Here is a 144,179-nt window from a genome sequence, read left to right on the forward strand (position 1 = left end):
CTGTCTCCTCAAATCAACCCCACCCCTCACCCTCACCCGCTCACCACAAAAAAAAAAAAATGCACAAACGTGCGTGTATACCTAAGTTTTAGCATATTAGCAAGCTTACAAATGCAGCATTACATGTCAAAATTTCATTTTGTTCGGGAGAGTAGCACAAACCCACTAGATGGGAGTCTTCAACTCTCATGTAGTGGGTTTTGTGGTCTTCAACTCTCTCGTTCAAAATCCTGAATTTTCCCCTACATACTCTTTGGCTGTCCCTACATTTCATTTTTCATGCCAGCAATGTACTCACTATGTGGTATTTAAGGGTAAAACCGATGGAATTCTGCCATTATGTCAAAGTGCTCATAGTAGCGTAATGTCAACAGGCAAAAGTATAAAATTTGATGTAAAACATGATAGAAATTGTGACTTTTGTTTCGCTTATTTGTTATAAATTGCAACATTCTGGTATAACAGTCAAATCTTTGAAAGAGAAACTGCTGTTACATCTTACAATGTTTTCTTGTTTGTAATATCTGTGTTCTAACTTGACCGACGTATATCTGCAAAAACAAGTGTTGTTGAGGGAATGGCCGTAAACCTTCCCAGATTTATCCGTTTTTCTTTCAACAATTGCTACATCTATACTAACTGACGTGCTTATATGAAGAGAATATATATCAATAAAACATACATAATCAGGTCAAAATTCATTGTTTGAAACACATTCTGTACAAAGCTTAACACGGCCAATGTGGTCGTGTATGACATAAACAAATCCGAGGTGGAAAAAACTTATGGTTTTGCGTATGGTGTTGCAAATTATGTCTGTGCACGGTCCCGAACAGTTCAGATCTACGGAACTTTACAGTAGTTCCGATTATCAAACATCATTAAGACATGATAATTGTATTCGACATGAATTCCCAATATGTTCCATGAAATGGAAAGAATATATTGATCAATCAGTACTTTACCTCTATCAGCAACATGTGGACTTTAATCAAGACTGTTTGCTATTAAATAATTTAGATTATTCATTATATGTATTTCTTAAAAAAAAGTGGACTTTGATACCGTTCTGCCTATAGCTAGCTATACACATACATACATATCGCCTACACTTTTGACGGCGTGACGGTTGCCTTGTCTTGAAACTATCGGCAGTATATAGAGCATAATTTGCTTGTGTTTTTCGTTCCATTGGGTTCAAATACCGAATTGCTTATTTGAAGTTTCGTTCTTGATAATGTAAGTGTAGCACAATTTACTTCGTACTATTAAAATAATGATCATTAGCAAAATACAAGATACTATTTTAACATTTGGTAATGGGCTGCAGTGCAAATATCAAATAGCACAAACAGCATAGCCACTCAGTTACATACATATACAATTTTGTCGCCATTTTGATTTTTTTGCTTTGTTGAGTGGTTTGTATTAAAGTTTTGTTCGCGAAAAGGTTAGTGTAACACAAATGACTATGTAATATTAGAGTAATATATATATAAGCGAAGTACTAAAGACTATTTAAATATCTGGTATTGGCGTGCAGTGTAAAAAACCAACAAATAAGATAGCACAAACAGCCGAGCCAGTCATTTACATTAGGCAGACTATATTAACTTCATAAAGATTTCATTAATTCCGTTCAATTCCGTAAATTCCATTAAAAATTTTCAATTTACCTTTTACATGTGATTGATATACATATTACTAAAACGTGTCAGCCTCACAGATTGTTGAGTAATGTTTGGAATCATCCATTATCTGCTAATTAACATCCACTTTGTGAAAAAAGTCCCTCACGGAGGCCCCCCCCCCCCAAGCAATACAACTATTTTGGGGCATTTTATTTTTAATTCTTTACATTGTGACATTTTCTTCATGCAGAAAAATTCTGTAGAAGTCAACATTATTTTACTTCAATTAAATATATGCAATGTATAAGCACTCAAGAACTGTGTAGCACACAGTGGTGGAATAAAGTCATTTGCCAACATCGTAGGTAACTTATTTAACGGTTGTAGTCAGTAAAGATGGTATCTATACTTTAACGGAATACCAAAATGTCGTTAAGCTTTGCATACTGACACGACGAGGGACAAATTCAATGCCGATGTGGACTCAATAAGCTAACACATGAAGACGTGAACAAGGCGAATGTAGCCGATATCTTTACCTTGCTGACGATTTGGGATTTGCTAATAGAACAATTTAACGTATATTAAGTGATTCAATTCCCATTAAATACGTAATTTATGACTCTTCCAGTTGACCACTCCTGCTGTGTCAAGCTTAGTCCATCGTTATCAGCATACATAGTTTAAAACATATATAGGAAAAATTCACAACCATCAGTAGAAGTCGAAACTTAGAAAGAAGTCGACGAACCTTTTCGAGGACTGCGACTTTGCACTCCATCGCCCTAATGTGCAATATAATACGTACAAAGTGATTAAGTTTCAGAATGACCGCTTAATCATGTACCCGGTGAAGACCGGGCTTCGTGGTGACGATGGTTTCAGGCTATATACCATAACATACAGTTTCTGGGCTCGGTTCTCTTTATCTGGTAATTAATTAGCACTTATATAATACACCGTATATAGCAAAATTTTATTATATCGTATAGAGGTATATTTTACAAAAAAAATCGAAACAATTAGCGGATACTAAGCCGACCGTAAAGGCATGTTGAAGAAGTAATATCCATGGATACGAATAATTTTGTGAAACTCTGGAGGTTTTGTGGGTAAATCATGACACAGGTAACTCCACATCAAATGCCGTATTTATTGTAGCGAATGTACACATTGAGATAACATAGAATGGTTTGCTTTATATTACATCGAAATCGAAAGAAGATTCAGATCACTGAGTAATTTGACCCTATCAGCTCCGTGTGGACTTTAATCAAGTCTATATACTGTTCAAGAATTTAGATTGTTCATTTCATGTATTTCTTATTACAACTAATTAACTCCCTATAGCGGACTTTGATACCGTTCTTCCTATAGCTAGCATTACACTTACAGACATATAGCCTACACGATTGTTCGCGTGACGGTTACTTCGTCTTAAAACTATTGTGTAGTTCATAGATTATACATTGCTTGTATTTTACATTTATTTAGGTCCAAGTACTAAAATATTAACTTGAAGTTCCATTCCTGGAAAGGTACGTGTATCACATTTTACTACGCAGTATGAAACTAATGTACAATTTAGCAAAATATAATGTAACATTTTAGCATCCAGTAATGGCGTGTATTTTAAATACCAAGTGAATTACAAACAACAGAGCCTTCAGTTATAGTACATGGATTATTTTAACTCCATTCTGATTTCATTCATGTCGTTCAGAGCTTCTTATTATCATAATTTGGCATATTATAGTCAATATAGTTAATTTCACTTGCATTTCACTTTTGAAATAAATATCGCAAATTGTATAGCTTTTTTTTAACCTGTACTTCACTAATATAATAATAAAACTATTTATTATACGAATTCATGAGAACTGTTTGGAATCTGTCATTATCGTCGAATTAAAATAAAACACATGACTATTAGTTCGTGTATTTCCTTTCATCGCCGAGCCTATAGCCAATAGGATTTACTCGTTCATTCATAAACATAATATACTGTCAAGTTGTTAGTAAGGCTTCCGTCCCGGCCGCTCTACAGACCTTGCTCTTATAGACACCATGGACAAACTCAACAAAGTTCCATTCTTGGACGCCTTCTCTTCATCATGTATATTAATGACTTAACTTATGTATCTAAGAATGTCTAACTTGTCTTCTTTACTGACGACACAAATATCTTCTTTAGTGAATCGAACCCACATCGCCTGGAGGAGCTGGTGTGTAGTGTAGTTAAGCTATATTTTGATTGGTTTGCTATTAATAAACTCTCACCAAATGTGGCAAATAAAGCTATATGGTCTTCAATGACCTGACCAGCCGGAGTAGTTTTGAGTTTAATATATCCATTTATGGTAACTTGCTGATAATGTACAATTCATCGGTGTCTATATTGATTCTAAGCTATCGTGGAGCGATCATATTTGTAATGTTGCATCTCAGACTGATAAAGTCGTTGGTATACTAGAAAGGCTGAAGAATTTGCTCCCTAGAAATGCTCTGCGTACAATCTATCTTACTTTCATCTACCCCTACCTCAGCTACTGTATGGTTATTTGGTCTAGTGCTAGTAGATCCCAACTGCACAGGCTTAATATTCTTCAAAAGCGTGCTATTAGACACATCACTTGTTTCAAACAACGTGACCATACAAATCATTTATTCAAGTCACTGAACCTACTGAAACTTACTAACATAACGAACACCAGTATTGCTACTTTCACCCACCGATCCCTTCACGACCATTTTCAATGATTACTTCTCAAACTACCTATCACACAACTTCTTAACCCATGACCACAATACTCGACAGTCTACATTCCTGCATCAAGACATCATCCAGACTTCTTCACTATGTTACAATCTTTGAAACCGTGCAATCAGGCTCTGGAATTCCCTTCCTTATTATGTAACCGCTAATCCAAGCATTCATTACTTTTGAAAAACGGTGTCGCGTTATTTTGTTGACAGCTACTAAGTGCAAGCCCAATTCTTGTTTTCATTGCTGTACTTGGATTGAACTTGTAGAACGTAATTGCTACATGTGTCTTCATATCAACTTGCTGTTAAAATTATCATGGGTTGGGAAGGGGAGGGGAAGGGAAGGGGAGGGGTTTGAGTGGTTGGGGTGTTTTTCCTTTTCTACTTTGTGGTTCAAACCTAGATGTCTCTTTTCTGCTAGTCTTCGTAGTTGTTCATTTTTTTCGATGTTTTTGTGTATTGTATACGGGAGTGCACATATTCCTTGTCGATTCCAAGTCCTTGTCGATTTCTGTACACTTCCTTCAACCTCATGTTTATATAATTTGTGTAATTACAATTTATGTTATGTTGAATCTGTTGTGTTTATAAATTATGTGATAAAGCAAACAAAAGAAACGAAACGTCTCACATTGAAATATATGACCCCACGATTTCTGCTCTAGTGGGGAGTTTTTTTTTGTCTATTTTTTATTCCCCTAATTCTCATTTGTTTTACACTCGTGACCAGGGCCGTCTTAACGCATGGGCCCACTGGGCCCTGGCCCAGGGCCCCGCGATGTCAGGGGCCCCGCAATCGTAGTAACTCCACATATCGGCAGTTCACTCTCTATATATTGACATCGAGCCGTAGTTAGTAACAAAGGGAGTTCGTTGTATTTGGTATTTCGGTTGACATTAGCATTCGATAACCAGATCTACAACAATACAATTGTTGTACTTCTAATTTGCCCGAGTGTTTAATGTGTAGAATTACTGGATTATCACGAAAGTGAATTGTAAATATCATTCCACAGTACGTTATGTACTACATTGCATGAGATTGGTAGTCTTGGTATGCTGTCAACACTGCATGACACGATGGACATTTAGTGGAAATGTAAAGATATTAGGGACGTTTGCAAGGGGGTCGTTTGAAGTCACTATGAATGGCGATCTTGAACTTAATATCAAAAGATTATAGCAGATGTTGTTATACGGACTGTTAAATCTTGTCCAGGGACTTGGGTGTTTCTTTTACAGGAGTCTTTATGGATCATTTTAGTATGATTATTATGCAGTTTGGTACAATGATGAAGTGCAATAAGGTAACAAGCACCCGTGTTATTATTTCGTGAATGAAGATGGGTTTGCTAGCCAGTATACTTAAGGTAACAAGGTAAAAAAAGGCCGCTATTTGCTCAAGAAATCCAGGGACACGATACGGATGTTGAACAATTATGTTTAACATCATTGGTAGCATCTACAATAAACGCTCAAAATGAGGGTATTTAAACAAGTGCAGAGGAGTACCGGTCATGTAAACAAAGTTTGGTAGGCATATCTGGAAATATAGTCGAAGCGCGTTGAGACATTTCACAAGTATTTCCCTACAGTTTCTTTGACGTAAAGTTAATATCACGGTTGAGAGGAGCGTAGTTCCACTGGCTTATTTTGTACTTTCTGCTAATATCACAGTACAAGTTAGCGTTTGAATTTTAATTGTGGTTAAACAAAAGCATCGCCAATATATAATTGAAGTTATTTTATCGGCATGCAATAATTATGGTTTTCGTTCTTGTTCGTCATGGGAACAAACTGGTACAAAAACCAGTTTAAAATCTCAAGCACAATTACTTCATCTAAAGGAATGAAATAGGGAGCTGCAAGCAGACAAGTCGACTCTCGATTCCAAAAGAGAGCAAAAGAATGCAAGGAGTTGGGGATCCAAACACTGTTGAAAGCAGACATTACAGAGATACATTCAAGTAAGACCATTTATTACTAGATTGAACATTTCAAATGAGTCATGTCTTTCAGTGTACTGTATAGAAGATTATAAGATATGTAATTTGATACAAATTGTTACTTTACCACGTTAAATGTTTAAGCATATTATTATGTGTTATTATAAACAAGCAATGTCCAGTTAGTTTGTACCTGTCACCAGCAAGTTTGCAAAATAGCATCACACAGAGGCGATATGTTTTGATTTATTCAACAAACCAGGGAATTTTTTTTTAACGTCACATTCACCAATCACTCGTCGTGTACTTTCAAACGAAACACAAACAATAAATGATAAGGATACTATGTATCAAAATACAAATCGTTCGGACCACGTGCATGGAACATCTATTGAAAATAGTCAAATCATTTGTAAACTCGTTGGCTATACTGATGCATATCTACTAAGTAACGAATATCAGCTTCGTTGTTTTTGTGTCCTTTGTATATCTTTAAAATTCAATAAACAATATGGATGACTGTTCATAGCATGATTTTTACTATTTGGGAGATGATTAGCTTGTTCGCCCGAAGCTTATTTTCTACAATTTCATCCACTCTGTAACAGAGACAAGGGTATCAGTTAACTTATAGAACATGTTAGGAAGGCATACCTGTAAATTGTAATAACATAAAATATCAAACCTTTCGAATGACCATTCGTATGTTCTTCTCTGTGCTCATATGTGGAGTCATATTATATCGTATACATGGTGATTACTTCATAAAAACATCACAGATGTTGAAACTGAGCAATAATTTCAAGAAGCTTTTACTGAGAACGTCTAGATTTCAATCAACCATTTCGTTTGTCCTTGTCATTGCGCTAAACAAGCTAAACACACAAAAAAAAAACTCTCTGAAAAGATAGCGATGTTGTGCAAAAGTTTCCGTAGTGATGTAAACTGGGGCTAGAATCTAAATTGAGATGAGCGATTTACTCCTTTAACTCACTGCAATGTGTTGTTTGTTGTACACTCGCTGTTATTAATAACGTTTAAGATATTCAACAATTCTTGCCTTGTTATGAACATAATACGTGTTATTATCCACTTCACTATATTAATTGTTGTCAATAGGTCGTCGCTGTATTATGATGTTGTATCAATCTTTCACAACTTTCTGTCCCTTCAAATTATTTGTTTCTTACTTTAAGGGAACTATATTAAATATTGAGAATAGTATCTCATAAAAAGATGTTAGCCAATTACGATACAACAAGTAATGGCAAAACAGACCGCATTGTTGTAAAAGTGCTAAAATACAGCTTTCACTTTTACAACATTCATTATGTTAGTACTCCATCAATAAAGCAATTTGCATGAAAAGCATACATAAATGCTTCATTTATGAACCTCACATTTGATATTATTCACTTTCTAACATTATATTGCGACCATATCAATTACGCACATCTCATACATTACATTTACTTGACACAACAAAAAAGCAGTGCTCGTAAAGACCGTAGAATGTAACCAAATAGACCGCTCCATTGCAAATAATGAGTGTTCGCTGTACTGTCCACTTGAAGATGACAATAACAAGTCAAATTTATATTATATTTTTACCACGTATATTTCCCTCTTAAAATCTTCAAATTTACTATGCACTGATAGTGTCGACATTTGTAGACATTTACAACTTAAAGTTTATGTTTGGTGGTGTTTCGTTGAAATGTTTTCAGTTGAGAGTAGAGTTTAGCCTTCCAAGTTGTTTTATTAATTAAGTATCGGTACCCATTTTTTACATAGTTATATCTGCACATGTCAGGTTTGCTCATATATTTCTCAAGAATTGATACCTTATCGATTTCCTCTCACCTCGTCAGTAGAGTCTTCTGCTCTTTTCTGTTATATATTATACGTTTACCCAATGTGTGTGGCATAACACCTATCATACATTATCGACTTATTCATACAGTAGATCAAATTAGAGAGTAACCATTTGCGGGACGAAAATGAAGACGAATTTGTCTCTTTCCGGCATCATATCATTCCTATTGCAATACTCTATGTTTGACGGTGGATTATTATAATCAACTGTTGCAGGAATCCGATCATATTTCAGGCGGTTGACAATTATAAAAAGATCTAGTCTGAATCATTTGTATTTGGAATAGTGTGGGTAAATTCTGAATTCTGAGCATCCAATGTCTATCAGTAGATGAAACTAAAAGCAAGCCCTTTTACATTTTTAGTTTCTAAGTTATTATTTCAAAAATTACAGGGTTCAAGGAAGTCACTGGCTCCACGGTTAAACAATTGGGACATTTAATAAGTCATCAAAGGTTCTGAGGACCTTTACTTTCACTGTATTATCTATAATTCCAAGGGTCTTGCTTCTATTATTGAAAATGGTCTTAGACATGTTTAAAAGTTAATAACAGTAAAGAATTAACAGATCAATAGATCAAAGTATGAAAGAGAAAATGGTCGGTTCTTAATATTTCTATGGACCTTTGTTCTGCGACTCTGTTCGTCGTATTGTTTGCAACTTTCATATTATTCTTGAAAAAAATTGTTTTACTGCTAACATGAACTCGTTTGATACTTGACATTTGATATACAAAATGTGTTCTAAAGGTAAAACATGTTATGTGTGGAATGTGTAGCCTAAATGGCGCAATCATCAGACAAATAACGTGAACCCTAAATACAAATAACGTCACTACAAGTGCTGGAAATAATGTCTAGATGCAACAACATAATATACATGAACTTTTCCGTTAGTTTATGATGTATTACTCTGGGTTTGTAATAAAAGTTGTTAATATCTCTTTGCAGCAATTTATATAACAAGTTTGCTCTAGGGAAGAAGAAAATTAATAAACCTCTCATTAGTCATGGGTTTGTTATTTTTTGGGGGTAATTGTATGAAAAGGAATAAAATTCTCTGATAACAATTAAATGTTCTTTCAGAACCACTGGTAAAAAATATGATATTCATTCTTGGGGCAAACATATTTATATATCTCACTGTGCATGGTATTTAACGCAGACGAGCTGTTATTGGTGAATATCATGTGTCAAATTGGAGATTTATTTGGATAAAGTTGTTGCTTATAGACTCTGTTCACTTATTCAACGTTGCTTAGGAAGCAAAATGGGATGAGTTTATTCCCGACGTTGTATTTTGTTTTGAACTGGTCACATTGGGTGGTACAACAATAAGATATAAAAGAAATATATATATTTATAAGTGTTACTGTAGTCATCAATACGCAACAGTGGTTTTGCTGTAGCTGTTATTGGTATTGCTCTTGCTGCTGACTTTGAAACCGTTCACCCTACTGCACGGCAGTTAGTTACTGCCACCACATGTTTCACCTGTGTTCTTCTATATCAATTTGCAATATCCATATTAAACATGTTAACAACGACTACATCGCTGCTCAACGTCCGGGTCGAGGCCAAGAACAAGTCGTTTCCAAAGTTGAAGTTTAAGATGAAGATTTACAGTCTTGTTTAAAGTCAATGCCCTCTCATACGACTTTACAACTGAACCCTGGTTTTTGGTAACTTGTCACACCCAAACAGCAAAGTGCACAATTCAATGAATCTCTCCTGCAGCACCCCAGTGCACCACATCCACGTGTCCCCCGGGGGACTTCCTATATGTGTTCAGCCACAAACCGGCAAACAACTATATTTACATATATACACCTGGGTGCAAAAAGGCAATGGAGTTTAAGTGGTTTGCCCAAGGACACAACACAATGATCTGGCCAGGACTCGAACCTGAAATCCTTAGATCAAAAGTCCACTGCCTTAACCAAATTGACCACAACGGCCCCCTATATATATATATATATATATATATATATATATATATATATATATATATATATATATATATATATATATATATATATATATATATATATATATATATATATATATATATATATATATTTATATATATATATACAAGGCTAACTTGTCAATTTATTAATTTGAAGAAAACTAAATACTGAAAAAAAGAACGATGAAGTTCATAAATAGAGAACGTCAGGAGGTCTTTAAACTAGCATATCCTTGTCGAGATTTGAAACTGTTAAACGTTTAGCATTAGTACGATATCTATGATACGTGTCTCTGTGCAAAGAATTTCATTGCAAAAGACATACCAAACATGGAAAAAAGAAAAACGATCCAACGCAGCGTTCATTTATGTAATGTCCATTAGGACCTAACTGTATAAGAATACAATCAGTATGAGATGAAGACCAACACATAATGGTACTTCATGGCGACTTCCATCTACTTGTACATCGTCCTTTCATTGCGCATTATTAACACATGTTGGTCTTTTTGCGATGGAGTATTTCGATATCTACTGATCACTTTGACATCTGTAAAGAAGATAAATGACTGGTATGAGGTTAACATATTATAAAAATAAAATAACAAATATCTCCAAGCAATGCACCATGTATGAAGTACATTTCATGACGGTAACCGCATGTAAGTTTCATTTCAAGCGTCAATACAAATGTTATAAGAGAGAGCCAGAATTTGTGAGACAAACAAACCAGATACCTTCCTAGCATTGAAACGTGTGCGGAGCGTTATACAATGTGCATGAAGATTATTTTAGTTTAATGCTGTCGCATATGAAGAGAGGCTGTACCTCGTACGTTGTAGATTGCAATCAAGTATTCTTACTTGGTAATCCGTGGAACCACCATGATATTCTCCCACCAGTATGTACCAAAGCTTACGTAACCAATGTCAGCTAATTTGCCATATCCAACACCACTAGCACTTATATGGAATAAAATGAAAATACAAATTAATAAAGATAACAAAACGTCGCGGAAATGCAAGCTAAGATGAAGAATTTTGCAACGCTTGTAATTTGAACATCAAGAATACTAGAAAATGAACAGATAAAAAATGTACACATTTTAGAAAAAGATATATATAGATATCGACATTTTGAGTAGAATTCGATACGTTGCGAATCCTATCCCCCACACTTTATATGGGTTTACATTATTTTTTGTATAACGTATCGAAATTATGTTTGTTTTTCCACTTTTCTTCTAATCTCTTTTTTCGCTATTGCGATCGAGTTTGCATTTTTGGCAGGTTTCGAATGTAAACATTTTAAAAAGGATATATATATATATATATCAAAATTTCGAGTAGAATACGATACGTTGCAAATCCTATCCCCACAGCTACGAACATCGTTGGAAACACTCTTTCGCACAATAAATGGGTTTACATATTTTGTGTATAATGTATCGAATTTATGTTTGTTTTTCCACTCTACTTCTAATCTCTTTTTCACTATTGCGATCGATTTTGTATTTTTTGCAGGTTTCTTATGTAGACATTTGGAAAAGGATATATATATCTATATCAAAATTTTGAGTAGAATACGATACGTTGCGAATCCTATCCCACAGTTACGAACATCGTTGGAAACACTCTTTCGCACAATAAATGGGTTTACATATTTTGTGTATAATGTATCGAATTTATGTTTGTTTTTCCACTTTTCTTCCAAACTCTTTTTCACTGTTGCGATCTATTTTTAATCCATTGCATGTTTCGAATTACCTCGCTCAAAATCTTATGCCTTGATTTTGTTGCTTTTAACGATTTTTGTTTTATTCAAAATTACTTATCTTACGAATGTATGCGATTGACAACTCGTGTTACATTTTTCTTACAAATTACAGTAAGACATACTTTAGTCTACCGGGTACTTCGTACAAGTGCAAAGCCTCTTATTGGATATTTTATGCTCTGATTAAGTAAACATTCCATATAATCCTTCTTATGTTTATAAAGTCGATTTTTTTTCCGACGTATTTATATTTAAGAACGAATTATACTTTGTTATGGTCGAACAATCAGTTCTATGGAATAATCTAAAACAGAGAGTCCAATCAGATACATTTCCTTAATACTACATATGCGTTTCCTTCTAATTGTTATATTTAGCCCAGATTTCGTTATGAATATATACTCTTACGTTGCTTTTGGAAGTTTCTGGCAGTGATAACTTCAACAAATGTCTTTTTTGTGTCCCCTAAAGGGTTCATTCACCAAAGCGGGTTAGTTACTATAAATAATTGTGTAAGCAGGAAAAGGGAAATCTTAATAAAGCATTATTAAGACAGAATGTAGAAGTACAGTAATTATGGGCAACGCTTTGGATTCTGTATAAAGTCCGACCCTTCTCTTGTTGTAGAAACAGTTTACTATTTGATGTCTCCTTGTTCAGCAATTATTTATTGTCCTATGTTTAAGTCAGCACACAGAATATCGACAGTCATTTCCCAATTTCAGACTTACCAGGCAATAATCGACTAGGAAAACCAACAATTTTAGATGGTATTGAAATGAAAATGATATGCGCTGGATTCTTTCTTAAATATGCATTCTGAAGTCACAGTTTTGCTGACAATTTTTTTTATTTTTTTATTTTTTTTTGGGGGGGGAGGTTTTATATTCTTACTTATTTGTATATTGAGCTTAGCGTGTCATTTCATGTTCAAAATTGGTTAGGGTACATATTGATGTTCTATTGGTACATAAATCTTTCATTCGTTGGTACCTATCACAACGTGAGACATCACTAGGCAACAAGATACCGTCTTAAATACACAAAGCTATATTTTTCATTAGTTTTCTGGAAGAAGTCATTAAATTACTACTCACACGTAATTGAGAGAATAACTGTTAAGCGATGTCGAAGCATACTTTAAAAGTATCGCAATGAAAAACGAGCGGCCAATCATTATGAAGAAATTATTTAGAAAGTTTTAAATCTTGATTTAAGGATGATCGTAGCTCATAAGAAACTCGTGCAAAATTCCTGATCTTTTCAGATTAAAATATATTTTGAAATTATCTTACCGTCTAATACTTGTTACCCCAACTATTGAATAACAGTAACATCAGAAGCTACAAACCTTCTACTGCTACGTGGTGTGTCACAGCTGTTGTCAGGTTCCTTCTGCATTCGTATACACCTTCGTGGGAGATATTCACTGATACAATTAGTAGAGAATAATTTCCAGAGAGCATTATACTGTCACCATATTGTACTTGCATCAAGTATGGACCAAAGTAAAGAATTTTATCATTGAGGTTCCACTGATTACTAATTCCAAATCCATGGCAACCACTCAATATAATTCGGTCTGCAACAGATACAGAATGAAATATTTCTTCACCGGAATTCAGATGCAGTGCATACCACAAAATCAAGAAATAAAACTTCGAAGACATTTTAGTATGCACTGAGTACGCTCTACATGAAAGAGGTATATCCTAAATGCAATCGAGCAGGAAACTAAAATGAGTTACTGAGTATTGAGTTACAAATAATAGTAACTCTTGAATATATTCTGATACTGTACGGATGCCTTATAGTGGCTGTTCTTCAATTTCATGAAACCAGATGATCATCAGGTTTAAAGTTCAGACTTTTATATCTTTTAATCACGGGTGACCTTTGATATCTACAGAAAGTAATGGGTTATTTAATATAACAAGGTGAAGGAAGGCGATTATTAATGTAAGTAGTATTACTTTCATGTCTACAATTGACTATTAGAATAAAATGAATACCTTATTTTCATTCTTTTGAAGCAAAAACTCTACCAGTACTTCTGCGATGCTGCATAAACAATTTTTGGCATTCATTATGCTTTCGCTTTGTTATGGTGAGTATTAAACTTCAACATTCATTACTATTGTTGCACAATATCAGCAAGAGTACCATATTTTGCGCATAATGTTCTGGTCATATTTATGTTAAATGGCGTGAAGAAACGCATAATTACCCAGATCATTGAACTATATTATCTATAAATCTCATTTAATACTGATATTTTTAAAGCGTTACCGTTTTAAATAATGGCCATGTCATGGTCAATAAATGTTATCATTTCACAATGTCATCTATTAGAATGTTTGTAAACAAAGCTGGGCACCACTGTGTTAGTAAGACAGCGAATTCCGAAAATACACCAAAGACGACGTACTTTGCTGTTTTAGCCAAGCTCAGCATCAAACTGCACTGCAAAGAAGGGTTTTTACACTGATCGGTTGTAGGGTTGCCTTTCCATACATTTAAGCCTATCACTGTACATCTTATTGAAATTGCAGCCATGAGTTGTAGCCATGAATAAACCAGCAAGCACAAGTAACGAGAGTTGTACTGCTACTTTTTCGAGTTACCTAAGGAGTAAAAAATAACTAATTTTTCATTTTTTAGGAACAAATTCTTTAAAAAATGTGTTCGATACTTATTTTACTACAAGTTCATTAAAATACGTGAAAAAGGGATGCATTATGTGATTTTTGTTTCTAAGAGTCGCATGGCACCATTTGACGAATCCGTACGCGTTTAGAAAGATAAAACACAACTTTTCCTATGTAGGATACATCAAGGCATCCTTAGCGTTGCACAATGCCCTCACTGTGGCAAGTTTAAATTTGTACTAATTAGCTTACATACAGAATATTTTCACATCTCTATCATGGAAAGATGTTCTTGCAGCGGTGAGAATGGATTAATCCGGAGATTGTTGTTGGATAGTTTTTTGCTGTGAATTAGTTTTTTGCTGCTTGAGTTCATAAGTGGTGTTACGTTCCGTTGAGCGGATCACGTGATTAGAAGTACAATTTCGCGAGAAAACGTTGTTTGCTGGATCCATTTTCGTATAGAGTAACTATAATATATGTTTCAATGATATTGATCACATATTTGTAATGCCGACCTCATTTTCGGTTTGGCCCTAATTATTAATTTTGTGTTTTTGCTATATCGTCTTCATATGATGAAGTAGACCTAAACTAACAGTTATCAATTACGTGTATGAATTAACTATGGTAACTAAACTATCGTTGCCTTTGGTCAAGGGCAAATATCATCTAGAGTATGCAGCCTTAAAGAGTAGCTTGCATGTATAGTAAGCCATGTATAATCTCGAGAACTAAAGCTTGAGCATAATTCACATATGGTATTTGGATGTACCACATTGCTTACAATACGCATATTTTCTTTATGCAAATGTACCTGATTGAGTTTGAAAACACATTTCTAGTTCTGATGACGAGTTATAACAGTAAGTTAGAAAAGAGAGAGTTATGTCGAAAATGTTTTACTGCTGGGATCAGTAGGAAATAAGATGAAACATGCATTATATTGTATTTTTATTCTTTAAAATACAGAGGTGGGGAATTCCTTTGACCCATGTAAGGATCTACAATACCTAGAGATGTATGAAACTGGTATCATACAATGTTCTTTTGATGACGGTTTCGTGGGAATCCAATGGTACGATTCTACAAAAGAAGGGACAACGCCAATCATCACCTTCGTGAGATCACTTAAAAGTGGACGTGGATACATGTCTGGTGATTATGATATATTTCCAAATGGTTCACTGATCGTCACAAACGTAACAGTTCAGCATGACAGAGTTTTCAGTGTCGTGTTGGCTGCTTCAGAGGAAAGCTCTGTCACCCAGTATACCATACGGGTTGAAACAGTTGGTAAGAATTGATAAAGTTTTTTGTATAGTTAAACATTCTTTATGGACTTAAGAAAGGTGGAACGTTTCAGCTGATGACTATAGCTAAAGTAACGGCATAATCCCGAGCAAACATATTAATGTTTTTAGCTGTCAGTAGAGTGTGAGGATGGTGACAATTATTTTATCCAAGTATGAGCTCAGTAGGCAATATTGTATGATGTTGAAAAATAGTTCAATCAATAGATTGTTATTGTTTTAAAATACCGATTTATTGATTAATAATTTAATCTGAGAAAGGTTATGTGATCTCACTGAAGTATTTCATCATATACTAACCAATCAAATGATATCATAATAATAATTCGATTGCTGCTTTCTGGTAGCGTTCTACTATTGCAAGAAAGTGCGTCTAAGTCAGTTATTGTCCGTATGGTATGAATCATTTTCTAAACAATTGCTGCCATGGTTCGACGAGGCATTTTACGAAAATAACAGAAACACAAAAGTGCCAAACAAAGGCTCATAAGATAACATCTCCAAACTACTTTCGATTTTTATTGGGCAAGAGTGCGTGCCATCATGTGATGTAGTGACGACGTAATTATTACTAATAAAGTATATTAGACGTATCGTCAAAGTCTACAGAATGTCTGCTAATATATGCCTAACATAGTTATCTCTCAAGACATGACCTCAAGATATCACTTTTCTTTCTGACAATTGCTGATACTTTCCATCAATCTCATTACATTCCACCCGGATAGTAATTGACAATTACATATTGGTATTGTAAATTGCCGTATAGAAGAGGTTACACGTTACCTCTCGTTTATTGTCCGAGGTAGAGGTATATAGGGCTGGGCTAGATGATGTCGTTTTACATATTAGCTCTGTAAATCGACGCATAAAGGACAGCTGGAATTCACGTAACATCTTCTTCGTTGGTCGAGCTATAGAGAGGGGTTAAGCCAGAGGACACTTGCTTTTGAAATATTATAGTACAGCGTAGAACGTTTGGCTTATAATTTACGGGGGAAATTATTGCGGGTATTCGTGCAAAGGGAAATGTTAAAGATAAGTTTAGCTGTAGTGCCAATGCGCTTGAAGGATCTACACTGAAAAAATAAACTAGTCAATATTGCCACGGACTAACGTTGAATTAGCCTGTAACGTTAGTCAATTCACACGGACTAGCAAAAATCTTCGTTTCATCGCTGCTTCTTAGTCAGTTTACACTGACTAAGGAAAATATAATCGCAGCTGAGTCGGTGGCGACGGACTAAAGTACTTTAACCCATGGACTAAGAACGATACGGACACCCGATTTACGCCATAATCGTATCTTAGTCGGTGTCGACGGACTAATGTATTTTAACCCACTTCGATTCACTTCAATTTGGAAACCGAGAGGCAACGGCAGCTTGCTGGACTTGGCATAGTTTCATACGATCACTCTAAGCAACTTTCAACCGTAAATCACCCAAGAAGTCTTTAGAAGAATGGAAGTATTAACTGCCATCATCGGCCTACCTGTTATTCCTTTAACTTGAAGGTAAAATTAAAGTTAATTGTTAGGCCACTGGCACTAGTACTGTATTATGGTTAGTGTAACGCTACCGTTGTCACGCTGGCGTTTCGCAATACACAAGTGCAATGACAGTGAGTAGCCTATAGGCTTCTACAGTGCATTCTTAACACTAAAGTGTGCATTCTAAACACCAATTAACAATGTGTTATGTGTGTATTGGGCTAGATTGAACAGTGGCACATAATCTTCTAATTTATTCCCAAACAAATGCTGGAACTATAAGTCTCAATAGTATATTTGAAGTCTACACTCATTTGGTAAAGATTTCCTGTAATTTCCCATGTGAATCTAAATGGGTAGGCTTTGTGATATTGAATAAGCAAGGCTAGACCTTCAAACGTACAGTCACAGTAGGCTGAACAAATTATGTTGGCTAGTCAACGGTATTATATGTTGCGAGCAGTCAGGATGCACGCTTCAGTTCTATTTAACCTTTTCATTTATCATTTTTTAGTATTTAATTTCCGGTCACGCCCAGGAAACAATTGCGACATTCCTTCACGGTCGACTTGTTTACTGTAAGAAGTATTAACCGTTTTTTTCTCAGGAAAGCTTGATAGTCTGAAGTTATTATAACATGTGCTTTTAGTATACTGCAAAAAGAGTAAGTTGTTGTATCTGTATTGATATTTTATGTAGAAGTAACGGAAAATTTAGTATGTTTAGTTTGGTCTAATTGCACGTTTTTTTTTTCTGTCCAATGTAGTGCAGGGTTCACTTGCGCGAATTCAAACTATTCTGTTTATGTATATGTATATGCATCGATTCGTAGATTATGATGTTTTTTGACATTTATTTGTAATTCAAGCATATCTGTTTAGTAGCAAAGTTTAAAGGTTAAGATTAATTAGTTTCTCTTTTTGATCCTAGATTGAATGAAACTCATTGACGTAAATAATAGATCAGATGATACAGTTTAACGCTGTTGCTAAAACTTTGGGTATTCTCTAGTCTTCGCCGGTCCATTATGTACTTTAGTACTACTAGTAAGACTAAATCAAAACGACCGAAAAACAAACTTAGTGTAAGAAAGTACTGATTCTCCTCTAGCCTAGGTCTAAACAAGCTTGTTATGTGAGCAAGCAAAATAACAACTAAAAACGATTAGGCCTATAAATAAGTTGGCTCAGTGCATTTCTGTTTCTAAAATTTTATATTTTTAAAGATCATAAAAACAAACAAAGATTTAGCCCATGTTTTATTATCTCTGTATTCTGGGCATTTGATTCTGGTTGCAATGGTGATGACACTCTCGTTCAAATTTTCAGCTTTATACAGTCTGCTTCAAACTTTGGGATTGTTTTTTGAGACTATGGTGGAAGCAAATCTCACATAACTTTGTGGTGACAACTTTATTTAATTTTTTTTTCAAATGATGAATACTTTGCTGTTTCTTTTTTCCAGCAGGAATTGAAAAGCCAAATATCTAAGTCGAGGGTGAGGTTTCCTGTGATGTACGGCACCAGTGTGGCGGCAACAACAGAAGAGGAGAACTGTGTTATATATGGCTTAAAGACATGTTTTAAGGTGATATATTGGTACCCTTCGCAGAACAAAAGAGTTTATCCAAGAGTCCAAAAAGCAAAGGAACAAGTACCATAGAGAAAAAAGATGGAAGAGTGAGTTTAACTATTGTACCCAACTGTTTAATGATATTAAAGATACTTTTCATAACCTGTTTAAAAAAAAAAACAGTCTAGTATATCATTTACGTGCAAGCTTCATAAGTTTGGTCAAATTTTCACTGATCTGAAGAGCGGGAGTCCAGAGGGTTTGGTTAGCTGGGAAGGTAACCAATTGCCTGGTACATCACAATGTTCACAATGCATTCCTGTATATGAAACCTGACGACTGGCAAACCGACTGTGGTGGATGTGGCTGGGAGAGCAATTTTAAAGTCACCTAATAGCTAACCTAGATCAGCTTTCATGGTAACCACATCAAAGTAAGAAAAATGTGTCAGGTATGGCCCCAAGAGCAACAAATGGCCATCGCCAGTAATTATTGGTGGTGGGGTACCCCTGCCAGTGATCAACAATTGACCCCTCACGGCTGAACTAGGTCAGCTCATGAGGTAACGACTTGAAACCTACTGGAAAATGATGGTTAGGACTTCAGATACAAGGGATGGGCATTGCCAGTAATTTTTATTGGTGGGGTACCCCTGCCAGTAGACCCCCAATATGCCCATCCCCTCATTGACCTAGGTGAGCTCATGATTTGACCAGTTGAAACCTACAGGAAATGTGCTATATCTGTATCTGTGCTTACACGTATATCATATTTTCTGTTCACAGGTCAATAATGGTGCAGATTTTGGCTTCCTAAAGACAAGTGAGAGGCCATTTGTAGTTAAGAGAAACACTCTTTGTTCGTGAAGACTTAACTGGTGTCGATTTGGGGTACCACTTTAAAACGAAAGTCATGAGGAACCCTTGCCCGAGATTCAACTTTGCATTATTGTGCAGTGCTATACTTTTGCGATTCATGTTTGATCTATTAACTTGTCTTAACCTCGTTGGAATAAAATCATATTTTCAGATTTTTGTTTACAGTGATTTCTTCTCTATCTGTCGAAAGTCAGCCTTTGTAGACATCAGAAGTTATATCAGAAATAAATACTGCCAACGTACACATTATTTGTGTTTCTTCTGCTCTCTTTTCTTTCAGTGATGCTAGTCAGTGAAACTAGTCGGGTTTAATTCTTTCAGTGATTCTAGTCAGTGCAACTAGGCAGTCGATACCGACTAAGAAATGTTAGTCGGGAGAGGCACCATCCTGACTAATGTAAAAACCTGCTATAAACTAGTCGGTGGCTCATATAAATTAGTCGGTAAAGACCGACTAATGTCACCAACTAATGTAACTGACTAATTTACATTTACCGATTAAGAAATTGTTGATCGACTAAGCTGACGGACTAAGATGACCGACTAAGAAATCCAACTGACTAAGGAATAAATTAGTCGGTATAGCAACGAACTAAGGCTATGTTAGTCGGGAGAGGCACCAGATGGACTAACGTTATGTTAGTCGGTGAACCAATTTAAGTTTTCAGTGATAAGCATGCCTCAAATTTGCTAAAGTCACTACCAACGGCATATTAATCAATATCAAACAAATAATATAAATATGGATGACTTATTTGTAACAATATTACAACTTGATCATAATCGTAGGAAGGGACACAAATATCATGTTTTGTTTCAACAAAAGCTGCCAACGTTCACCTTTGAACACTCTGAGCTTATTGGTTCCACTTTATTGGAAGGGTGCGATTTAGGTTTGAGATTTTCGTCATACTGCTATTACGATATAAATATTGATGAAATAATTCTTATAATGCAAAGAATATTGATAACAAAATATGTATTGGTTATACGGTATGTCACTTTGTAGATTTGGTGTAAGTTTTCCCCTCTCTTTTCGTCGATAATGAAATATGTCATGGAGTGAAAGATAGACATTGACTAAATAGCAAAATCAAAACGGTTGAAAATGATATTCTCTGTTCATTTTACACATGCGGTGCTGGTTTGTGGGCTTCTCCGGGAATTATTATCTAATAAAGCTGAAAATATTTCTTTCTGCGGCTGCATGTTTACGTTTAAGTTTGTTTCTTGCTATCGACATAATTAATGTATTACCATTTCAAATAAATATTGCCTCTTCGCAAGCAAACATAGCATGTCGATCAAGATACATATGACTTTTAATTTCACATTTATTGTTTCCAACAGTAACTCAACATTTGTACCCAACTATTGAACAATGCCACGAAGAGAGTAATATGTGTTACTCAGTAGACTACCCGCCATCATTGAATTGCTTTATACGAAATGTACGACCAGAAGCATTGTTGACATGGAGTCAGCGTATGGTAGATTATGATAGTATATTGAAATCTGAGCTTATAGTTACACCAGGAAAGCAAAACACATTCACGTCTCATGCAAGCGTAAACCTCACAAAGAGCAAACCGCTACTGTCAGTCTATACATGCAAACTGACCAGAGAAGTATTTCATGTGGCGGAATATGAAGCTTTCATAATCGTAGAAAACACAAAATTTAATCTACATAGGCAACCAATTAAATTCAATGCTGAGCTCCATTCCACGCTGGTTCTACCTTGTACTGCATTTAAAGCAGACGTTATTGTATGGAAACGATCAGTTTTTGCCGGCACAGCTCCTCAAGTCATTATTGTTAGTGTTAAAAATTGGAAAGATGATCGTAATATAACGTACAACGAAGACTTTACACTAGGTACAGACGGGTCATTGATTTTGGAACGTACTGATTGGCACCACTCGGGGATATATACTTGTGTCGCCACCAACTACAATTTAGCGGATTTCCAGATCATCGATGTTATGATATTCGGTGGGTATTTAAGCCTTTGGCAGTTAGTATATAATAATATTATCACTATTATAGTGTTATAATTATCGTTGTAACAATAAAACAAGGAATTATATAGTGATAATGATTAACGTACTTTTCAAAATTACGTGTATAAGGTCATGAAACAACCGGAGTTGATATGCCTGCTTCAGCATTTATCAGAGCCAAATAATACAAAACAGACGGAATCAGAAAAGTGATATTGATACAAGACGGTTACGGATATAAATACCATGCATAAATATGTGATAACACTAGTTGTAATTTGTTGTCTCATTTTGATTACATTTGTCTGTGTTAATCACTGGACATTGTGAACGTTCCCTGAAATTATATCAGCAAGGTTAATGAGGCACGAAGGAATTGCTGTCAGTATATTAATATATATTTTGGATAATTTTGTCATATTAGTTAATGTATGAGTACCGTACTATTGGGATTTAAGTAACACTTTAAATAACATCAGACTTCCAACGATAATTATCACATGCTACAATTATGAGTATACATATATTTACGTTATCAGGAAAATGTGAGAAAAAGCTTATAAGAAAAAGCTATCATAATATACTGACGTCAACTCTTTCATGCCTCATTTACCGTGCTGCTGATATGGTTTCAGGGAACGCATGGACTTCTGAATAAATCTACAATAAATATTCTTCGAAGCATATATAATATGTCTAAAACATTATTAATAATTAACACATAGAGGGATATAACGTGCTAGTCAAACTATAATTTTTGTTTTATATGTATTGTTTACTTTTTTTTAAATAGTATCTCCAAGTCCGCCATATTTAACCATAGAAGGATGTAATTATCAACAATACTGCGTGCTGGAAGTCGAAAAGGAAGGAAACATCACCTGCTCAGTTTATGGGATACGACCGGAGGTAGAGCTTCAGTGGAGTTATTATTCTCAAGATACTGATGGACTGGTTATCAAAGGAGAACAACGCAAGTCAACCCAAAATGCGAATACCTTTGACATATCTCTCACTACGAACTTCATATTTTCCTCCACATTCAAAGGGAGAATTACAATAGAGTGTATCACCGTTGGAAAATATTCTGATTTATTTCCATTCGCGACCAAACTAGATCTGTTAGCAATTTATGGTAAATGTCTATTACATTTTCAAAATAAACACTTGTCGTTTGCTTTTATTTTATTCATTCACATATATATATGTACAATCTGCACTAAACAACGGAACCTTTTTACGCTATAAACAACCATGAAAATGGTACATAATTACTATTACTTCGGTTACACATTACGTTAATGTATTAATGACGAAAGATCTAATCATGACGTGAGTTTTGTCATGACCGGGAATACCATATACCTATAAAACGTTTCCATTCGGACCTGGCAATATATTCATTGATATTATATTATAATTATTGGAAACCAGTTTTTCTTTATTGAACAGTTTGTCTACCTCTGAATGTTATAGCGTTCATTAATCGCAAAATATCATGCAATTCCAACGTTTATTATTTTCGTGCAGGTGATGAAAATGGTTTTGACTTGAAGCACCCAAGTACCATCTGGATAATTGCAGGTTCCGTAATTACAATACTCGTTCTCTTTGGCATATTAACCTTCTTGTGTAGAGGTAGGTGTTTTCATATTTTTTAGCTTTATTGTACTTCAGGCACTCTAGACATTTCATAGAACGATGCACACATACAAATAAAGGTACTGCATTAGAAAGAAGTTGAAATTTCAGCCTCTCTGAGAGCTTCTTTAGCAACGCTAGACTGTGATATCCAAAATAAACACTTGAACACAAAGAAAATGAGACGGTAGATATTTAATAATAGTGACATGATAAAATATGTGACAAATAAAAGCTCTGTATAAGTTAAATTAATGATGCGGAGAATCACTGCTTTCATTCTTTAAACTTGGTGATTCAGTTCATTAGTGCATATACATAAACATCATGTTTAAATGTAATTCTTGTGAAGCTAGCAGTATTACGTAAACACATCGGTTCATTATAAGACTAGATATGAATATATAAATATATATATATAAAATTCCAGTTGTGTGATTATTTTTGTAATTTAAATTCGAGTTTTCAACCAGCGTGTACCTATATTTGTTTCTAGTTACAATGAGATCAAGACGAAAAAAGAAAAATGACAATCAACGAACAGAAGAGGTACTGTATCGTTACCGTCTTTCATCCTCATAAAGATGATGATGATGATGGTGGTGGTGGTGGTGGTGGTGGTGGTGGTGGTGGTGGTGGTGGTGGTGGTGGTGGTGGTGGTAGTAGTGTTGGTGGTGGTGACTAACTCTTCCAACCCTGTAGAAATGAAACTCATGCTCGCTATATTTTAACGTTCTCTGTAATCGTTGTAATAACCAAATCTACTTCAACCATATTTAAAATCATATTTAAAATCTTCCTCCTCTTCAGCAAATCACCTCTAACAGCCACAACATTCTCCTCACTTCAGACAGACTCCAACGAGCCGTCCCTGAAAAACCCACCATCGCCTACAGACGACCACGCAACCAACGAGACCTTCCTTTGCGTGCTGCTGTTCCACCTCTAACTTCTTACCCTACACCCATTTAGCATGGAACTTTCAAATGTGATCGTACTTCGAGATTCATCGTCTGCAGCCACCACATTGTTGAATCCAATTCCATCACCAGCCACAGCATGCAACTCAAACACAAAACTAACGGTCACACCGCTTGCACAACCAATAATGTCATCTATCTGATCTCTTGTAGAGTTTTCAGCATCCAATATGTTGGCAAAACCAAAACCACCTTCAAGAAGCGATTCTATGGTCACAGATCCGCAGTCAACACCATGAAGACTAAGACCCCAGTTGGAGAATACTTTAACTTTCCCAACCATATCATTAGCGACATGTCCCTACAGGGGATTGGATCCTTAGGTAGCCGTCCTGACCTAGTACGAATCAGCAGAGTGAGGCTGTGGATGCAACGCCTTCGCATCATTCAACCTCATGGGCTCAACATTCAAAAAGGACTACTCCTTCTCCCCTCTTCTCATAGCTCTCTTCCACCCTTTTTTCTCCACACCTTTTTGTCTTTGTCCTTTTCCAGTTTATTCCCTACCCATTCCCGCAATCTTCTCTTGTCCCTCCACTGTTTATCTCCTTCCCCTTCTCTTCCCCTGTTGGTTTCTTTCTTTCTTCTCTCCATCCCTTGTCTACTAATACCCTTACATCTATATCTTTGTGTTCACCATGCTCATTAAACTGTCTGTATTCTGTGCGTGTTTTTGTCCCTTCTGTCCCTTATGTTACTGTTACTTGTCATTTAGCCTCTGAAATAGATCCTGCTAGGATTGCAACACACATTTAAAATTTAATAAAGATACCGTTTTTGATAGTTTCATTACTAAACATATTTCTTTTGAGAATGGTTCTCTTTATTGATTCAGTGTAATAATTATCAAAACAAGTTTTGGTCACAAATGTAACTTGAGATCATCCAAAAGAAATGTTAGCAATGTTGGAACTTGATTCGTGGCCGATGACATTAATTTCAGTTAACAGATTTCCAACTAATAACATTGAGGGTATCAAAAATATAATTTACAGTACACTTGGATTGACAAAAAAATATCAAAATATTAGTCAGTGTTTAATAGTTCGGCTATTGTATTGTTAGAAAGCATTATGTTAAACATAACTAATGATACATTATTTTGATAATAAATCTCTTTATTTTGTCTTTCTTTTAGAATATGCAGATGATGGATTCTGTAAAAGGTAGATAAACAATACTAAAAGCGTAAATTCCACGACGGGAAAGACGTCGTTTATTAAAGCGTTTTAACGTTCATTTTGATCATATTGAAACATGAATCTTTTCGCAGCCAAAATTCACATTTTGTCTATAGCCATATATCATTTCACATGCTCCATAAAAGTGTGAAAGAGACAAAATTGTGGTAGGATGGAATGTGACAGCATTTACTCAGAGACAAAACATTTTAATGTGACCAGCCTTCAATCTATCCATTCTTTTCTTTCTGATGTGTTTTATTTGAGACGATACTTCCAAGGTTGCTAATATAGATAACGAAACGCAAATCTGCTTTCAAACGCAAATCTGCTTTAGAGGTGGACAGAACGGTGTTTACATAGACATGATTTCATGTATTTATTCATCCATCCACGTTCATTATTTTATTTATACTATACTGCTATTATCGAAAAGAGACGTGTTCATTGCTGGTTGAAGATAAACCGGTACTGAATGAATTCAGCAAAAGGCAATGTGACTGTTGTAGATATCATTTAGTTTAAGTAAATTCACTAGAAATCCACGTAGCCATTTTACTCTTATATATAATGATTTTTAATGTCCATAGACATTACAACTCAGACCCTATTCATATATTTAACTAAATATAATGAAGAGAGATACTGCTAACGAACTATTCATCTTCTACATAAAAACATATAGGTAAAAGTATCAGTTTGTAAAAGAATAAATTTAAGCAAGTTACTCATTTTAACTATATCACCCGGACGATTTATTCTAGCAACAGCAACATCAAGAGGGTCTAAGAAAGTTGAAGACGTCATAGACGCAGAAAAGGTAATAAGCTTTATCCACCTGTCTGTATTCTGTGCGTGTTTTTGTCCCTTCTGTTACTGTTACTTGTCATTTAGCCTCTGAAATAGATCCTGCTAGGATCAAAACGTCAGACCAACTTACCTTTACACATATTTAAAATTTAATAAAGAAACCGTTTTTTATAGTTTCATTACTAAACATATTTCTTTTGAAAATGGTTCCCCCTAATTGATTCAGTGTAATGATTATCACAACAAGTTTTGGTCACAAATGTAACTTGAGATCATCTAAATGAAATGTTAGCAATGTTGGAACTTGATTCGTGGCCGATGACATTAATTTCAGTTGACAGATTTCCAACTAATAACATTGAGGGTATCAAAAATATAATTTACAGTACACTTGGATTGACAAAAAAAATTCAAAATATTAGTCAGTGTGTAATAGTTCGGCTATTGTATTGTTAGAAAGCATTATGTTAAATATTTCTAATGATACATTATTTTGATAATAATTCTCTTTATTTTGTCTTTCTTTTAGAATATGCAGATGATGGATTCTGTAAAAGGTAGATAAACAATACTAAAAGCGTAAATTCCACGACGGGAAAGACGTCGTTTATTAAAGCCTTTTAACGTTCATTTTGATCATATTGAAACATGAATCTTTTCGCAGCCAAAATTCACATTTTGTCTATAGCCATATATCATTTCACATGCTCCATAAAAGTGTGAAAGAGACAAAATTGTGGTAGGATGGAATGTGACAGCATTTACTCAGACACAGAACATTTTAATGTGACCAGCCTTCAATCTATCCATTCTTTTCTTTCTGATGTGTTTTATTTGAGACGATACTTCCAAGGTTGCTAATATAGATAACGAAACGCAAATCTACTTTCAAACGCAAATCTGCTTCAGAATTGGACAGAACGGTGTTTACATAGACATGATTTCATGTTTTTATTAATCCATCCAGGTTCACTATTTTATTTATACTACACTGCTATTATCGAAAGGAGACGTGTTCATTGCTGGTTGAAGATAAACCGGTACTGAATGAATTCATCAAAAGGCAATGTGACTGTTGTAGATATCATTTAGTTTAAGTAAATTCACTAGAAATCCACGTAGCCATATTACTCTTATATATAATGATTTTTAATGTCCATAGACATTACAACTCAGACCCTATTCATATATTTAACTAAATGTAATGAAGAGAGATACTGCTAACGAACTATTCATCTTCTACATTAAAAACATATAGGTAAAAGTATCAGTTTGTAAAAGAATAAATTTAAGCAAGTTACTCATTTTAACTATATCACCCGGACGATTTATTCTAGCAACAGCAACATCAAGAGGGTCTAAGAAAGTTGAAGACGTCATAGACGCAGAAAAGGTAATAAGCTTTATCCACCTGTCTGTATTCTGTGCGTGTTTTTGTCCCTTCTGTTACTGTTACTTGTCATTTAGCCTCTGAAATAGATCCTGCTAGGATCAAAACGTCAGACCAACTTACCTTTACACATATTTAAAATTTAATAAAGAAACCGTTTTTGATAGTTTCATTACTAAACATATTTCTTTTGAGAATGGTTCCCCCTAATTGATTCAGTGTAATGATTATCACAACAAGTTTTGGTCACAAATGTAACTTGAGATCATCTAAATGAAATGTTAGCAATGTCGGAACTTGATTCGTGGCCGATGACATTAATTTCAGTTAACAGATTTCCAACTAATAACATTGAGGGTATCAAAAATATAATTTACAGTACACTTGGATTGACAAAAAAAAATATCAAAATATTAGTCAGTGTGTAATAGTTCGGCTATTGTATTGTTAGAAAGCATTATGTTAAATATTTCTAATGATACATTATTTTGATAATAATTCTCTTTATTTTGTCTTTCTTTTAGAATATGCAGATGATGGATTCTGTAAAAGGTAGATAAACAATACTAAAAGCGTAAATTCCACGACGGGAAAGACGTCGTTTATTAAAGCGTTTTAACGTTCATTTTGATCATATTGAAACATGAATCTTTTCGCAGCCAAAATTCACATTTTGTCTATAGCCATATATCATTTCACATGCTCCATAAAAGTGTGAAAGAGACAAAATTGTGGTAGGATGGAATGTGACAGCATTTACTCAGACACAGAACATTTTAATGTGACCAGCCTTCAATCTATCCATTCTTTTCTTTCTGATGTGTTTTATTTGAGACGATACTTCCAAGGTTGCTAATATAGATAACGAAACGCAAATCTACTTTCAAACGCAAATCTGCTTTAGAGGTGGACAGAACGGTGTTTACATAGACATGATTTCATTTATTTATTCATCCATCCACGTTCATTATTTTATTTATACTATACTGCTATTATCGAAAAGAGACGTGTTCATTGCTGGATGAAGATAAACCGGTACTGAATGAATTCAGCAAAAAAGCAATATGAATGTTGCAGATATCATTTAGTTTAAGTACATTCACTAGAAATCCACGTAGCCATATTACTCTTATATATAATGATTTTTAATGTCCATAGACATTACAACTCAGACCCTATTCATATATTTAACTAAATATAGTGAAGAGAGATACTGCTAACGAACTGTTCATCTTCTACGAAAAAAAAAACATATGCAGGTTAAAGTAATAGTTTGTAAAAGAATCAATTTAAGCAAGTTACTCATTTTAACTATATCACCCGGACGATTTATTCTAGCAACAGCAACATCAAGAGGGTCTAAGAAAGTTGAAGACGTCATAGACGCAGAAGAGGTAATAAGCTTTATCCACCTGTCTGTATTCTGTGCGTGTTTTTGTCCCTTCTGTTACTGTTACTTAATTTAGCCTTTGAAATAGATCCTGCTGGGATCGAAACGTCAGGCCAACTTACTTTTACACATATTTAAAATTTAATAAAGAAACCGTTTTTGATAGTTTCATTATTAAACATATTTCTTTTGAGAATGATTCTCTTTATTAATTCAGTGAGATAATTATCAAAACAAGTTTTGGTCACAAATGTAACTTAAGATCATCTAAATGAAATGTTAGCAATGTTAGAACCTGATTCGTGGCCGATGACATTAATTTCAGTTAACCGATTTCCAACTAATAACATTGAGGGTATCAAAAATATAATTTACAGTACACTTGAATTGACAAAGAAAATATCAAAATATTAGTCAGTGTGTAATAGTTCGGCTATTGTATTGTTAGAAAGCATAATATTTAACATTTCTAATGATACATTATTTTGATAATAATTCTCTTCATTTTGTCTTTCTTTTAGAATATGCAGATGACGGATTCTGCAAAAGGTAGATAAACAATACTTAAATCGGAAATTACACGACGGGGAAGACGTCGTTTATTAAAGCGTTTTGATCATATTGAAACATGAATCTTTTCGCAGCCAAAATTCACATTTTGTCTATAGCCATATATCATTTCACATGCTCCATAAAAGTGTGAAAGAGACAAAATTGTGGTAGGATGGAATGTGACAGCATTTACTCAGAGACAAACACTTTTAATGTGACCAGCCTTCAATCTATTTTTTTTTCTTTCTGATGTGTTTTATTTGAGACGATATGTCCAAAGTTTCTCATATAGATTACGAAAAATCTGCTTTCAAACGCAAAAAAAATATTTATACTACACTGCAATTATCGAAAAGGGACGTGTTCATTGCTGGATGTAGATAAATCGGTACATAATGAATTCAGCAAAAAGCATTGTGACTGTTGTAGATATCAATTAGTTAAGTAAACTCACTAGAAATCCACGTATCAATATTACTTGTATATTATCATTTTTATTGTCCATAAACATTACAACTCAAACCCCGTTTCATATATTTAACTAAATATAATGAAGAGAGATACTGCTAACGAACTGTTCATCTTCTACGAAAAAAAATATGTAGGTAAAAGTATCAGTTTGTAAAAGAATAAATTTAAGCAAGTTACTTATTAACTATATCACCCGGACGATTTATTCTAGCAACAACAACATCAAGAGGGTCTAAGAAAGTTGAAGACGTCATAGACGCAGAAGAGGTAATAAGCTTTTTCCATTATAAAGATATATATTTTATACTTTGTTGCATTTTTAGCTGATTTGTGATGTCTGATAAAGTATACTTATGTTAACAATGCATAGGATACCCTTCCTAACACAAATTATTCATGAGCTATAACCTGTGTAATTATTTGAAGTTTATTGCTTGAATTTTCAAATGCAAATCTTTGACACTGTTGTCTTACGTCATCATTTATCAGCGGATTTTGGCGGAGTTAGAGTAACAGATAACTGTAAAATATAAGTTGCGTTATCAGGCCAGTATGGAAACACATAATATTGTTTAACACTTTTTTAAACTTTGAATGGATGATCATTCAGTACAAAGAATAAAATTAAGTAAGTCCCTTTTTTCCTGTATTTGCCTTTGAATGACCAGATGTCAACTGAAAAGATCAAAGAAACATATTTCGCGAGTTTATCAAAAGTTTAAGCACCCTGTAACATATTGTACCTATTGTCCTATATAACAACAGCCTCTAGCGTGCCTTCTTCTATATATATCTGGAGCTATGTCATTATATGTGTTTGTTCTTTTGTATTAGTATCAGAAAGTATTTATTAATAAACTCTTAATCATTGATTAGTATTCATACAACTTTATAAACAGTGAATGTCATTGATCGCGCATTGTCCAATGCTATAATTGCGTAACGATTAAACACGCATCTTGCCGTTCTTTATTTAGATAGTTCCTATGTTGGAGTCTGAGTCTAGAGGTAGGTGAAGTAGGCTTGTTACTTCTTAAAGGTTAAACCTCCAGCAAACGAATGGGAACTATCAACGTCATAATAAAATCAATTATCTGCTCAATTATCTGTGGGGAAAAAAAGCGGAACGTCAGCGGCACATTACAGCTTACAGAAAGGTTATTCTGTTCGCCTAAAATTCATAAAACGTATCTGGAACGGCAGTAAATGTTGGATAATCCTTTGAGATTGGTTCCTTGCTATGTTTGTTCGCAAAACTAACCCTAACACCATGTGTCCATTAATACCACCGTCAGCTACCACCCTTCTCTCGGCGTCCATTAAACTCGTATTAAATATATGGAAACGTATCTTTAATGTCGCAGCCACTTACGGTTCTTGTAAAATCAATTCTTGTGAAATAATGGTAAATGTTGGTTGCACAACAAAAGCTTTTATCAATTTGTCATTTCGTAAGATTATCACGTTAACTGCAACTGCCTATGAACGTATGAACTCATATTTTATCCAATAATCTACCGAAATATTTAAGCTTCGCGTGGGCTATTCAAAAGTGAATTATACACCTGGACGAGTAGTACTTGCAGCTATGTTTAGAACCAAGCTCGCTAAATCTTAAATCGGCGGTGGTCTTCTACAAATTTTACATAATTTATTGAATGTTTTAATTTGTTATTGCCCCTTGTATCCTGCTGTAACCACCAATAATGAACACACAAAAGTAATAAACAGGGAAAACCAATAACTGGTGAGGCACGTAGGTTTTAAATAAGCTGTAAGGGGAACAAATGTAAAACAAATCTGCAGAAATGTATGCACACCGAGGATGCGAAAGGTTTGGTTGTCATCCTCTGATAGTATGTCATTGGGGTTTCGTTTCGTTTCCCTAATTTGTTTAACTCCTGCATGATGAATTAAAGGTAGTATACATTACATCGCCACATATGCAGTTATTTAATACCTGATTTGATAACATGTTGACCGGAAGCTATTTAACTTTTGGGTGGGGTTGGGGGCGGTTGAACTACTTTGTTGTGATGTTTTGGCATGTCAGTGTTCGATGTTACTTGCAGTTCCTGCAAATTATTATAGGTAAAGTATTCAAATTCCATCTTGAAACTTCGTATTGACTACCATACTCTCACAACCACTGGCATTCTCCCTTAAGCGTTTAGTTTATTCAGTATTTCCATGGCTTAATATTGTATTCTTCCATTAGTTGGGAAACTAAGGCGGTATTCAAACTTAATAATGTGTTGACGCTCACTAACGAGACAACGAAATAACTGGTTATCTGAGATATTATGGATAGGACAATCGCTGTGTGTTTCCTGCTCCTCATTCATATTCTGCCCCCTCCCTCGTCAATATAACAATATTAGAGAGGTTAAAGGTACATTGTTCCATATTTAATTATTTCTTCCCGTTTACAAATCAACAATGGCCGAATTTATGTGTAGCCGTCCTTTTCATTAATTTGAGGTTATTATTAAATAAAATTACTACATGCCAGGTAAAAAAATATACGAATTCATCTAAAATTATGTTGAAGTAGTTTAAAACTTTACGGCTTGTTTTTATCTTCACAGACAGTGATATTAAATACAACGATGAAGAAGTCCATAAACGTCATGAAGAGCTTAAGAAAAGCATTGAAGCAGTAGAAGCTAATACTGTCATCGCTGAAAAACTATGGAAGGAAAAGAAACGTTCTCTAGTACAGTGTCGTGAAGATGTTTATGCAAAGATTAACAAAGACACGATGGAACTGATACAAAGAGTAGAAAGAGAAAAACATGACTTGATGAAAAAAGTGGATGATAAAGAATCATCTGATATAACTAGATCTGTTAGAGAAAGGAAAAATATTAACGTTCTAAAATTCGAAGTGGAGCAATTGAAGAACAAAAATTATACTTCGGCTGTCTCCCTTGATGATACACTACAAGAACTTAGGAATATAACCAAAGGAATAGATAGAATCAAAGACATTCAGTTAGAGCTCGATCATCAAAAGGAAACATTAAAGCAGAACGCGGATGATTTATTATATCGAAAAATACCTAATGATGGAAGCTTCTGTAGTATAAAGATTAATACTCCGGTAGGCGAGTGAAATGCAAATGTTTATTCATTCGGATGTAGACAGCAGTAATGAATAGTTTACCTTATTTGTACGTAAGCAGATGATAAAAATACGGTTTATGATTGTGGCAACCTGCTTTGATTATTTCCAACGTTGCATCAGGTTATCAAACATTGATGAGTTGTTCAGTTTCCTAATTTTGACTTGATGCAACACTTTAAAGGAGCTGCTATACAATGAACGTATGCAAGAGATGGAAGAGACCGTGTCCAATTATTTTTCTTTGAAGGATTTTCTATACTTGTATAACTAGTTGTAACCTTCCGCACTTCGGATATTTTTAGTTACGTTCAAACAGTACTGTTACATGTTTCGTTGTATTCTTTATATCATTCCGATCAGAGTATGAGCAAGTTAATTGCATGATTTTTTTTCAGATGCACAATGGGGAAATATGGAGAAAGACAGGAAAATTATATTTTGAAGGTCTCATATACCATGTGACAAGGAATCGTTGAGCCAGTTCGCTTTGTGGTTACTTGATACAATGTTGGCAAAAGTTACTTGAAATAACAGAGGTCAAAGTTGGTAATATTGTAAAATTGGAAAAAATTCCTATCATTCCAATTCAAATTACATATGCGCCTGTTGTACTTTACGGAGGACAGAGCTTATGAGTCATGTCTTGGAAGTTTGAACCCATGATAACTTTACAGTTAAGCTCGGACAAAGGTAATTCTTGATATGCGGCTTAATCTTACTGAAATGAAGAACTTTAGAATATTTCATTTGAGGGCAGTAGGGGAGAAGCCTCAAAAGCTTGAAAATACGATTGATATAAAAGTAACTCTTTGGTACAATTTTATCTTTGTGTATATATCAAGGAAAATAAGGCCAATAATCCTGTACTTTAGTTTACAGGTATTATATAACACGTGGTAATGACATCGTTGGCTCTCTGGATATTTTAAAGATGTTGGATTATGAAGTTATGTTTATTACTTTCTTGCAAGTTTGTGTGCCTACTGTATCAAACCTCTGTTTCAAGGCGAGTAAAAAGTTTCAAGCATCTTCCCTAGCAACATGGGGAAAGTTGCAGAGACCATGTATTTATTTAATATTATGATTTTAATTTCATTTCTTTCTTTTTTCAAAACGGCTATGCTAAAATTGAAAAAGGTAAACGAATGTTAAAATGTCCATGACAGCAGGACGACGTAAATCTTATTAAATTATACCGTGCTTTGCTTTATTGTCTATTGTCATTGCTTCAATAAAATTAAAAACGAACATCCTTTCAAGCAAAAAGATGCCACTAAATATATTGTCATACAAATAAAAATGATATGTTGTTTTGTTGAAGTTTGGGTGTGAAAACTTTACTCTGTAAAGAAATTGCTCATCATTACCAGCCCAATATCACGAGCCACCTCACAAACAAATTTAATAAAAAAACTAGCAAAGTAGTAGTGTTATTGTTTGTTGCTTCGTCCCTACTACTGGAGTTTCATTGTCGATCATCACTTTCTATTTGTTTTAGATTTGCACGAAAAAAATCCCCATGTGAGGAAATAGGGGAGATCCGTTCATCTCTTGGTGTCAAATGGCATAGAATAAAATTGGAAATAATATTGGTTGAAAGCTATGATAAAGATTACTTTAGACTATTGACCAATGAAATACGGAAATACAGCTGACACGACGAAAGACCAGTATTTAGGTTATTTCTGCTTACAAATTTGAAGATGTTTGAATCCTAAGTATAAAAGTATTCGTAAACAATCAGTTTAATACCAATATTCCGTGTATCTAGACCGAGAATCCAAGATATCCCGAAATGAATAATACAATAAACAAAGTAAGTATATATAATTTGTACACGCACCTTTAATTTCAAGAAAATAAGACTAGCATCATCTGTTGACTCTTATGTAGCAAGAGGAGTTTAACGCCCGGTGCATTAGTAATTAGTTACAACTATATTATTCATGGAATACAAAACGGTGTCGCTTAAAACAAATGAATGACATTAATTTCAAAAATGTATCCAATCACTGGGAAAAAATTATCCATGTGACCGAATGGAGCACAGGTCATTAACAGAAGACATTTATTCGGGGTGCCTTTCTCGGGCGTACATTGTCCGACTATGGATGTTAACGGCTATCGAAAACTAGGTTATCACAATCGAGTTTTGTCGCGTCTTCTTATTCTTCTTCTAGAAGCTTGCGGCTGATGTAGCAGCATATTTTATCATCTGCAGATAGTTTCCGATCATTATTGTCCACTAAACTATATACAGCATAAACAGTGTGGTTCGTCGTGATTTACAATAGAAGATAGCCCCCCCCCCCCCCCACGGTTCCACCCGTTTCCCTCCCTCTCAGCCCAACCCACCTCAAGTAAACTTGGCTGATGTAACCAGTTGATAAACATTAAGTGTGCTACCAATTAGGCGAGGTTCATAACTTGAAATAATGTCATATGGAAATAACTGCATTCGACACAACACGAGAAAGGGTAGAGTAGATTTAATTCCATACTGAATGATTTACTTCTTATATTTATTATTTAATACGATCAACCTTTATTCAGCGTGGGAAGGGCCGCGCATACTCAGGAATGGTGTGTATAATCCTTTGCAAACATTCCAGCCATAGCGTATTAATGTTAAGTAATGAACTGAACATAGTGGTAGTTGTCCAAGATAAGAAGTCACAGTACTATCAGACAATATTATGTGCCCACATTTCGAACTTGGTGTGAAATTGAACGTATACTGTATAAAAGTATTATGGTGTTGTATACATTTAAGAACTGCAAATTGTTTATAAAGAAAACTAGACACGCATATGAAACAACAAGATAGTCCAAATGCATCATGATGAAGATGGTCAAATACACGTACTGCATGTCTTCCGTCAAAGGTTTGAATCATCCCGAACTGAAAACGACAACATTTACTAATCTCTCGGCTCGATTCGAGACCAGGAAGGTCCCTGTCCAAGACCAACATAAGAGATTGACCTCTGAGACTGATCCCAGCAAAAAAAAATGGTGTTTCGGAAAGCAATATTTAGATTATTCAATTACCAATTAGACAATACACTGTGTCTAGTGAAATATTCATCTCATTCTTCGGAAATGTATACTATTAATAGCATTATTCTACTTCTGGCAGATCAAACTAAACTTACAAGGGAAGTGTTGAATCCCGTGAGTCAAACTACTGAAACCTGGCCTAGTACTGTGTTTCTTTATGACTCTTCTGAACTGTGTTCTGTCTGTCTAACGTCCCTGTATAAAGCAGTTTCAATTTTAAAATGAGAGTCCTTGGCAAGGGTCAAATTTAACAACAATATTGAGCTGCCAATCTATGCGCAGATTGTTGATTTTCCTTTTGAACCCCAGCTTTTGTTTTGAAATCAGTAGCTGGGCCAAGTGGGGGCTTGAAGGAATTTCCCCAAGCATTTCGCTCCCCCCCCCCCTTCCAGTTGCCACACTCCCTAGTTGGAAAAACAAAACTGAAGATTCTCCCTAGAAATTACCTCCATTTGGTCCTATTATGATAAGAAAGTGCTAACCCTTCCGTAGGCTTCGCCCGTTGAACCCCACAGGAAAATTCTTTTCCGTTTAAATTGGAATCTCTAGAATGTATGTCAGTGCTTAAGTTAAAATAGCTACAATTCTGAAGGCACTGTAGCTTTTGTGCTTGGAATACATTATATATAGTAATTAAATCCTCTTTCTTTTCGTAACGTTGTTTCGAAATCTATCAAAATCTCTCTTTAAATATTCATAAATTAAATTTTGGTTCACCCACAAGCATTGGATTGGGGCCGGTGTAGGACGTGTTCCCAGGCCCATTACATTTTACCGTGTTGGTCACATTATTAAGCTACTATTTGCTTGCCTTCACTTTTCTACTTCCTCCATCTACTTTGTAATTTCTGGTGCTGCCACCACTTGAAATAGGACCGCCTGTAAATTTGGCCATGTTTCCTTAAGGAGCCAAACTGTTCACTGAAATAACATAATATAATCCTTTCGTTTTTTATTTGAGTTCATGAATTGCTCCCTCTATTAGCAACTATTCCCTATGTATTTTACCATAGTTAATTTAAGTTCAATTTTACAGTCTACCAGTTAATTGAGATGACATGTCTTTTTCTGTTTGTGTGAAAAAGTTTTTCTGCAGTCTCGCAGTTTTTTTTTTCTACCAATCGTTTTAAATTTCCATACTCGTTTCAATTATATACAAATTTGCATCGCAATTAACCATTGTTTATTGGACATGGTTCTAAAGTTTTCAGTTGATTCCGTGATTTGTTACTTTCTTACCCAGTTCACATCTAAACTAGAAAATTTGGTTACGTTAATTCCAAGTACCATGCACATGAGGACGTTTGATATCTGTCTTACATCAATCTACTTTAACTATCAAATTATTGTAATAACATGTCAATTTGGTACCGTTCGTGACTATATGAATGTACTGAACGAAGATCCGGTGCTCTATATGCTTTGTATTTATGTGTTCCCTATTTAATATGAAAACTTGATACAAGAGCAAAGGTTCCTGTAGGGTTTATTAGCTGTACATTAGTTAAACGCCAGTTCCTAAGACATTTTCAACAATGACAAGCTTACTTAGAGTAAATAATATGTGCTCACGTATTCAGTGTTCTCTCTTAAATGACCCAGTTTACTTCAAATATACTTCAAACCAGGTCCAATGTACCTTATATATGCGAATTTCAAGATTTGGTCTATTTCAATGCATTTGGCAAAATCATAATGAATGATATGATCATGACAATTGAGCTGAAGTTGTATTTAATATTTTAATATTTCAATCCGCAGATGAAAATAATGTTTCTACCAAACAGGTGCGAATGGATAAAGTTTTAAATACTGAGAAAAAACAGCTATAAACACATAAAATTCCAAATATATCACATTTTATGGATGTCATAGGAATATATTGTTATAAAGAACATCCCAAAGTACCCATAATGTTTATACCTCCCGGAGATTTTAGCCAGTCAAAATTGATAGTTATTGGGACATGTTCTTGAGCCAGTAACGTGTATGCTCTTGGGCGATGTTTTACTGTCCTCGCATCGATATTTATATTTAACAACAGGATTGGCAAAATGATGGTGGTCAGAAGTGACCACAGCCCCGCGTCCCGGGATCAATTAGTGGACCCGGGAAATATGGGACAAAACATAATGTGTTCTCATTTTCGTACTGTACTTGACCCGACCTGGCTCTTGACGCCACTGTGTACCAATAAGCCTAACACGGTTTACCGTAGTGTGCAAGCCGTCATAGTATTATCCCTTTTACATGTCCCTGTTTAAGAAAGGCTACCTATGTTGCCTAGGGACAGTCCTCGAAGTTGTTATCGATACAGTGCCATGGATCACAAAAATGCATACTTTACGTAGTGTATAGCACATGCAGACCACAACTGCTGGTGCCAGGTAAAAAACACGGTGTCATTTTAGGGTAAATTATTTGGCTTTCTGCTGCCAAATAATTCCACACAAAAAAAAACAGATATCATGTGCAATCATCGATAATTATCGTTCTCTATTCGTTCTGAAAAAAAAAATGAACGGGATGTACCTTCGTACCGTAAGTTACCATTCACCGTTTGTCGTAGAATAACAGTCGAACGTAATTTAACGTCTTAGTCGCATGTATAATGACCTGATATACACTATGTAATATTTGTGTGAATGTACAATTACAATTCATTACCGTTTTGTATCGTGACACTGACAAATTACATTTTCAAAGTGAAAATGTTATACGATTTTTTGACTGTTTATTCTTGTTTGGTGATTAATAATGAACAAAAATGCGGTAATACCGATTAATGAAATGTAACGACAAGAGGGCAATCAACGAAGTTGCATATCTCAACGCCAGGAAACACTGATTTCAAATGAACAAATTTATTTTTAGCTATTCAACCTGGTAATACCGTTTTTGAGTTAATATGACTACATTATTTGGTCCATTTTATATTAACTTTAACACTAGGAAGACTACCACTTATTGTCAATCAGTGAAATTCTAATATCGCGTGAAGGTCATTATACATAGAATAGGCCGACTTTGCCCTCTTGCGCGCTTCGACGCAGGGAATAGACTAGGCGCAGTGCAGTATATATGTATCGCGCGTATACTCACGCACGCGTTTTAAAGTTATTGGCTAGACTCGAACGCAAAGGTGAATCGCGTCACGAAACTGCGACTTTCTCACTTCCATTTTGAACGCTCTATCATCGCGTCGCGCTTTACCGCCGTTCTCACCCTGTTTTGTACGTAGACAGTTTCGGATATTCCAATGCCCGTCAATTAAGCCAAGTTTTAAAATAGAAGGAGACTAGTTCAGGCACAACATTGTACTTTGTAGCCTAGTTGAGTTAATCATTTTTTCCAGGCCTAACATAACACTTATGTTCAGGCTAGTGCAGCTTAAGCTAGATATAGGATAGATTTATGCTCCTCATTTTCACTAGACATGTAACTAAGGACTGATAACAGGTATAAAATATGCATTTGACATTTCACCAAGTGACCGTTTTACCATACAAAAGAAATGCAAAGTTTTTAAAAGTTCACATAAAAGCATACTCGCATGGCTCTTAGAAAACTGTTAATGTGATGGGATAAGTGTATACTTCCTTTTATTAATAGTGGTGTTTCTGCTACTAGCAGATTTAGTTTATTTTGCAATAATGGGTTCATATTGTATACTGCAAACAATAACTGGTTTGTAGCCTACTAGGCAAAGTAAATTTATAAAACGTACGATTTATTCAAGTCGTTGATGATCGATAGGTCGCATGATTAGGTAAATAAACAGAACCATGTACAAGAGGTTAACGTGTAACCAATTCATTGGTATGACGCCACCAGTGGAAAACAAGGTCACCTTGAGCAGATACGCACATAAAAAATAATATTCTATACTAAACGGTTCCTAACGAATTTGGAACGCAGGTCGTTGAATTTCAACACATGTACTTGTCATTGAACACACTGTATTATTCTAAAGTGACTTGACGGAAAGATATTTCACGATAGGTAAGCCTTAGACTCCAATTGTGTGCAGCTCATTTTCTATCATCTTTTCTATCTTTTTTTTTTTTGTGAATGTAGGTAAACGGGAGTTAATTTAACAACGACAGGTATCTTCATGAATGCTTTTTCACCTTGTATCACTAGCATGTATCACTAGCAGAAATTCCATACATGATTTGTTTTAAAGCTGTAACGTTGGGCGACAGAGGGGTCATGACCATGTCCGAGAGAATAAAAAAGTACCTTCGTAAAGTGAAAGTTTTAATGTTTAATTTAGTCTACAGAAATACACGCTAACAAGGTATACGAAATTTATTCGTGTATAAGTATGTATCATCACTATCTTTGAGAATTGAACCCAAAACAATGAAAAGTATCTTAAGATATTGATTCATTGTCTATTCTAAGTTTACGTGAGATATATATTTTAATAATATACAATTAGAAAAGTACTTGTGTTTATGTCTCTTTTATGTTCAGTCTCAAAATGTACTTAGGGCAAAAAATTATGAAATTCCCATGTTTCAGAAGAGAGACTAACCAGAACTAACCGATCGGTGCGATATCGTACAGATATAGTAATGTGACTGTATATAAAAATGATTTCATTCAGAATTGTACAAAACAAGTGCTGCCATTTGCATTACCTTTAACATATTTTTATTCTACAATATTTATAATAGCTGACATTGCACTGATGGCTATGTACGCTACCTGTAACATGTTGCTATATTTTGCAAGTACTCTCATGCCTAGTGTAAATATACTTCTGTGACCAATTCATGTTTGTAGTTAATTTTGAAGAGATGTTTGTAAGATGTGGTGAAGTTAAATGTATCAAATAACTATAACAATGTCCTTTCTATGCATGGTATTTTGTAAATTTAGTATGTACTTATTTCTTGTTTCCTTATTTATTTCCTATTCATGGCTCAACTTGTTTTCACCCAGCTTTAAATTTATGACATCAAAATGTTGATTAGATCAATTCCATATGGATATAATAATAAAAATAATAATAATAATAAATATCTGGTCAGAATTACATATACAGCCGAATTCTTTTTGAACTTCTATTTCACGTCCATTGCACGACATTTGAATTTTACAAAGCAGTCGTTATAGTTAAAAAACACTTTCCGAGTTTCCTTTTTCCTCTTATTTGTTTGTTTGTCAATTGTAAATTTCATAAATTAATACATAAAAGTTAAAAACGTTATACCATTAACATTATCTTACGTATCCAGAGTTACTCTAATGTAGTTTTGTGTATCACAACTTTGTTTCTTTCAAGTATTATTTAGCAATGGTAGCAACCATGTAGCATTATTGAAATTTCATAGCATATAAAACAAACTCATGTTTGTAATTTGAATTTATTTCACAACAGGACAATAATAGTTAACAGATATGAAGTCATCGAGAGATACGTTACAGTTCAAACTCTGCCTTCTTAAGGTAGCTGATATGTTAACAGAGAAAGGGAATGTTCAGGACCTAATTCAACTCTGTAAAGGAGATATTTCAAATAATCCGGAGCTAATTAAAGATCCCAGAGATCTATTCGTTGCTTTGCAACACAACAACCTGATCCATGAAAAAAAGGTCGACTTTCTTATTCACAAGTTAGAAAAATTGTTGCTCACGGAAGCTGTAAAAATCTTGAAAGACTACGAAAGGTCGCACCTTGATGGTAAGTTCAATAGTAATATTACTTAATTGATATGGAATATGTTATTTTTTGTGCAGGGATGTAACTAACGAATACAACGTAAGGACAATTGGATCATCTGCGAGATTTTCACACAAAGAAATTTAAACCGTTTCTGTTTCTTTCTCATACCACTTATTATAACTCTAACTTTGCTGATATAGATATACATATGTTCTCACGTGAGTTAGCAAAGGAGGTTCCGGAACATAACGAAATATTAAAATAGATGTAATATTATACACAACTAAAATTATGAAAATAATCAGACTGAGTCTCCGTAACTCATTTTTCTATTGGCAAATAGCTTAAGCGCAAAACAATGCGTAACAGCAAACCACTGAACTTTCTTGTGACCATATTACAATTCGACGAGCCTTAAGACTCAAATGAAGCGTTCAAAGTGACTCACATATCTTAATTCAACAAAATCTCACCATGGTTTAATATAAGAAACATGGATGAACACACTAACTTCAGTTTGTAAAATTTAAGTGCAGGTAAAATCATGGACCATTTTATAATGTACAAATATTAAGTATAATATTAGTAATTCATTTGTACAAGAGTTACGGAATCATCGTTGTAGTATATTTCAGATAAGGCATGTGATATTCAAAAACGTTAAGTTATACTAAAACGCAGTCGACTGTGAGTCTCTGCTTCCTGCTAGCAAATGTTTAAGTGATATGTAGCATAAATCTTGCAACAAAGACGATGACGAAAGAGTTCATCCGTCTCTTTCGTCTGAAGTGTGATGCCTTGACAACATCAACATTTTCGTCAATACTGTTTACAGTTTTAACATTGAAAGCTACATAAGGGTTGAACGATAGTAAGGTTATTCTTAATTTACAGTCACTGGAAGTTGCGAAGTAATACACCAACGATCGTTGCACATTGGTAAACAGCCGCCGTCAGACAATGCACTTACAAGGTTTTAGTTACATTCTATATGGTTTTGATATCGAGTCAGGAAAACGGTTTACCTCACAAAAGTTTATGCTAAAATTGTGATATATTAAAAGTGTTGACGTGATATACTTGTAACCAACAACAAAGGTGAATCACCGACGTCAACATGCTTCCGATAAATTTGAGGAAGACTAAATTTCTGATATACACTTTATAAAGCGAAATAAATGACATTGTAGATGCTGGATAATATTCATTACAATATTAAGAGCAATGCCATATGTTTCTTCTTTTATAGATGGTGGTGCTGCTAATTCAACATGTGTTCACGAAGAAAGAGAATGTACGTATTTCTGTTTGTCGTGCAAATCCAAAGCGTGTCCCAACTGTGTCCGTTCTCAACACAGTCAGCCTAATTGTGACTTTTTTGTACTAGCCGATATTTCAGAAGAGAGATATAAGCGTCGACATAAACTCATTGAAGAAATATCGTTAGAGAAGCAACACATCGAAGGCCTGGAGAAACTACGTATGAAAAGGGAAAGTCTTATCAAAACATCTTTATCGGAAACGCGAGCTAAGATAGATCGGGACTTCGAGGAACTGAAGATAAACGTAAAAAGGGTGGAAGAAGGTTTAATACGAAAAGTGCAGGAAAAACAAGAGTTCCATGAAGGGCAACTGAAGGGAAAAAGGGCGGAAATTCAGAAGTTTAGTGCGGAAGTGGACCGTTTCTCGCAGAAGGAGAAAGGTTCATTTGGTGACAGTTTAAGACAATACCTACAGTTAAAGGAAGGATTGAAAGTTATATCAAATGTTCAGACCGAGGCTGTCAAAAAGAATGAAATATTAAACAAAATGAATGTTAGTTTCCTGTACAAGAAGTTGCAGCATGACGGAACATTTGGTACTTTTACGGAACGTACATTAATTGGTAGTGTACTCGTTAATTTCCAGACACTGTTGCACTTCTTTGATAGCAGAAGAACAAAAAACGGTATCCTTCTTGTTTCAGTTGACTGTAGTGTTCGTAAAAAGGAGGTTTGGACACACCTCGTTAAGATTGACAATCCAACTGATCCAGTAGTCATATCGAATTTAACGATGCTTAATGGTGAAAGACATCATTCATGTTTTGCTGTAGGTAAGATGGTATTCATCACAAAACATCAATATTCACCATTGGGGAATGCCTGTGTAGAATCAGTAGCATCATTGGTAATTGATACGGTGCGTGAAGGGTGCTGGATTACCAGTATTAGTACACACTATTCGACGGATGGTCCCAAAGATCGCTTTGTCATCTCTACCAGCTTTGACCAAGCAGTGCGAGAGTACAGTGTCGCTGGATCTGCACTTAGGGTAATAGAGACACAAGGTATCGTCTCCACACAAGTCACTAGAGTCGCATATTGTAACAACAAGTTTGCTATCATAAGTCAAGATTGTAATGATATAATTATCGTTGATTCAAACGGTACAGTCAAACAGTGTGGTGTATTCGTACGTCCATCATCTGTATCAGGGATGCTACCGATCGATGTTTTATGGACGGGATCTAGTTGGTTAGTGTTGTACATCACCCATGGCGAAGACAAGGAGTGGAGGGTCATACACTATGCACCAGATGGAACATTTGATAAGGAGTGTGATGTAGGAGCATATTCTTCTCCGAATGATGTCCCTATAAGTGTTACACGATGGGGTTACACTGGCTGTGTCACATTTGCCAATACTAGTTTCCGTACATTTGGTACGGGTTACAACTAACATATTTCTTGGGTGATCTGCTCTTCATCTGTAATAGTTGTATGGAAATAGAAATAAAACTGGTCAGCTGAACATCTAGATAAAGGTCGAATTTGAGATTAAATTTGTCAAAGCGTTGATACCTATTGTGTGAATCTCTGGCTAGTGCTACAGACGGTATACCTTTTTATAAATCAGCTGTATTAGTATTTTAACTTTTGCATCTATTTTGAAAGAAAAGAATGCTCTACGTTGGCATCAGCCATACACAGCGACACATGACGGAAACGCCCACAAACTGCTTTACATATCTTTTTGCTATAGAATTTACTAGCTCTATCTTATTTCTATGGGTTATTGTATTTTCTTCCTCTCATTAAAATGTATGTAAAATACTTTTTCTGTTCGTTTTACCGGGTTCATGTAAATTACTTCACGTCATACATATTTACATATCCTTCCCTTCTTCAAAAGAGCATGGTGTCAGTGCCTTAAAACTCTCTAAATATGTCAACAACGGCTCATGTGATGGATATATGATATATGCAACAGGCTATGTCTTTATTTAGGGAAATGCAGTGGTGTCACCAGCAGGGCGAGGGTTCAGGGGGCCACGCCAAGTAAAACGTCACCCCAACTGCCCACCCCCCCCCTCCCACAAAGGACATGCTGGGCAAAATAATATTTGACGAAAACTTCAAAACGTATTTTGCCTCAGTTAAACCAGTTCGCCATTGAACTATCAAATTAATACCAAATATCAAATTAATACCAGCCAATTGCGTCACAAGAAAAATATTATTCTACAATGTTTATGTCATCGCTCCGAGAACTCCCCTCCGTATTCCACACCCCTCGCCACACAAGCTACCCAACAAGATAATCTGCTACCATGATTGTTATATCATTTGTAAGCTTATAGACTGATCAGTCGTTAGATTAGACCTAACCGAAATATTGTTTTCAAATTTGCAGATGCGTTGGACAGACAGTTTTGTAGTAGCTTAATGAATCAAGCCTTAGTAAACGATGTAACTGAGCTTCATATACATTTTTAGAAATCATAATTAAATAATAAACTGTACTGTTGAAAGAATAGTCCAGACCAAAATGAGAACTTCAGACAAAACAATTGAAAAGACGAAACACTGAATCCAAATGTCAAGATCCTATCGCTATACAATTCTAGATTGTTTATGTTTAACCAAGTTTAAATTTGAATCAGCAAATAACATTTTTACTGTAAAAATGAACCATCTAATGTTAGAGAAATACATTGGATTTTGTAGACAAAGTCTGAACGATACATTTATCTATTGCAAACTGTATGAGAACAGAGCCCACAGGGCTATCAGCTAATAGTATATATTGACTTTCTCCATGCGCGTTGCCAGAGGTTGGTTCCCCCCCCCCCTCCCCCAATGAGAGAAAACAGAGGGAGAGAGAGGGTCAAGATAGATGTAGAGAGAGTGAAAAGCAGACAGAATACACAGAGTTACCTTATCGCAGAGGAATGCAAACTTGCACATTGCATGTTACGTATTCAGGGGCAGAAATTGAACAAAAGTGTTTTTAGCTTTATTCACTCGATTTGACCTTTACTTTCTTTAAATTTGACCAAATGTGTTACAGAAACACTGGCAACACTGCTGTAAACTTCAAACTGGTATCACACCTTGACACCATCGTGTTGTTTGCTTTGTATTACTGGCTATACTGCCACAGTGCCACGGATTTCACTAGAGCACCCTAGAATTAGCTCCGATTTTAAGTAAGTAAACAGATCACCTACTTGAATAATTTCTGACCAACGAATCAATATTAGGCTAATCCTTTGAAGTATTTTGAACATGTTAATATAATTTTACATTGCTAAAATCTCAGCCGATTGGATAAACTTTGAAGCTCGAAACCTCTAAATTCACTATATCGTATAGCTTCTAGAGGCCGCATGGCGGGCACAGGACCCATGCATATAGAGAAAAGTGTTCTCGTTGACAAGTCAATAAATTGAATCCGCCCACCCCGAAGATGAAATGCTCGCTACGCGCTTGGCATTCTCTACAATAATTATAACAAGTTCATATATTATATATATATATAAGTTTATATTTTATATTACCATGGTTTCAAGTGTTTGGAAATGGGGCATATTGCAACAGTACCTAAAATGACCGAACTGGTCGCGCGCGAAACTTGCCCCCCTCCACACGAACTGTTTTCCCCCTCGTCGCCCCCCCCCCCCCACCCACTATAAGAAAGTTTGATTACGCCACTGCAAATTAGCTAACAACTGAAACTAAACTGAAACAAACATCCCCATGAAATTTGAACGTAGGCTATGGTATTATATGGTACTATTGAACGGAATCTGTACGAAACCCTAGAAAATGCTTAATTTTTGAGGAGGATATATGTGCCAACATGTACCTTTCCTTCAAGCTTTTCTTCATAGTAGAACTTTCAAATAGCAAAACATGTGCAGCACTTGCCTTTAGAATTTTGGAATGGAAACGGTGGTAAGAAGACCCACAAATATAAATAAACACAACATATCAATAAGTGGATCTATTCTATTTATAAACTTCAGCCAACAGCTAGCATTGAAGTCTGTTATGCAAATTTCTGTCACGTGCAGTTTCGATGTACCTATTTTTTACCAAGGTCGGTGCTTATATTCTGCTGAAGTTTCTCTCCGTTTTTGCTATTAATTCCGCTTGGTGGTACGTGCAAAACAAGTTACCATTTAAGTAAACGCGAGCTTTTTCGGATCTTTGTTAAGTCTCCTTCAATAGAAAATTGTATTTTTCTAATAATCCTCTGCCATATTTGCAATGTGGATGTCACCATTTACTACAAATGTTGTTGGTTTTTAATTTTGATCGACGGGTTATGACTCATCTTAAGCATTTTTTAAACGAAATTTGATGAAAGTTTAGGCTTTACAAGGATACCTCGGAAATGAAGTGTACCGGTTTTGTTCGTGGTCATTGGAGGTCATCATAAAATATCATTTGAAAACACCCCTAAAAGCTGTCCCTCTCTTAATGTGTATCAATGAACCCATAGTTGGGCATCATAATAAATTTTCTGACACCGAATGCGCAGGGATTTTAAAGTTTCGTTTCGGCAAGGGTTGTTTTTTTTATATGTATTACTTCATTGTCTTTGACACTTTTAACTTGCTGAAAATGGAAAACGCATCCACCAAACCCCGCTGCAATTGTTCTGTTTTTACACTAAAGTCATTAGTTTGTGCTATTCATGGTATTTATTACTTTATTTTTGTTTCTGATTTTTTACACTATTTCTTTTTACAACTTCAAGCTTTTGTTCTAAACAGTCGTGTCCATCAGAGACATAAGCAAATGCAGTTCAAACTATCGTACGTATTACTTTCTATGCTACATTCAAGCCCTCGTCAGCCGACTGGAGCATATGTTTGATTAGCCTGGTTGCGAAAAAGACTGGTAAGAGCTTTCGACTGATTTTGATTTTTCTCCATTGACGATTACAAAATGGACAAATAAATATCTTATTGTATATAATTTCAGTGGTAGTAAATGGCGTGTCGTCCTAATTCTCCCGACCTCTTCGATCATTTTATAAGTGCTATTTCTATATAAAAAAAAATTAGGGGGTGATATGCTGGATCAAACTTATAGCCAATTTATTAAATTATTAGTAACTCTATAAGTCGCGTGGGGGGGGGGGGGGTTAAATGTTGTTTACTGGAATAGCTTTTATCGCACATTCAATGTGTAGTTGTTATAACGATATGACAGGAAGCTGTTCTTTGGTATTCATCACGGTCAGTTTGGTAACTGTTTTTTTTAAATGTAATTGTAAATCTGCTAATATTAATAATCTCAATGATATCTTTACGGAGAAACGTTTCTATAGGCTCCAGACAGTCCCTTCGGAAATATTGAAATAGTTTTAAAACTATAATAAACAATGAGATTATGTGATATCGCTTTATGCTCGAGAAATGTGTCTTCAGTTTTCCGTATCAGTTTTTTGAAGTATTTTAACTCTAATAGTGTCATTTACATGCAAACGATGATAACATACATGCAGGAACAACTAATACAATTTGGGTATTAAAATGAATGCAATAAAAACTTGCCTTGTATAAAGAGGAAAGTGTTGAGCAATAATATTAAGATGAGACAATCTAGTAACCCGTAGCCAGAACCTTTGAATAACTGTTGTTAAAGCTCTGTTTGCGTCAATACAGACTCAATCGTTGGACAAAATCGTCAATTTTTTTTTTGTTTTTTTCACTGATGCTTACAGTACCAGAAATAATGAAAACTGTATCAACTGTTTATCTCAAATCTAGCTGAGAGGTCATTATTAACTTTCATTTGGCTTGAGAAGCCTTGAAGATAGTCTTCCAGCCAGTGAATAAGCTGTTGATCTTCAATGTTATGACAAATGAAAAATCTACGAATAAAAACCTAATACACTGTTACGTCTCCTGTATTTAACCCTAACACAATAACATGAACAAGTGCACACAGGAAAGATGCTCTTTGTAAGCAAACGCATTCTTATTACCATGTAGAACAATGGCTTTCATTATGAACGGGAGTAAATTTTCTGCATACAATTAAACAGCCATGTACGGAGTTCAATTGGTCTAAAATCATAAATGGCGGTAGGAATACGTGTTTTGGAACATAGGAAGTTACAGAACTATTTAAAAAGAATGATGCACCCGAGTTATTAATTTTTTAATTATAGCATAAAGGTCTCTTAGATTGTTTACAATATGTATATTTCAAATATATATTCTTTCTTTCTTCTCTCCATCCCTTGTCTACTAATCCCCTTACATCTATCTCTTTGTGTTCACCGTGCTCATTAACCTGTCTGTATTCTGTGCGTGTTTTTGTCCCTTCTGTTACTGTTCCTTGTCATTTAGCCTTGGAAAAAGATCCTGCTATGATCGAAACGTCAGGCGAATTTACTTTTACCCATTCTTTTACATAGGCTCTCTAGTGGATAAGCAGTTTGCTAACAGTTTTATTTTATTTTTATTTATTTTTATTTTTATTTCAAATCTAAGTAGCAATCCTGTGAGAGTAGATGAATCGAACACTTCTCTCCATTTTATGATGTCTGGTGTACAATTTTCTCCGTGCCCATGGAAGTCAATTAAGGAGGCAAATCTCCAATACTTTTAGGAATCAGTATAGTATAAAGGAACAGACTCTTATAAGGTTAATTGAGTGCCCATTATCTACTGGTGATTGTTGATGTTTAAGTATGTATTATATTATCTGACCTTCTAGTATATTTGACCATTAACCTACTATTTCTTTACCGTTCGTGTAAGAACATGGGGATCATAAGGGCTGGGATTCCCCCAATAATGGAAACGGGGTAGGACAGGATGTTTCTACCCACACAAAACATTTATGGCAATGCTGTCAGTTTCGGCGCCAGGGGAAAATTGGGGGGAGTTGCCCACTCATAATGGTTCCCCTCCTGCTGTAATCAATCTCTGCAGTCAGGTGCGATAGAGCGAAATACTTAAACTGAAGCTCTTCAGATCCCTACATGGAGCCCGTATTGTAGCGTATATTGGCACTTTCAAAATGTACGTCCTACTCTAAAATGTTTCTTGTCATGCACTTCATATCCCTACTCTGGAAATTTTGGGGTCGTCACAGGTTTTGCCCATTTTTCTCTTGATATTGCTGCTGCCTTCTACTTCCACGTTTTTTTTTCTTACCTCTTGTTGTTGTTTATTTGTTGTTGTTGTTGCTGTTGTTTTGTGAAGTGCTTTGGAGTAGATGAAATTACAGGCGTAAGAGAAAGCTAAACTATAGTACTTAACACTATAATCCACGTTTGCATGCTTTAATTACAAATAAAGTCAGCTGATGCATGTGAGTTGGTAGCACAGTTGTAAGTGTTGCTTGGTTAGACAATATATCTCGGACATTTGTAGGGAATATGTTTTACCTGTAAGGCCAAACCATAAAGTATTTCGGTTTTTTCGGTGTTTTTGAGGAATTTGCAGAAATAGAGAAGAACGAACCACCAGGAATACTGCTTGAAATAATACCAAACCAATCAAACCATGGTTGCAAAAAGTATGTTGTGCTTACACAACATCATACATTATATCACAATGTTACTTGCATGTCAACAACAAATTCAGAGACCAGACTGCCAGAGTCCAACAACGAAAAAAAGGAAAAATATCGATTAAGCTCATCCGTGTGCAAACATTGTTAGACATGATGAAGAGGCATGTGCAACTGTGACGATTTTATTCCGATGATAATGTCCATCACTCACTCTAAGTCCACCTTTGACTATGCTATTTATCCTATAACTTACACCAGAGCAAAAAAATATCATCGGTTATTTAGGTGGACTTGAAGTGTCATCGAATACAATATGGTTCTCAGTAACAAGTTTTAAGGACAGCATTTGTTAACAACATTTCTTGACGTTAAGGCGTTTTTACTTTCGGCGATGAGTAATGTTAACCAATTTATAGATAAAGGAGATGGAATATTTGTTCCGTTTCCTTCGAAAAGCAGTAAGAAGGGTAGAAAGAAGTAATTGATACCTGGCAAAGCATACCAAATGTATATTTTCGCAAATCCTCGTTTCCATTTGTATACTAATCATTAAGTTCCACGACATCTTATTATACAGGTATGAGAGGCTACATGTATTTTTGCTCAACATTTCGGAATTACAAATTAAAGTAACAAGCTGACTTACTGCAAATAAGTATATACATGAAGTTAGTACTTGAAGCAATAATTAATGTTACTTAACAAAGTAAAAACAGACAAGACATGTTAAGTACTTCCCGTACAACATGAGGAACCGCAAATTTTTCTATAATGAACAACATGGGCGGATTCCAGGGGTCGTGTAGGTTGCCTTTTCAACCTTGTTTCTAAAACAACCTGGCGTGCAGACATTATCGTAGATCTAATATGTAGCCAATATATGCCTCAGCATGCCCCATTTTAAATAAAACCTTGATGTTGATTTGCTGGAAGAGAATCGACAACGATCCCAGGGCCGTACCTCTCCATTTAAAAATCCTGAATCCGCCCCTGAACAACGATTGATGATATCTTCACAGTAATGAAAAAGACAACATTTTACACTGCTTTATTTTGGGCCCCAATTTGACACATTTCTAACTTGTTATATAGACTTTGGATTCAAGTTACCTCTCGATATCTCTGGAAACCGGTAGAAAGGTGATGTGGTGTTTAGATTAGATTGTCATTGCATATTTATTTTAAACATATCTCATCTTTGATATTTCTCAACATTTTTAGTGCACAACTTGCCAGTGTTTTAATGACCAGACACGTGTTGGCTTCGTTCCCGTTAGCCTCTTCTGCAAGTTTAATTATTTCCGGCAGAGTGCTACATCTTACCATCTTTAGGATATTTCTTACCAGTATTAATACGTGGTGTCTGTAAATGAAATCTAGATCAGCTAGTAAGTAGTGAGTGCCATAGATACAAATATTATTTTCAACACCAAAATAAAAGAGATAACATGACCTAAGTACCCAGCCACTATAAATTGATTGTTTCTCGTATCTATGACAGTGATTGTGTATTATTTTGATCTTCTCAGAGTTGTTGTTGGGTTGTTGAGGTTTCAATAGAAGCTTCAAGACAGAATGAAGATGTACGTACTAGAAACTCTATATTGACATGTATTTGAACTAGTGTGAAAAGTTAGTGGCAACACGACATATAAACCATAACAACTGATTTATATTACTGCTATATTTAAATGTAATTTAACTTCTTTCTTTTTGTGTTGATAATTAAGAGTGACTCATATGACTCCTATGAAGGATGATATATGTCAAAACGTAAAATTGGAATGTCAAAAACGTGACAACCTCTAACAGAATAACGTATCCAGCATGTCCCACGAGCACAATAAGTTTCAGTACCTCGATGTATGAAGTGTAAAATTTGCAGAGTAAATCCGGTTAAGATTTGAGCAATTGATGTCATGATTTGTCATGTGACTACACAACATTTAGATGCAGACGAATTTGAAATTCTCCTTAATTATCATTGGTAATCTTATAGGCAGTACTAAGGCCTTGTCTTAGTTTAACAAGGTAATAGAATGTAGTTTGATTAATTGTTCAAACATTGGACAGCTTTCTAAGCAGCAGCTATGACCAAATCTATTGGCTTTTCTTTTCTTAGTTACTCTTCTTTCTATTTTCCTTGTGCTTGGAATGTTACTCATTTTCGTGCAGTATCCCTTACACAGCTTAACATCATCACATATTGTCATACTGCATCATGTTCTGTTTTGAATTTTTCAATGGACTTCTTTCAATTAAGGTTAGTGTTATGGAAATGTTCAAAATCCTGTTTTTTCGAAGTATAACACGAAAGCAGCTGTTGGAGGAATGGAAATAACCGAATGTGACACAAAGTTAGGACGTATAATGAAAAACAGAAAACAAAATTGTCGAACCTGCCAGCAATCGAAAACATTTGTCAAAGATACCCTTAACATATTCAACCATTAAAATTTGCTAATGAAAGGCTGCAGCGAAGATCCAATTCAAATATCTTAGTTGATAGCGCATATAGTTCACGATGAGTATATTAAAAAGATGGTTTGATATCATCAACTATGTGCTAAAGAAGGAAAGCAACAGTGAGTTAGGATCTTACAAAGTTTAAAGCTGCGGAATTGCTGTGGTTATAGCCATCATGTCATCACTAGTTATATATACATTTAAGGCGTCTAGTTACGGGAGCTCAAACTCACATTTTGTGTTGTTGACATTTAGTAATATGGAAATCCATATTTGAGACTTCATCTCCCGGATAGCATGGTGATACAACAAAGTTTGATTAATTCTGTGAAAGAATCTTTCACGGTTGTTCCAAATTTGTAAAATGATCTCAGCACTACGTACTTTGCACTGCATAGCAACAAAATCAGGACACCTGGAAACGTCAGTGCAGTACTATTTTGCATCGAAACGTAGAACGTAAGCACCAATGTCTCTATTCGTACATATGGAGAGTAAACTACAAGTAACCATGAAACAGATGTACAAGACAAGTAAGTCAACCTTTGCACCAATTCCTGAGACAATGTCAACACAAATGCAGAGGGGCTCACTGCAGTTCATCTACACAAAGCACCACTTATAACATTACTGTTATATATAACGTGAAAACGATCAGATGTTACTTAGAAGGTAAGATAATTTGATTAACATTTTCAGAACGAAGTACTCAGTGGAGAAAGTTTTATTTTATGTTTTCGTATCACATCCATTTATTCTATACTTAGAGAGACCAGTACAAACAATTACTTGATGGTTTCTGTACGCATAGCTTACACTGTTAGCCAAAAGTTTAAGTTTTCCGCTGCTTGCATTCATAATTATTCAACAAATGTATTTATCCCTTGTTGCTCGAATTTGCAGATAAGATATATCGCTGTTCAAGTAGTGTTCCGTTTCACATATAATCGAAGTATAAAGCGTGCCACTTAGTACAAGATAATAGTTTCAAATGTATATTGCGATACTACATTCGGATTTAAACGAGCTACGCAGATAAGTAGACGCATCGCAAATCTTCTGCATATTTGCAATGTCTCTGCGTATGGAGTCTATGTTAAGCCCTGTTTCCAATATGAAATGATCCATACAGCTTGTCTTCGTCTAATGAAATAAAATAGGGCTGCAATGCAAATCAATTTGGGTTGCGTTGGCAATGTCTTCGAAGTCAGCGTTGCAGTCTGAGGCATGTAACTGCTAAAAATGTAGATTGTTGAGTTGGCTACAATTGTTTTAGTCAAATCGTTACACTATATAATGCAAATTGATTTTACTGTTTGGTTAATTTGAGATTGGTTAAAAAAACGATCTCATCGTATTATCATTTTTACCAAAATAAATGAATTTTGAAAAACAAATGAAAAGGAAGCTAGCAATTTCAGAAAGTAAAACTTGATGTAATTTTCATCATACAATTTCAAACAAAAAGATGATATATATTAGCAAGTACCTCTCCCGCCCCCACTCCACCCCCTCTATTACAAGGAAGTTACCTTTAATCATTTGATAATTTTTATTCATCAATTTTTTCATCATTTCTACAATTCCGCAATACAATTTGTAGACACTTCCCTTGGTACTAATGACTGGACATATTTGGTTGGTCGTTCTAAACTTCTATAACACTTTCTGTAGTTATATCATTGTTATATTTGTTATTATTTTACTCTGTGGAACAGTATACCTGTCGTGTTTGCGTACTTTATGTTGTAACCTCATCGCGTAAGTCTGAACACCATCAAAAATGGGAATGTTATGTTATGAAAAATGCTTAAAGGTAACACTGTTAACACAGCCGACAGGTAGAATATCGCTTGGAGTCAAGTGTATGCTTCACCACACATATACCTATACAACAAAGCTTATTAAAAACCATACTCTAGTGCCTGAACGAAATAACAAATATAAAGGCGTGCAGCTTTCGTTACCACATCATTGCAACGATTGTATTCCACGACATACAAAGTGCGTGTGTATAGTAGAGTATTATACTGTTTGACTTCTTTCGCCCCCAAGTCTCCCATTTTAAACACGTTTTCAGTAGTCATGATGACAAGTTGAAGGGAACACGTCCGTACTTACTCACATGATTACATATACGATAAGAAAAGTGATCATTTTTAAATTGAGTTACAACCAGATTGGCTACTGTCTCCAATCTCCCTTTTTGATAGACTGATTATAACGTGTGATGTAAACTAAGTGTTACATAAACTACCAATGTAATATCAGTTGAATATTTTTCTTTTACTTTTTCTTTTATCTAACATCATGAGGAACAACGAAGCACTACTTTCATCTTTTGAAAAAGGCATTGATGTAGTTCATTCATCCACAATGTGTTACATTAGTTAAAAAATAACTGTGTGGTTATCAATTCTTGGAGAATGCGAAAACATGTTATCCTTAATAGTGAACGCTATTTCACAATGTATTTCCGATGTTGGACCTGTTTGTTATCATCTGGGTAAAAGAATACAAAACGTTATCGTTTCCTTCAAATTTAAATCATGTTTTTTTCAATTTCAAAACCATGAAAGCATACTTTGTTATAGCTCAGTTCGCCCAAAGGCGACTATGAGAATACATAAACCCTCAACAATATGCTTTATTGCCGAAGGGAACCTTAGCATTCAAGTAGGCGTTCGTGTGGTTTCAAATATGTGAGTGCTTGGATGTGCCGGACACCTTTACTTTGTAAACACGTTATCTGAAAACAGAACAATATTATATTTGTTGCTTTAAACACATTGTGAGTAGATGAACCATGTTGTTTAGGGGTGAGTTCAAACTTTGCATTTATCGTCAGGAATATTGCTTTAATGCTGTTATTAGGTACAGAAGGTGATGTGTATATCACATTTGCGAGATAATTATTCCTACCAAATAATAAATGAATATGAATATCGTGTTTTGTTCACAGCAATTGCAGGAATCCATTATGGCGTCTCGTGTTTCCACTTCAGATTTTAGAACTTGCCTTCTTAAGATTTCTAAAATATTGACAGAGAAAAATGTTAAAGAAATAACTTTCCTCTGCAAAGATATAAGTCCAGCTAGGAAGCAGCTATTATCAACCGCAAGTGATCTTTTTGTTGCTTTGCAAGGTCTTGACTTGCTTCACGAGAGAAAAACCGATGTATTGATTGATTTGTTAGACAATCTACAGCTGGAAGAGGCCTCAAAGTTAATGAAGGAATACAAAATGCCACACCTCCAAGGTAGGTTCGTGGTAAAACTAATATAGATGCTACAAGCCACAGTATTACACTTTTTCTCTCTATGTTATTTATTATACTCAAGTTATACTGTGAAGCAAAAATTCAATGGGTATATTGTTATCGCAATAATATCGGATGTAAAAGAATGTTAAGACACCTTTGCTCACCGTTTCGGTATTTCGAAGTATGAAATATGTCAACTTTAAGATGTTGCTACTGTCAGTACCTACATGCTAAAATATAGAAACATGTCCAAACAGGCTAGAGAAAATAGTCATCTTCAGGCCATTACCTGAAATAGTTTATGGTGAACTGTGTATTGTCAGTATGGACTTTAAACACCATGAGCTTGACTACCGTGTGTTGTAGTGTGTTTGTAGTTGAGTTTGATTATTCGAGTAAATACAGCAAAAGGAAGAAATGTTTTATCACCAAATTGCTTCATGTGTAAACCCAATCATCATCAATAAAATTCTCCCAAAGATGGGTTATCCTTTATGCAAAGCATGTAGTGTATATATTGCAACCGCATAGGAAACATTGTTAGAACTCTAAACCTTAGCCGTACTAATGTTATATCCCAACCGCTAGAACATGCCACCAGGAGAAACGCGATTAACATACACAAGTATTTCCTTAACCTTGGAAAAGTAAAAAATCTATAACAATCAATGAAACTTTAGAATCTCATTTTCTTACTCAAAAAAGACGATACAATTGCCACGCAATACATTGCCAATCATTTGAATAACTTTCACAAGCCCTCATTTGATAAACTGGCTTCGGATATGCGCTTTATGATTAAATTAAAATTAATGTCAGACAGATTGAGCACATATTGAAAAGAGATAAGATTTCGAAGAGCTTCATTTGTCTTAAGTTGAGAAAGTTGTAACCGTCTAACATAAGACTATTTAGAGAATACTTACCTTACTAGCATTAATTTCATCCAAGAATTTCGGCTTGGGAGTAGACATTTTTACAATAATAATTCCTCCTAAATCTCAGTTATAGTTTGCTATAAAACTAAATTCAGAGATTCGAGTAGGTTGCAGAAAAGGTGTCAATTAAGCCATATTGTATTGTTACTTACCCAGAAATCTAAATGCAAAGAAAACCAAACGTGTACATTGTAAACAGAATATTCTCTAATTCGAGTTTCTAAGGGTTACAGTTATGCTAAATATACCCCCCATTATCGCCCAAAATTCCAACACCTTCAGTTTTAATTACAATATCAATAAAATTCAATTGCTATGTTTTCATCTTGGACCTTTAACACACAGTGAGGAACCATTCAGGACTACAAGTCGATTGTTGTCGCATCCGAGAATTGATTCATTGGTTTGTTGCAACATGACCCTTTGATCGCATATTAATACGTCTTTGCTGTCTTTCTGGGTACTATTTAGAGTAATGTAGAGTCCACTAACGAGGGTTCGTTATAAAATATGACATTTCAGAAGAGGTCTTATGTATACATGTAATAAAATAAATCATCGATTTTAGCAAGTTTCGCAGTACCAAATTATCAAACGTATGATTTTAAATGTTTTTTGCTGTTTATTATTTCCAGTTTAAAATTATGTTTTATACCGTTAACAGTGCCTGAGAAGTTTGCTGTAAAATGCCAAAATCACAACGACCAGAATGTGAAGCATTTCTGTACATCTTGTAACTCTAAGATGTGTGATATTTGTACTCACAATGCGGCTGCCGGTTGTAACGTCATTAGCTTTGATCACATATCAGAGGAGCTTTCAAAGTGTCGTGAGAAACTGACCAAAGACACAGACGCAGCAATAGAAAGTATCAGAAGAAATGAAAAATTATTAGAAGAAAGAGATGCCTTTTTCAGTAAGTGCCGAGAAGATATTCGATCCAAGATTAGTAAAGACGCATCTGCATTGATAGGAGAAATAGATATGAGGAAACGAAAGTTGTTGCAGAAGCTCAATGATAAAGAGAAATATGCCACAACACAAATGATAGAGGCTAAAAAGTCTATTACAATTCTTTGTGATAAAATAAGACGTTTAGCGATGTTCGACATTTCGCCCGAAAATAATGCGGTTGACAAGCTTTCAGAGATAAATATTTTAATGAAAGAAACAAGAGCTATCGAGGCAAAGATTATGTTTCAGAAAGAAACATTAAGGAAGAACAGTGATGATATTTCGTACGAAAAAATGGATAACACCGGAACATTCAGTAGCATTGAAGAAGTTATACCAGAAAGTGCTAAACGAAAATAAAAAAGGAGACAATCCGTGGGTGGTAAAAGAAGTGATAATTCCCATTGTCCTGGATTTCTTTCCATAACTACATAAACCATATATATATATATATATATATATATATATATATATATATATATATATATATATATATATATATATATATATATATATATATATATATATATATATATATATATATATATATCAATTTGCCTGGTCGTCTATTTCTTATACATATATAACATCTTAACACCCTGATAAAATCACCTGTCATATTTAGATATTGATGAAAACAACAGAAGACTCAAGTATCTTTCTATTACTCTCAGGAATTGATACTCATGTGGAGCATCTTTTAATTTCACTTAGCATTGAACCCTTTACTAGACAATATCTCTCCTTATATACAGGACACCTTCTTGACCATTCTAACTAATATTCAGGTGTTACCGATTATTTCTTTACTTGAAACCATGGACTTATCGTCTTTATATATTGATATCCCTTATGATGAAGTTCTTTGTATGTCATCAACCCCAAATTGGGGGATGATCTCGGAACTATTCAGATTTTAATTTTAAATAAATTTTGACCTTCAAATCACAGGACCGCTATGGGCAGTAAAATGGCACCACGTTATGCCAACATATATATGGACAAATTGGAATAGGAAAAGCTATCCACTCTACCACTTAAGCCGCAACATTTTCAAATGATATCCTCCAGATTTCACACCCAGTTTCCACCACCACAGACAATTACCGTTTGGATAAACCTCATTGTCAAATATGTCCTCTCTTTTGTGGTTCTAGCAATGTGATATAGTTGAACAGGTTCTTGGTTCCGCTTTCGTTTTTAGAATTTAATAGTAATTTTGTTTGGAGTATACCTTGATTTTTCTATATAATACACTCAAAACCAGTTAGGAAGGAGGTCATTCCACCGAAAACATTTGTTAAATAATATATGAAACAAAATCAAAGAAGTAAGATTTGACTCATTATTGGCAAATAAGGAGTGCTGTATCCGGAAGTATATTGGTGTTTCCTATCCCCCTTGGACCTTTGTCAGCAATACTTGGCAGTTGCATGGAAAGGAAGTGTGACGTAACTAGGTGCGAGTGGCACTGTTGGAACTATAGTACCGAATAATCCATGACTATTAGAATACATTTAAGGATTATTAAAGAATGCCTAGGAACTTTAACTGTTCCGAAACGGGAAGTCTGCAAAATTATCACAGATTGACAAATTTCGTGATTTTCAAAACGTAAGCGGAACCAAGAATCTGTTTTCCTACATAATTACCCTCTCTACAAAGACCACAGTAGTAAAGTAAATGACAATGTTAGAATCACAAGAGAGGAAAGAGTGCCTACCAAAGATACATGTATCACATAGTACTGCTGTTTACAGTGTGATATAAATGATTATTAACGTTTCAAGAAAGGAATCATTACTGTGGTATTGACGAGTTATTAGTGAAATTCAACCAGCAAACATGTATGTGTTTTCTAAAAATAACATTCTCTTTCTATTAACCGTACATATCTTGTTCAGAAATGGTATATTCTTTATAAGAATTGACTGAAACAGTTCACACAATTTTCAGTGTAAAATACTATTTAAATATCTATTTCGTACTAGAATGGGAAGTCTATTATTTCAAGGAGAGCTTCTTTTCAGAGTAGTTCATGATGTAGTTGGGGTGTGTTGTAATATAGCGGCAATCTCATTGAATCATTTCATAACTTCATGAAAAATGGACAAAAGAAGATACAAATGAAAGTGCTGTAATTTACATTTATAATACATGTATGTACAACAAAGTGTGAAATCAAAACATTCCATACAAATATTTAACCATACGTTGGAATTGCTCATTAGCTGCCAACAAGTCATACCTGTATGCTTAAATTTTTCAGCAAAAGGTGTGGGATATGATAATGTATATAATATATTGAATGACGTTTGTCTTTAGCAAATTTCTGCTTAAGGACAACACAAAAAAAGTACATTATTTTCTGAGTGAACTCTTTTCTAGATTTATTACGTTATCATTACATAAACTGCTCACATTCGAGTCGGGGTCAAGTCTTAATGCAGCTAATACCGTAGTAGATGGAAATGAAGACTCAAGAAAGCTGTCTTTTTAGAAATTGTTACGGGGCATCAAACTTACTACGGTTAAGACATGTGATTAAAGTGAATACCTGAAAATTACCTTTTTGTGGAGTGGAAGAAGAAAAGAAATATTTCGTTACACAAGTTTCCGTGTTGTACGCTGCATGCAAAACGCTGACAATCACCGGACTACTACCGCTTAATATGACACAGTGGCAACTAATCATAATTTTTGACGTTTCGCAGAGATAAGGTTGTTGTTATTTTTTCGATTTGGACTTCTTGTAAGTTTTGAGGTATGTTAAAATTGAAACGATTGTGCAAGATTGTTTTTATAATATTTGTTGGAGTTTTATGCAGTTAGTGCATTTCGTTGAAACGGTAATTTTAGACTACCGTTGACGCTTTGAAACAGTAGTGCAAAAGATGTCACATTTCTACCTTGTTCAATGAAAAGGGTACCTCGAAAAGACAGTAACGTTCAAATGGTTATCAGTTTACTGTCATTTCATGTCCTTTACATATCCGTTCGTTGGTAATGTAAACAGTTACACTGATGTTCGATTAATACAGTGACCCTAATACTGCATTTTAATGGGCAAACCTAAAATATGTCATTCGCTTTAAAACTATTAAGCATAAGCTAAAACCACCCATAAGAGCGAAAAAAATACACAGTACTTCCAATCTTGAAAGAGAGTTGTTTGAAAACAATTCCGCTGTCATTCGTCAAGTTTAGACATGCCTGTATTCAATTAAAAGGTGTATACCATGATAAGCTACATGGCATTATTGTTCGGTCGAGGGCTCGTTGGATTGAGGCTGGTGAAATATTTTCTGAATTTAGAAACGCGCAACAAAGCAAACAACAGCATTTTTAGTTTAAACGTGACTGGGTCCATGTCACCACTAACAGTGGAGATATTCTTTGTGATATACGTTTGTTTTATAGTACTTTATACTCTCATTCACAATGTCATCCTTCATATTTTAGTAGAGATTTGTCTGGATTTCACTCTGAGGAATCTGACTCCAGTTCTTACGAGGGGCCCATTACTTTAGATGAATGTCATAGAGCCATGTGCTCATTGCCTAACAGTAATCTCCCAGTAGTGATGGTCCCTCTACTAAGTTTTATAGACATTTTTGGTCTTTTCTTGGTCAGCTTTTTGTCGATTCCTTGAATTTGTTTTTTTTAATCGTTACTCATTACACAGTGAGCAAAGTAGAAGGGTTATTACTCTAATCCGTTAACCGGATAAGTCCTCTAAGTTTATAACTTTTAACTACATGCCAGTTTGTCTTCTTAACACCGACTACAAGATAGGAGCAAAAGTATTGGCTAACAGGTTAATACGAGTTAAAACTGGTTTTATTAAACAGAAGTTTATTGGGGAAAATATTCGTTTTGTGTTGGACTTTATTGATCACAGTACCACAAATAACATTCCGGGTCTTCTGTTCTTTGTTGAGTTTGATAAAGCTTCGATTATATTGATTGGGATTTTATTGACCACACTCTTATTTATTTTACCTTTGGGAACAGTTTTCGCCGGTTGGTCAAAACACTTTACACTGGTAGTTCTTCTTGTATTCTCAATGATGGATATTCTACGGGTTTCTTCCATTTCAGAGAGGAGTTAGACAAAGTTGTTCACTTAGCCCTTACCTCTATATTCTTGGTACAGATATTTAGCCAGAACAATTATACGTGACAACAACTCATTGAGAAACATATAAGGTAATGAAATTTAAGTAGTGCAGTGTAACAACGACCCCACTTTTTTCTTAGACGGTACCCGCAACAGTGCTGTTAACGTGGTGAACATATTAGGGAATTTTCGAATCTTTAAATTAATTTAAACAAATCCAAGGTTTTTTTTTTCTCCTGGATCCTTTTATTTTACAGAATCCAGCTCACGTCACGGAATCCATTTTTTTATTAGCAACGGTCCTATCAGGTATCTCGGCAAGCTGGTAGCAGATTATGAACCACTGAAATTTGTTTTGTCCTCCATATCAAATACTTCCATTGTAAGCAAAACAATATTAAACCTGATTGCTATCATTTCTTCTATAAAAGGTATTCTTAACGTTGAAAAGTTGATTGCTTCGAAGCGACACTCTACTAGCTGATCGTAGAAAATAAATTACGTTAAGGACTTGTTTTTCTCACTCAATTAATTAACTTTGAGTTTCTTATACTATCCTCTTCCTGTTGTCTACTTAACTTTATTTCTTTTTTGTTTTGCTTGGGATTTCATGGTATTGTTGTTTAGACATTCTCTGCTGTTTCTAGGTGTCTTTGTGTGTATGCGTATGTTTGTTATGTATTTGTATATGTATATAGGTATGAATATGTGTGTATGTGTTTATGTATGTATTTATGTATGTGCAGTTGTATTTATATGTGCATATATATATATATAGCATCATATATGGTTAGCATCATTGTTGATCTCAAGAGTAAGGCAAAATATGTTACCAAAAACAGAACTAGTATTATATATATATATATATATATATATATATATATATATATATATATATATATATATATATATATATATATATATATATATATATATATATATATAAAATATATATATATATATATATATATAAGAAGATAGGAGGGAAAATACTTAATTTTGAAACATTTTACTCATTATGTAAAGAATTCCTTTGGAACATTGAGCTGGCATAACAAGTTAGTTATCAGTTATAATTGTTAATACAATTGTGTATCACATATATAGTACTCTTGAATAAATGCGATGGGGAAAACAGACTATTATTGAAGTAATTTCTATCACAAAACTGAATGTAATACGCTCTGCTGAAGAGAAACTAAAATAATCTTAACTTAAGTGTTCATTAAAGAATCTGAAAATCTGAGGCGTTATATGAGTAATACATACGCTAAGTGTTGTTTATGACGTTATACAACAGGATTTCAACGACATGTTAAATACGATGCCAACCACAAGAGCAAGTTCGAAAACACGGGGTATGCACTTTAATCGTCCATTTTCACTCCATTTGGCAAGTTTGATAAGAAAACTGCCGTTGAACATAGTTATAAAGAAGCTCATGAAATAGCATAGGATAACGATATGTTGTTTAATTAACTACTTTACTATTTGTTAAAAGTCAACATGATTATAAAAATATACCATTTTGCGTTGTTTTGCTGATTGCAAGTGATTGAATTCAATTTCAGTCTTTTTCATTCCCAGTCAACTCAACTCAGTCAACTCATAAGCATAAACTATGCTCAGATATAACGACATTCGACTCAAATGTGCAAATATTTACGAACACTGCTATTAGCAAAAGTGACGTATCCGTCGTAACCACTTCTACAAATGCTGACAGGAATATCAGACTCGTTAGCCGCTACGCCCTCTGCACAAACTACACCCAACATATCAGTCACGAATTTTGCATAAGAAGCAATCTTCCACGTTATGTCTGCGCCATCTCCAAAATACAGCACCGCCCACTTGTTCCCCGTCCAGATGATGTTCATTGGTAGCAAACCTGGTACAGATGACCGTAGAGATAGTACACCAGACTGCTTTGGTTTGTCCTCTGTGTCAATCAGTATTACGTCACTGATGCCTTTACAGATTATAGCAATAACATTTTTACAGTAAGCCACTTTGATTATTGGATTAGATATAATATGTTCTGTATCTATTACCCTTAGGGCAGATCCGGATATATTGTACTCACGAATTTTGTGATCAAATGTTGTCGTGATGATAAACTCTTTGTTTGAATCATTGTTTGAGTGGTGAGCAGTAATGCTGGTAATCCATGACCCTTCTTTGACCTCGTTGATCACGACGGATGACACTGATTCTATAGAATCATATTGTTTGTTTTGTTCTACAGTAAAAACCTTGCCACCTATTGCAAATAATAGGTGATTTTTCTTAGAATAATACAGTGCTATATTCGACATAACTACAGGATCATTGTGATTATCAATCTTCTCCAGATATTCCCAGTTACCTTCAGTGTGATTTTTCTGATCACATGAAACGAGAAGAACACAGCCGCTACTGTGCCTCTCGTCATACAAGTGCATAAGGCTATGCTGAAGTATAGCTGCACTCCCAATGAGTGTACTTGATGTAAGAGTAGAGAATCTTCCATTATTAGAATTTGTTGTATAAAAGAAATCAACGGGCATTTTGAAAATTTTCTTATGATAACGTTGACGATACCGAATATTTTGAACAGCTTCCAACCCTTTCTCTATGTTGTAAAGTTCGTTTAAGGTATCGTCCCTGGTAGCTTTAGGTATTAAATCCTTCAAGTCTTTACTTAGGTCGTGGATATCTTCCTTTGCCTTAATCATTTGTGTATGGTAGTACTTTTCCGTCACATCTAATTGCTGCAATAATTGTTCTTTTCGACAATCTATTAGTTTATTCAATGAAATCGAATCGTTGTGAATCTTTGATTCCACTCCTTTATGATACTCGTTGAATAAACATTCCTTTTCTTGCAATAGTTTCTCAACAGCTGTTATGCTTTTTCTGGCTGATGTTATTTCTTCGTCTAACTTTGCTTTAGCTTTTTTAATTTTATCTGGAATGCTCGGAGGTGGAATAACGTTGCAAACTGATGGTTTGTTGTGATCAGACACGATGCATTCTGGACATCCTGTAATGTTGCATGACTCACAAAGGTACTTAACGATTTGATCTTCATGAAAACGACAGCTTTCAGGAGACTCCACGTGCCCTATAAAAGTAAGAAAAAAGGTACATCTTCCTCATCTAAGTCGTAATTACAAAAAAAAAGAATAAGCAAAAAGGTCAATGATATAAATAGACATACCAAACACACTCACGCATACACACACACACATGTTTGTGTTTCATTAAGACCGAGGACCCCATTGTATTTTCCATTGTTCAAATCCACGTACCCTAACCTTAACAATACCCCATACAATAGAATATATATATATATATATATATATATATATATATATATAGATATATATATATATATATATATATATATATATATATATATATATATATATACATTATATATATACATATATATATATATTTACATTACTAAACCCACGGGCAAGTGCTGTAACGAAACGACTCATGAACCCAAATTGACATTATTTGTTAATTTCCATACTTCAGCTTGTCTCTTGATTCGATGTTTACTAAATGTGACATTACTCGTAAGATTAGATCATACTCGTAAGATGAGATCATCGAATGATTCACCCCAATATCGATACCACACGTTTAATCTCCCTCGAATATATTTCTAAAAAATGCTTCGCTGATGCAAGTAGGTTGCAAATGTACGTTACGAGATTAATTGTGTTCAATGTTTAAGTTTACATGATACCTTGAATGTATTATGGCATACGGGAAAGAATATGACTGTGACACTACTATGATTGTCAGTATAGGCAAACGACAAATGAGTAAGTAACATTTCACGGCAGAAGGGGTTACCTAATGCCTTATTTCTTCACGTTACGGCCAAGGGTGGATACAGGGGCAAATGGGGGAAGTTGCATCCTCCCCCATCACAAGTTTGGCGTCCACCCATTTTAAAACACATGCACCCCTTGACCTGTTTCTTAATCTACCCACCCATTTTGATGAACTCCTCTGCAGTGTTAGGCTGGCCCTTGCGTTACGGCACCTATATGATAAGGCATTGGGTACAAATACTGCAGTATGGATACTACAAAATTTGACTTTAAATACCTCTTTTACCTCCATTTCGTAAACGAAGCAGTCTATAACATCGTGTTTATATAAGTGTTTTATACATCATTTGACGCAAATACTCAGGCAATACTATCATATTGTTTTCGTTACATAATTTCGTTTTTTCGACATCTAAAAGCTTATTGTGAATAGAAAACATTCAAGTTTTATTTATTTAATATACATATTAAATGAGTTCGACACATCTAGTTCACTGAAATTATTTTGTATGAGCAGACAATTGGGAGCTGATGTGGGACGCATTCAAAGAGTTTAACAATTGGCAAAACACAAAAAAGCATACCTGTTAGGTGTTCACACTGATAACTTTTCAGGCATTTGAAAGCCTCAGAAAGTTGGAGCTTGTCTAACCAACTAATAAGCAATTCAACGTGATATTCACTGAGCAGTTTTCGATCTTGTAAAGCATCGAATACATTTCTAGCATTCGTTTTCGTGTATAGAGTTAAATCTGGAGTCAGTGCAAGTAACTTCCGGGCATCGTCGTCTGTCAAATGCTTTGAAACATTTAGTAATGTGAGCCTGAATCTTGACTTAAGGCTGATTGACGTCATCCTGAACGGGTTTTTTCCTGTCATAAATGAATAGTAAAGACGGTACTTTCATAAGAATATTTTAACTTGTAAAATAGCTTTAGAAAAGTTTTTAAAGTATAATATAATATATAAAAATCGATGGTCAACGATAAACGATTAATAGAAACTGATGTGATACAAAAGTTTTGAAAAGACAAGCCATAGCCGAAAGGAAGGCACTGACATTTGAACTGTAAATAATGCATTGTAGCAACTGACCTTCCAATCATTAAAGCATTAGGTACGATTCAGTAGGCACAATATTTTACATATTGTATAACCAGGATTATTTCTATGCACTCAAAAAGCAGCATTGTACTAATTTTAGGAAAATCTGGAAAATCCCTATCATGTAAACCTAATATGCAAAAATATGGACAGAAATCTGACTTGCTCTTCCAAATTGCCAACAAAATTGTTTGTATATTCCTCACATTGGTTCCGTAGATTATGTAATAATGAACTATATTAAATTAAAAGTTGCCAATAAAGTAGAGCTCATTTTTTAGCGATCACTAAGGAATAACTCTGAATATACATAACTATACACTAGCCACAGGGCTACTAATCACCACTCCATGTGAACTTGTAAATACTTACCTTCGAAGGAAAGTAACCCGTTGTGTTCTGGGAGAAGAGACACTCAGAAGAGAGGTTCCTGTATCTAAACACCAGTTATGTATGCAAAGATCAGTTAGGTAGCAGTCTCGGACTGATTGTATATGAATTTGCACCGAGTAGGAGGTGGCACTATGACACATACATTGTTCAAAGGTCAACAAACACGGCTTTGTACAAATCTCATACACGGGAGTTTTTAAGCGTATATTGATGTCGTTCCAGCTGTCTATGAGGACAGCAGAGCACTAGGGAATTCTCGTAAATTCATAGTTCGTAACTACTTAAAACTAGTTGTAAACTACTGAGTATAACACAAAACATTTTTTTCTGCCGACACCCAAGTTTAAATGAATAACTATTTTAATTCAATTTAACAGGGTGTTGGTTGGCTCTACGTGATAGTTATTCATCCATTTTTTCGTTTGCACAGACAATTTATCTAAGTTTAATAATATAATAAGATAGTTGCTGATTTAAGAAGTTCTCAGCAAGATTTAGCCTTAACACTATCGAAACTTGGCAATCACCATTTTGCTATACATTTTGAAGACAATAAATAATAAATGAAATAAAAAACAAACTGTTTGTGTTAGCATAGTTTGCTTAAAGCACTACATTGAATTCCTTTACACTCAGAGCATATTTCATGAGCCACATTTGGTCACCTGGATTCACATTAGCTCAACCATTGTAACATTCATTACTACAGCAAAACTCCTCCCTGGTCATCGGCATGCTGACCAGTTTCCGGCAGGTTTCTAGCAAGGTGAGAAATTGATACCTAGTCGAATACCGCCAAGCCAGAAATTAGAAGGTGGTGTATAATATATTTGTTAAAATTCCATTCTCTCCGGTCTACGAAGACTGCTCTGACGACGAAGTGCTCAGGATACAACTCATGTTAGTTCAGAGAAGGCATGGCAACAACTCCGGGTAGAAGAAGTTACGTACAAGAAAGTGTAAATCTACGTCAAAGTCATGGCAAAAGAAAAGACACCAACCGTACAGGAATTACTTAAAAAACCAACGCCAAGCAGTTCTTTTAAGTATATCAAATACTCCAGAAAGAGGATAATTTCTCTTCCTTAAAATTGCATTTATCTACTGTTTCATCTTTATCAAACCCTACTGATAAATGCAAACCGTAAATTAACCCGAACAATAAAGCTCATAAAACATTAAAAATTCCATGTCCGACAAAGGAAAATTAAATACGATACATAGTATCCATAAACCATAGGCGTACGAGGCGGGGGCAGGGGGCAGATTGCCCCCCAATTTTCCAGAGGACAAGAAATTCGGGCAAAAGTCCTGAAAAATTCGGGCAGCCTAAGAGGAGAGAAAAAAAAATATATATATATATATATATATATATATATATATGCAGTAGCTTGCCCGAATCTTTTTCAAATTTTTGCCCGACAATTCCATGTTTTCTTTATTTAGCATCATGATGCCCGAATATTTCCGTGTAACACCACCGTAAGCGCATCTCATCTGGGCTACCACGCTTTTTGCACGATCAAATATTTTTCTAACTTGCTAACTGTATACCTGGACATCTCCGACATGAGTGTATATAAGAAACATTTTCTTTTTCATGGATGGTGAGGGGGGGGGGGGGGAGTGCCTACAAGCCTAGAAGTACAGGTTTATCATATTCTTTGTTATATTTTATACTTTTTTGTGAGACAAATTGCAGTCTTACCTGACACAGCGACATTATCCCGCCTACGTGTCGTTGAACAATGTATGTTTTTCTGGAGGTAGCTGAGTACTGTGTTAAAATAATAAATACGGTAACTAAATAGGAGCTTAAAAAATAGACTGTCCTATTTTTCCCCTTCAAAGTGGTGTTACCATTTTTTCTTCTTCTAATTTAACAAATTTTTGGGAAAGTGTAAATTTCTAAAACGTGAGATTATAAAATAAAGAATGTTTAGATGCAACATGCAAGGCCTCAGAAGTGCCGTTTCCGGCAATCTGAGAGGCATTTTTTGCCAAAAATTTTATTGTACGCTACGCGGCAACCGATGGTGGCCCTCCGCTTAGATAGTTCACGGGAAGTTCACGGGAACTTTCGGGCACAAAAATGTCTGCCCCCCCCCCAAACTGAATTGGTCCCGTACGCCTCTGCATAAAACCCGTGATAAAACAGTACGCCAAAGTCTGAATGATAGAAAATTATTAGTCATAGAAATAATTGTTTGGAAAAAAGGGTTTCAATTGATAACTGAACTTGGGAAACCAAACAGAACTGATATTCTCTAATCATTCAAAAAGTTTACTATTAAAATTGGAAAAACATCAATATGCGAGACAAAACACTCAAATTTATCAGTAGATTCTGATTACCCTTGACTTGGTTCCTTAAGATGAAAAAGAGGTATAACAATTCCTAATAGCCACGAATACCAAGCAGAGAGTAAAAGGCAGTGAAAAGACACCTTTTTATTAACAAAATAGTGACATAAAGTTTGGTCCAGGAGAATCTTCAAGATATGCCTCAACAAAGATATGAGTGAAACAACCCTGATGATATGCCCAAAAGTACACAAACCACTCACAATGTAACTGCTGACCAATACTCAGTGGTAATTGATTAACCACAGAACATGAATGTCAGAATTTGTGTAACACTCTCATCGTTGTAAGATATCTAACCCAACCTATACAAATGATACTTACGACAGCCTAAGATTTTTTGAAACAATCCTCTTACCAAATAATGTGATTCATTCTACACTAGATTTAGTATCTTTGTAACCAAACACTCTACAAGAGGTAGCCTTAGAGATTGTTTCACAGGCATACTCAGAATAAAAACAGAGCGTAGAAGATAACAATAAAGTATCTTCTACTTCTAAGCGCCCCATGGTCACACTCATCCTTCCAGGGAACTGCTTTAAGCTCAACGACCATTTATATCTAACACAAGTAGGTTGCGCCATGAGTAGTCAGGTCTCCCACAGAAAATATGTGATATCGTTGTGAATCCTTTAGAGAAACGCTAGTTATCAACAGATCCGCATTAATCAGATATTGCTACGTTAATTGCTACGTTTATTTTCTGTTGTACAATGGGCACCACTTGGAAATTTCAAACCTTGGTGCCAAAGTAAACTCACGAAAAGTAGAAATCCATCAAACATTCTCTAATTGAAGTTACATAGTTTCAGTGGCGTAGCCAGCGGGGGGCAGGGGGCGGGAGCACCCCAGTTGAAATGCTCGCCCCCCCCCCACTTGCCCCCCTCAAATGGAATTATTGACTGAGAAAAAAATACTTGAATGCACACTAAATATGTTACTGGGCCTATGTGCATATTACCATGGTTTTTATGCAATTTTTATTCTTTACCTTTTACCTAATTCTCTATCTGCGAAATTGGGTGGCCAAAATAAAAATCACTTCCATGGGAACATTGCCTTGAAAAAGAATTTGACCCAAGCAGCAGCGCAAAAAAAGCCGCTGTCTCTGTATTGTCAAATGTGGAAACAGGTTGGCAATTTAATTAAACGGTCTCCGCGGCACTCACAAGCGGAGGCTACGTTCAGTTTATGTTCACATGGTTATCCCTGATCCCTGGATTGTGTTCCGAAATGATTCACACGTAAGTGACGTGTATGGCAGAATGAATATCACAGTATTTAGAAACAATTTGCATTTTGACTGAAACTTACAACATGATTTGCTACGCCTACGCGACCAACCGCGATGTGTTTCTTGGGTATAGGTACATTCAACACAGAACAGCCTAGTAGTCTATATACGTTTGTGTTCCGTAGTGAGCTCATAGGCCCGATGTTTTCGGGGACAGTCCCCGATTACAGTGTGCTGTCCCCGATGAACAAGTGTCCCCGAAAATGTCCCCGATTCGTCAAAATGTTCAGGAATTTCAAAAATATCCCACATTATTAGTAAAATAATTGTAAAAACAAAATTTAGTCAAGTGTGCAGTCGCAGAACGGAACTTATAACCAGTATTTCAGGTGGGCCAGTGTAAAGTGGAAACACTGTTAAAAATATGCTAGATCGATTTAGCCTAGCACTCTTTCGACCGTATAAATGGCAACTACGGCGACACAACGACACTTATAGTGTGAGCATGAGCAAATCACAAGCTCTCAAAGAACCACATAAAGTAAGTGGATTTCATTTAAGAAAAAGCTACATTTTTGAAAATAAAATTGGTTTAAAAAGTGTTTCAAAGTATCACCATTTTACATCTAAGCACCTTAGGTACTTGAAAATTTTCCAAAGGGGAGAGGGACAGCCCCTCCCCTTAAACCCTCCCCAATATCAGTCACGCAATAAATGTCCCCGATTTCAGTCACGAAAATATGGTCACCTTATTTAAGTCTGTCTGTAATAGGGCGCGAAATTCGTCGATAAGTTCGCAGACAGTCATCAGAATAGGCGAATTAACCTTCGCTAGACTGTTTGAGTGAGCCCTAGAAAGTGCAAAAGAAGGGCCCGAAGGGGGGATGATAACATCTTTTGTTGATTGGGGAGGGGGGGGGTGGTTACACTCCCAGGCAAGTCAGATATCATGCTGATCATCTTTAAATACTGACAGAAAGAGCATAGTCTATTCAGATTTTTAAAGAGAATTATCGATGACTTTTTCAGTGATCTGTTTTATCGTTAATAATACCTATGTGGAAATAACATAAAACGTCAGCTAACTAGAGTGACCATCTGTACCCTACATTGCTGACACAATACCCGATTTGCTACAGTTTGTCATGCAAACTGTTTGGTATGTCTTTTGTACTAGCTTAGTCTGCCCCACCAATCAGACCGTTCGCCCTCCCCCCCCCCTTTGCCCCCCAGATGGAAAAGTCTGGCTACGCCACTGCATAGTTTGGTCCTAAAATCCATAAAAGTTAAACATCTTACCAAGTGCGGCATACTAGAAACTATCGTTCTTGCAAACCACAAACACCTACTATTACCTAGAACGCAACTCGGAGAGACCTTAGACACTAAAGGGGAAGTACTCAAATACGCCCGTCTGTGCAACAAAGAGTCTGAGAAGAAAGTTTCCTGCAATTAAAAACTACTTCTGAGACATTACTATGTCGAAATAATAACCCATGTCTTTCCAAACATAAACCATGCCGACACAGATACTATCTCCACCGTGAGAATCTCAGAGTTCCAAAGTCACCTTTTACTGTTCAAATTAATATAAACCCCGGATACGAAAACAATGCATATAAAACAACATTTAAGAAAGCACTGGTACCTAATTGCCTAAAAACAGTTATTATCTAACTTGTAATTATCGTACTCCTACCCGATTGTTGCCTACAGGTCAACAAATCTTACATATCTTCTTGTGAGATTATAGATGAGATCGACGATACACGTAGACCCAAGATAACTGTAATTAAGTGTAGTATACTAAAAGTAAGTAAACCTAAGTATATTCGCCATACATGGTGAAAGGGGAACAAACCAAACAGTTAAAACTCGGAGTACTCAAAAAGACTTATTCCATTCGAAAAAAAATACCTAAGATGACTATAACAAGACCCTATGTTATTTACGGTCAGCATATTGTGATTTACAGTTGTGTAATATTAAAAGTCGAGCAAAGACCACAAATATGGATTATTTTGTACCATATTTGGTAGAAAGTTATCAACGAGTTTAGCACGTTGTAAAATACACCTATTCATATGTCCTAAATTTGTTGTTGGCATGCACCTAAACACAGAAGATCGAAATATTGTCAAACACACTTTTATGATTTAAACATATGCTGTTTCAATTTTGCATAAAACCATCGAAGCAGTTGTTAAACAGTATTATATTACCGACTACCAGTGTAATCATATACCAAGCTTATTAACAATAAAGAGGCTCGAAGCCATTACAATAATCTCAATGATAAACTAACGAACGTTAAACAAATGCATCGGAAGAAGTATCGTCACTACATGTGCGAAGGCGTTCCTGTGATATTGGGCCTCACCGTAATAATAACTCTCTCCAACCCCACTCTCCTAAACCACCAGACTTTTTTCTTTTTGAAGTGCTCTGAGAAGCTTTTGAATCTAACTGCATTCTCAGCGTGCTTTTAAGAACATACAATTTGACCCTTGAGACTACCGAGCCTTATCAGGGTAATATTTTTATGGTGACCGTCCTATAACAAGTGGAGTACACCGACTTCAACCATACTGCAAAATCTAATATGGACATTTAGCAGTTTCCAGGAAGATTTGGTGAGCATTTCGAATGCACGTCATCCGAGCCCGGAAGCAGGTCCTTACGTCCAATAGCGAGTCTTAAGTGACTGAGTCCGAGTTGAGTCACCGAGTCAAAAAAAAACCCCGGAAAAACAAACACTGTTAAGTGTATTCATTGTTTATTTAATTTATTTGATAGATATACCGAACAGCAAAAACATGATCACAAAGAGGAGCCCCACCCCCCCCCCAACACACACAAAAGACACACACCGCATTCACACACTTACGGGGTACATCCCTTACGAGACATTTCTATGAGTTCAGGATATGCCCTAGCAGTACCAACACACCAACAAGATTTTGTGAAAACCTCAAAGGTGCAGATTTTCATCACGTTTTATAATTAAATGTATTTTTATCCATGTTTGAAATCAGATAGGGTCCTTAACTTGAGAACTTGAGAGGAATACAATAAGAAGGTGCTCTTTTGTTGCAGAAACATTCCAGCATTAAAACTTGTTGTCAACATGAACATATAATCTGTTTTGTGCCTCCTTCTCTCTGAAAAGAAATTAGGCCGCATCAAAATACGGTTACAAGTGATTTGCCCGTATACAGAATATCTCCGTACCTTGGAAAGTAGGTGTTTAACTTGTATCTATGAAAGTCTTAGTAGCCTAACCAAGCTAAGGTCTGTTTGTCAAGAGACAGGTGACGACTAACTTTTTTCATGGAAGACCAAACTCACCATAATATTCTTAGTCAACAACCATGTGTTCACATTTCCATGCAACTGGAATAGGCTTAGACATGCGTGGTAGTTCTATTACAGAATACTGACAGATTTTACATACCAAGTTCAATTTGTAATCTCATATATAACTTTATGCGGATGAAAAAGCATTTGTATTTTCTACAACGGAATATGATCATTATTTATTACTTTGGCTTGAGTATCCACGAATGGAAGACTGTAGACAAGCTTTGTCCTGTTTAAATATAAAATAATGAGTTAAACTTTAATAGGTCCATTGGCCTCAGCGACAGAAGGATTGCCCTTAAATTTCAAACATTAGGAAATTCAAGTTAGCGGAAACGCCATACCCATCGTTACCCCATCGTGTGATACTAATAAGAACGTCCATTTGATATGAAGATGTTCCCTCATTGCAGACATTGAGAAACTTTCCGGTCCGCTCATATTGCACAACCTTCCACTTGTTGTCATTTCCATAACTGACATACAACACCAACCATGTACTACCCGTCCAGATGATATTGATCGGTAGCACACCAGTTATAGATGACGGGAGGCTTAAGGTACCAAACTGCTTGACTGTTGCTGTAGCGTCCACCAGGATGACATCTTTACGACCGCGAAAAAGCAACGCAAAAATGTTCCGACAATAAGCAACTTTATATATAAACTTGAACGGAACTTGTTCTTGTATATCTATTGTTCGGAGTGCAGATCCGGAGATTTTATATTCTCGTATCTTGTGATCAAAGCTGGTAGAGATAGCAAACTCACTGTTGAAATTATTATCTGGAAAATGTGCCGTCATACTGGTAATCCAAGAGCCTCGAGGTACCTCTTGAATCACTAATTTTGAAACAGATAGTCGAAAACCACTCAAAGAAACTGGCATTTGAGGAGATAAATCAAAGACTTCATTGCCTACAGCAAATAGTACATGGTCTACACTGCCATGATACATTGTTATATTTGACATAACTACGGGATCAATGTGATTATCAATAGTCACCTCTTCCCTCAAAATATCTTTACTATTATCATCGCTAGTAAAACATCGCAAGACAACTTTCCCATTGTTTTTTCTTTCATCATATATATGCACCAAGATTTTACCTGGCACGACAACGATTCCTATCAGGATACTTTCCTCAACGCTACCGAAAGCTCCGTCATTTGGTACTCTCTTATACAAGGGATTTTGAGTATTCTTTTCCGGTGTTTCCTTCGGTAGATCACGATCACGTCTTGTCATTTCTACTCTCTCTATTAGCTTTTGCTTTCTCTCTTGTACAATTTTTTCGAGTGATGAAGAGTCCAGAAGGATCCTAGATCGTGCTTGTTCTCGACATTTTGCTACAAACTGTTCCTTAAATTTCCATAGTTCCTTGACGTATTCAGCTTTTACTTTAACATTTTCTTTTTCCTTTGAAAGCTTCTGGCGCCGCTTACTAATTTCTTCTGATATTGTGCTCAAGTTAATGACGTCGCAGTTTAAAAGCTGAATGTGCGCAGAAACTGCACAGTCTGGACAGACTTTAGTGTTACATGATAAACAAAAACACTTGAAAACTTGGTCTTCGTGGATAAAACACCTAGTTTGAGCGTTTTCGTTTTCTGATGAGATAAAATGAAATTTGACAGGTAAAACAGCCATTACACCGATTGATCTGTACTTTACAACTTATATTGAGTGTTCACGCGACCACCAGACAACGTTTACATATTGCACATTAAGCAATGTGTATGCGCTGCTTGTGTTCTGCATGCCTTCTCTAAGACACAAACCCATAATGTAATGTCATTTTACCAGCGATGACCAGGTGTCTTATTGCAATTAAAGAGAAACTGAGATGATATAACCGGAGCAAGTCTTGTGAGCCTGTGGTTATATCACAGGGACAAGCCTACTGAGAGGGGGAATGACTGTAGGGACTGGAGTCACTAAGGGTGTCTAAGAAAATGTAATAACAATTCGATTACAATAACCTCTCACCTTTAACATGTGTTTTTCTGTATTCCTTCAAGAACTCAGACGCTTGAGAAAGACCAAGCTGGTCTAACCAAAAAATAACTGCATTGATCTTATGATCCTTCAGTAAGTTGTGATATTCCAAAGCATCAAACAATTCTCCAGTGTTAGTAATCGTGTCCCTTTCTTCTGGAGATATATCTTCACAGACAAATGTCAAATCCTGGACATTTTCCTGAGTCAATACTTCAGCTACCTTATCTAGAGCAAGCTTCAATTGTGAGGTATTACTTTGTGACGTCATACTGGAGAAACTAGAAGTTAGTTCTGTTCTGTTCTATTCTGTTTTAAAAGTAAAGTGCAAAACGTTGTTGTATGTCGAAAGATATATCAACACATGAGTCACATGAATGGAATCGATATTAAATTTGTTAAAGCTAAAATACTTATCAAGAGTTACTTCAATGCTTATCATTACCATCTAAACGCCTTTTCTTAGCCTTTCATTGTACATAATCAGTACACATGTACTATTGTTACTGTTTGCAAGGAGATTCTACCATTATTATAGTGAAAGGAAGATTATGAAAACACTTCGAACACAAGGTTTGCCACAAGCTTTATATCGACAGAAGGCCTACAATAAAATACAACGTACTTGACATAGACTGCAATACCGAACCTATATCTTAACATTTCAGTTATAACATAGCACTTCAATGGAAACCTCACTTGCTCACTTAATACATCTACTGCAACGAATACAATTATGACAATTATATTTGTTGTTGCTTTTCACCTACGTTTGAAGAAAGCATGTTGGCAATGGCAACAACGAAACATAACTCACTGTGAAAAGTTCACATCCACAATGAGTAGTTTAGAAGAATCAACAAGTCCAAGTTTACTGTAACCAGCTTACTAGTGCTATACTGGATTTAACCTATAAAAGCCTGTGTAATCGCTATGTAGTCAATAGCTTCTGTGAACACTTTCAATTTACATTTAGCAGTGTAATGTTATTCATTCATACTGATTTGACTCCATTAATAAATTGATCATACACATTTCTGTATTCTATAGTATTTTCATGTGTGGATATCCCTAACAGAAAAAGGGACTAACGATAAACAATAATAACTGCAGGGTTCTTCAAGCTAGTTACCATATAGTCTACTACTACCTTTTTCTTACCTTTTCAAATCAACCCAGGTTCCGAGATTCCAAAGGCAATCCACATAATAATTACCATAGCTGAAACTAGAGGGACACATTCACGTACCGTACTGAACGTTTCACTGATTGCATCTATATGATATAACAAGTAGCTTAGTCGGATTGGTTCAAAGGTTATTATCTCATTCCTACTGTTACGTACTGGGATGCCAAATTTTACTGCATGGGTATTTTAAGTCAAAATGAAGTCAAAATGATAATGCTGCCGACCTCATACCCCTTTTGCTGGACCAGATATGGAATTGTGTCAAGTAATCTGTGTAAGTAAGAGAGTGAACAAAATGGCGTTTTAATAAAACGTCATACCGCTTGACTTTAAACTTTGTAGAATTTGTGAGCGCCTCTGTGACGTTTGGTCTCATAAAGTAAACATTCAGACGTTAGGGGTACAACCCAAAGCGTACCAAAGAGAAGAAATAGACATTACTCCAAATCCAATAAAGACATTACACTTCCAGAGTAAATGTCACGTGATCAGATAAGATGATGATGATGATGTTGATCACTAAGACCGTCCGGTTTACAATTGTTTCATGTTAAAAGTATGTTTGGTCCTGAATACTCATATTTTGTCTTGCCTATATGCTGTGTACAGTTGAATGACTCACTATTAAAATAAACCCTGATAGAAACCGAAATTATGTTACATGGTAGTAGATCTATGCTGAATCGGGTGTGGATCCGTAGTGCTTACATGCCAGGCGGCCATTTGCTTTAGTATTGTAGTTTATGAGCTTGGGATTCTTATTGACTATCACTTTTCATCAAATCAAAAGGTAATAACACAGTTCCACTAGTTTCAGGATGATACAATATATTCAAAGCTCTCTGCAACCCTCATAATCGCACTCTTTATTAACTGAATTGATATGTGCAAGTCTCAGTACTACGATATTAATGCCAGTCTCAGCACAAAAATACAATCTCTATAAATTAGTGCGGCAAGAGTTATTTACCGCCATGGAAAGGGGGATGATGTCTGTACCATTTGTAAAGAGTTTTGTGAACGTTGATCACAATGCTGCTCCTGATTACCCTAAAAACCTTATTATTTTTGCTCGCCCGGCTACCTTGTTAATTTTTGTACCACGGGTTCACCATGTTTGGTTCTGGGGCCTTCCCCTTTTATCCCCTAAACTTTGGAACACTGTTCCTATTAACATCCTCCTGATAAAACACATTGATGAATTCAAAGGTAATCTTAAGCACATGTTAGGTTATTTACGTAAGTTTCATCTTGCTCGTATCATAACTTGTTTTGCACCAGCCCACTTATGCACATGTATGTCATCTCGGCTAAGATAGAATGGGCTATACAAATACCATAATCTATATATCTAGCTTTTAGAGGATCAAAAGCTGATCTACCAGAGGCCCTCTTCAAATTAAATATAAATGATAATAAAATAATTTAAATACAACGAAATAAGGGATAACAAAATAACAAATACATTTTAACATTTTTATCCCGTTAAGATTACTCTTAACAATATGAACAACATATTCATTTTTGCATTAAGGGACAGTTGGTTCCATTCTATTCCAGGAAGATACGAAAATCAAGAAAATAAGCTACGTGTTGACATTGACCGAAGGGAACGACTATATAGCACCCACAAAAGTAAACATATCTGTAGTGCACTTTGTTTTTTGCCATGTAAAGATTTACCAGTCATAATTAGTCTATTTCCGTATATTTCATTGTCAAACGTAAGGAATCCTAAGAGTTTAAACATATCTTTAGATCTTTATTCGAAAGTTTCCATTTGTAATATTCTAGCTGCTACCTTTTGTAGTTTCATACCCATTTGTATTTCACCAGTATTGTAAATAATCAAAACCGCAGTAATCTGAAACTGGTTTAATATAGACAGAACGATATATATACTAATGGTTTTGTTCGCCTTAGTAATGTAAGTAATCTATTAACCGTTATGCAAAAGGAGTCCATTTGCCCATACTGTTATAAGATACTGTCATCGACAGGGTTTCAAATATCAAATTCTCAGCAGATTCTAATAGTGACACATTATCGTGATTCATTGTGGCAAGTTTCTACTTTTGTTTGCATTTATCATCATTTTATTATCTTACATTATCTTACATCATCCACTCGTGATGCTTGTATCCTCAGTCGACCTAGGATTAATGTCTATATTGTCGTTTCCTGAAATGAAGAAATTTTATCTCACCGGCATACCTATCTGCTGCATCATGTGTTAAACATAAATCCATATCATGTATGTGTATCGAAACCAATGGACCACGAATTGTCCTTAGAGCTCTCCACGTTTCAAATCATTAACAGCGGATTGGAGGTTATCAACATGAATGCAGTGATGTATGTTTGTAAGACACGGCTTAAACCATTGCAGAGCATTGTTTGATAAAACGTACAATTGCTTTTGTTTAAATAAGATTTTATGGTAAACTACATCAAATACATCACTTTTTGTACAGCTTTTCAGCTACTCATGATTTTAATTAGCGCTCTCTCACACGAATGCTTTGTTCTGAAGCCTGATTAGGAAGTACATAACAGAAAACATCGTGCTGAGGGTTAATTCATACATTACACAATGTAAATGCTTGTCATTGACAGAACAGGTAGTATTCAAATAGGCCTGCAATTTGAAGCCTCCTGCCTATATTTACTTTTAAAATCCGACTATCATTTGCTATTTTTCAACGTAGTGGGAAGTGTATAATAACAAATCCTTTTGATATACTTTAAGACATGTTGTTACTTAAAGCTTGTAGGTAAAATATAATATTTCATATAATCCATGTAGTTGGTACTCTTATTACTAGTAATTAAATCGTTGTTTACATATTTGGGTCCTTCAATAACAAAATAATATTTTTAAAGCATTTAATAGTTGCAAGTTAAACAAATATGCGAACAAAATTGTAAATTATTAGTTTGTGATATAAATGGAATCATTATTTTGTGTAAGGGCGTTTGGAAAAGCAGTTCTTTAATCTAAAAATTTTATTATTTAATTTCGATCAACGTTTTAAAATTTCATTGAATTATTTAACATTTATCTTTAGACGATAAATCTCAAAATGTTGCTATTTAGCCCAAACATCCAAAATTTTCGTTCCCAATATTAAAGGTTCGTCTTGAAATTGGGACATCCCATGACAATTTTCCGAGTTTTACCTAGATATTTTGGCGTTGTATCTCTAACTTTCGATACTTGTCTCGGAAAGTGTTCCACTGTAGTGACTGTGCCTTGAGGTTTTTTCATTCTCTCATACCTTTTTAGGTTTATCACCGAGATCTCAACACCGAAAATTTAACTGACAAGTTTTAGTTCAATTTTAAGTCTGTGCTGACACTAAAATTATATTACAATTAAAATATAATATTAAAAAACTCGCACTCGATGTTTGTCCACAGAGGATTTTAAGTGTTATAGATGCTAGGGTGGCCGCCTGGTAATTAATTCTACGCTTCATTTTCCAATGTTGTCGTTTTAGCAAGTGATATTTTGACGCTAAATTGACGCTTTATTTGGAAATTTTGAATAGTAAAATTCGAGATGCGATGTTTTATATCTCAGTGTTTTAAGACTTTTACGCTTTACCTTCACCGTTTGACGGTTGAACTCGCAAATATAGTATAGTATAGTATTTTTGCTATTGTGGAGTCTCCGTTCAACATTTTGAGGTTTTATCACCAACTGTACCTAAATTTTACCGTTCATGTAAAGTATTTGTGATGTCTTAATTTAAAGTTCGACATATTGATCATCCAATTTTGAATTTGTGTCTGTAATTCTGACACTTCATCGAGGCAAGAATTCGTGACGGTTTTTGTATGATGAGGTAGTAAACGTTAATTTGAAAGTTATGACATTCCATCCCGAAATTTGACATTTTATCATAAAAGCGCTGTATCGTATTTTTGTCATTTCGACGGTACACCTGTCTCGTAGTTTAAACATTTGAAGATTTCGTCTAAAAAACTAAACATGTTATATTATGACGACATGGTGCTATTCTAACTGTGAATTTCCATAAATATTGTTTTTACCTTTTTTTAAATATTGACATATTATGAGAGTATATATGGATTACAAAGTGTGATGTCAGTTTCGATTACGTTTGTGAGTAGGAACAATAAGAGATTTTCATCCGAAAAAAATATCACCCCCCCCCCCTTGGCACGGGTATCGAACCTTGATGACCTTGGCAAGAACCGATGAAGATCTTATTAGTTCAATTGATAATTTGTTACGTATTTTGGGGTGCTCCGGCAGAGATGAAAATAAACTCCAAACATAAGACTAACTGTACCTTTCAACTTTATTCTTCGATACTTTATGAATTAAAAGCAGACTGATGATAAGAGTATGAGCGAGTTCTAAAACTTATCAAATACTTACATTAAGCAGGATACGTTATTAAAATAAATTTTGCATTTAGCAGGCGCACTAAACTTTCTATAACTCAACATCTTCCAGAGGAAGACGGGGGGAACGTGTTGAACTAGAATGTCTTTAGCAAGGGATTCAGTACAACACGTCCTTTTTTTCATGTGGTTTTGCGGGAGGAATTCAAAGAGGAGAGTAATTATCTGAAGTGGGTGAGGGGTGCATAAAGTAGAAAGAACGAAGTACGTGATAAAACTGATTAGACAAATGAGTGGAGTTAAAATTATAGTAACAAAGAACGTAATGCTACATAGCGAAAGAACCGAGTTATTGCATCTCGGCAACAATATTAACTGATGATACATTGTCTATATCCTGTCCCTGTCACTTACTCGTCAAAGATGTTATACTGTTTTCACTGGACATTCTTGTGAGAAACAAGTTTTATTCAATTGCATACACGGGTGTAACCCTAATGTTAAAATATTACCCATACTGGTTATGAACACCGTCTGAATTTTATATCGCATTTTTGGCAGCGAGAATCTTCCTCATGTTTCTTTCAGCGAATCAAGGATACTAAACCATTAATAGAGGACCCTGGTATCCAAATTGAACTATAACATTTGATCACAGAGATTTTCAAGTGAAATTTCTTCTTACGGCAACATTAACATATGCAGTAGTCGGATACTTCCTTTACTATATATATATATATATATATATATATATATATATATATATATATATATATATATATATATATATATATATATATATATATATATATATATAAGCCGAACACATAATGTCATGGAACTAGTGACAAAAGTTACCCAACCCAGACTTTTTGGTATCGTTTAAAAAGACAACTGGTGAAAAAAAACATGCCTTCTGAGCAAATATAGACAATTCTATTTGTTACCAAAGAAAATAAGCAGGCTCTACCTTACTTTACCTTTATGATTATTCCCCTCCCGAGAATCTGAGAATGTTTCCTTTAAGGAGAAATTGATCAGTCCTCAAACACATTTAACATTTGATGGTTCTTCGTAACATCTTCGTATAAAAGAGAGTGACATAAATTTTGGGTTTACTCGACTCGTTCATCGATAAGAAATCTACGAATACCCTAATAATGAATTTAATACTGAAAGGTAATCTGTTCCACCAGCAACTGAGCGTGACGGATACTGAAATTTTCGAGTCGTACAATTTGCGAAACTTACATACCCGTGGGTACTACATCGAGTGACATTCACAGCAACATCTTTTGGATTATCAGATGTTCCCTCGTCACCCAGCTTATCCACAATCGTTCCTAGGTCGAGGTAATAGCTCACAACCTTCCACTTGTTCTCTTCCCCTTTGCTAATGTACAACACTAAAAAATGAACACCCGTCCACACTATATTAATTGGTACCATATGTAAAACGGTGTTCTTAGGCTTTAAAGAGCCCAGTGCATGAACTGCCCCTTCAGTAGATATCATTATGACGTCGTTCACGCCTTGCACAATAATAGCAAAGAACGTCATAAAGTACGCAACTTTCGATATTTTATTGCAAGGTAAAAACTGTGTGGCATCTATCGTTCTTGTTCTAGATCCAGAGACATTGTATTCACGAAGTATGCAGTCACTGTCAACAGAGATGACAAACTCTTTGTATGAACCCGTGCCTGGATAATGTGCGGTAAGACTGGTTATCCAAGAGCCTTCAGGTAGATCATCAATCATCAAGGATGAGACTGATCCTACAGAATCATACAACGAACCTGTCCATTGAGGATGTACAATGAACACCGTATTACCTACAGCAAACAATTGGTGGGATCGTCCCTCATAATACATGCCTATGTTGGACATAACTACTGGATTGCATCGATTGGCAATCTTCACATGATGCTTAAACCGCTCGTTGCTTGTATCATTCAGATCAACAAAAACAAGCAGAACATTTCCGTTTAAATGCCTTTCGTCATGCATGTGTAGTAAGAGGGTTGCTGCAACAGTTGTAGTTCCTACCAGGGTGCTTTCTGCTATGGTACCAAATAGTCCATCATTTGGTATTTTCCTGTACAAGAGATCATCTGAAATGATATCCAACAATACACTGTGACGATCTAATTGTTTCTTAAAATATATGGTCTGTTTCATTGCTGCGTTTATGGTTTGAAGCTCTTGCAGTGTGCTTTTCGCAGTTAAGTCATTTAATTTACCCAAATGCTCCAATTCCTCCTCGAGAACTTGAACATCTCGTTTTGTCTTCATCATCCGTTTTTTGTCCGATAATTCTTTTCGATCTACCTCTGCTATAAGGTCTCTCTTGCATTTACTTATGTTTTCCATCAAGTCCAAGCAATCCTTTCGAATTAGTGATGGTATGTCTTCTCCATATTCGTCAGTGATATTTTTCCTTTTATTCACTAAATTTTCAACGGATTTGGGATTTTCCTTAATTGACTCAATTTCTGTTGGGTTACCTGCAATCAATTTGTCGTGCTTGTTATGCTCAATAGCATAACATTCGGGACAGACTTTGGTGTTACATTTTACGCAGAAATGTGTCATAGTTTGATCCTCGTGAATGTGACAAGATGACCTGTACTCTGCAAAGAAACCAAAAACAAGATTAATAGAATTGATTTAAGTGCACAACTGGATGCAAACAATTATGCCACATTTTTTTTTTTTTTAAGAAGAAACAATGTAATGTATGTCAATCTATGAAGTGTGTTTACCTTAAACGTATTTTATCACGTTTGAACAAGCTTTTGAGGTAACCTATGTTGGTAAATTAACCTCTTTTTTGATAATTGGATAGACAGTATTATTTATACTGAGTGGTCTATGTTCAGGTTGAAACTTGACTGCTAAGTGTTCCGATTACATTACATAGACTACATAAATAACAGTAAACAATACGAATGGACAATTTTGACATAGACATTGAAGAAGCATTGGAATTAATTTCGATGCTTTAAATTCCCATTGTATGTAGTTTATTAGATTGGCTGGTTCAAATTAATGTCAAATCATACACAAGTTAGAAATAATATACTCTGCGTGCTAAATATAACTTAATTTATACTATTCTCTCTTTTGTGTTTCCTTCCTTCTTTTTCCTTCATCGTTTTTTGTTTGTTTTGGCCTTGTTCCGGTGTTTCTTATTTTTAGCGGGCCCTTTTTCCTTGTATCTTGTTTTGTTATTTGTTCATCAAGATACTACAGAACAACACAGACGTATATTTCAGCAAATCGATATTGTCATGTTAAGTAGTTCTTTTATTGAAGTTTTGACAGGGTTTCATTTTATCATGTTGCCATATGTTATTAGGTAACGTGGCAACGGAAACAGTCTGCTCAGCGTGTTCCAGCTTTTGAATTTCATCGCAGTATGAAAATGAATATTTATTTGGAATTTGATATCGCTGATCTCTCACTTAACCATATAAAACTGAAATGATGGGGTCAAATTCTCGAAGGAATAAAATGAAACTTAAACTATTAAACTGTTATCAAGTCAGCAGAAATACGAAAATAAGATGAATGATTTTAGTTATGCTTTGCATTTGCATTCATACAGTATTAATTGTTAGAGGACATTGTCTTCCAAGGGTTATGTGCTGTTAATATGAGTTCATGGAACACGCTTTGATTGAGGTATAAGAAGTTATAAAAAATGGACTGACATAAACAGTTATGCATCTACTGAGGACCCGTATGTCCATTATCATCCATAATCCATTATGTTAATACTTGCTTAAAACCTTGCGAATAATTCTAAAACGTATTGTACTCGACCTAATCGTTCAATGTTGAACGTAATACCACAATCTTCAATACGATTCAGGGGTCTAAAATGTAATATAAACTATGAGATAACTCAACTTTCGATGAGCCTTCACTGATATTCGCTCACGTCATAAATGTTGATGTCATGCCAAAAAGACGGAACAGTTAAATGCAAACATTGGCTATTGATAATGCCCTGCCTTGAAACATAAACATGGATGTCGGAGTGAAAAACTAACATTGCATTGACATGCCCTGTTGGGTCCATTCCGTTTACAACATTGTTTACAATACTTGTTCACCATACGCAATACACGTTCAGTAGATTTGTAAAATATTGCATTGATAATAACATCATTTCTATATGGTGCTTTACTGGTAGATATATTGACATATATTGAGTTTGTGGCATATTAACTTTAAAGCGAAAGACTTTCAATATCAATTTTTTCGAATTCTTCGTTTTCAAAAACCAATATTTGAAACTCAACCTTTTCTGATATCGCTGCTAAATTGTCGTTGAATGTTTGTTTTTACGAGAGACATTTAGTTGACCAGCTATGATCAAATCCTGATGTATGATACACACGTAGATGTGCCCTTTGCAAATCTGTAAGGGATCAAAACCTATCAAAATCTATAAGGACCTACCTGTTACATGTAACGTTTTGTAATCCTTCAGAAACTTTGAAGCTTTCGAGAGCTCAAGTTCGTCCAACCAATCAATAAGTACGTTGACTTTTCGTTCACTGAGAAGGTCTTGATCTTGCATTACTTCAAATAATTCGTTGGCGTTGGTAACACCCTTCACTAAACTTGGACCATCACATAGAAAGCCTAGGTCCTTCACATTTTTCTCTGTCAAAACGTTAGATACCTTTTGAAGAGTATCTGTATACTGTGACCTGGATGACGTCATGGTGGAATCTATGGTTTCTGTGGAGAATAGTTTGCAACTCGTTACTGAAATATACATTTAAAGATGCTTTCCAACATTGACCATGCCTATTAACATTCCAGTAAACACAATCCATTTGAACACAAATGATATGACTTGAGTTGATAATTTTGTTAACTGTAAGTAACACAAGTTACAGTAGAAACTACTACAAAAGAGCATGTACCAATTCCTCTCCCCCACCCCCCCCCCCCCTATTCGTCAATGACTCATATAAGTATCGGGTATCTTAATAACTGAACTGAAATTTAAAATTGAACACTTTTATTTTTAAAATGTTTCAGAACAGAATAAGGAATATTGTGAACTTTGAATTCTTATCTGCTTTGTACTAGAATATATTTTATCCGCATTGACTAACTGTACCATCAAGTAGATCTTAATTGAACAAAACGATATTTTCTATATCCTCTTTATTATTTTCTTTATATAACTTACTTCATGTGATATTGCAGAGACTGGTGTGACATGTTTTCAACGCAATAATACATTTCCTGTTCCAAAGCTATAGAAAAAGTCACTGATTGGAAAGATTGCTACTGCGAAATGGTACACAAAGTTCAAATTTCTTGAATGGCGGATGGAATCTAAACTTTTGTGTGAAAATTAAATGCACACAAGCTGTAGACCCCTTCCTAAATAATTACTTAATCTTGTGTAGTGCATAAAGTCTTAAACACACTCTCAATAATGACTAGTTGACGCAACATCTCTTTTATCTTTATCGTCATCACTTTTATGATTTCTGGTTACAAGGGATACTTTTCCTCGTCGCAATGGATCATACCAATGACGGGTGCAACGAGCATGGCACTCTGTTTCCAGCTAGTTGGGACAATTTCCTAATGCTAATCTCTCTAAACTGTCCTCTCATACCATGCTTCAAAGCCCTCGTATTGACAAACAGTTCCTAACCTTTTTCTGATTGAAACATGATATTCGCACTGCTCATGCTGACACTACGAGTGCTCTGAAGCGGGACAAGGCAGAACTCAAGAATCGTACACTCTCGTCACTCTCGATGGACAAACAGGGATAAGTAATATACAATGATTCATTCTGTTTTAAGCAAATGAACACAAGAATTGGATATTTGCAGTTCACGTCTTGTACGCAACTTATTTTTAATATAAGCCTTGTTAAACTTGCATCAGTTCTTCATAAACTAATCACGATACTTTTCTTGTCTATCCAAACAATATTTGTAAAGAGAAAAATTAACAATTTTGTAAGGGAGCATCGTAATGGCCGCTGAAATGATCCATTATAAAGTTTGGAGGGCTCACAATTTCAAGTAAAGACTTCATTGAATCTGGAAGTTGTGTTGGCTTACGGTTTCATAATGTCATTACTTCAATGAAAATTAAATACGTATACCATATGAAATAGTGAAGTACAATAAGTAGTTGTGTCTTTTCGAAGATGTTTTCTGTATAAAACGTTTTGACCGGCATATTTGTTTCCACCTGGCTAGGGTGGCCGAAATGCTGGTGTGTTTCTGTTTTTCCTGTTTGTATTTAAACTTCAACTCTTGTTATCTTGTTACCGCATTGTTACTTTTTCATCTAGATACTACAGAACAACACAGACGTATATTTCAGCAAATCGATACTGTCATGTTAAGTAGTTCTTTTATTGAAGTTTTGACAGGGTTTCATTTTATCATGTTGCCATATGTTATGAGGTAACGTGGCAACGGAAACAGTCTGCTCAGCGTGTTCCAGCTTTTGAATTTCATCTCAATATAAAAGTGAATATTTATTTGGAATTTGATTTCGCTGATCTCTCACTTAACCATATAAAACTGAAATGATGGGGTCAAATTCTCGAAGGAATAAAATGAATCTTGAACTAGTTAACTGTTATCAAGTCAGCAGAAATAAGAAAATCAGATAAATGATTTCAGTTATGCTTTGCATTTGCATTCATACAGTACTACTTGTTAGAGGACTTTGTCTTCCAAGGGTAATGTGCTGTTAATATGAGTTCATGGAACACGCTTTGATTGAGGTATAAGAAGTTATAAAAAATGGACTGACATAAACAGTTAGGCATCTACTGAGGACCGTATGTCCATTATCATCCATAATCCATTCTGTAAATACTTGTTTAAAACTTTGCGAATATTACTAAAACGTACTGTGTTAGACCTAACCGGTCAATGTTGTACTTAATACAACAAATTTTAATACAATTCGGGGGTCTCAAATGTAATATAAACTATGCTATATCTCAACTTACCTTTATGAGCCTTTACTGCAATTCGCTCACTTCATCAATGTTCATGATATGCCAAATGACTGAACAGTCAAATGCAAACATTGGCTATTGAGATGATCAGCCTTAAAATATGAACATGGATGTACTAGTGGAAACATACATTGCATTTACATTTCCCTGTTGCACCATACTTGTTCACCATACGCAATACACGTTCAGTAGATTTTCTAAAATATTGCATTGATTATATAACATCATTTCTGTATGGTGCTTTGCTGGTAGATATATTGACATATATTGAGTTTGTGGCATATTCAATTTAACGCGGAAGACTTTTATAAGCCATCGTAGTACAACATATCAATTTTACTACAATGGTAACAAGATTTTTCGAATTTTCTTCTTTTGTTCTTCGTTTTCAAAAACCAATATTTGAAACTCAACCTTTTCTGATTTCGCTGCTAAATTGTCGTTGAATGTTTGTTTTTTACGAGAGACATTTAGTTGACCAGCTATTATGAAATCCTGATGTATGATGCACACGTAGATGTGCCCTTTGCAAATCTGTAAGGGATCAAAACCTATCAAAATCTATAAGGACCTACCTGTTACGTGTAACTTATTGTAATCCTTCAGAAACTTTGAAGCTTTCGAGATCCCAAGTTCGTCCAACCAATCAATAAGTACGTTGACATTTCGTTCACTGAGTAGTTCTTGATCTTGCATTACTTCAAATAATTCGTTGGCGTTGGTAACACCCTTCACTAAACTTGGACCATCACATAGAAAGCCTAGGTCCTTCACATTGTTCTCTGTCAAAACGTTAGATACCTTTTGAAGAGTATCTGTATACTGTGACCTAGATGACGCCATGGTGAAATCTATGGTTTCTGTGGAGAATAGTTTGCAACTCGTTACTAATATAAACATATTCAAGGAGCTAAAATTGGACCAATATCATATTTCGTGAATAGGAGGACCACATACAGGAGCAAAAGCCTATAGTTTTGTGTAGAGGTCCAAGTCCATTTGGGGTCACAAGAGGTCAATTGTGAAAACCTTGTAAACACGATAACAAAGAAGGAATGGTTGGACGAATCTCATATTTAGTATGTAGTTGTGACACGTTCAGTACAAGATTTTATTGAGGTCAAAGGTTATTTGGAGTCACCGGACGCCAAATTGTGGAAATCTTGTTTATAAGCTACCGTATCTCCCACCACCAGCCTATCAGATAGCATGTGCGTTACGCCTCATACGAAAAGGAGGCTATTGGCAATTGGAAATGAGCTTATGGGCATCCATAGAATCTAAAACTCGAAACTCGACCATATTTGCATAGGCTTCAACGTGCCGCTCGGAAGCCTTACTTTGCGTGCAAAAAAGTGTACTCTTTGTAGTACAGCGGTTCTATTGGACGTTTGCCGTCGTATTTATTTCAGGTTGGATGTAGTTTCGTTGAGACCAGGCAGCGTTTATGAAACTTAACAGTTCGTCTAGGTAGATTTTTTACTATGAACAATCTCAATGCGAAATAATTGTGTAAGACGGTCTTATAGTTTGGCAGTGAGTTAACGAGCTTTTTTTTCTGGATCGGCTTATTATCTCAGTTTGTGTAGACTCTTCCACCAGTTTCAGCATAGCTATAGTACTTAAAAGTAAGGTTCGACTTTCGTCACGTTTATGAGTAAAGGACAACTTGAACAAACTGGCTTAGCCTGTGAGCAAATGTATGTTGCCTAGGTCAGCAACGGTTGGATAGAATAGGGTTCGTTAACACAACAACGTGAAAAATACCAATCAGAATACAATATACTTAAGATGGCAAAACATCCCCTTACATATTTCTTAAGCCATTTTCGTACTGGCTACCAGTCATTATTCGCAAAGTATAGAACAATTCAAGTAGTATCGCGGTTCAGAGTAGCAGTAAGGTACTGTATAGGCTTGGGATTCGCACACACCTAGCTACTGTATATATAGCATATACCTAGTAATATAGGAGCCATAATGTAACAGAAGCCAAGCTATCTTCGTAAGTGTTTTTACAGACGTTTTACTTTTCATTGTTTAAGACATAACAGTAGGCCTAGCTGCTCATATATGATTCTGCGGCATGTTTTAATTTGTTCAACACTTACTTTTGGTGGAAAAAGTTTAAATTTTATACTGCAAAGAACATGACTTTCCAATGAGCAATTACGTAGCACCATGTATCTGCCTAACCTTTGTTCATAGAAAGTATTGATGTTGCAATTCTGTACTTTGGAGACTTGAACAACATCATAGGCCTACTGGCGATGAAAGTTGGCGAGTAGATTTTTAGTCACGGTCGCCAAGTAGCGAGTACTTTTAAAAATATTTGTCGAGGCCTGAACACCTTGAAAACATGATTTCTCATGGTAGAAATCATGGATACTTTTCATACATTGTATATGGATTTGCCATAATGAGTGCAAGAATCCTATTGCTTGTGAGGTCAAATATCCTAACGATGGAAATCGTGGACACCTCTAATATTTAGTGTGTAGATTATTAACATTGAGTACAATACACCTATTGTTTTTGGTGGAAGTGTGTATAGCCACGTACAGTAGACTGACCAGTGTTTGTCATGCCATTGTGTTATTGTATCAAAATGGTGGTTCGGACCATTTCTATTGTAACAGCTAGTTCTGGTTATACTAACAACCAGGAATATAGTGCACTGAAGTCGTTGAAACCTCAATGCATTTTGCATTCTGGTTTATCTTTATTGTCATCACTTTTATTATTTCTGGTGACAAGGGCTTCTTGTCGTCGTCTCAACGGTTCATACCAATGACTGGTGCAACGAGCACAACACTCTGTATCCAGCTAGTTGGGACAATTTCCTAATGCTCATCTCTCTAAACTGTCCTCTCATATCCTGCTTCAAAGCACTCGTTTTGGCAAACAGTTCCTAACCTTTATCTGATAGAAACATGATATTCACACTGCTCATACTGACACTACGAGTGATTTGAAGAGGGACATGACAGTACACTATAGGGAAATTTGTCCCAACTGGGTGCTATATCATGTCGAAACACACTCTTAACAGAACCGTTTACTCTCGTCACTCTCAATTGACAAGCAATGATAAGTTACATATACAATGATATAACCAGAAAATTAACAATTTTATAAGGGAGCATCGTAATGTTCCAATCCGAAATGTTCCATTATAAAATTTGGAGGGCTCACAATTTCAAGTAAAGAACTCATAGAATCTGGACATTTTGTTGGCTTTCGGTTCCATAATGTCATTACTTCCATGAAAGTAAATTACGTATCCCATATGAAATGGTGGGGTACAATAAGTTATTATGTATTTTTTCAAAGATGTATTCTGTATAAAACGTTTGACCGGCAGGTGGTCGAAATGTTGATGTGTTTCTGTTTTTTTCTGCTTGTATTTAAACTTTAACTCTTATTATCTTATTTAATTCCCACTCTCAACTGTCAGAGCGTAATATCTTAGAGAGGATTATTTCTAAGAAGAGTTTGAAAGGCTCAAAATGAGGGTCCCCAGGTATTCGTCAATATTGTGCTCTAATGTTGGAATATTTCTATGGGTTTGAAGAACATTGTGGAATCTTTGTATAATAATGGTCAGTTTAGATTTAAATTAAATAAGTTACTTTTGGGTCACTCATAATCTGATGCGTACCACAATTGGTGCAGTGTGGGTTGTTTGAGACGTTTTATATGTTTTATCAAAATTGTGTAAGTATATGACATGATTAACTTGTGGTTAGCTCTTTCGTTGTGATATTTAGAAATGTTAAGATGTGCTTATTACTAAAGTTAAGTACTGATGCCTATCGTGAACGTTTATTATGATTTTAAAATCTTTATTTACATGTTCTTAGTCAAGCAATAGGCCTAATTTTTGGTATAAAGACCTACCACACACAATGTAATCATGCATTGTGTGCGGTTAAGTATTTGTCATTGATGAAACAAACCCAATAGAAGTACGTACAGTTTGTTATATGAAACTTATGTTAATTTTCAGTGTCATGTTCGCTTACCTTCACCTTCCAAATGTTACAAAGAAGTAAAAACAATGGAAAGCATATGTTTTATCGTCACTGAGACTATAACATCATATTGGAAGTATGGCAGCACATGGCATATCTCCCAACCCTCATATTCCCTGAGCAGCAAACCGCTGTGTTTCTATAGATACTTAAGGAAGTTGGTAATCACAATGCTCTTCATCATGTAATCTGAAGAGGATGGTTCAGGTTTGGTCTCCTTTGTGTTAAATATCGTCAGCTCAACATATGGAGTACACCATAGATAGAATATGTGCAAGAATGGGATAGAATACTAGCAATGGACGGTCCCTTGCCGGTGGGCCTCTCCTAATTCATTTATATGTTTTGTTTTGTTCTGTTCTGTTCTCTCGCATTAATAAGTATGAAAAATAGATAAAGAAACGAAACGTACACATAGTAAAAATATTTTTCATGTCTCAGTTGCAAATCGTACAAAAAATATAACATAAAAGTAAAAAGAACAACATGTGACATTTTTAAGCACACTAAAAGAAAAGGAAAGGTTTGTCAACCAATGATTTTTAGAAAGAAGAAAGTAATGTAGAAAGACAATGGGGGGGGGTGAGACAAAACCGAGGAATATGCTCGAAGTATAACGTCGATTTTGCACTGATTAATGAATGGTGCACACAAATTTTAGTCTACTGTGTACTTTGACGATTACTTAAATAAACGCCTTTTTAAATCAAGTTGTATTAAGGGTTTTAGCACTTATTTGTCATATCATTAACTTCTTTGCCATATTCAGACGATTAAAACGACGGATGTGCTATTTCACAATTTAAATATTGGTAGGACGAAAATATACAATGATCTTCCAGATTTTATTGTAACCAATGTACTGACGAAAGAAATGCAGTCTTCATGAAACATGTCTATATAGGCCCAGTTCGACAGTTGATGTTTTAAAGACTGACAATTGGGAGACAAAGTCCTGCACTGCTATTCTTATCGTTATAGCATTCACAAAAATATTGATTGATCCATTTCCCTTCCGGTTTATCCCGAATAATTCATTGGAAGCTAGATACCCTTTTACTTTCTTGCTTCCTTTTTCTAGCAACTGTTGATAATAATCCTGCGTTAAAAACTTTTGTCTGTCATATTCTGCTGTCCTTAAACTTCTATCTATGCGATTAACTTCCTGTGGTATATTTGACATATTCTAAACCTTGTTATGTGAAATAATGAGACATAAATTAGTCTTTAATATGCCTTCACACCTTTTTTATAAGCAGTAATGAAGACATTTATCACCTTTAATTCCTCATTTAAGTTCATCCGTAAGGAATTCCACTCATAACAAAACATTTCAAAAATGGCGAATGGCACGGAAAGCTACGAGACCATTGTTGTTCTTATGACAAAGCGGCAATGATCATGGTTACTTGGAGTTCTAGCGAGTAACCTATACAACTAAATTTGTAGGTAGAGGACAGGGCATGTCGTTACCATACGTGTAATGTAGTGAAACTATCCTCGTTTATATAAGACTTACCTGATACCGAAATCTACTGCTTTTGTCGTTTTGGTCTTCTAAAATTACTGATTTCTCTTGATCTGCGTCATTTGTGTGGCAAACTGCTACACTGTAGTGCTGTACCGACTCTGTATGTACTTTGTCGATAGCAGTGGTTGTATTCAACAGTTAGAATGGTTGAAAGGTTATCTCCAGCTGTCTGTTCAATCAAGTTGAAAGATGTATATCACAAGTATTTGGATGTGTACTACTTGTCATATACAAGCATAGTGGGACTTGTCGTGGAGTATGATTACCCCTCATTTTCAGCTACATGTGCATTCCACGGCTGTGCTTTAGTCCACTCAGTTGGATCCAATGCATTAGGCATATTTTCACGGTATTCGAAAAGTCGAAATTATGACTTGTAAGTAAAAATTTGATGAAATACCACCAATAGTTCATGTGGAAGTTTCGTCATGAAAACAACCATCGAATCCAACGGAAAGCCGTAACAAGCATGTTGAAAAAGTCCAGACAAAGTTCAAAATGCTGCAATGAAGCATATCTTAAGCCCTCGACATAGAAAGTAAACAATTTCTAAGAACAACTCAAAGTTTAATTAAAAACGGTAAACATTAAAATTTTAAACTGAGATAAAGTAGTCAGAATTTTTAGTTCAGTTTACTTTCAGTTTTTTTTTTAATTCATTTATTTGTTTTATCGCCAATTGTGTACAAAGGGAAAGGAAGTCTCCTAAAAAGTCATAAAAGACTTAACAAGGTAGGAGACTCCCTGGGAGAAAAGAAAAGAAAAATGTTGAAAAAGAAAAATGTACAACTATTTTTCGGTTTCAACAACTATATTTCGGTCGCGTATTTTCAGTACGTTTACATTTACAATGTGCATACAGTGAGAGACCGGGAGAACCCACAAGAAGCTTAGCAAAGCTTATAAGCGTGGATACCCCCTAGAACGGAAAGTGTATAACGTATAACTAAACTTAGTAGATGGCATATAAGAACAATAATCGAAAACAAAATAACACTTAACACAAAACAAAACACAACACAACAAAACAGAAAGTGCAAAGGCCTATTAAACATAACAAAAATTGTTACAATCTTGCGGACATTAAAGTTTACTTTTAAAGGTGTAAGAGGAAGCATACTGGTAATGCGTAATATAAAAAAAAAAGGGAATCTAATTCCAAACATGGGGAGCAACATAACGAACACTGTGAAGGGATGACTGGAGTCTGCACAACGGTGTACTTACAACGTTAGCGGATCGGGTTTGGTAAGAATTAACTTCACTAACACATCTTAAAGAAATCTCTAAAGGTATCAGGTAATTGTCTTTTTATAAAAATTGTACACAAGTATACCACATTGATAACGATTGAAATCGTAGATTGATAGAATATTCAGTTTTACAAAGAGAGGAGGGTGTTAGAGATGATAGGTGTTAAAAATATAACTCTTTTTTGTAGGATGAATAATTGCTGTAACTTGGACGGATATGTGGAGCCCCGAACAATATTACAATAAGATAAAAAAAAAAGGTAGAATGAGAGTTTTGTAAACAGTGATAAGAACTTTCCTATTTAGGGTTGAACGGATACGACCGATGATCGCAACACTCTTAGATACTTTCTTAGAGACTACAGTTATGAGATCTTCCAAAAAAATCCTATCGATTAAACTCCCCCCCCCCCCCTTGGCAACATTAGAATGTGGTATTTAGGTATTACAGAGATTAATTGAATAGATAGTTGGATCAATTGCTTTGTTAATTTTACTAAACAATACGAAAGTAGTCTGCTTAACATTGACGTAAAGCATATTTAAACACAATACCACCTGTGAACCTTCACGAAGTCCGTCTGAACAATTTCAAATAGACAATTGAAGTTATGACTCTAATAAAAGAAGTTTGTGTCATCGGCGTAACTAATAATATGCAAGTTATCACTAGCCCTAAGTATATCATTAACATATATTACGCAAAGAAGTGGGCCCAAAATAGACCCTTGTGGGACACCACATCTTAAATTTACGATAATGAGAATTTACATTTCTGATTGCAACAAATTGTTATTTATCAGAGAGATAGCTTTTAAACCATTCTAAGGCGTTGCCTATTACTCCAGAGTGTTCAAGTTTACTGAATAAAATATTATGATGTATCAAACGCCTTAGACAAATGCAGAAATGTGCGCGAAACAAATTGTCTCTTTTCAAATGCATTCGTAATCATATCAGTCAGATGGAGTAGGGCATGAGAAGTTGAACTTACAGGAAGAAACCCGAACTGGTAATTATAGAAAACGTTATGCTTCATTAGAAAGCTATGTAATCTTTGAAATATTATTTTTTCAATATCTTAGAGAAGCATGGAAAAACTGGAACAGGTCTGTAATTTGTGACAAGTTTATTGTCTTCATTTTTAAAAATAGGGACTACAAGTAAAATTTTCCTGCGTGTAGGAACAATGCCCTGGTCTAATGATAGATTAAATGCATGATATAAAGGCTTACAGATAGAATTAGCAACATACTTAACAACAACATGTGAAATTTCATCATAACAAGCGGAAGGGTTTGTCAATGACATAAGTTATTTGAAAATGTCATCACCCGTTACTGGGTGGAAGAATAAAGGGTTGGCCACAGGATCTCCTATATAGCAATTGTGGGTAACTGAGTTAACTTTTGGAACAATATCAGTGAAGAAAATATTAAAGACATTGCTTATTTCACCAGGATTTGATACTACATTACCATCATGTCGAATTTTATCGATCTGGTCAACAGAAGACTGACCGTTCAGGAGAGTACTAAAAGAGCCCCATGTTTTCTGCACATCATTATCACAATTTCAAATAAGTTATGATAACATAACCTTTTGGCACATCTTATAACTGATGTTAACCGATTACGAAAACGTTTGTAGACAGTTAACTTTCGGGAAAACGACGTTTCATGTACTTTCTATATATAACTTTTGTTTGGTATGACAAGAATTGAAAATAGCTACGGTCAGACAAGGTTGCGTTTAAAAATTTTCTTGGGCCAATAATTGACAAGTGGGAAGGATTTTTCATAGTAGTCACTACATAATACCAGGTAAAGGTGTTATAGGCACCGTTAGGATCGTTCTTACTATAGACATCGGCCCATTGTTCACTTTACATAATCGATTTAAACTTGTGGAGTTTTTCAGAGGAGGTATTTCTATGAGCGGCCAAATTAGTCTCTGTGGAATTACTTCGACTAGGAAGATGAACATCAGAGGGTACAGTAACAGGTAGATGGTCAGGAACATCGTCAATGAGTATACCAGGATGACAGGGTTTGTTATATATATTGTTCATGACCATATCAAGAAAGATGGCTGAAGTAGGGTCACCAGGGTAGGTAGATTGTAAAGTGGCAAAATAGCATTAGAGTAAACAAGATTCATGAACTGACAAGCAGTGACATCATAACAATCCATTAAGTTACAATTGAAGTCACCAATAATAAAACAACCTTTGTTCGTAGCATTTATAGCAACAAATAGTTTGTCTAGTGAATCAGATGCAATAACATTGAAACCTTTAGGGCATTAAATGAAACATTCTTGGTAAAAATATCGATAAAAAGTGACTCAAAATACCTTCTGACATGCTTACTTTGGAACATAAAATCGAAATTTGGTTGTAAAAAGCTGTATTATCGAGCGTGTAGTAGATATTTCGGCAGTTATTGGAATTTTCAGATGAAGCATTTGTATACAATATTGAAACTTGTGTGTGAATTAAGTAAATTAAACAAATACTACGGAAAACGACAACTTAAACTGTTTTATTAAGGCAATCTACCAGTAAGAGATGATTTCATTTTAAATTAAAACGAATTACATCTGTCTACATTAAACAAAAGATTGGAAAATAAGAATTTAAATAATTTGAAAATGGATATCAGGACGTGCTTATATAATTTTAGATGCTCCATTATGCATATTTACAGCAATTAAAAGTAATTGATAATTCACTACTTTTTTTAATTTTAGTTTTTTATTGTTTTACAACTATCTACACGGGAATTCTTTCTCTTTTATTCTCTCTCTTTTGTGTGTGTGTGTGTTTTTGTTGCAGTAGATACCGTACGCGGTTTTTTAACATTTTTTTTTTGGGGGGGGGGAGGTGATTTATTTAACAGCTATCTCAAAACGAGACAATGCTTTGTTACTATTCAAAAGGTTTTGGAAATGAACCCAAAGATATTTTTACAGCTACAATGCATGTCATTTGCTGATTTGTAAGAAATAAGAATGCCATATCTTAGTTGTTTCATTTAGTCGTTGTAATAAACATTACATCAGTTAGTTATCAGAGTTCAAAAAAATGTCCTTATATTTTGTGTTTTTTACTTGTCAAAAGTTTCAAGTCATCTATAAATACTCCAGATGTTCTCATGCCATAATCAATGAAATATGTAATATATATACTTGAGGGGTATCCTTTCCAAGTGACGGCCTTGACAATTCTTACACAAAACGATTTTCGTTGCATATGCATTCTATTTTGACTAAAATGAAACAAAGCATTAAGTGTTTATGTTTCCAGAGAACCAAGTACTACTGTTCATCCTGTCATCGAGATTGCCATTTGTGTGTTGACTAATTGTTGACTTCTCTATGATGCAACCTTGTTGAAGACTTATCCACTTCTCTCTTCTTCTTCCTGTTTTCTCTCCCTCTCTCTACTTTTCTCTCATTCTCTCTCTATGTTTGCAACAAAACGTTACAAAGTCTGTAAGAATGATGCAAGTCAAACATTGTTACAAAGAGACAAAATCGTTCTTTTAAAGTAACATTTGACACTGTCGACCACTTCCTAAAATGCCGCAAGGTGGTATTTTCAGCTATCCCCGTTCTGACGAAGCTGATATAATTGACTTTCAGAGAGGTGGAACATTGTTCATTGACCCATTACTCTAAAATAGATTGGAAATTTGCCTTTAACGATTTCCTTTTTTAAAACACAAGTCAAGCAATGCTGGAAAGATTCTAAGCAAATTCTCAGACGGTGCCCAACCGAAATGCTGACCAAAGACAGATTGCCTCACTGTTCCAATGTCGGTCATAAAATTATGCATCTTTCGTATATTGTTCGGCTCAGTTGGACATTCCGGTACAACTAATAGCATTTTTAGTACATCACTACGACATTAGGATCGAAAGAATACATTAAAAGAGGATGTACAACACCGCATCATTCATTCCATGATTCAACAAGATTAGTGTGTGTATACATAAATCGAACGACTGTTCTAATGTTCTTGCTCAAAGGATGATGTATAGAAAAGTTCTTCATTGTTTACTTTTTTACTTCATACCTGAGTTCATATGTGAACACAAAAAAACAGCATTTCCGTTTTTTAATTAGGTGGGTATATATATATATATATATATATATATATATATATATAAATGAAAATCATAATGATTTGGAAAATCAAGAACAGTGAAAAAACTTTCAGCCTCCACCGGGATTCGAACCACCTGCCTTCCGCTCTGTACGCGGACACCCTAACCACTAGGCTATGGACGCTGATTGTATGTCCAGAGGTTCGAAACCGGTAAGGAAGGTCGTAATTTCACTGTAGGCGTTTGTCACCTGTATCGAACAATACTAGTTCTGTTTTTTGGTGACATATTTTTGCCTTACTCAAGAGATCAAACATGATGCTGACCAACTCGAAATCATTTGTGATTCCTAAAGCCGGATCTCTAAAGAGATACTTTGAACAGTCTTTATGTTAATGTAATAGAGGTAAACGACAAAGGCAAATGACTACAAGGGCGTAGGAACCGGGGGGGCTGGGGGCGCCAGCCCCCCCAGTGAAAAATATGGGGGGCGGAAGTATCGTTCCGCCCCCCGCTCCGCAAGTCAGAAAACCCCTTTTTCATTTCCAAATGAGAAAAAAATCTCATTTGAAGCACCAAATTGCATCTAAGGCCAGGTGAAAATGCAAAATTCTTTACAAAATGGAGTGGGTGTTGAAGTGTGCTATATTGCACCAAATTGCATCTGAGGCCACCTGGAAATGCAAAAAAAAATCCAAATTAGACCCCTCCCCCAGGCCGGCCATCAGTCTTCAGCCCCCCCCCCCACTCAAAAGTACCTTCCTACGCCACTGAATGACTATATATAAATGAAAATCGTAATGAGTTGGAAAATCAAGAACAGTGAAAAAACTTTCAGCCTCCACCGGGATTCGAACCACGGGCCTTCCGCTATATATATATATATATATATATATATATATATATATATATATATATATATATATATATATATATATATATATATATATATATATATATATAAGGTACATTATATAAATATATATATAAGGTACATTATATAAATATATATATATTTATATATATATATATATATATATATATATATATATATATATATATATATATATATATATATATATATGTGTGTGTGTGTGTGTGTGTGTATGTGTGTGTGTGTGTGTGTGTTATAAAGAAAATCCACGTATACTCCAAAATGAAATATTATTAGAAAAAGCAGAGATATAAGATTTGGCTTAATGGACAAATAAGGAGTATTGTTTTAGAAAATATATTGTAATTCTTTTTACGAAAATGACGCTATAATAGTATTGAATGGTTTAGAAGTTACTTTGCTTATCTTCCTTTGATTCACAAAGTTTCTTCACCTTTTTTGTGTTTTTCTTCTTTTTTTTTGGTTTACGTGATCTTTTTACCAATTTATCATTTGTAAACTACCTGTTCCATCGTTAGATTTCCCTCTGTCTAGTTAATTATTACTACATTATATGTAAGTATATGATGTTTTTTTATTGACTGGTATTGACTGGTTTAGAAGTTACTTTGCGTATCTTCCTTTGACTCACAAAGTTTATTCACCTTTTTTTCTTCTTTTGGTCTACGTGATCTTTTTACCAATTTATGTTTTGTGAACTATCTGTTCCATCGTTAGATTTTTCTCTGTCTAGTTAATTATTACTTCATTAAATGTAAGAATATGATGATTTTTATTGACAAACCATCGCTCACCAAACTGAAAGTAAACAAATGTATGGCGACGCAGAACACAAAGCTTCGTATCTTGTTTGCTAAGTGTACGCGTTAATTACCACATTGTTATTGAGGTGTTTAATTTATTAGGTTAATGCACTCTGACGATATTGCTTTGTGATTCATTAAAATATACAGTTAGTCAAGATCGTTCGTAAAAAGTAAGTTTCTATGTGGAAAGATGCCTTGAGATTCAACTGATATTTCTCAGACTCATTATGAAACCAGCAAATAATTGACATTGCTACTTGAATTCAATCAATTTTCATACACGATTTTAGGAAACACTGAAGAAAGAACGACAAGAACAGAAAAACACTTTTATACATATACAGTTGCAAGTGTGGATCATCGCGTGGGTTTTATCAATAATGGCGCTATATGATGATACTTAATGGTTCTCAGGTGACGTTGCCTATCTTTCTCTGATTCAGAAAGTTTTAAAAAGCTGTCTATGTGGTTCATTGCCTTCACAGGAGCTATTTTAGTACCGAACAATTCAGAGGAGTCTTTACTAATCTTACAGAAATGTTCTTCACCAGTTTTTTGGCCTACGTGATCTTTGTCGCCTGTTTATGAAACACTCGCCCAAAACTTAGATAAGCATCTGTATACTTTATCAATATTCCACTATCTTTTTAATGACAAATCATCTATCACCAAACTGAAACTAAAGAAACAGATAGTGATTGTTAACCCAGAAGGGCGTAACTTGTTTGTTAGATTCATATTAAATGCACGAACCTCTATGATCAATGTGTGTTCGATGTATTGGGTTTCAACATACAGTATAATTATATTTTGCGATGCATCAATATATATTGGTAACGAGAAGTGAGATATTTGAAAAGAACGTACCATACGCTTCCACTGGTTTTACTCTAGTCTGAGCCAAACCAATGGAGTGTGGTAAATTCGGCAAATAACCAAACCTCATTTGTTGAGCTGATACATTTTTCTATAAGATTATGAACACGACTGTCCAGTGACTGAAGAACAAGTCATACCGAAAGAAGAAAAAACACATGGCGGTATGGTGCTATTGAGTGATTTGAAGGGGAATTGCTAATCTTTCCTTGATAACCCCCCAAAAATACCGTCTTTTTTCAACGTAAGTTTTTCGATGAACAATTTATGAACCACTGGTCCCCAGCCTCAGAAAACACGCTATATTTGCTTTATCAAGTTTCCGTTATCTTTTAACTGACAAATTGTCTCTCACCAAACTGAAAGTAATCAAACCATGGTACGCTGTGTAACGTGTAACTCACTTGCTTATTATCATCGTAAGTTCCCACGACAGATAATGATCGAAGTGTGTTTTATGCTTCGGATAGCTGTAATAAATAGTTGCTTTGGGGTACATTAATGAAGATTGGTTACGACCTGCAAGGTTTATTTCGTTGATTTATTTAAAATTAAAGGATAACTAACATGTGCTTCGATGGATAGGCTATTACTCTACGCTCTTGGAGTTAGAATTCAGTCAAAAATCAATCCTCACTTTTTGAGTTTGATAAACTTCGATGTACGATTTTAAGTCCGACAGAAGAATGAATGATAACGTACGAAACCACTTTTTATATAACTACAGTATATAAGTGGTGTGAATCGTGTGCTTTATCAACAACGGCACTATAGTACTATTGAAAGATTCAGGGGCAACCTTGGCTGGCTTCCCTTGAATCAGATAGTTTCTTTACCCTTTGGATTGACTCCGTGATCTCTAGTGTCATAATTAATCATTGCATTTACTATCTGATCCAACCATTGAAAACCTTCTGCCTTATCAATATTCTGCAATCTTTTGATTGAAACAATATCTCTCACCAAACTGAAAGTAAACAATTACGTATTGACTCTGAACCCAGGCGGGTAAAACTCGTGTGCTAAATATAATCGTAAATTCCACAACAGGTTATGTTTGATGTGTGTTTCATATATTAGGTCTATGGGCAGATATTACCGCCAAAAAAGTGAGAAATGATAGCATTCTGTCATTTATATTGAAAAATCAACCATCTGTTCATTTTATTGAGCAAATACTTTCAATACAACATTGGTTTACGACGTATTATAATGACTGTTACGAAAAATATAGAGATGATACTTGTTATTAACTGTCTTGGGCTTCGATGGCAACTTGAGATACACTAGTCTGTGGGGAATTCAGCATATAACAAAAACTTCGGATGCATTTGATAATCTTCACATAGGATTTTAAGTAATACTGTAGTCTATCTGACGATAACAAAAAAAAAATCCCAATTTTACTGTCAAACCAAAACCATGCAGTCAATTAGTACATTGACTGCTTTTAATATGGATGCAACTTCTACGATCACTACTCGCCAGAAAATTTGAGATTACCTAGTTTAACTAAGTAATCTCTCAGTTACTAATGAGTAGTGCATGAACTGTTTGATTATTGTTGTAAATTAACGTTGGAGAATTTTTTATTGATTAGAGATAAATACAAGGTTTAAATAGAATGAGGTCTTCACTCAAAACCCTTATTTTGCCTTCTTGTCTACCTAGTGATATCCTTCGCAGTGTTTCGGCAATGCCTGCCAAGGTTTAAACCAATCATTCATCGGGTTTTATATTTCGAGAGATGTTTGCGACATATTTTTTCCGTTCTTTTTTTTTGGTTTTGCCCAGATTTGGTTATTTGGACTTTGACTTACAGTGAGCGATCTTTGACGACGTATTACTTTAATTAATAAGATTAACAAGCGGTGAAATGGTTTTAATGACTTGGATCATGACGTTTCAAAAGATCTATGTGAGAAATTCTATTAATGAAATGATAATTCAAAAACTGATGACTGTTTTATTGAATATAATGGATAATGATATAATTGTTTTATTGGAACGGGTATTCCTCCACTCCAGCCTCCCCCACCCCCACCCCCACCTCTCCCATCCTCTCACACATGCAAACTTACATGCTTCACCAATTTCCATAAAATGTGAGAAATTCTATTGATGAACTGATAATTCCCTGCAAAAACTGATGACTGTTTTATTGAATATATTGGATAAAGATATAATTGTTTTATTGTAACGGGTACTCCAGCCTCCCCCACCCCTTGTTAAGTGGTTCGTTACATGTTTTATTAATAGCGGCGCTATAGTAGTATCGAATGGTGAATCTTGTTAGTCCTCCTTTAAGGCTCGATTGAAAAGTTCTTTCACCCCTTTGTGGCCTTTATTACAACAAACCATTTAATAAATCGTCGTGTTAAAGTTTATCAGCTTCATAAAACCTTATATCTCTCCTAAATCAACAATTAGTTATCTATTATTGACAAAACAAGTTTGCACCAAACTGAAAGTTAAGATAATAATGGAGTCTCCTATCCCAGGATGGTACGCTATGTTTACCATCCTACGATATAAGCTTCACTTAACCTTATATCTCTCCGATATGAACAATTAGTTATCTTTTATTGACAAATTAATTTTGCACCAAACTGAATTTAAGATAATAGTGGAGACTCCTAACTCAGGATGGTACACTTTGTTTGCTAAAATAATTGTAAATTTCATTAGACGTGATCATAGGCTGTGTGCATTGGATTGCTGCCCTCAACACCTGTTTTTATATCTAACTTGACAATTAAAAAGCTGGAAGTAATTATCATTGATGGAGACCCTGGAATTTTATACAGTATTATATGATAATTTGACCTTCTTGTGTTTTTCATTGCATAACTGTTTTATAATTAGTGGCGCTAGAGTGGTATCGAATGATTCAAAAGCAATCCCGCTTTCCTACCTTGTTTTGCCACTCATATCTCTATGTTATATTTACCTACGTGTTTTAGGCAAGGTCGCAGAGTTGGAGTCGAGTCTACTTAACCAGAGTCCGAGCCAAGTTTGAATATATATATGATATCTGATAATTCCATTGTTCCTACTGTAAAAGATATATGATGAGATGTTGTACAGTTAAACATGCAACATTTCTATTAAGAATACAAGCATATAATGAGCCTTCCATTGAAGCTGTGGCAAAAATTAAGGTAATACAAGACAAAAACAAAAATTGTCATTGTCGTCATGTGTGTATTTACGGACTCAGATGGACTCGGCCAAGTCCAATTCCAGATGATGTCGAGTGTGAGTCATGTCCGAGTCCAAAGCCCTTCGAGTCCGAACCAAGTCCGAGTCACATAGAAATTGAACTCGTCCAGCTTTGCAAAGTAGCATTGTTTGTTCGTTCGATTGTTTCATTTATAACAGTGTACAACAGTTGGACAATCCATTCAGTTGCCAATTTTCCCCATATTTGCTATATGACCTTTGCCGTTGACGACATATTTAGTACTTGCGTTTGAGTGGGATCTGCCCATGCACTGCATAACATAAAACAAGTTCAAAGAGTCCAATATACGATAGGATTGTAATTCCCTGGAGGTCTTCTTTTTTATATAGGTGTAGTGGCTTTGTTCACTGTGCCATATTTTGCACGCGCGTCATGGCCAAAACAGTTTTCCGATTTTAATGATCTTTGACCTATGACCTATAGGGTACTACGACAATATCCCTCGATGTATATGTTTAAACGCCCTCCACCCTACCCATATAAGTACGAACTCTATTGTGCTTACAAAAAGATATATGAATTTAGGAAAAAACTTCTTCGTTCAAGGACACTACAATTGTATTATAGGCCCATACAACTTGTAATCCACGACAGTATAGACTCCACTTGTAACACACATAGATGTTCATCACACATGATTGAATCTTTCATTCAATAGCGAACTTTGGTGCTAAAACCAAAATGTAAAATGAAAAACCTATGACTTTTCATATACTGATTTGTGTAAGAGTTTTATATCACATCGTTATTTGAGAGAAGTGATCAAAGAAGTCAAATCCAATACACGTACCCAGATGAACTACACGTTTGAACTGTAGGGCTACTAACATAAGGTTCGACAGAGCCCCACCCCAAGGCCCGGAACCGCACGCACTAACTCCTTTAACCACTTGAAGTGTGTTTAGTACATTTCTATCCAAGGGCGGTTAAAGAATTCTGGGATAATATGCATTTCCACACTAATTAGTTTAGCCCTAATTTATTACATGATTCGGTGCAACTTTATAGGCACTGCGATGGTCTGCATTTCTGGTATATTTCTCCAACATGACTATTTACCTGGCTAGTATTCAATTATTGAGCTGGCCAATTCGGATTAGCTAGGAAATGTACCATTTTAATTATTAAAGAAAAAATAAATGTGTCAAAGATCTATGTGCCGTAATCGGTCTATCAGCGATAACAACATACATTTTCTTCTGAGGCAAAAGATTGAGAAAGTTATTTCAATATAGTAAATATTGAAACTTATTCTAATTTGGGTCAAAGAAAGTTGTTCACTTTTATGTTAAAACTAGATTCAAGTTCCCTCTCTGAATATCTTTGGAATTCGCTAGAATGAATTATGTCGTGTTTTATCTACACTGTCGTGGCTTTTTGTTCAATTGTACTATTGTATACTGCAAAACTTGGCGAAAGTTTAACTGCCAGAATATCATGGCGGTCGTTCATTACCAACTGCTATACCGGTCTCAGTTTTGCGGACAAAGGTCTTGCTTTACATTTTTAGATCTACATAATAAACTAACAAGAAACCACCATTGAATTTATGATTTTTGAAAGAAATACTCAAAATTGCAATTTTGAATTGACAATTGCGGTAAACATTGGGAATATGTACCACTTAGCGAGATTTACACTGTCTGCGTAACTTCACAACGAATGTAGTTCCTATGAGATCGTAACATTATGAATTTTACAATATAAGAGTTGAGTGCTACAAAGGAGCACGTCACCTGACCCGCCATGGTTGGTACGGTATTTGGCGAATCTCTTTATTGGCGTACAGTCAGTCCGCAGCTGCTCGAAAAGTGTTTCCTTCTCTTACATATCTTGCATGACTTTTCGTGACGTCATGAGGAACCGATTAATAATGAGCTAGAAATGACGATTTTCTGAAGCCGTTACCTCAATGCTAAGGAATTAATAAATTATCTTAACTATGAAAAATTGTTCAGTAGACACTTGAAATACCTTTCATCTTGTTAATGAAGAAATGAAATAAGTAAAACTGTTAATTTCAGGCGATTTTCATTGGACCTAAATTTTGTCAGTGCTTCGTAAAATAGTCTACTGTAAAATAGAAACCCAACAAAACCACTTTGTTTCAGTTCAAATGACAGAGTATATGATTATATATACATTGTAACCAAGTTTATTCCAGTTTATATCATCAGGAGGTGGAGCCGGGGAGGGTCACTGGGGCCAAGTGCCCCCCCCCCCACTTTTTTCCAAAATAGCAAATGTGCCCTACTGGCATATAAATATGTCCCTTTGATGAAGAACTGCCTATTGGATATCTTAAACCTTTGTTCATTTTAATATTTTTAAAATGGCATCCCATATGTTTTGGTAGCATGGTTAACAATAAACGATCTCTATCAATAGTATTGATAGCATACTAACACATCATATATATTTAAGTGATATGGCCGGTGTGTATCGGTTTATAGCATAATGAATGGTGGTTGTGGAATGGGAAAGTCCCGTCTTGTGTTGTGCCACCCACCCCTCCTTTTTGGAAGCTTCCTACCCTCCCCTGCATATCATCCAACTATCCATTTACAGTTTAGGTGGTGAGTGGGAGATGACAGGTGATAGAGATGCTTATTGTGTTGAGTGTGAATCAAGAATTTATTTGATATGAGTAAACGAAAGCCATCACAGGCAAACACAGGGCACATATAGGGTGTACTGCCTTGGTTGAATGAATTTATTTTGCTTTTTAAATTAATGTGGAGAAAATGGGAAATATTCTGAAAATACAAATTGTGCCCAAAAGCTCGTTGGACTCCTGACCATCAGGAAGATCGGCTGGTTCATTGAAAATGTAATTAAAATTGATAGAAATGTTACAAGAATGATAATGTGATGTCAATAATAATGATAATACTGTTATAACTCGTTTACAGAATGTTCTCTCTTCTGTTTGAAGAGAAGACTTTATTACTATCACGAGCAATATGTGGTTTCATTTTTGTCGGATATATATTTGAAATTCACAGCCACTTCCTGATGATAATCAGTAGTTGCCACTCCGCACCATAACTGGCAAAAAGTAGTCAAAATACTATGTAATGCAGGCATTATTTTTATATTTATTTTTATATTTGGAAGACGTTATTTGTAGCGCCTTCAATTTTTGCGGTAGAACTTCCAGTGGAGTTTGTCTTAGAAGGAAAATTAGATTCAACTAATCCTTCTCGGTTTATATATCTCTATGGTGGGAACCAGCGAAATTGTCCGGTCACATCGATCGTTGCGGTAAGCGGGGACGGCTAGTTCAAAGGCTTGTGAAGCAGCTCGGGGCTCGCACGGGACCCCGAGATGAGAAGACCAAGCCGACACAGGCTAGCAACCGTTGTCAGGGGTTTGTAAACATTGCTGGTTCTGCCGAAGTTTCTCACCGACTAGCGGGTCGGTAAGCTTTCATCGAATGTTACGGAAGACGGCGGCGGTTTGCTCAAAGGCTTGGGAAGTAGGTCGCAGCTCGCGCGCGCGTTGGATCCGAGATGTAAGAACGGAGCCGATACATGCTAACAACCATCGTTAGGGTTTGTAAACATTGCTGGTTCTGTCAGGTATCCTCATCGGGAGTCTGTCGTGGGAATATTATCACATGACAGGAACCACCCTGGACCCCGGCGTAAACAAGGAACGGACGCGTTCCGAAGGAGAGGAGACGCGGAAAATAAAGTAGGGTGGATTTTGTGGTCTGGAGACAGCGTTCTTGGCAAGGGACGGCGGTCTAAACGATAAATATTGTTAAATGTGTGCCCAATTTATTAAGCGTTAGCGCACACAGTGTATACGGACAGACGCACGCACGCACACCCACACACACACACACACACACACACTACACACGCGTACATACACGCATATATCCATACATACACACATACATACACATATATATATAATATAACATATTATATATATATTATATATCATATATAAATATATATATATATATATTTATGGTTTCATGGATTAATGGTTCAGTACATGTGGTTTAACAAAGTGGCGCTATAGCTGCTTTAAATGGTTCGTATGTGACTTTGCTTATCTTCCTATGATTCACAAAGTTTCTTCACCCTTTATTGGTCTACTTGATCTGTTTATCGTTTTATCATTTTGTCAACAATCAGCTCCATTGTTAAATTTCCCTCTGTCTAATTAATTATAACCATATCATATATAAATATATTATGTTATTGACAAGCCATCTCTCACCAAACTGAAAGTAAACAAATGTATGACGACTAAGAACACAGAACTTCGTATCTTGTTTTCTATAGGTACGCATTAGTTAGAGAACTATATATATATATATATATATATATATATATATATATATATATATATATATATATATATATATATATATATATATATATAATACTGTTGGTTTATTACATATAAGATTTTAAAGAACACTGACTGAAAAAAAAACAAGCAATAAGCAGAGAGAATTAGTACCAAATAAATCTTAAACCAGTTGAATACGCCACTGCCTGATTTAAAGATGAAACTATGGGTTAACTAGTAATGTCTAGTAACAGTTATTATGGCCTGTGGCGAGTGGCGCATGGAATTGATGATATTGTTTCAAGTTAACTTTAAAGAATATGTCTTGTTATAGGTTTGATATAACTACACATTTGAATTCGAATGGGTATTGCTCATCCCCCCCCCCCCCCCAAAAAAAAAAAACCGTCAACAATTTCCATTAGTGCAGGGTCCGATATGTGAGTGTTTTGAATAGCGGCGCTATACTAGTTTTGGATGCTTAATACTAAGCTTGGTACCTTATCTCCCGTTAAGTCTTGATTGGGATGGTTCCATCACCCCTTTTTGGTGATCTGTGTGACCTTTATCACAACAATAACTGTTTAATGAATCATCGAATTACTTTAACTCTGCTAAATCAATATTTCTTGCGATAAAACTGCAAGTAAATAAATTTGGGCAGTATGGTATCTCAGGAGGGTGATTCTTGTTTGCCACAATAACATTAATTACATTAGGGATCAACCAGATGCCTAGCCTGACTTTCTTTTTGAGGGGGTAGGGGGCCTAGGGGCGGGGTGTTGGGCAGCATATATTTAGAGCCTTCCTTTTGGAATGACCCAACGACGCCGAAGGTCCAGGCCCCACCTTAGGGCCCCGGTGGGGTGCAGGGGACACCGCCTCCGAAAGCTCTGTGGTATTAACAAACTCTTGGGCATTAGAATGGAAACTTTAACTAACTTCATATTGCATTTGATGCGTGGAGAGCTCCCCCCCCCCACTTCTCCCGAGGGCGTATGGTAGAATCTTTTAAGACATTTAGTTAATGTTTTACTTCATGTTACATTGCAAAAATTATCCATGCTATTAAAATTCACTCTCAGTTTATCTCGTCTCCTTACCTGTTCTTGTTACTTTATTTTTTGGATCACTTAATTGGGGGGGGGGGTCATTGACAATTTCTTTTGGGGTACCCCCCCATGTACCTAAATGTTGAAACAAAAGTTAAATACTGTCAGGCGTAGATTGCCTAGGTTACAATATAATGCTGTTTGGGGATTAGACATTATATTTCCATCCATCAACGCTTGGTTTTTATATATCTCTATTGTCAAAAGCAAGCTGAAAGTAAACATCCTTGATGGAGACAGGAATTAATCAGGCGAGTAGCCAATGAGGGGGGGGGGCGACCCCCTTGAGTATATTTTTTTTGTGTTTCCATGATATCGCTAGTAATTTAAAGAGAAAATGCTAAGATGCAACTTACAAGGCCTGGGAAGTGCCATTTCCATCGATCAGGGAGGCATTTTCAGACAAAATGTTCGTGTACTCTTCGCGCCAACCTATGGTGGCGCTACGCTTAGATATAGTTTGAAATGCCGTATCTACGGCTCTGATAGTTTGCCTGGAGTTTCGCCCCTCCCTTGGCAAATTCCTCGCTTCGCGCCTGGAATTTATAGAGTATTATTTGATAATTTGACGACCTTGTTGTGGTTCGGTGCATACATGTTTAATAATTAGTGGCGCTTCAGTGGTATTCAATGATTCAAAAGTAATGCGGTTGCATTCCTCCTTCGTTTTGCGCCACATGTCTCTTTGTGTGTTTATATACGTATATTAGGCAAACATTTCGAATATTTCATTTGAAATAGTGAACAACATATAGACAATCGATTGATTTGCAGTCATTTTTTTAATAACCTTTAATATCTGACATTGGAACCATATAACATTATCCTCCTGGCAGAGTTTCTAAAAAACTTACCAAGGAGAGTGACCCAACCCTCCACAGGGTTAACGTTCAAGGGAAGATTGTGACATCTCAGTGCGTTTTGATGGTCTTACTTTTTAGATGGGTATGGTGGTTTGGGTCTTTTTGTAATATGTTCCACTCGCGTATTTGCTATACAAGCACTTTACGATTTTAAAGATACTTTATTTATCACCTAGGGCCCTACGACGATATCACTTAGAGGGTCCAAAGCCTTCCACCAGCCATGTACCCATACAAGTTTGAATTTATTTAGCTTGCGATCGACACTTAATTGCGCATAGAATATGCAAAAGTGAAAAACCGTTCAAGGCAATTTTCCTGTACAATGATATTTTTAAGAATCTCATATATTGCATCATTATTCTTAAAAAGTATTCGAAGAAGTCGAATCTATTTTGAGCCGTATCGACGTACCCACTGCCCCCCCCCCCCACTGCCCCCCCCCCCCTCGAAACTGCACGAACTAAGTACTTGTTCTAACCAATACAAGTTAAGAGATTCTCAGGATAAAGATGGCAATCCCCAATGTATATTTTTAGCCCTACTTGATTACATAATATGGCAAAACTGTATACAAGTCAAATAAATGATTTGCACTTCTAAAAGACATTTTCTCAAATGAAATACTTGGCTATAGTATATATTCATTGGATCAGCAAATTCAGATTTGTTAGAAATGCATATGTCTCTAAGATATATGTGCTGTAGTCGGTATAGCAGAAATAACATCAAATTTCCTTCTCTCTATTCTGAGGTGAAAGGTTGACAAATCAAATTAAATTTCAAAGTAACCTACTAGCAAACGTTGACAGCTATTTTGGACCAAATGATCCGAAAGTTTTTCATTTTTATTCCAAAACTGAATTCAGGTTCACCCGATATATTTTTGAAAACGCTAAAAAGAATTGCATGTGGCTTTTAATCTAGATTGTCCTGGAAACTTGTTGACACCAAGGGCGGCGGAACCGGGGGGCACAGGGGGCACGTGCCCCCCCCCCCCACTTTTCCTCAGGTTAAAAATGTGCCCTTTTTCTACATAAAAATTGAGGTGTCTCAAGTTAGCAAGAGGCCAGAGAACCAGAATGAACACTCGGGAAGGGCCGATTCCGGCCATCTGAGGTATTTGTAAAACTTTTCTTGTACGCTCCGCGCCAACTGACGGTGGCGCTCCGCTCAGATAGTCGTGCATACAACTTTGCAAATCCTAGCTACGCCCCTGACTTTTAATGAATTTCTGTGGTCAATCTCAAGCTATTTCGAATGGAAAAAAATTGTTAAGATATTAACAAGAAATAAACTCTAATTCGGAAGATTCCTACATTAGCAACTAGCATGTTTTCACCTCATTTTGTCTCAAAAGAAAACTTGTTCCTTGTTTCCCAATTTGCACATTGGATATTGCAGTGCTAGTTGGCTATGCATATTTTCCTTGAAGGGGGGGGGGTGGGGGCAGGACGTTGATGGAGTGATGTGTATACGCAAATAAGTTAGTACAATAAGAGTTGTAAAGGGTACTAAATATAAGGCTGCATCAGTCCAATCGAATTTCTGCAAAGTGCGATTTGATGTCGGTGCCCCCCCCCCCCCCCCCCCACAGATTAAAAGTGCTTCCGCCGCCCTTGATTGAAACATCACATTTTCAATATTTTCTCTGTTGTATACCGTATACGTAACTTGGCAAAAGCTGTAACCACCCAGAATTTCAAGGCGTCGATTCTTTCATTATCATCTGATATACATGGGGCCATTATTTGCGACAAATGGACTTATCTTCCTAAAGTTCGATCTTTACATAAAGCTGCCAGACTTGCCAGTAGCGAAGCACATACGCGTATAGCACATGTCAAGTAAGAATTGATTTACGTTGGTGTCCCCCACTATTCATTAAAATGGAGAGTAGTAGTAGTCGTCTTGAGTCTGATAAAATGTTGCCGTCCTTGTATTCAATATTCAAAGGACAGGTAAGTTACCAGTTGTGGCACCGTTATCTTACAATAATAGTAAAGCTTTAGTAAAGCCCCCTATGACTAGGCTATTCCAGTGGTGGATAGGCTAATATTGTTTGTCCTCGTAATTGATATTACTGTAAGTAGCAGTTCTGCGATACAGTTAATTGAACAATGATGTTGTCCCCAATTGCGTTGGATGAATAGGCCTACGCCTAACACTGGTAATAGCAGATAAAGCAACAATGGCAAATAATGAACGTATTATGTTATTAAAAAGTTAGGTATACTGCCCTCTTATTTGTCCTGTTACTGAGCGAATAAAATGATTCGTTTTTGTATTACCAATACCATGCAGCTGCCAAAAAAAATGGGCCGTGGCTATTCTTACGACTAGTCGTAACAATTAATTATAAACTATTCTTACGACAAAGGCGAATTCAAGCGCAGTAAAGTAAATAAAGCAACTGCGCATGTAGTAGGGGTAACCCTAACTTTAACCCTAAACCCCAATCCTAACCCTAACCGATAAATTATTGTTACTCCTGGTCGTAAAATTACTATGCCTGTCATAAAATAGCAACTGCGCATGCGTAATCGGAAATTATTCTTACGAATAGTCGTAAAAATAGCCACTTTGAAAAAAATGTCATATTGAAATATAGCCTAGCTCCACATCAACTGTACTGGGTAAAGAAAAATGCAAAATTTAAATTGTTAGCCTAACCTTGTGTTAAGCTAACTGATAGAAAACAGGTGTTACTGATAGGTGCTATAGAAATATCACAGTTTTGATCATCTATCTATATATTATCTCACAGGTTGCTTCCCTGCAGACATATGGGGTTTTTGTGAGAATTCCTGGATGTAGAAAGAACGGTAAGTTATTTTTCAGTAAGTATACAAGTAAGTAAGCACTGGGTCACTGTCCTGTCTTTGCAGGACTTGCATAACTTCTCCATTCAAACCTGCATTCTCAATACCTCATCACTTCCACATTGTTGAAGACCTAAGCATTTATACTCCAGCTGTCAGGTATTAATGATATTGGTATTGGTATTAATGACCTGTGCCAAATTTGATCATGCAGAGTCGCAGTCAAATTATGCAAATTGAAGTTTGAGCATACATATAGGTGACCATTATCTTTCTAGCATATTTGAAGTTATAACTGATCTTGATGGTATCATACCAAAAATGAGAATAACAATAATGTACACACATAAATCCTAAATTTTCTACATCAGCAACAAAAAGAATAGAAATCAAATAAGGAATACATTAATGTGTAAGCCACTTTTAATTCATGATTATGATGAATACCTGGGTTTAAATTGACCCATTGAGTAGCAGTAGTTTGTTTCAACAAGCATAGGGTACACCACCTTCAAATAATATTTTGTAATATAATGAAATTTAAGTGAGCAAATTGAGTCACAAATGTTAAATTTTCTACGTCAGCAACAAAAAGAATGGATATGAAATAAGGTAAACAACATGTGCATTAATGTGTAAGCCACTTTTAATTCATGATTATGATGAATATGGGTTTAAATTGACCCATTGAGTGGCAGTCGTTCGTTTCATTAGAGCATAGGGTACACCACCTTCAAACAATATTTTGTAATATCCTGAAATTTAAGTGAGCAAATTGATTCACAAATGTTATGGTAACACCCATAGCAATTATTGTACATATTGAACTGTAGCATTTTAAGTTAAAAGTACTATGCAAATGAAATCACCAAATTATTCAAACAATTTAGAGATTATTTATTATATGGGTCAAATCTCTGTGACCATGTTACATCCCTTATTAATTAGGGTAGTACAATTGTACCACATTTTACAATTATATAACTGAAAGGCGTGGAACTTGTTCTCCAAAAATGTAGCTATTTCAAGCCATACTTGGTCTTTTTTTTTCAAATAATCTCCTTTGCTTTTCCTTTCAGGTTTGGTCCACAAAACTCAGATATCTAAGATGAGAGTTGATAATCCTTCAGAAGTTTTAGAAGTTGGTGACAATGTCTTCTGTAAAGTGATCTCTCTTGGTGTAAGTACATACTGTACTCCTTCTTGAAATGCCTCAGTGCTCTGACTGATACAAAATATGCAGCTTTAATCACTGAACCATTGTCTTAAATCTTGACTAGAATTGTAATTGCAAATGGTGAGGGTCAGCTAGGATTCAGCTGGTATCAAATTATCCTATTTTGTTGGATAACATTGAAATAGTTTGTGAATGTTCCTTTGAGGAGATCATAAGAATGTGTCAAAAGTTTGTTTGATGTTCGGCTGCACCGCACCAAAATATGCTTCCACTGACTACAGTTATTCATTGTTTTATTGTCTAGAAATCCTTGTAGTGTTTATGGTAATGAAATACATATAAATGATCAAACTACCTTTTTAGTTTATAAAATTGGCCAGAAAAATGCGATGTGAGGAAACTAGAAGTTACAAATGGAAGTTATATCTTCTCATCAATTTGCTTTCCTTTTGTTATTTATTGTTTTTTTTTTTGTATTTCAATTTCAACTCTTTATCAGAAACAACCTATAAAAGAGGTTTATTTAAATAGTACTTTAATATCATGGAAATGTCAGGATTTAAGTCAAATATTTTACAGTACCCAAGTACATTTGTTGTTAAGTAGGGTTAATCCTTGTCAGAAGTAGTGACAACAGTCATTGTTTTTTTTTTCTTTGGATGGTCAAATGTGGAAAGTTGTGGAAGTTGATTAAATCTATAGAAAGGCCAGTAACAAACGATCAAATGGTGAGTACTGGTAATGGAAATAATTTGATTTAATTCAATAATCTGAAACCTTTTTGTTTTGGCACAATCTGTGAGGATAAGACAACTGTGATTAAGATTGACTTTTTTCCATTTCTTTTTAGGAAGCTGGTGAAGACAAAATATCTCTCTCTATGAAAGTGGTAAATCAAGATAATGGCAAGGACCTGGACCAAAATTTAGTTGTAACAAAGTATGTATGTAATATAATATGCCACAGATGTGAAAGTTTATGTCCAGTGTAAAATGTGTGTTGGAATGTCTGTACTGCTTACATGGTGCCATGATATCGCCAATTTAGAATTCCAGAATCATGCACTATAAATCCATTTTGCAAGCATAAAAAATTATGAGCTCAGGGACACAACCACTCCCCTTCCTTCCCCACCCCCCCCCACCCTGAAATAATTTTACAAGTGTATAAGAACATAAATATATTTATATGTACATTACAACTTGAACAGTTCAAAAATCTTGAAAATTGCAAATTATAGCCCATCTCCTCTGTAAGCATTATATGCATAATTCCATGTTAGTAAATTGTCACTTTACTCAGGTTTTTTCTCATTTTTTGGACCATGTCAATCTGGCAGTTCAACATTTGCTGTTTCAAGCATATTTAATTGAAAAGCAGATCACTTGCAGTTTTTCTCCTTCTTTCTCTCTCATTAATTTGATTTTATAGACAAGAGGAACAAAGAAGGAAAAAGGGTCTCCCTCCAGTTCAGAATAAGATTGAGTTGGGTGCCATCCTTAACACTGTGTGTAGGAAGTGTGGCACGACAGGTTTGTGTTCTGTTAAAATATCATTAACTATTCCATTAGCAAACAAGAAGCAGAAGGCCCACATTTTGCTGAAGTAATTTACATTTCTCGAAGCTGTTGCCGACCTATGAAAAACTATTTATCTAAAATGTTACAATGGCTTCAAATGTTCATTAATATGGTGCATCCTCAACATTTGTTTGGTCAGTTTTGTAATAATTACTTACATGTTAATCAAGGAATTGGACAAGACCTGGTGATCTTAAGTGTTTAATAGTAATAATAATAATAAATGAGACTTATATGGCACCAAATCAGTAAACAAAAGTCACTGCTCAAGACGCTTTACAAAGAAAGTAAATTAATTTACAATAGAACAAGTCAAAAAATGGGTCTTAAGTAGACTTTTGAAAGTAGAAAGTTTATAGCATGTTCGAATGTGATCTGGTAACTTGTTCCAGAGATAAGAGCCAGAGTATCCGAAGCTTCTGTAACCATAGGTCTTCAAGCGTGGTTTAGGAACAGTTAAATACAGTTTGTTGGAGGAACGAAGTGTGCGAGTTGGAATATATGGCAAGAGAAGTTGTGACGGGTACACAGGCCGTTCCAGATGATGAGCACAAAAAGTGAGAAGGAGTAGTTTATACTGAAGACATAACATGAGCTAGGCAGGTTTCAATGTTTGCTTCACAATATGATCCCTTTTAATGTTTGTCTGATGAATTGTGTTTTTGAACGAGACTCAAGTTACTTGTTGACCAGCGAAGACAGGAGAAGACACAGAGTTATGGTAGACTGCGTTAAACTGTATAATTAGAACAATTAGCTTTATTCATCTCAACGAGTTGCATTCAATTTCTTTGGCAGTTTACCAAAACGCACACGTTATATGAATTGTAGATTGTGAGGCTTTCCTAACAAAACAGTTATTAACTTCAGACAGTTAACGATTCGACCAGATGAAGAATGTCGCAATTGTTTCTTCGCGTAACCGGAAAGTAATACGTAAACTGGCTAAATGTGAATAAGTCAAACCGAACTGAGGCATGCAGTAATCCCGACTGCATGCAACAGATGGGACAACATTTGTCTCCGTGAAATGAAAGGGCAACTGGGGTTATGAACAAAAACATGGATATAGTGTATATAAGAATATACGTCTCGTTTGTAATTTGTGTTAAAGGTTTTGAAGACTGGCGCAAAAAGAAACGTCTGATGCCCGTAATCTGACCTAGTTTCGAATTAGGTATATAACAGAAGTGTTAGACACCACCTTTGATCCCAGAAAATACTCACACAGCTTGCTAACGTCGGTAATTAGACACTAGTGTACAGTCAGTACATACAACTGCGGTCAATACCCACAGCACGGTGTACAAACAATACAGCGATGGACATCTCAGGTCCAGCTAAAGATAACAAGGTATCACGTTTCATTACTGTCTGCATTTTGTAGCGACATGAACAAAACGTCACTTGCAAGCAACAGAAAGTTAACTTTTTCAGATGGCCGCACGCAGTTTAGGGCGAGTCTATAATGTCTTTAAGTACCTAGATGGCACAATATTTATCTACAGTTATAGATGCTGAAGGCTTTTTGGAATTTAACAAATCTGTTCAGGAATGAATGGTCGGTAAGTTTTAAACTTTAAACAAATTTCACAGAAAATAACAACCATGTCTATTTTTGCCCTTTTAGGTCACTTGACCATAGATTGCTTCAAGCTTCCTGGAGATAAGACCTATGACCTTGTACCAGAGCTAGATTTAGACTCCATGGTCCAGCCACTTGTTGAAAGTGGAGGGAAAGACAAAAAGAAGAAGAAGAAAAAGGTATGAATTATTAAACAGTATTTTGGTGGATTTTGATGACATTTTGAACTGGATGGCCATGCAGTACCTTTATACATTTAGGACAGGGTTGTCCAACCTTTTGCAGAGGTGGGGTCACATGGAATGATTATGATGAAGGAGTGGGCCGCATGAACCCTACGCTCGATTTTTCGATATTTTGCCCGAAGCCCAAGGCAACAAAATGTGTGCGCGGAGCGCACTGATTTATTTTCCTTCCTGATAAAACAGATGAATAAAGTCCAGCCCCCCCCCCCCCCCCTCCGCTGAGAGAGTGTCACACAAACTGACCTGTATGCAGTTTTTTTGACCCAGAAAGTTCAAATGATTGATTATACAGCTTCAAATTGTTATCAATAAATCTGCTCACTAAAATTTTGCACCGTAGAGCATCTCTGGCGGGCCGGACGCAACCCTGCGACGGGCCGGACTGTGGCCCGCGGGCCGTAGGTTGGACAACCCTGATTTAGGAGGACATTTGTAGAAGACATAGATACCTCACTGCATCTACGTTGAAAGCGTTAGCCACAATTGATTTATAGTTCCATCGTAAATCATGAATTTAACATCCATCCAAAGTTGAAAATGGGCAAAGCTACAACAGGAATAACTAGCTCTAGACTTAGAAATGGCCAAGTGAATTAACAGCTTATAATAGTTACGCTTGCTAGATCATCAATAATAATTTCATATTCACAATATTATATAATATTAGGAAAACCAGCTGTCATTTGGACAATTTAGAGATTGGGTTCTCAGTAGGTGGCCTGCAGGCCAAATCCCTCCTGCAAAAGATTTCAATCCGACCTATGAAAACAACAGACCACAAAATTGCTCTAATTGGGTTTGTGTTCCATTATAGGCTTAAGAACTCCATCCTACCAGTATACTCTGTACATTGCTCAATGTAAGAATCGTGAGAATTCTGTTCTCTATGGCCCTTTGCTTCGACCAATACTTCTGATTGTGCCTAGTAGGACATTTATTGACAAGCCCTACCCTAAAGTCTAATCTGGCCTCGTAGAAAATAAACCGAGGAACCCCAGAGTTGAAACAAGATATGTAGTTTGTGCCACATAATAACTACTGTATTATATCTGTGGCAAGTTCAGTTCAGTATATATGTTTCGCATATACATAGACATACAAAAACAGTGCAGTAATGGTATATACAGGATACTAGAAAAAACATAAAATGTTTATCAAAGCTAGTAACCCTAAAGAAAAAGAAAGAAACTAACAGAGCAAAGATAGAAAGAAAAACAAAATGTACAAAACAAATAGACAATAATATCAATCACGGTACTTGGAAGTTAGATAACTCTTTAGTTAATACTTAAATGAAGCACATGATTTTGAATGTCTAATAACAGTGGGGAGATTATTCCATATTTTATAACAGTAATTGTTTAGCAAGTGGGCGATAGTACATACAAAGCCCTGTGTAGTATACACTGGATGTAGACCGCCATTACTGGCAGACATTGCATAATCAGTGCATGTGATCTGATCTTCTAAGCATTTCAGGTAAAGTTCCTTAAACCACCTACGCCAGCTTTTACTGAATGTGTACTGGCATATTAAATAGGAATTATAAAATTGGTGGGATAATTTGAGCTGATAATTGTGTCATTGGAAGGTAACAATCTGATGGTTTGTGTTTAATATCTGTTAAGCACTCTCTTTTCTAAAGCTGAGATTGATTTTAATCTTTTCTTTTTTTCAGGATAAGCATCAAAAGAAACAGAAGAAGAGGAGACTAACGTCAAAAGATGGAGAATCATCGAGTGAGGAGGAAAGAAGAGAAGGGAAAGGTAACCGGGAGAAAAAGAAGAAGAGGAAAAAGATGGATTCAAGTGAAGACACGAGCGAATCTTCATCGGGTGAGGAGGTTGTGAGACCAAATAAGAGAAATGAAAGAGATAAGAAGAAAGACCACAAGTCTGATTGGAGGCATGAGGATATTCAAATGAGGGAAAAGGGTCATAGTTCAGAGCATAAAAGAAAGTCATCATCGGCCTCGGAGGAGCAGAGCAGAGACAGGAGAGGGAAGAAGAGGGATCACTCTATCAGAGATGATGATGATGATAGATGGCAAGAGAAACATCATAAGAGCAGTTCAAAGCACCATGGCTCTAGTAAATATGATGATCAGACAGATGAACAACACAAGAGGAGGCATTCTAATGATCATAGATACAAGGATACTTATCACCATGGTGATAGGAGGTGACAGATGTAGAGTGATCGTCTGTTTCTTCTGCGCAGTGATTGCTGGTGTCATCTGCACAGTGATTGCCAGTGTGATATGCATAATGATTGGAGGTAACATCTCCATAGTGATTGCAGGTGTTATATGCATAGTGATCAGCGTGAACATCTCAGGTCTAGGTAAAAGATAACAAGGTATCACGTTTCATTACTGTCTGCATTTTGAAGCGACAAGAAGAAAATATCGCTTGCAAGCAACGGAAAGTTAACTTTTTCAGAGCGCGGCACACGGTTTGGGGCGAGTCTTCAATGCCCTTAAATCACTTGAGAGTCACAATCAATATGGCAAATGCATTAAATTTGTATGTCAGGTTTAGTGTTATTAAACTATACACATATATAACTTGACTGCCAACCAACATGCTATATACCCCATCAATGTATATTCTGTTCATGAAGGCTAAATGAAGCAGGTTTTATTTCGCCTGAAGCTGAACTCGTCAGTTTTTGCCACAAAACAAGAAGTTTGTCATTATTATATTGTTTTTCTCTCTCAAGTCCTCTTCCAAGCAAACTTGTTTTATACCTTAGGTTAAATTAACATACAACCAGTTTTTCCTTGACATTTTCTACCGTTTCTTAAAGGAGTGTCAAGGTGGATTTTTGAAGTTTTTAAAGGAGGTTGGCATTGTTGTCAAGATTTTGTGTAGTTTTGGGTGAAATGATAATTAATAGTGGGGGAAAAAAACCTTTTTTGATGTTGATTTGACCATCTAGCCACACCAATGGAGCACAGCATATTACTTTGTCCAACATAAGTCCTTCAAACATTCTTATCGCACAAGTAATACTGCTACAAATCTGGTACTATTTTCTTGTGGGTATTCCTTAAAATTTGTGTCTTTTTAACACACAGGAAAGGGGGAAAACCCCCACTTTATTTAGACCACACAATGGTCACAAAAACTTGCCCTTTCTTCAGATAAAAATACAGTAACCTCAGTTTAACCTTATCAATAAAACTGAAGGGATTAGAATTATTCACAGCATATTTTGCATTGAACTGTCGCATTATACCGACAGATTTTGGAATTGATTCATCTCTGTTCATTGTGAGAAAGAGCCAGCAACCCTCGCTAGTTGGGGCTGATAACCAGTAGTTATAAATCTATTGACATGGTTCGTTCCATGAGCACCTTCAGAGAGCTCCCACTCTGGGGAATGCAGGGGAATATCTAGTTGGGAAAAGAAGAGGGGTAAGGTGGGATTACAGCCTTGGTTCCTGGAGCATATTAAAGGTAGCACAGGCAATATGGGATAGAGAACACAGACTTCCCATATGCACATCAATGTACCAAGAATTGAGGAAGACTTCCAAAGGTTGGGCAGTGACATAACTCCCCCTGGCCCGCCCAGTGGCTGAGGAATGCGCAGGAAATATTTATCCCAAAAGGTATTATTTACAGAGGTAGCTACTTGCAGTACACGTGATATTAAAACAAAAAAGAACGTATTTGTTGAAGATATTTTACAATGATATATTATTCTAAAATCGAAGAAATAAAGAAATATTTCATTAAAACTTTCGTAAAGTCAAATATTAGTTCTTTTTGCGAGCCATTGTACCTCACAAAATTTGATGAATGTTTAAGTAACAAGACAATGACCTCAAGAAATATAATGGGAAAATGACAGTAGTATGTAAACATGTTCATTTAGGTTTCAAAAAACAATAACAGCATAACTCGAAACAATTCTTGTTAGACCACTATTTGAATACAATTAACACAACAATCTCATACACCCACGTGTCCCCCAGTTGAGATATGATCTTTCCTATACAGTACTACTTTCATACTCATACTGACAGTATGAATATCAAGTTTCTATCAGATAAAGGTTAAGAACTGTTCATACTGTCAGTACAAGTGCTTTGAAGCATGATATGAGAGGACAGTATAGAGTGGTATTATCCTTAGAACCAGATAAAGGTTAAGAACTGTTCATACTGTCAGTACAAATGCTTTGAAGCATGATATGAGAGGACAGTATAGAGTGGTATTATCATAAGAATCAGATAAAGGGGTTAAGAACTGTTCATACTGTCAGTAATAGTGCTTTGAAGCATGATGTGAGAGGACAGTATAGAGTGGTATTATCATAAGAATCAGATAAAGGGGTTAAGAACTGTTCATACTGTCAGTAATAATGTTATGAAGCATGTGATGAGAGTACAATACAGAGTGCTCCCCTTGGGAAATGGGAAAATATGAAGAAAAAATACTTTACGAAAAAATTAAATCGTGCATTATATATCAAGTTTTTCAAAATACAATATCCGATGATATTCTTGGAGTGATTTGATAATGACTTTCTTGGCCTTCAATAACATCACAATACAAAGCAAACAAAAGTACTGTAAAAAATAATAAATCAATATTGGAAATTGAATATCATAAGCGAGTGATTCAAAACTCATCTACACCACATGTTACATATCAATCACATTTAAATAGAGATCGGAATAAAATCCATTATCGTGTTTTCAAGAAAATAGTTTAGCCCTGATAATGGAGACCTCTTTTATCCAGACAGTGGATTATCTATCTCTGGAGTGAACCCCTTCCTCTTGTTTATATATATATAGTACTGAATAATGCTCTTCATAGTAGTAGATAGTTGAAGGAATTACAGAATGCAATGTTCTACATGGCATAACATTCTGCAATGGCCCCCTCAAATATCTGTATGACCAAACTGTTTACAATGTTTTTATCAAAATGAAATGGGAATGATCAATTTGGGAGTGCTACTCTTCTAAACAATTTGCAAATGTTGAGGATGGTTAACTCAGCAATCCAGTGTATCTGAGAATTTTAACGAGAGTAGAACTATTGTCAAACAACTTTAACTACTGCTGACCCAATCATTGGTTTTTACTGCACTGGGCAGAGGGGGGGGGGGGGGGAGATGACCTCCCAAAGGAATCTTAAGTGAAGCATTACTAAATAGCTGGAGTGGGCTGGGACTGGTTCAGTGATCAAGACTTGCTAGAAAGTTCAGTGATCCAAAACACAGCACCGTAATTAGCGGCATATTCGTTTCCTAAGACGGAACTAACATCTTTTGCAACAATGAGGAAACCTCCTATAACATCTCAACTTGGCTGCACCTGCGAGGCACCAGTTTGGGGGTGGTAGGCCAATCCACCTGTTTAATAGGAACATACTTCAGGAAAGAGTCTATGAATGTCAATGTCATAATTATTCGAAAACCATCAAAGAAATGCACTTCCAATGCATATCATGACCATAGTACAGGAATTTGAATAACCTACAAGGATTTTCTTTGCTGTGGCATTTATTCATTCTGGTCAAACCTAACTTGACTGTCCTCGAGCTAAATCAAAGTTGGAAACCTGCACCAGTGGCATATTAATTTCCATCATTTGGATGGTAACAAACTACATGAATGACAGTCAAGACTGTTCTATCAAAAGTAACAAACACTTATAATCTTATAGTATCTTTTTCAATCAATATAGGCTAACTATTAGCACTTGTCATGTATTTATTGTAACATTAAACATATATGAATAGAGGTAAGTCTTTGTCCTTATCATGTTACACAGTATTCTTTATGGTATATTTTATAGCTGATTGGGGACATTTTTATTTGCTCTACATTTTCAACACAAGTCTATTCCAGATTTCACGATAAACATTGCAATCCCCCAACAGTATGACCTAAATCAGGGGTGGGGGGGGGTGTTATTTGCAGAGAAACGTTACATTTGTGAAGACACAACCCTTTATCCGGAAATGAATATCCATCGTAGAGCTTATAGAGATAAAGTACCAACAATGTCAGCCAACTGAGAAGCTTGTAGGATGTCTAGGGGTCACCATCTCAACATGTACTCTCCAGAAACAAGTTGTTTTTCCACATAGCTCTATCCATTAAAGACTTTTGTAGAGGATAAAGTAACAAGATGTCATCCAACTGAGGAGCTTGTAGGACAGTCAAGGGGTCACCATCTCAACATGTACTCTCCACAAACAAGTTCTCTTCCCCATAGCTCTATCCATCAATGAGTTTGTTATAGTTAAAGTAACAAGATGTCAGAAATTGAAGAGGTTTTATGAGTCCAGGGCGTCACCATCCTAACATGTACTCTCCAGAAACAAATTCTCTTTCCCCATAGCTCTTCCATCAATGAGTTTGTTAAAAATAGAGTAATAAGATGTCAGCAATTGAAGAAGTTTTTATGACAGTCTAGGGGGTCACCATCCCAACATATACTCCAAAGTCTTTGATATGACTGACGTTGACTTCTGGGGTGTGTTGTGGTCTGGAACGACCTACATAGAAACAAAAGAAAACAACGGTATTAATCATACATGTCACTGTTACAGAGGCACGGTGCAGCTCATGATGATGACGTAACAAAAAATTTTCACTGGTCTGAAAATAAAAGCCACTTTAGATTACCTACTATATCTTTCAGTCATATTACAAAGCATACTACATTTCATTTTATGAACACAAGGTTTTAAGGGCCTTTTTTTCTTTTTATTTCAAAATACAAACATTTATAGATGTGTGAACAAACAAAGCCTACCTCATGAGTACTGCTGGCTGCCTGGTAAGCTGCCGTTAGAGGCCTGATCGGTGTTTTCCTTTTGCCATAGTCTCCATCTTCCTGAAAGGATACGGTGCGTTTACTTGTCGGCGTTTCTGCCAGAGTGTTGCTGTATAGATTTTCTTTGCCGACCTCCATTACGCCCTGTAGGATGATTTGATAAGGGAGAAGACAGGATGCATAGAATGAGTGACCAGTTAGGACAGCGGCCCAAGAACGATTTAGGCCCACAAACCAGGGATCTTTCATGAGGGCTGAGTAAACAACCCATCCTACCACTAACCCTACCCCTGGGAAACCATGCTCAGAGAGCATTAAAGCTAGCTACAACTATGGAGTTAATGATGAAAGAATGAACTTCTCTGTTGGCAAGCTGCATGGTACAAAAGGAAGACCAAGAAATGGACAAATAATGAACAGACTCAGCACCAATGGTCTCAGCATAACAGGTTGCATGATAACACCCTACGAGTCAACGATTGCACACTTACTGTCAGTCAATCTCCTGTTTGTGTTTCTCATTAATATCACACTCACCTTATCTATGCAAGGTGTAGCACCAATGGTCTCAGCATGACAGGTTGCATGGTAACACCCTATGAGTCACTCAGTGATTGCACACTTACTGTCAGTCAATTACCTGTTTGTGTTTATCTTTAATATCACACTCCCCTTATCAATGCAAGGTGTAGCACCAATGGTCTCAGCATAACAGGTTGTATGATAACACCCTACGAGTCAACGATTGCACACTTACTGTCAGTCAATCTCCTGTTCATGTTTCTCTTAAATATCACACTCACCTTATCTATGCAAGTTTAGCACCAATGGTCCTAGCATAACAGGTTGCATGGTAACACCCTACCAGTCAACGACTGTGTTTCTCAGCAATATCATACTCACCTTATCTATGCAAGGTGTAGCACCAATGGTCTCAGCATAACAGGTTGCATGGTAACACCCTACCAGTCAACGATTGTTTCTCAGTAATATCACACTCACCTTATCTAAACACCAATGGTCCCAGCATAACAGGTTGCATGGTAACACCCTACAAGTCACCGATTGTGTTTCTCGTTAATATCACACTCACCTTATCAATGCAAGGTGTAGCACCAATCATGATATTTCCTCCAAAGATTTTACCGTTTTTACTGAGTGCTTTCTTGGCTTGAAGTTTTGATGAAAACTGAAGGTGCATCCAGTTACCGTTGCTAGCGACCTGTGATCCGAGAGAGAGGGAGAGAGGGGGAAAATGTGGGTGAGTACTTGATCAGCTAGGATCCAGTGTACCAAAAGAAAAGTGCATAATACATAAATAATGTAGGAGTCGGTGTACGAATCAAAGTCATAAAATCTGACAGTTTATTGATCATGAGATCTACTGTCCAAAACCAGCATGGTTAATTTCTTACTTTTATTACTTAGATATGGTTTCAGTTACATCAAAGTTTAGAAATGAAAAATATAAATAAAGGATACCACCAAACTTTTTATTAATTTGGGTACCTCTACCAGAAGCATTAACAACATTGCAATATTTTGAAACAATGTCTCCACCCTCGCACTTTTAGTGAGTCTGGTCTCTCTTTTTAGCACAGCTATCCCTACTCCTACTACATCTGGAGGATTGGTACACACACTTGAGGCATTCAATTGATGTACAAGAAATCATTCAAAAATACTTCAAAGAACATCAAATAATTTGAAAATGCATCATGCTTCGAACCTTGTACTGAACCTCATGTTGTTGTACTTGTACCAAAAGTGCACACAGTCTCCACTGAACCAACCATCATTCAAAATTGTTGACTAATTTTGCATAATTCCCTTTCAACCATTAAAGTTTACTGACAGATTTGTGGGTCCCAACCCTTATTTTTTGAATCATATTTCCATGACAACGCTGTAATTGGGTCAAGCAGCTGGCACTTCGATTCAAGCAGCGACAAAATTTGAGGAGAACGCCAAAGAAACTTCCGTCATAAAATTGTGGGGAAAAAGAGTTTCTGTGTTTCTTTCTTTTTTTTTCTAAAAGACTGGGATGTTATTTACTTACGACATGTTTCTGGATATTGCCGTACTGTGAGAACTGTTGGAGAATGTACGATGCTGCTGATGGTGGAAACCTATAAATGAGGAAAATGAAAAGTTTGACAGCCCCAAAAAAAAAATTGAAAAGAGTTCCTTCAAAATCTGAATTCAGATGACAATTAGCTGACAGATAGAAACTAATCACCTGAAACTGATTATGTTGTGAATAAAAAAGGTCAAAGTTCACATCTCTTACCCAAAGATTGTAACCCACGTCTGATCCAACTCTGTATCTGGAATTATAGCTTCTCTGGAGAAAGAAAAAAGAAAGTATTGGAGTGAACAAAAAATGGATTCATTTCTAAGAATATGTACAGAATTCATACTAAAGCTGGTTGATCCTTTCCCTGACACAATGCTGTATTATTCCAAACACTTCCACTCCTGTGATCACAACTGCAAAAATTAAGCTACCCTTCAAACTTTTACCATGTCACTTCCCCCTGGCAATTCAAATCCAACCCATTACTACAGAATATTGAAAGGGTCCATTCTTCTGTTGTTACACAAATTCAAAGGAGTCCATGGGATGAAGGAGAGGGGAGTGGTGAGGGGGGCTTAATTAGGTGGCTTTAGTTTGTTTTGAACAAAGGGATATTGTCTGAAGCAGGGCAAACCTCAGGAGAGACTTTAGTGTGACATCCAAGAAAATGTGACGGCATGTATCAAAACATCTAGGCCTCGACTAAGCTATCCTTCCAGTGTTGTAAGCCATTTTCGTCCAAGTACTCAATCATCTTAAAAGTATGCAAATTTCATATGCGATTTTATATAATCTCAGCACAAATATCATGCTATGTTGGCTTTCCCAAATGTCAGCGCCTTGATATAAGCAGGTGCATGACAAGCGAACTCATGGACACTTTCATGTTTCAGGGTATGATTTAGCACTCAAATTACTCATGATTTAGTACTCAAATTACTCATACATGGAATAATTAACTATTCAAATTACTCATACATGGAATAATTTAATACTCAAATTACTCATACATGGAATGATTTAGTACTCAAATTACTCATACATGGAATAATTTAGTACTCAATTACTCATACATGGAATAATATACAGTAGTACTTAAATTACTCAAACATGGAATGATTTAGTACTCAAATTACTCATACATGGAACAATTTACAATTCAAATTTTATATAGCAGTTTTAAAAACTTCCCATTACAAAATACTATGGTGAATGTGTACATAAAAATGCCATCAATCTTTGCATATTCATAGAAAATTTATCCCTTTCACATAGCATTTTGCCACGCGATATCAAAACATCATTCGCTGTGTTTATTATTTTGAAAAGAAACAGTATCTTTGAAATCGATTGGATGCCATATGGTGAACCGGCGAGAGTACCTCCCATCTCTGTTGTCATGACTACGAAGCCACTTACTGAACATACTAACACAGACCACAACGGTTAAACAATATGACTCTTGAAACTCACCCCTGCGTATAAAATGGATCGATCTGGGCGGGCGAGGACCTGGCCGGAGGCGACATCAGACCTAAGGAACGGCTCTGGGGCGTCTGGGAAAAACTTCTGCTCAAACTTGACGGTGCAACTGAAGATATACAACAATGATATCCAATCATGAACAATTATACTGTTATGCAATTATACTGTTATACAATTACTGTTATACAATTATACAATACAATTAGACTGTTATACAATTATACAACTACTGTTATACAATTACAATTATACTGTTATACAATTATACATTATCTGATGGAAGAACGAATTACTGAGACTTCTGTAATCTTTTTATCAGTGCATACTTTCTTACAACATCTTTGTTTTTACGGCAGAGGGAAGATGGATGGGGGGGGGTGCAATTTTAACTGTGATCAATCCATTTTCAACCACAGTTGGTTTAGTTTTCTTCTGTTTCTCTTCTTTCTTTCATGTCTCAAAACTATTGAATTCAAAGCAAAATCAAGAATACCCAACACCATTTGGCTGATTTTTTTTTTTTTATGTTGCTTATTGGAATTCCCCCTCCCCGCCCCCCCCCCTTTGTTTGATGTTGATGGTTGCTGCACACTGATGCTATCTGTCAAGGAATAATTTACTGGTCACATTTTGTGTAGCATGTTTTGAAGGGCTCTGGACTTTGTTTCTTACAAAATACTTTGGTTTCTGTGTACAAAACATCTACACATTCTTTGCAATTGCTTAAGATATCAATTTGCCCAGTTTGTTTTGCAATGCAGGATAAGTTATGTCTATGTTTACTCATTAACTCAATCTGCAATTTTGAAGATGATCATTCTATTGTCACAGACCTGACGACTGTGATTGGAGTTGTCTCGGTGTGGCTTCACTAACTTGTCTTGAAAAACTGCTTGACAGTGCATTCATAGCAGGGGAATCAAGCTGAAAGAAAAACAGAAAAAAAAAAAAAAAAAAAATTACTTTTCAAAAATAAAATTCTTGGCTAAATACTTCTAACTAAAATCCATTTCTTTCTTTCTTTCTTCTCTCCATCCCTTGTCTACTAATCCCCTTACATCTATCTCTTTGTGTTCACCCTGCTCATTAACCTGTCTGTGTTCTGTGTGTGTTTTTGTCCCTTCTGTTACTGTTACTTGTCATTTAGCCTTTGAAAGAAGATCCTGTTAGGATCGAAATGTCAGGCCAACCTACTTTTACACATAAAATCCATGTCCTCAGTTTACCAATGTCAAAATGGCTCTTGATAACAAATTTGTCTTACCCGTTTTCGTTCTGGTGTTGCTACGTGGTGCGGGGTTAACCCCAGATGGTGTGGGCTGTCGACATGATCGTAAAGACCGGCTACAGGTGGGGCATTCCCATGATCCTTTGTACTGGCATTGATTCCACTTCTGATGAATATAAATTGGGATATAATTCAACATTTTACTGTTTGGGTAATTCTGAAACTTTGGCATATAGTCTTTTATATGAACACACCTCTTTCTTTTTAACTGTAAACCATTTTGAAATTTACCCCAAATTTTGCTCCAAATATACAGAATATTCCCCAAATCATGAACATTATTGCAACTGACAGCCATCAAGAAATGGAGGGGGTTAATGAACAAATATTTCGCTAAATATGGGCGACCACTTGATGGTCTCTAGCTCGATAAACTACTATTGTTTTTCTAGTGTCCTGTTTATACTATACTACTTTGTTCTATTGTTCTTATGTATAGATGAAACAAATGAAATGAAAAAAAAATGAAATGTAAATATTTAATGATTCCACTATCCACAACCTTTTGTCACACAGACTGGCTCTTTCATGGATGTGGCAGTGTACACTTGCAAGTAATATAACTTCACACCTCCTTACAGTAAGTCATGCCTGGAACCCCAAAGTGGGAAGGGGGGAGTTTTGCTACAGAGGCTGCTATAGAGGCTGCACTATTCGTTAACAACGCTGTTATTTATTTATTTATTATTTATTATTTGTTTCATCACACAGTGTAACAAGGTGAACAAGACAATTTAACTGCAAATAAGTAAAAAATGTGAAAGGTAAACTAAGAAATTCTTTTGGGCTTAATCGAATAGAGTACTCCCATTAAAGAAAATAGATAACAATTAACACCTATGAAAGAACTTCCCCCCCCCCCAAAAAAAATAGATAGCTTTAACATATAACACTACCCCCCCCCCCCCCCTCCCCACCACCACCACCTCCCACCCCTTACAACGGATACAATCAATAAAGGCTTTATAGTCATTTTTCAGTTGTCGCCTCAACGAAGCCACGGAAGTATAAGATTTCAAGTTGATCGGAAGATTGTTCCGCAAAGAAATAGAACGATAACGGAGGCTTTGCATGCTCTTTGAATTACGACAAAAAGGAGCACGTAAATGACCATGCAGCTTGTCTAGCATTATAATTGTGAATAGAGTGACCGATTGTATAAAAGGTAGCAAAAGAACTTGGAAGCAGATTGTTCATAGCACGGTAAGTAAACGTCAGAACATTTAAAGAAATGAGATCAGTGAGCTTGAGCACGTTTGTGCAAGCAAGTTGATGCCTGCAATGTGTTCAGGATTTACCTTGGACTCATAAAGCTGTCGCTGCGTTCTAACCTTGAGGTACTGTCCTTTGGTCCAAGGGATGATGGCGTCAGGCCTCTGCTCGGGCTTCTTGAGGCACTCCACAGGCGTGAACTCGATGGCTGTGACAAATACCAGAGTTCAATGTAATCAATGTATACAACAAACAGAGATGAATGTGAAGTCAATGGAGTAGTAAATAGTCTTGTGGAGGCATAGAAACACCACTTACGTTAAAATGGTGGAAACATGGAAATACCAAACAGTAAATGTTAAAACCGTGGAGATAATTAAAACTGTGAAGACATGGAAACGACCACTTAGGTTCAAATTGTGTAGTCATGGAAACAACCACTTAGGTTAAAACTGTGTACAGGTAGGTTGGCAATATCGCTTTCAAAGTTTGTGTAAGCATGGAAATACCACTTTTGAAATTTAGAACCATGCAGGCATGAAAAGAGCCACTTAGGATAAAACTGTGGAGGTATTGAAAACACCATTTAAGTAGAAACTATGTAGGCATTGAAAATGCCACATTTAAAAGATAAAACTGTAGAGGCAAAATAATTCAATATTCTGAGAAGATTTAAACTCCCAATCTGATCTAGAAAGAAGTTTGGGAAGGAGGTTGCTGATTGAACTTTACATGAAACCGCAATTTGACAACGAATAGTATTGAAATTGGTTGCTGATGTCTACTTTTCTTAAATGTCAGATTAGCATCAAAGACATATTAACATTCTAAAATCTATACTCTGACTCAAAGTACTCTAAGGTTTAAGGACCTATTTAAAGTGAGTCGCATATACTCACAGACACTGAATGCCCTGGTTCTCCCATCAAGTATCCCGGAAGGAATCCAGATGCCTGACCAGCTGGATGAGAAAATGACTGGTGGAGCCCTTGATTCTGCGGTGGTGAACCAAGAGCCATAGGTTCAGCAACAGGAGATGCTGTTCGTAAGGATGGATGAACAAAGACATTAAATCATGTTTCACTTGATGTGCATTCATTGTTTCCTTCAATATTCATACCTCCATCCAGACCTTTATATAACATAGACAGCTTAAAGGGTGTGAAGACTCGCGCAAAAAGAAATGTCTAATGCCGGTAATCTGACCTAGTTTCGAATGAGGTGTAACAGAAGTGTTAAACACCACCATCAATCCCAGAAAATACGCACACAGCTTGCTACATTCGGTAATTAGACAATAGTGTACAGTCAGTACATACAGCTGCGGTCAATACCCACAGCACAGTACAAACGATACAGCGATGGATATCTCCATCTCAGGTCAAGCTAAAGATAACAAGGTATCACGTTTCATTACTGTCTATATTTTGTAGCGACAAGCAGAAAACTTTACTTGCAAGCAACAGAAAGTCAACTTTTTCAGAGCGCGGCACGCGGTTTGGGGCGAGTCTTCAATGCCATTAAATATCATCAGTATTACCTTACCAAAAAGGGTTAATACGGAGTAGATGCCCCAGTCTAAATCATTTTATTAAATATAGATTATTAAATATAGATTATTATATATAGATTGTGAGTGTTCCATCTTAGTAATTATGGTACTTAGAAATGTTTAGAAGAGTAAAGAACCTCCAGCCCTGGAGTTACTTTTCAAACTTTAACTTTACGGGTGACCTTTTGCACTGCAAAGTATTGTGGTGTTTAATCACAAAGACTTTCAATCGGTCACACTGTAAGCTATCAAATGTGAAATCATGTATCCTGTGAATGTCACATTATAAACAAACACTAACACAGCCTACCGACATAGGTCTAGACCCTTTATCATTCATGTTAATTATTGTTAATTTGACCATGCTCATTTTTTTATCTACACAATTTACAGTTAATGTTACTGAATCACCATTTTCATTCTGCATTGCCTAATGGAGCTTACATATTGTAACTAAATGTATTGTTTAGTAACTAAATTGTAACTAAATTTAGTAACTAAATTTAGGCCTAGTAACTAAATGTATTGTATTGTAACTAAATGTAACTAAATGTATGTAATGTATTGCAACTAAATGTAAATGTATTGTAACTAAATGTATTGTAACTAAATGTATTGTGGAGTGTTAGCTCAGTGGTTAACGCCGGTGCCTTTCAATCATAAGGTCCCCAGTTCGAGTCACTCCCAGATTAAAGTATGTCGTCCAGTTACAGTTGTTGACAATTAACAATTCCTAATCATGGACGTTAAATATGAATGTGGGAGACTGACTTCGGTCAGCTTGCGGCTTTGATAAGCCTATGAGGCTTCTTCGCGAGTTCCTGCTTGCAGGAGGATCTAATATACATACATACATTGTTGGTGTTCCTACTGTACATTTAGGCTAGGCTAGGCTTATGTCTCCTTACAATGCGCGAGCAGCACGCACAACTGCTGTAACTGCAAGCACACACCGTTACACTCACTTACAGTTACATGCCGTGAAATATACAAGTTATGCTATCATTATACTTTTACGTGTTCACTCAGTTCTCTCTGCAATATTTCTTACCGTGCAAGTTCATATTTATGCTTGATTTAGTTATACAGAACTGAAGTCTGAAGTTCTCTAAATTTCTGTAAAATAAGATGAAATAGGTTTGTTATCAGAGACTCAAATACGGCGCTGATACCGGTAATTATTGAAATTGTCCAATTGAGGGCGTTATCGAAAATTCGTTTTGAACCTTTAAAGGACTATTCACTTGTTACAAAATATACTTGTATGGAAAGTATTCTACACTAATCTCTTGTGATTCCCTTCCCCTCACGTCAGATGTGAATGAAACCTCTTTGATTCACTGAACCCTCCCCTACACCAGGAAATGGGTCACTGTAGGTAGTCTGTGATGACATCATGACACTTCCTAAGTAAAAATATTCCACTTCAACAGCTTTGACAACATATATCGGAGTTTCCATAACAACTCCCTGATCATATACTCTGCCGATACCAGATGCATTCCCAATAGTACCATGCAAGAAATTAGGAAAATTAATTTGTTCGCGAATCGAGATATAAATACTATGAAAATGTGGCTTTGATCCACAGACGCAAGCCAAAGATAGGAAGTTTGTTAAGAAATCAATTTCACGTTCACACCGGAATATACCTTAAAATGTTAAGAGAGGATTTGTGAAAATAAAACGTAAAAAAAAAATCGTGCGGTTAAAGTAGGAAGCCCACAAAATTCTCGTAATTATATAGTCACAAAATATGTTTCGCCCAAGAAACAGGCAAACAAAATATAAGTAACAGGCTGGCCAAACTGCTTTTCTTCTTTTGTCCCAATGGCACTAATGGGCTTTCGTACAGCGTGGTTTATTAGTGCCCTTACAATCTCTGCTAGAAAGAGATTAGGCTTCAACATGTGGAGAACATGACGCCTGGTATTATTGTACTTGCCCCTATAAAGTAAATGTGATAATCCATCCATCCGTTTCTGAACCTCAATACTGTGTGGCAAAGTACCGGGAGGTTTTCACGTCCGCAAGGTTTACCATGGTAGTTCATTTTCAGATGTAGACCAATTCCATAGCGAACGCCTTAGGCTAGTGACGTGTTGCACAGGACCCGTTTAGGCCTACCATTTAGTACTATGATAGGCCTAACTTACTGTTTTGTAATTTCCTATACATTCTGAACATAAGCTATTGATATTTTGCTAGCCTATTGTACGCTAGCTCTATAGGCCTAGTTGTTACTATGGACAGTTTGCCTAATAATTTATTGGTGAAATAGTCTACGCCCACCGACATTACCTAAGGTCAGTTAATGATCTGGAATCATCATATTGTAAGAAACAATGATGGAAGATTATGCCTAAGTCTGACATGGTGTTGGTGCTCATACTTGAAAGGTTAAGTTAGACCCCCCCCCCCCCACTCCCACCTAGCTAGACCCTAGTCTGCCCTGGCCTAAGGGCCTAGCACTAACAACCTCGGCTATAAATGATTTAACCAAAGTAGGGCTAGCATAAAATAGACATCCACAGGCTCCCCTCCCCCTGCTATAACCATTCCATGTTCCAGCGATTATATTAATGTCACATATTTGTGGAGTCTGCGTATATATACATGTCAATGAATTAAATTTCAGTCATCAGCAAGTTTAATTTAATTGCATGTTTATGAAGTATGCCTACACGTAACTGTTCATTGAATTACCACATGAATGATTGCTAAAATTTGTAGCTATATACTGCAGTAATGTACGTAAGTATTTAAGGAATGTTTCTCATCAGGAACAAACAGACATTAAATGTAGGGCAGGTTCACACAGGTTATATTGTAGGATTATATGCATTCAGAAAAATAATTTTAATTAAATAAATAGACCGAATCAGCTGTTTCTAAATATAATTCAGCTGAATGTTATTTTGCGATATATTTTAAATTGCAATTGACTCAAATTTTGCATTATATTTTAATGATTTATGATACAAACCATCAAAGGTTAAAATATATATAGTGAGTTTTTATCATGATATACTGTGCTGTTCTTATTGATCTATAGTGACTTAATTATATATTTCTTTACAATAACAAAAATATCACAAATTATCCATTGAAAAAATAAGCCTAATAATCTGTCATGTCAGATGTGACCTTCACCTAAAATATTCTTGATCATCTTCCAAATTGAACCTTTTTGGGAAAATGAAGTGACTGCTGTATCACTTGATGAAGGACCGTCCATGGTTGATATAGGTATCATTGAGTCACCATCAATGAATATAGGCCTACAGGTATCATTGAGTAGATCACCATCCATCGTTACATATAAAGGTATCATTGAGTCACCATCCATGGTTGTTTGTATAGGGTATCATTGAGTCACCGTCCATGGTTGTATAGGGTATCATTGAGTCACCGTCCATGGTTGTATAAGGTATCATTGAGTCACCATCCATGGTTGTATAGGGTATCATGGAGTCACCATACATGGTTGTATAGGGTATCATTGAGTCACCATCCATGGTTATATAAGGTATCATTGAGTCACCATCCATGGATGTCTATAGGTATCATTGAGTCACCATCCAAGGTTGAATATAGGTATAATTGAGTCACCATCCTTGGTTGTTTAGGGTATCATTGAGTCACCATCAATGATTTTATAGATATAGGCAGGGTTCGACTTATGGCCAAAAAATTGCATAGCAACAAATTTCGACAATTGCTATACAATATTTTTGTTGCATAGCAGTTCCCCAATATTGAATAGCAGTTCTGAAATTACCACAAAACGGACAAATGTTGGCGATCAATGTATTAACTAGAAAATGTTTGTTTATTATTATTATTTATACTTGTGTTGCTACGATAATCGTTTTCAATATCGGTATCGGCCGATATTTGCAATATCGGCAGCATATCGGTATCGGTAAAATTTTGCCTAATTGCCAATAACAGCAAACCGATATTGAACTTTTCTTTTTAACAGCAGAGCTACCTGTACTTATTTATACTTGCAATGATTTGTTAATCTGCCCAAGACGATCCATTTCTTTAGCGTCAGTTAAACTCAGATTCATTTTCGATTAATATCCATGGAAACCTGACTCTCCGTAACATCTAAAAACACGTCTACAGCGCGCGAATATAACCAATGACCTTCGTGAACCTTGGCCTACACACAGCATTAGTGCAGCATATATACACTGTACTAACCATTCATTTCCTCAAAGGCCTCCGTGAAAACCTTGAACATGATGCATACAGTAACTGCACAGTTCACTCAGTGTTGGAAAACCTTCAATTTCCCGCGAACACACTGCCGATTTCCCGCCGGTGTTCGCCTGCCTAGCACGCGTAACGTGCGAGCATAAAGGCGTGGTGTCCAGGGGCCCGTCTTAGGGCTATGGTGGGGTCATGGGGTAGAACCCCTCGTGGGGATCCTGGGGGTGAAAGCCCCCGAAAATTGTGATTTTTTGCGATGTCTGGCGATGAAAAAATTCGCAGTTGAGGATGCAAAATACTGACAACTTTTTTTATTTAAATTGTCACGAAACTGATGAAAATTTTAAAATGACAAGTTAAAGTAGCTATATTATGTTATAAAATGAAAAAAGATTTAATCTGTCTTTCAATCTTTAAAAAGTGCAACTTACAAAACTTCCGATATTATGAAACAAACAACGTTCAGCAAAGCCCCGTTTCTAGACTGCCTAACAATGAATAGCCTGCACTATGCGTACCAGTGGCGTAGGAAGGTACTTTTGAGTGGGGGGCTGAAGACTGATGGCCGGCCTGGGGGAGGGGTCTAAGGGGAGGGGGTGTCCCCCTCCCCTTTGGAATTTTTTGCATTTCCAGGTGGCCTCGGATGCAATTTGGTGCAATATAGCACACTTCAACACCCACTCCATTTTGTAAACTTAATTTTGTATTTTCACCTGGCCTAAGATGCAATTTGGTGCTCCAAATGAGATTTTTTTCTCATTTGGAAATGAAAAAGGGGTTTTCTGACTTGCGAACCGGGGGGGTGGAATGATACTTCCGCCCCTCCACATTTTTCACTGGGGGGGGGGGCTGGCGCCCCCCCAGCCCCCCCCGGTTCCTACGCCCTTGATGCGTACATTTTTACAACTGCAGTGTTTAACCCTATACCCAACTACTGTACCACGGTACATGTGCTGCGAATTTGCCCAGGTACCTTCCCAACAACTGTGAGCTCATCCCCTGTGTAACACCTGTTTGTTAACATTTTTTTGGCACGTTGCCAGGGAACCTTTTAGTTACGTGAGATCCGTAACTGCCGAGGTGGTTAGGCTATTTGCTTTACACTTAACTATGGTAGGATATTATTTTTTCAGGTTTTTTTTTCGCTATATGGTCAAGTGAATAAGTTGTACATTGAGTATAAACTCAATAAATTATAACTTCCAACATTGTGATCGACAGTTCGTAAGTTAAGGTTTGAGTGTTTGCTCCCAAATCTGACTAGGAATTTGAATCGCACAAATCGGCACAATGTGCGATGCTGATTTGGAAACGTCTCGCAAGTTTGTCGTTTTGGATCGCATTTTGCGATGCGATACCGGAAAAATCGAACACTGGATATAGGTATCGTTGAGTCACCTACAGTACCATCCATGGTTGAATATATAGGTATAATGAGTCACCATCCATGGTTGTATTAGGTATCATTGAGTCACCATCCATGATTATATAGATATATCATTGCGTCACATACCATCCATGGTTGTAAAAGACCTCATTGAGTCACCATTCGAATGTAGAAATACATCATTGAATAAAATAGTACTTTCCAACTCTGAAGTAAAAGAATAACAAAGCAAATTTTTGTGTGTTGTCAGTTACAAAAGGTATTTAAAGTTCTAGTATATAACTATAAGATATAATCAACTTCTTGGCATCTATATACTGAAGTTGTGAATTTTGAGCATAATTGGCCACAAAGAGACTTTATCTATTGTGGAGTATCTTGATTCTGGAGATATTTATGATTTTCCAATTTGAAATGATCCAAATGATAATAAAATTGAGAAATAGAGTCAGTAAAACTGTTGGTAAGAATGCCACCCAATATGAAGGATATTATAAGCTGCAACCGATTTTACTTTCTTAAAGAAAGCAAGCTTACTCAGGGCCCATGCAAACACAATGTATGGGAGCAGTGGTGTAGGAAGGTACTTTTGAGTGGGGGGGGGCTGAAGACTGATGGCAGGCCTGGGGGATGGGTCTAAGGGGTGTCCCCCCTCCCCCTTTGGAAATTTTTTGCATTTCCAGGTGGCCTCAGATGCAATTTGGTGCAATATAGCACACTTCAACACCCACTCCATTTTGTAAATAATTTTGCATTTTCACCTGGCCTTAGATGCAATTTGGTGCTCCAAATGAGATTTTTTTTCTCATTTGGAAATGAAAAAAAGGGTTTTCTGACTTGCAAAGCGGGGGGGGGGGGCGGAATGATACCTCCGCCCCTCCATATTTTTCACTGGGGTGGCTGGCGTCCCCCAGCCCCCCGGTTCCTACGCCCTTGTATGGGAGGGTGGAATCTAGGGGAGAGTTGAGGAAGATATCACCCAAATGTTATCACAGCAGCGATGATTTTAATGTGGGTGCAGCAATTGAAATTGCTCTTGGCTTTGGTGCCAGTACCCACCCTACCCACCTCCCCCCCCCATCCCCCAACACGACACACCCTTGCTATATTCTTGTTTCTGTGTTAATTGGGTCCCTGAGTTTACTGAAAGGTAAAATGATTGGCTGATTATATAGTATATACATATGTAGTAGATTATTGTTCAGCTATAGCTGTATTAAATTGCTTTTCTAAATATGTACAAGAAAATGAACAAATTTCTTCGTATTACTCTAAGGAAAACCTTTCAATCAAGCTACTTTAGTTGCAGATGTACTTTAAGAAGTGTTATTTTGCATTCCTTGTATTATAAATTTTCCCCTGTTTTCTCCTTACTGTAGATTTCAATTCCTCTTTCATATTCCACACTATGCAATAAACATCACATGACCAAACACTACATGAACTGTATCCTCAATCCGGATTGATTTTGTTTGTGTATGTGGTTTTACCTTTCACACAATTTAAAATGCTTTCACAGATGTATACATTGATGCTTCTATATATAGATATACAAACTTATATACACTTCTTATGGAAGGATCTAAAATACATACATACATATATATATATATATATACAGGGTTATAGCCTCGCCGGCCGGCGGCGGCCAGTGGTAACCGCCACTGACGCCTGCCGGCCGGCATTGGAAGTGAATAAACAGTCGTGCCGTGAGATGCGAGAGCTTCGCTTGCTACGCTTCGCAAATTTATTTAACCAGCACTCACAATCTCCTAGCTATAACCCTGTATATATATATATATACATATACATATATATATATATATATATATATATATATATATATATATTTACATACACACACTTATACCGACACGCACCCACACATGTGTGTTTTGTGTAAACACTACTTTGATCAACTTTGGGGTTCATTCACCCTGTTTCAACATAATCCCATTTTTGCCATGAATTTTTCTTACCATGATTGTTGTAAATTTCCTTCTATTTATGCTCCAGGACTTATCTTATTTTTTGGCTTTCTTCCTTTGCATTTTCAGATACTGTAGAAGATGATGACCACGGTAAAGTTGCCAATTTTATTATTTTCTTCTTCTTTGACGATCTACGATCCGCAATAATTTACATCGGCACCTCCTCAAAGACATTGCTCAGAGCAGTCGCATACCTTTCTAACCACTCAATGGATATAGATTATTTCCTCTTTCTTGTTATTTCTTTCTCGATGTATTCGAGTGCTACGCATTGCTTAAAATATTGAATGGTTAACATATATTTAACATGCTATATTAAACGCAACTACCTAAAACTTGACCAAATCCAAACCACAAAATGTGAAAAATTGTGAAATCCTTGGCCCTCCAAAGCCCCCTGTATATAGCCTCCAGACTATATTTAAAGCTACGATAGTTTTGGGTTTTGCTAAATTATCTTCATACAAACAATATCAGCTGTTATCAAAAGTTTATCCTGGGGCAAGTAAAATGACACAGTTTTTGTTGATAACACAACTACCTGCCCACTGCAAAGCTCAAAAGTTTGTGAAAAACTTCAAGAATTCTTGGAATGGTTTCCATGTAAATTTTGGCCGTGGTGGTGTTATTATGCTTTGCAGGAAATATCAATTAAGGTAAACTGGCAAGGGCGTAGGAACCAGGGGGGGGGGGGGGGCTGGGGGGCGCCAGCTCCCCCCAGTGAAAAATATGGTGGGGCGGAAGTATCATTCCGCCCCCTGCTTTGCAAGTCAGAAAACCCTTTTTTCATTTCCAAATGAGAAAAAAAGTCTCATTTGGAGCACCAAATTGCATCTAAGGCCAGGTGAAAATGCCAAATTATTTACAAAATGGTGTGGGTGTTGAAGTGTGCTATATTGCACCAAATTGCATCTGAGGCCAGGAACCCCCTCCCCTTAGACCTCTCCCCCAGGCCGGCCATCAGTTTTCAGCCCCCCCACTCAAAAGTACCTTCCTACGCCACTGTAAACTGGTGCTGTACATTGCCATGGTGATCGATCTGAAAGTGTTGATGGGAAAAAAATGTGGAAAATGAGGTGGAAAAAAGGTAAATAATGAAAAGATTAAGCTACCTAAAATTCTTCTAGTATCCCTGTAACCTTTGATTGCCTTCAACTGATCAAAGGGAGACTCACAGTTTGTTTATTGTCATTGGTCCTAGGTTATGGAATACCCTAGATACCCAGGTCAATAGTTCAAAATCACTTTTACATTTTAAAAAACAACTAAAACGGTCTTTATTAAATAAGCACGTGTAAAGTTTCTAGTTCTTTTTCCTATGTTTAGGTGTATTTTGGTGGGGGGGTCGGGTGGGGAGAGGGGGTTTTGTGTGTTTTTTTGTTGGTGGCCTGGCCTCGATAAGCTCTGCTTCTGCCAGGTCTCCCCCACTTAACATCATTTGTATATATCAAGTGTTTAATTCCTATGGAATGTATTTGTATTGTATATTCAATATATGTTATATGTTCACTTTGTTTATGTTATGGTGAAGTGGAAATAAATTAGTTTTCATTTTCAATTTCAATTGTGAGGTGAATATTAAAGATGTGTACAATATCTTGAGGAAATATTATAACACGAACAGTCATACGAGTTTGCAGTATAAAGCAAAACGACAAATTTTGAGGAAGTTAAAACGGAGACACGAATCTCTAACATGTTTATTGTTCTTTGTGACAGAGATGACATTTATGAAGACTGAGTTATCCAAACAGCTAAGAAGTATCTTATGTCATTTGGGAAATTTAATGTTTCTTTGCATGCAAACGGCTGAAGACTAATTGGATCAATTCTAAATATCCTATCATGTATAATGATAATAATAGTACTGGACACTCTGTATAGCGCCAGTATCCGCCATGGCGCTTTGCAGAAACAGCAGAAAAAAGGTTACATAAATTAAATTTGGAACAGGTAAGTTTTTTAGATTTATCCACTTTTAGATATAGCCATTTCATTAAAGTACAACTTATATGATTTTAAGAAGATCAGGTTATTATCATGGGTGAGTATGCATAACTATTTATGTACTTCCAAGTGTGATATTTAATTATCTTACGATGTTGAACGTAATTAAGGAATTTGGCAGAATTCTCGGTACATATTAG

The 144,179-nt window shown here is 35.8% G+C and overlaps 8 protein-coding genes across 20 annotated transcripts; 4 read left to right on the plus strand and 4 right to left on the minus strand.

Annotated features, from left to right (window-relative positions):
- The first annotated feature begins 3,032 nt into the window (after positions 1-3,032).
- On the plus strand, positions 3,033-34,902 carry LOC139983478 (uncharacterized). Of its 9 annotated transcripts, XM_071997036.1 has the most exons (17): positions 3,033-3,169; positions 13,997-14,070; positions 15,584-15,907; positions 21,217-21,861; positions 22,663-23,004; positions 23,400-23,507; positions 24,007-24,059; positions 25,629-25,656; positions 26,436-26,491; positions 27,011-27,038; positions 27,819-27,874; positions 28,396-28,423; positions 29,210-29,265; positions 29,783-29,810; positions 30,496-30,551; positions 31,262-31,292; positions 32,873-34,902. In XM_071997036.1, exons 2-17 carry the CDS (start codon positions 14,022-14,024, stop codon positions 33,397-33,399), a joined length of 2,415 nt encoding a protein of 804 aa, XP_071853137.1. In that variant the 5' UTR covers positions 3,033-3,169; positions 13,997-14,021; the 3' UTR covers positions 33,400-34,902. The 9 variants fall into 9 exon arrangements, with proteins under 9 accessions (XP_071853137.1, XP_071853136.1, XP_071853138.1 ...); XM_071997035.1 differs by lacking the exon at positions 3,033-3,169 and having other exon boundaries at positions 13,722-14,070; XM_071997037.1 differs by lacking the exon at positions 3,033-3,169 and having other exon boundaries at positions 13,722-14,070; positions 28,405-28,423.
- Positions 34,903-40,311: 5,409 nt separating this feature from the next.
- On the plus strand, positions 40,312-45,363 carry LOC139983126 (uncharacterized). Of its 2 annotated transcripts, none has more exons than XM_071996497.1 (3): positions 40,312-40,473; positions 41,861-42,163; positions 43,395-45,363. In XM_071996497.1, the coding sequence occupies exons 2-3, from the start codon at positions 41,881-41,883 to the stop codon at positions 44,864-44,866; spliced, it is 1,755 nt and encodes a 584-aa protein (XP_071852598.1). In that variant the 5' UTR covers positions 40,312-40,473; positions 41,861-41,880; the 3' UTR covers positions 44,867-45,363. The 2 variants fall into 2 exon arrangements, with proteins under 2 accessions (XP_071852598.1, XP_071852599.1); XM_071996498.1 differs by lacking the exon at positions 40,312-40,473 and adding an exon at positions 40,554-40,577.
- A 10,990-nt stretch (positions 45,364-56,353) lies between these two features.
- LOC139983710 (uncharacterized) lies at positions 56,354-59,014 on the plus strand. Its single transcript, XM_071997444.1, has 2 exons — positions 56,354-56,675; positions 58,281-59,014. The coding sequence occupies exons 1-2, from the start codon at positions 56,354-56,356 to the stop codon at positions 58,928-58,930; spliced, it is 972 nt and encodes a 323-aa protein (XP_071853545.1). The 3' UTR covers positions 58,931-59,014.
- Positions 59,015-64,269: 5,255 nt separating this feature from the next.
- Positions 64,270-67,388, minus strand: LOC139983465 (uncharacterized). The gene is made up of 2 exons (XM_071997023.1): positions 67,108-67,388; positions 64,270-65,796 (listed from the first exon to the last, which is right to left on the minus strand). The coding sequence occupies exons 1-2, from the start codon at positions 67,376-67,378 to the stop codon at positions 64,337-64,339; spliced, it is 1,731 nt and encodes a 576-aa protein (XP_071853124.1). The 5' UTR covers positions 67,379-67,388; the 3' UTR covers positions 64,270-64,336.
- Positions 67,389-74,497: 7,109 nt separating this feature from the next.
- Positions 74,498-78,295, minus strand: LOC139983520 (uncharacterized). The gene is made up of 3 exons (XM_071997131.1): positions 78,142-78,295; positions 76,972-77,289; positions 74,498-76,592 (listed from the first exon to the last, which is right to left on the minus strand). Exons 2-3 carry the CDS (start codon positions 77,249-77,251, stop codon positions 75,280-75,282), a joined length of 1,593 nt encoding a protein of 530 aa, XP_071853232.1. The 5' UTR covers positions 77,252-77,289; positions 78,142-78,295; the 3' UTR covers positions 74,498-75,279.
- A 5,074-nt stretch (positions 78,296-83,369) lies between these two features.
- Positions 83,370-95,718, minus strand: LOC139983138 (uncharacterized). Of its 3 annotated transcripts, none has more exons than XM_071996513.1 (3): positions 95,124-95,718; positions 87,014-87,298; positions 83,373-85,176 (listed from the first exon to the last, which is right to left on the minus strand). In XM_071996513.1, exons 2-3 carry the CDS (start codon positions 87,279-87,281, stop codon positions 83,687-83,689), a joined length of 1,758 nt encoding a protein of 585 aa, XP_071852614.1. In that variant the 5' UTR covers positions 87,282-87,298; positions 95,124-95,718; the 3' UTR covers positions 83,373-83,686. The 3 variants fall into 3 exon arrangements, with proteins under 3 accessions (XP_071852615.1, XP_071852614.1, XP_071852613.1); XM_071996512.1 differs by lacking the exon at positions 95,124-95,718 and adding an exon at positions 90,146-90,427; XM_071996514.1 differs by lacking the exons at positions 87,014-87,298; positions 95,124-95,718 and adding an exon at positions 90,146-90,427 and having other exon boundaries at positions 83,370-85,176.
- Positions 95,719-114,410: 18,692 nt separating this feature from the next.
- On the plus strand, positions 114,411-123,663 carry LOC139983688 (uncharacterized). Its single transcript, XM_071997420.1, has 7 exons — positions 114,411-114,566; positions 115,373-115,430; positions 116,507-116,607; positions 117,455-117,543; positions 118,036-118,136; positions 119,815-119,948; positions 121,693-123,663. Exons 1-7 carry the CDS (start codon positions 114,495-114,497, stop codon positions 122,197-122,199), a joined length of 1,062 nt encoding a protein of 353 aa, XP_071853521.1. The 5' UTR covers positions 114,411-114,494; the 3' UTR covers positions 122,200-123,663.
- Positions 123,664-123,690: 27 nt separating this feature from the next.
- Positions 123,691-135,630, minus strand: LOC139983687 (nucleoporin NUP35-like). 2 transcript variants are annotated; one of them, XM_071997419.1, is made up of 11 exons: positions 135,485-135,630; positions 133,781-133,920; positions 133,001-133,089; positions 131,646-131,775; positions 131,215-131,305; positions 130,370-130,487; positions 129,110-129,163; positions 128,879-128,948; positions 127,913-128,041; positions 126,799-126,963; positions 123,691-126,538 (listed from the first exon to the last, which is right to left on the minus strand). In XM_071997419.1, exons 1-11 carry the CDS (start codon positions 135,495-135,497, stop codon positions 126,461-126,463), a joined length of 1,077 nt encoding a protein of 358 aa, XP_071853520.1. In that variant the 5' UTR covers positions 135,498-135,630; the 3' UTR covers positions 123,691-126,460. The 2 variants fall into 2 exon arrangements, with proteins under 2 accessions (XP_071853520.1, XP_071853518.1); XM_071997417.1 differs by having other exon boundaries at positions 132,968-133,089.
- Between the last annotated feature and the right edge of the window lie 8,549 nt (positions 135,631-144,179).

This window comes from Apostichopus japonicus, chromosome 16, assembly GCF_037975245.1.
Source record: "Apostichopus japonicus isolate 1M-3 chromosome 16, ASM3797524v1, whole genome shotgun sequence".
Taxonomy (NCBI): Eukaryota; Metazoa; Echinodermata; class Holothuroidea; order Aspidochirotida; family Stichopodidae; genus Apostichopus; species Apostichopus japonicus.

Coding starts and splice junctions, on each gene's coding strand:
- LOC139983687 (XM_071997417.1), bottom strand. Junction 133,090..133,780: donor AACCAGGGCATTCAGTGTCT/GTGAGTATATGC, acceptor TATTTGTCACAG/CCATCGAGTTCACGCCTGTG. Junction 126,964..127,912: donor CTACACCTTGCATTGATAAG/GTGAGTGTGATA, acceptor ATCATCCTACAG/GGCGTAATGGAGGTCGGCAA.
- LOC139983688 (XM_071997420.1), top strand. CDS start 114,495: ATGGAGAGTAGTAGTAGTCGTCTTGAGTCTGATAAAATGTTGCCGTCC. Junction 116,608..117,454: donor GTAAAGTGATCTCTCTTGGT/GTAAGTACATAC, acceptor ATTTCTTTTTAG/GAAGCTGGTGAAGACAAAAT. Junction 118,137..119,814: donor TAGGAAGTGTGGCACGACAG/GTTTGTGTTCTG, acceptor TTGCCCTTTTAG/GTCACTTGACCATAGATTGC.
- LOC139983138 (XM_071996512.1), bottom strand. CDS start 90,413: ATGGCGTCATCTAGGTCACAGTATACAGATACTCTTCAAAAGGTATCT. Junction 87,299..90,145: donor CAATAAGTTACACGTAACAG/GTAGGTCCTTAT, acceptor TATTCTCCACAG/AAACCATAGATTCCACCATG. Junction 85,177..87,013: donor CAAAACGTTACATGTAACAG/GTAGGTCCTTAT, acceptor GTTTCTTTGCAG/AGTACAGGTCATCTTGTCAC.
- LOC139983465 (XM_071997023.1), bottom strand. CDS start 67,378: ATGACGTCAATCAGCCTTAAGTCAAGATTCAGGCTCACATTACTAAAT. Junction 65,797..67,107: donor TCAGTGTGAACACCTAACAG/GTATGCTTTTTT, acceptor TTACTTTTATAG/GGCACGTGGAGTCTCCTGAA.
- LOC139983520 (XM_071997131.1), bottom strand. CDS start 77,251: ATGACGTCACAAAGTAATACCTCACAATTGAAGCTTGCTCTAGATAAG. Junction 76,593..76,971: donor CAGAAAAACACATGTTAAAG/GTGAGAGGTTAT, acceptor TTATCTCATCAG/AAAACGAAAACGCTCAAACT.
- LOC139983478 (XM_071997036.1), top strand. CDS start 14,022: ATGCTGCATAAACAATTTTTGGCATTCATTATGCTTTCGCTTTGTTAT. Junction 25,657..26,435: donor GATGATGGATTCTGTAAAAG/GTAGATAAACAA, acceptor GATTTATTCTAG/CAACAGCAACATCAAGAGGG. Junction 30,552..31,261: donor ACGTCATAGACGCAGAAGAG/GTAATAAGCTTT, acceptor TTCTTTATTTAG/ATAGTTCCTATGTTGGAGTC.
- LOC139983126 (XM_071996497.1), top strand. CDS start 41,881: ATGAAGTCATCGAGAGATACGTTACAGTTCAAACTCTGCCTTCTTAAG. Junction 42,164..43,394: donor CGAAAGGTCGCACCTTGATG/GTAAGTTCAATA, acceptor CTTCTTTTATAG/ATGGTGGTGCTGCTAATTCA.
- LOC139983710 (XM_071997444.1), top strand. CDS start 56,354: ATGAATATCGTGTTTTGTTCACAGCAATTGCAGGAATCCATTATGGCG. Junction 56,676..58,280: donor CAAAATGCCACACCTCCAAG/GTAGGTTCGTGG, acceptor TACCGTTAACAG/TGCCTGAGAAGTTTGCTGTA.